The sequence below is a fragment of the Lygodium microphyllum genome, chromosome 29 (genome assembly GCF_053477565.2).
Source record: "Lygodium microphyllum isolate KBCC chromosome 29, Lygodium_microphyllum_v1.1.10, whole genome shotgun sequence".
Taxonomy (NCBI): domain Eukaryota; kingdom Viridiplantae; phylum Streptophyta; class Polypodiopsida; order Schizaeales; family Lygodiaceae; genus Lygodium; species Lygodium microphyllum.
Window position 1 is genome coordinate 108,163,244 of NC_141163.1, and position 144,179 is coordinate 108,307,422.

Genomic DNA, 144,179 nt, shown 5'->3' on the forward strand with positions numbered 1-144,179 from the left:
CCGAATCAGGCATTCAGCCCCCCTGCAATTCGGACCTGCTGGGCCGAATTTGGATTTGGTCAAATTTTTAACTTGTAGACCTTGAAACCAACCTAGAGACCACATAAAGCCAAAAGCACATCATAGATCTATCATTGGGCTTAAATCTAGAGCAATTAGTTCAAAATTTGGCTACGAACGGCCCTTCAAATCTCATATAGTATTTAGCATAACGGCCTTGTGAGCCGGAGGGGACTATCCCCCCCCCCCCCCCCCGGACCCCCGTAGAGAGGGCCCCTCCGCACCTCCCCCAAGTAGGTTGGAGAGAAAACGTGCACCGTAACAAGCTCTCCAAATTAGATCCAAGTGTAGTAATGGCTCTACACAAGCATGGATTCTCGCTTGCAAAAGAGCAACCAAAATCCCATACCCAAACAAAGACAAACAGAGACCCTAGAACCTCAATGGGCCAATCTAGCCAACAAGGACAAAAAGGCCACATCACAAAAACATGTATGTGTTGCATTTGGACTACATCTAGTCAAAGTGGAAAGAAATAATATCAAGCTCAATTGCGAGGATGACTAGATATAATAATCCTGATGATAGATGCACCTTGAATAGCACTGCATAGACGATCCAAGACATCAGTGGAGAATCCACATCTGATCATGTAGTTGGGGACTCAAGGGCATTTGTCAGAAGGCCTAAAATTATAAGTTAAGACCCAGAATATGAAGACATAGTACCACTTGATTATCTTAGGGTCAAACTCACCGCGAAAAGAGAGCACAATGTCGATGCTCTCATTGATGAAGGAGCTGATTTTAATATCTTGACCTATGATTCATGGACCCTACTAGGGCAACCAGAACTCACACCGACTAATGCAACTCTTAGTCCTTATGGGGGACACTCACAAGCACTTATAGGAAATTTCAAAATCCTCGTAACTATTGAAACAGAAAGCTTGCCTATCCTCTTCCATGTTTCTCCAAATAGTGCTAACTGTGGAAAAGAAACCCTCTTAGAAAGACCCTTCAAAAGGGCAACAAAGTGTGAGGCTGATTATGTACCACAGATGATACACTTGACACTACCGAGTGTGAGGATAGTCACAACCTTTAGCAAGGGTGACCTCGTCAAACCTCGAGGGAAAGGCAAGAAAGGTGCTAACATAACAGGCAAGCCTACTAACAAGAGAGAACGCCTTGTTGAAAGAGTTGATACAAGCGCATGTTGAACAGAGAGAACCAATGAGTGAGGCCATGCTTGAAACAAGAAGGTCAGGTGACAATGCCAAGGACAGGCTTTGGACTTACAAATATCATATAAGGCCACAAAAGAAGCCCAATCCTTACAGACGAAGGCATCAATGTTTGCTACGTGCTTAAGGGTATTACATAGGTAACCGACGGATTTGGATACCAAAGCCCCCTGGTAAATCACCTCTATTAGCTGAAGGCCAGATTATGGCAACAGCAAAGAAGCGAAGAAGAAAATCCAGATGAAAACCCAAGTCTTCACTCAACAAGGTTGGAGTGACTAAGCCCCTCACAAAAATCAAGAAACCAAGCAAACTATTCGAAGGGTGGATCCTCAGTCTAGCATGCTTAACAAGCGAATATCATATGTACCCATTGAGTGTACACAAAAGCCACTAGTGCCCAAGGAGCCTTTGATTTCCCAAGAGTATAATGAGCATCATAGGTACAACATTGCCCATGGTAAGATTAATTGCTCAACAAAGCAAATGGCAGAATCATCTAACAGCCACGAGCAAATCATCCAGTCAGTGTTAAAGCCACTTAGGAGTCCCAAGTCTCCTACACCCTCTTTCCCTAAACGGACACAAGAAGAACAATAGCAGTCGTCAAGTGCAGCTGCTCAATCCCAATCTCTATCTCCATCTGAGCTTCCAAATGTCCAAAATCTAGGACATGACACTACCCTTAGCTCTCAGCCTAAGGATATGCCTATGCAATCCATCATGACTAGCTTCGATCTGCACAGGTGAATGTGCAAAGCGAAACAAAAGACATGGCCACTTCTGATCTACTTAAGGACTTGACACTACAGCCTACCAATAGTGGCCAATCTGTTGAACTAGCCGTTACTACTTCCAATCAGGAATCACAGCAGTCATAACCTTTGACCGTGACAATGCCCCTTGTGGAATGTATCCTTAGCCATTCACTGATAAAAGAGGTGTTGCAACCAACATCCTTGATATCTCCAGCACTACCAAAGCACCTAAAGCCTAGGCTTGAGGAGAAACCTCTCAAAGATGTGGCCCAAGATATGGCACTTCTGACCAATCAACCTATCAAGGCTATTCAACAAGTCACAGCTAGGTCCCATGAGAGCACACCATTATAGAAAGAGAGTGCTAAGGCCCAACCAAGCACATCAATGGCTGACCTAGTTCAAAGTCCTAAGTCTTTAAGAAAGACACCTTCATTGCCCACGAACAAAAGGATAACACAACGAACACAACGACAGTTGCAAGTGGTTGTGGACATTAAAAAGATTGAGACCAAGAGCATGGAAAAACTTGGGAATAAAGTATCGACCGACAACAGAACTTGCATTGACCAATCGAGAGTCGATACAACACTGTCACAAGAGGGTGACGAATCTATACCAATCACATCCAAGGAAAACCATAACACAATAACAACAAAGCCTCAGGAGAAACATGGAAACCCTGAGGACATAAACAATCCTAGAGTTGACCAATCTTGCTCGTCTAGGCTTGAGCCCCCAGGTATGTCGCAGAATGCTTAACTGAGTTGAATGCTAAACTCAAAGTGTTCACACGTGTCTACATCCTTGCAAACATGGGCGCATTCCCTAGAGATCAACCTGAAGAATACTTGCCATTTCCCCTATCCTAGGGAGCAAGAACATCTTGATGAGCACTATGACAGGCTCCTGCATGAACGCATGCGACTCATCTCTAACGAGGAAGCCGACAAACTATGCTTAACTGTGACATTCAATGATGTGCTCTGCCAACCAAATCTCTTAGAGATAGAGCAACTAAAGCAACAATCAGAGGGTCAAAGTCAATTTGAAAAACATTGGATTGAAAACCACATTACAATGGCCGAATTGGGAGCCATGATTATGACAATCTCAGAGGAGCGATTGGCCAAATGGCAGTCTCAAAGAGACCCAACCTATGTGGCGCCAACTTTCTTTGCTGACGGCCATTCGGGGTATGGACTTAGCCGAAACTAGCCAAGAAAACTCTCTAATTGATAAGGTTCTCACTGAGGAGGAGCTACATGTTGCGATTAGGCTTCGGACAAGGTACCATGCTACTCAATGTTGCAAAATATCTATTATTATTGAGTAAGTTGCCACAAGTACTAGATACGTGTGCCACACTCTAGTATAATCCTGAGTTCTACAACAAGTTTTTACCCTCACGAACCGACATGGATGCATAAATTGTACATAAATGAACAATGTGTTTTGTGAATGTGAATAAATAATATCCAAGCAAGCACACACACAAGAAATGATAGTCAAGCATAGAGAGAAAAGTTTGGGTTTGACAGGCTGAGGTCCTAGGGTCCTCCTTCGACCACACATCTAGAAGTCGTATGACCATTCCCACCTCCGAGTAAAGGGCAAATAGTCCTCATGACCGCCATGGGAAGCCTTGACCAACACCTTTGAGGGTGTACACGGGGCACCATCCCTTTTTACGGGCTCTCCCTCTGCTTCCGATCTCCCCTTCTGAAAATGAGTCTTGCCCCAATTCATCACAACCACTCCATGTGATTTGGGATAAGCAAAGATCTACTACGCCCTTCAGTCAAAGCAGGACAAATATTATCACGAGGGTTGTCCCTCTACAATGACTACTATGTGCTTGATGAGCTACTGGTTAATCCCTGTCATGTGAATAATTCCATCCTACCTCAAGGCCTAACCCTTGGTTCACTTTTTGTAGGTCTCCTCACAGTAGCCGTCATGGAGCACCCAATGGAGCTAGCTTGTAAGGACACTATCCGCCATCGGAGGGAGCATACGGCACAAACTCCTCCACCAGAGCGCTATGTACCTACCCTTAAGAGGTATGCATCGAAAAGAGACCCTAAGCGACACCGCCCCGGATGTAGGCCAAAAACTTCCCAGGCTAGGAAAACAAAGGCTCAAGGGAACGCCCGGGGTGTGGCAACCCTGGTCGTGCAGACGCTCGGGCACCAGGTGCTCAAAAGAGGAGAAGGCAGCTCAAAACAAGAGGGAATTTGATGAATCATTTAAAAGCATTCTTGAAACAGCTACGGATAGGGAATATACCATTCGGGTCCCGATCGATATCTTCCTTGCCTGGCGTAACAGGAACCCCTCATCGGCACACCCAGAGTCGCTCAACCACCCGAACTCACCCCGCCTCATACAAATAGAATAGCCCCTATATTGTATAAGCTACTTAACAAAGGCCGTCTTGCCGTAACTTTTTGTTCTTAAGTGGTTAAAGGGGCAAGCTCCCCCCAACTGTACAAACCTGCCTTACTACTAATACATGGCCTGTCTTTAACAAGCGCCGATGAGATGCATTGCAATCAACACCAAAGGATTTAGATGAAGTAATATCTTTTTGTGTTGCATCGACTCATCATAATTGACGCATATGATTTGCATGTACTCTCACGAAGCGTCAAGTGAATGCAGGACGACACAGGTCTCTCTACGAAAGTGTTTAGGGCCCAAGTCACTGCAAGACCACCAACCTCACGAAGAGCCATGACAAAAGCCTCACTGCCAAAAGTGAAAATCACCCTTGCCAATTGCCTATATCGCATGACCCAAGCAAGATCAAGGGGGCCACTCTCTCTTTCTGGGTTAAACTCTACACTTGGTACTCATGGCAACTATTACCTCAATTGTACCAACATCGCATGGTACAGAGAGATTTTGCAAAATCTCCAGTGTATCTCCCCATCTCATCAACTATTTCTCTAGCAACGAGGCTAGGGTACAATCATCAGTGTAATATCCATTTCCACAGCCTTCGAATCTCAACATTTCCCAACCCATTGAAAGGTTTGCCTCAACGTATTGCAATGGTTGTACTCAAGTTATTCTTTTTTTTTTAAAGAAAAGAAAGAAAAAAAAAAGCACTCACAATCACAACACAACACCTAGGGGTCCTCAAATTAGGTACGCCTAGTGACCTTGGCCGATTGGCTCCGTCCCTAGTTCCCTAGCTCTCTACACATTCCCAACAATTGTTCATGGCACATTAAGGGCAGGACATACCTAGGAAGCTTGTCTCGCCTATGGTTAGACATGGGAGTGTGAGAGTGTGAGGGAGTGAGTGTCTGAGGGTGAGGGACCGTGGAGGAGAAGCTCTCCATCATCTCCTCTTTTCTTCTCTTCTCTTGCTCGCGGCAATGGAGCTTGGAGCATGCGGCTTGAGGATGGAGCTTGCTTGAAGCTTGCACTTGGATCGTGGAGCTACTAAAGTGCTCGGGAGAGGAGGTAACTCAATCGAGCATGGAGGTAAGCTCACTACACCTGTAGAGATAGATAGCGCGTCAGCTATGTGAGAGGTAGACATTAGTGCTCGGCTTGGAATGCTTGAAGCAATAAGTAGTTCATGGGTCTCGACGGTTGATCACCACTACACACCAACCCCACTCTTTTACTCCATTTAATTAACTCTTACTTCATTAAATAGGCTAATATGACTCTTTATTTATCCATATGTTATCTTAACAATAGTTCGTTATCTTGCCTTCTATAATGCTTGAAAAAGGTTGCACACTTGGTTTGCCAACCCCACTCTTTACTATTATAATTAACTCATTTTATTACTTTTTGTCTTTTATTGTATTGTCATGACAATGACGTCTCAATCCTTCTTGCTTCACCGTCTTATTAATAATTAGTACCAGGTGCTCCGAATCTAGATTCTCTAAGTGCTTTGTATCGATGTCATCCTAGCACTTTGCATAGATGTTCAAATGCACGTTTCATGTGGTAAGAGGATTCATGGGAGGTTGATACAAGGATATAATCCAAATTTTAAAAGCTTTAGTTAGATTAATATAATATTTATTGTATGAAAATGCAATATATGGAAATATGGTACTCAATAATGTATAGGGAGTAGAAGGCCAACGTTAATAGGATTGAGCCTAAACTATATCTCCAAATAACCCTTGTAACCATTCCTTAAAGTTTTTAAAAGACAAACACATTTATTGGTGATTTCTATTCACATTGAGCCTATCATGGTATACATATTATCCTCATACATTGAGCTTATCATTAAATGGTGATTCATATTCATATTGAGTCTATCATGGCATGCATTTTATCCTCACACTAATCCTATCAGATTACATGTATTTGAAAATCTCTAAACTATATTAAGAACTACTACTACTATTCTCTCTCTCTCTCTCTCTCTCTCTCTCTCTCTCTCTCTCTCTCTCTCTCTCTCTCTCTCTCTCTCTCTCTCTCTCTCTCTCTCTCTCTCTCTCTCTCTCTCTCTCTCTCTCCACACACACACGTACACACATATATAACTAATATAACATATATACATAGTTTTATATATGAAATATATTTATATATTTATATATTTTTTCTTTGTTATTAATTAACATATTTATCATTAATAATTAACATATAATTAATTACATCATAGTAGCATTATATGTATATCAATTATTATTCACATAATCAAGTATACTAAAGTATTAATAATTAAAATAAGTATATTATAACTATCATTAATACATAAAGAATAATTATACATATTAATCATTAGTTAAAATTAAAATACACTAATTTCATATTATAGATTATAGCTATTTATAAATGTATATGTTAAATTATATCATTTATAGTTTTTATTTCAATTTCATTGAGATTTATTTTCTATCCAAGAATGAAATTCTCATCAAGATATTTTGCTAGATGATTTTCTAGCAAAGAGTTTATATGTTTTTCTAATCCTTACTAGCTTATGAGATTAATCTTTCTCTACTAGTTAATGTGTTTTTGTTGCTAGATAATCTTCTAGCAAATAGTTGATGTTGTTTTCTAATCCTTAGCAACTTGAGAGATCAATCTCTCTCTACTAGTTAATTTTTGAGCAATTAAAAATAGTACCTAACCAACATCCCTAAATACCTTAACTTCCTTTGAGTTTTAATTACATAAATATTTCATTTCAAATATGTAGCTTAATTTTTCTCTAAGACAAATTTAGTCCATCATTTTAGTATTGCAATATAAATATCCAATTGTATAGAAGTTTTAAGCATAAACTAGGTCCCATCATGGGAGGGGTTATTCCTATTGGAATTTTCTTCTAAAGCACCCATGTTTTCTATCCATCTACTTGACCCTTAGGGTGTCCACAAGGATCTTGAGACTCAAGTAGTTGTATTCTCATTCGTTATCATTTACTAACCAAGATTTCTATTATTGTTGTATCAAAAATTCTTTTTCAATTACAAGGGGGACACCTAGACTTGAGTCAGCGTGACGGAAATGTAGCTTGTACATGACACTTCTCATCCAACTCTAACGTTCCTTTATTTTAGGGCCATCTTGCACACATCGGCTCTCCTAGCATTTCCCTAGCCTCACTTCTCCTTTGGGCCTTTGTCATTATTATAAGACTTGCATGTCCTTGACTCAAGACTTGTCAAGGTAGAAGAATAAGCTCAACGAAGTTTAGTTGCGGAGTTTAGTTGAGCAAGAAGAAAGTCTCAAACTTTAAGGAGTGAGCTCTAAGATTAAAAAGGTGATATAAGGTCTCTAGATGTCGGATTGAGAGTTTTTTATGTGTTCTTGGGTGGATATATGATGGAGAGTAGGATGTGCAACAAAGGTAAATGTGATAAATGGACAAAATTAGCAATAGCAAATGGAGATAGGGTTGATATAGATAGTTGGAAGTCACTAGTATTGAATTGGGAGTATATGGATAGATTGAGGAGAGTAATTTATAGGGGCATTGTGATTTGCAAGGAGGTGGTAGAGATAAAGTGGCTTGGTTCTCCAAGTTTTAGACACAATCCTCTTCTCCTTCATTCTCTCTCTCTCCTCTCTTACTAGTATGATCCCTCTCTATCTCCCTTCTATATATATATATATATATATATATATATATATATATATATATATATATATATATATATATATATATATATATATATATATATATATATATATATATATATATATATATCTCTCTCTCTCTCTCTCTCTCTCTCTCTCTCTCTCTCTCTCTCTCTCTCTCTTTAACGCCATAGAAATCACATGTATCCCTAAGCCTTAGAGACTAAGGCTCTTTAATGATTGAGATCGACTTTTGTGATCGCATTGCTTTAGATTTGTGTAAGCAAGAGATGAAGCTAACATTGACGGTGATGAGGGCTACAATGATGATGATAGATGTCTACAAAAGCATTAAGCTTTTCCTATTTAGTAACTCTAAGATTATTACATCATCTCCCTCTTAGAGAAATTGAGATGTTCTCATCTTGAGAGGAACTAGGGTCATTATTTATATAGAGCTTCCCCATCCATCCAAGTGACATCCTCTTTAGGATAGTCCTTGCAAAGGGCAAGGTATTTCCTTTTCATCAATTATTCTCTCATGCTAGAGCTCAGGCTAAAGCTCAAAGACTCCTTGGCTTGGCATTACAATCTATTGATCATCTAGTATATGATTTAAGTTGGATACATAAGCCTTTAATAAACTAATATGAAAAACATCATGGATACTTAAGTATTCGAGGTGTTGCAACTTATATCCATTGGTCCCTAGGCACTTGAGGATCTTATAAGGTCCAGAATATCTTGGGTTTAGTTTCTTAAATTGAGCCAACGATAGCAAACTCTTCTTTGCGCAAGCTCCTTCTTTGAAGATTTGCATATGTTTTCCAAAATCGGCATATATTTTCTAATGATACCACAATTGTTGGATTTAGACATGGATATCCCAAGTTATGGTATTTTTACTTTCGATTAATCTAATTGGATAGTTACAAGAGTCTATAGGTCTTTCACTCCTTCATAATTATTGCTTCATAGGTAATTGTTTTTAGATTATGGGCTTTATTCTCAACATGGATCTACATCCTCTAAAGCTCTTTTGTATATTCCATTATAAAATTCATGCCCTTTCTAAGCTTTGGGGACAATGTTTCTTTAGGCCAAGTAGACTTATACTGAAGCATTGGTTTAGGGAAGAGTATATAAAGATGAGATGTAACAATGCTCATTATCTTTTTGAAATTAATCGATTTCATCTTGAGGACTCCTAACTTTTGGACCTCCCACCATAGCAAAGGGGTAAGTACCTTGCTCCACATTGCAAGAGGTGGATATTTTGCTGCCACATCTCTTTTCCTTTGATGTAATGCTTCAGCATATTAATCTAATCTTTGGCTATGGCTATCTTCATCATGGCTTTTCACATTTTTTGAATATTTCATGTATTTCTTTGTTGTGAGAAATTGGCTTTATTACAAAAAGGGGGAACATTTTTTAATAGGTTTGGAGAATGATGTAGGTTTGAGAGGCCTTCTAGTGGTTTAAAACCTCCCAGACCTACAACCAAAACAAAAATATAGTATAAATGCATGGTTTTTAGCCTAAGAGAAAGGGGAGCCAATAAAATAATACCTTACTCAAGGTGCATCATTTATTCTTCTTTAAGCAATGGAAATCGACTACCTTTTTGGGCCCATTAGTATCACAAACGTATTGCACCTTTTAAGTAAAAATACATATGTGCCACGATGCTTCCACAGGTGAAGGTAAATGATATATAAATTTGCGACTAACAAAAATCAAATTTTATCATGTGAAAACAATGCACTTATTGAAAAATACAAATGTAGACCAGTTGTGTAATGGAATTTAAACTTGTCATCACTAGTGGAAGCTTTCTATTTGATTCCTATAAACCACTAGCGCGAATGCTTTTGTCATGCTACTAACCTCAACAATATCTTAAAAAGTGTTATCCCACTGGTACCTGTTTTTTAATTGGCTCCTCTATCCTACACCTTACCTTGAATGAGATCTCACTCCATATGACCTATTAGATCATGGCCTTTGAGCTAGATATTATATGCAAACATCTTTGCACTCCCAAAAGAGAAGGTAGTTTGTGATAGGAAGAAGCTCTAAGGCTTAGATGATGGTGCCAAGCATGGTAGTGCACGACACCCTCTCAAGCAACACACTTTTTTTTTTTTAATAATCTACTGGCTACGCTAGTGGTAAGCCACTTATTTATAGAACCCATTTACCCCCATTCAAATGACCCCTTTTCCATACATATACTGAATGGCCATGTGGAAAGTAGGATTTGAACCAAAGAAACATACATGCACGTGCGCGCACACATACACTCTCTGTAGTGAGCGCAATCTATTAGCTTAAGATGGTAATTTCATGTTCTAGAGCAATGGGTACCATAGCATGATGGGACAACTTTCTATAGCTCTCCTCTTTTATGTGTTTGACCAACTTTATAAGCTCGAGTACATGGCCGACATACGACAAAGAGGAAGGATGTTGCTAACAAAAGCCATGGTGGTTGTGGGCTCAAACAACAAAGTAATATAAGGTTAGGGAAAGACCTCAACTAATGCTGCTAATAGGCATAGGATACATTTCAAGTGCCCTTCTTTATTGTGTAGTGGGAAGGGCAAGTTGGCCACTTTATGCACGTCGTGTGGGCCCAAAACATTTTGTCGATGGTCGGGAGTCTGAGATAGCGTGATGTGGCCAAAATTGTGAGACAAGAGGTCATTGGTGTAGTCTTCTTTATATGTTGTTGCATACTTTTACAACAAATGTTGGTGTACTTTGGCTAAGTTGTAGATATGTGAGCTCGACAATTGAGTCCACCAATGACAAAGGTTCAACTCCTTGATTTGACTTGTAGTTTTCAAAATACTTTCTACCTTTGTCTTTTATCATTTTAAAGTGTATTTCTTAGAATTCAATCAAACCATTTCGAAATGCTTTGATTTTAGAATAATTATTTTAGAAAGGTTCAACTCAATAGTTTGCATGCACAACTCATTAAATTGTTGAATCTGGTATGTATGAATTTTCTTCCACCATTTTCTCTCTTTTTATAATGAGAATTTTCTTCATGTTCTCTCTAAGCCCTTCCACTCTACTTCAAGGAACATGCATATAAATATAAAATTTTTGAAGATGGAGTGCGAGATTTGATACTGGGGGTCAAAAATGAGGAAATGGAGTGCATAGCACTGCAACACGTCCATTTGATTGGTCATTATGCACAGTCTCATGGCGGTCGACAACCACCCCCATGTCTCAGATCGACTTGCGTGTAAAGTGGTCAGCTCGCCCTTCCCAATACACCACAAGGAAGCCTGGTGCTTGCAATCTATCCCAGGCTGAGTGCATCCATGCTTCCTTTCCTATTGTAGGATGAGATAAACCTTTCCATCAGCTCTCTCTCTCTCTCTCTCTCTCTCTCTCTCTCTCTCTCTCGTATGATGCATGAACTTCATTCGCATCTATATATAAATAATTGACGACCATAATTGGCGCTCATCACTACCTGTGTAGTTAACGCATGATCACTCAGCAACAGTAGCAACGCCTTTATAATAATAAATCTGCATTGCCTAGCTGCTTGCAAGTTACCAACTATGGCTGCAGTTAATTAGACGTCTAGTACTATAGTACTTCAACGTGGTGGGATTAACACTTCTGTAGTGGGTATAGAAGCCCATCAAAGTAGAACAGAATCAAAAACTAAGAAAAGCATCATTGTTTGTAAGAACTAATTTTCAAATGCTGGGTTCACTCAATTTTGAAGCCTACAAATATCAAAACCTTGAAGGCTTCTCGAGAAGCATGCAAAATTTTTAGGGTGGGAGTGGGGAGAATACCTGATCATGGCATGCTATTGCAGTTGAAGTTGCAAGGTTGAACCCATCAACCCAACGACATGATGCGACGCATCAAATTGGAATTCTAGGGAGGATAGGCTTTGTCAGGAGTGACGAGATTGCACCCAAGAGGAATGTAACTGTTGGGTGTCGCACCTACACAGCACAGGCCGTTATCCCAAGATATTGCACAGAGAGAGAGAGAGAGAGAGAGAGAGAGAGAGAGAGAGAGAGAGAGAACCCATACCTTTGCAGTACTAGCAAGGAAAGGAGCATATACGGTTGCTACAAATTCAAGGAGATGAGTTCTGCTTTGAGCTGCAATGAGCAAGGTACGCTTCCCTCTCCTCTTCTTGGTTCTATTAACAAGTGTATTTCGTCTCTTCTTTCTGTCTGTCTGTGAGAAAGGAGATTTGGCTTGTCTGTCTTCACAAGATGGAACGTTTGTTATTTACGTCGCAAATTAATAGGCAAGGTGTGCTTTCATCTCCTCTTCTGGGTTCTTTCTCTCTTATTTTCCAACTCCTCTTTCTTTAGATCAATCAGAATCGAGGTCTGCGTTATCTTGAAAAGATATAATACTTGGTGTCCTGCTTGCTTCTCTTATTTCAATGATGTTGTGTTTGAATTAGTATAGCAACGAGATGTGCCAATGTGTGAATAGACACAATTTTTGCTGATTTTGCATAAACACACACAATACACTATGAAATCCTAAGCTATGTTGGATGAACATATTGCATGTATATAGACAACTTCTCAAGATCAATCACTTTGAGTCCTCAAGGCCTACCATATCGTGCTGCTGCATGCCAAGCTATATCTAAGGACACCAATATGTATCACAAGCAATGTTGAGATATGTGTGGATTCTCAAGCCTACAACATTAGCAATGTTGGGAAATGCCCAATTGGAATTGTCACCGACTAGCGATATTGCATGACAAATTAGTAGACTGAATCAACCACCATATGAATGTTTAGACAAATTCCCACATTGTGAATTACGACATCAACACAAGCTTGTGTGAGGAAGGGACTCTACACCTAACTAGGGTGCAATTGGGAGCACGGGCTAGCAAGCCTCCAGTGCCGCTTGAGCAGAAGCTAACGTGCATTCATATCGAGAAAAAGTACTATCATTCAATCTCTGCCTTTGCATCACAATCAAGAGAAGAAAGACAATATTTAGTAAATATGTATATTATAAAATAGCATGCCTCAATGTATTGATATCATTATTTGGAACTCATTCAAGGTGTTCACATGTTCCATGGATAATATTGGTTAGTGGAGATTCTTTAAGGTTTTTTTAGGTCTATCTATTTTCTAAAAGTTGAGATATTCCAAGAAAGGTGACTATTTGATCATGTAATGGCCATCTCATCATGGCATACGCTTATTAGCATTACTGGATAACCTTAAAGTATATTGTAAAAGCTATGATTAACCTTTATATACTAGAGAAGAAACATAAATCTTTTGTGTCACGTCTATGTTGAACATTCAAAATCCATAGAACAATAACAATCACAAGTGTTTTGTAAGTAATGTTTATTATAAAACAAACATACATCAAATGTTGACATGATTATTTGTAACTTATTCACACTGTTCACATGTACATTTTTCCTCACACGTGCGCAAGCAGATATACTCTCTCTCTCTCTCTCTCTCTCTCTCTCTCTCTCTCTCTCTCTCTCTCTCTCTCTCCACGGAGAGAGAGAGAGAGAGAGAGAGAGAGAGAGAGAGAGAGAGAAGAGAAGAAGGCTACATAGAGTTTGAATATATGCAAGGGTGTGTATAGTACGTATAGTATCCTTACAAAGTATTTAAGTTCCCAAAGCAACGATGCCATGGCAACCTATTAGAGCTATGCAAACATGAAGCCCTTGATAAGTAGGCTAACACCACAACCCACCAAGGGCACCAACTAGAGAGATCAACAACTTCTTTGAACATACATCCATTGACGCCCTATCAAACACCCTGATTGCAACTCTAAAGCCACCTAAGGAAACATTCTAGAGCCCTATTTGGAGATTCCATTCTTATCCACAATCCACAAGACCTATCTAAGAGCCTCAAATCATGACCCAGTTGTTGTGAAAGGATCAAGGCCATTATTACTCACCATCAAAGTTGAATATAAGTCCTCCTAGCTCGAACACCTTGCTCCCTAATATTACAACACCTAATGAGGGACATTATTTGATAGCCTAGATCCTCCTTTCTTTGTTGCACCTCTAGATACGCATGGTGTCTCGAAGCTCATAGGTCAATTAGGTTTTATAAACATTGCTAAAGTTTTCTTTTCGCTCTCAACTACATGGTGCATTCTCACCCCTAATTTGCTTATGAGATTGCACATACATAGAGCAAATATAACTGGGCATGGATATGCTTTTTGCACTTGCCCAAAATATTAAAAACATATTGAGCTTTGTGCAAGAAAGTGCGAGAAAGATCATTTGTAAATATGGTTTGTAGAGCACCACTAACTACATGCTTGAGAGAAGCATACAACCACCCTCACCTGTTTGCATAATATGAATTTTGGGTTATGAATGTTCCAAGCAGAGCGAGTTTTGGGAGTTTCTACATAAAGCATAGACATTCCACTTTATACTTGAGCTTTTTTCATATATCTAACTCTCTGTATCTCAAACCTTACAAAGCACAAAAATATTTTCCCAAGATTCATCCATCAAAGCTCAAAAGAACTTTCCAAAGATCCGTCCATCAAGAGAGAATCTTCCTCTACCCTGGAGATTGTTAAGTTTTTGCTTAATTGACGTCCTTGTCACCTCAATTTGCTATGAATAATCCTTGTCCTTTCTTGATTCATGGTACTATGCACAAAAAGAATATCCAAGTCCTCGAGTCATCTCCAATATTTGTGTGCACACCAATTTCACAAAATTTAAATCGTGTAAAGGTCAAAAAACCTCTCTTACCATAACGAAAAGGTTGGTTTGATACCAAATGGAATGCACTCAAGGTAAGGGATAAAGTAAGCAGATTCGCCAATCTTCGAGAAGGATTCTAAATTGCCAAAAACCTCAATTTAGATAACATTTTGAGCCTTGCAACCTCGAAAGGTCATAGTCTAAATGTGATGGATTGATATTGTTTACTATACCCACATGCATTCTTGATTCGCGTGTGATTTCTAGGCAGCCACTTGAGTCACCCTATTGGCTAGAATATTATCCTTGAACTAATGTCAAGGTGGGTAAATTACTGGTCAACCATGACATTCGAAGCTATCCACATGACCATTGTTTTGTTCACTTGTGAAATGTGGAACCTATTATTGTGGTCCGCATTTAGTTTTTTTGTTTTTTGAACTCATTATGAGGTCTACGGCTGAAATCGATTATTTCAGATCAATGGCAATATGAAAGACATAGAGGCATAAGAAAAGTGTCAAACCTTTGGCTGTTAAAAAAGTTTGCTTCCCAAAAATCGAATCAACAATCTTGGGCTCAAAAGTTGGCTTTTTTCTGGGCCAATCTAAGGGTTGGAAAGAATCCCCCTCTCTCACAAGATGCACAAGCAAGCCTTTCCCAAGCCCAAAGAGAGTACCCTTTGGGTCATCATGAAAAGCTTATTTGGCCCGGTTTGAAATATGATGGATTCCTTCCAAATCTGAACTCTGCAAATAGGTTACAAGACTAGAGCATTTCGTGTAATGGAAAGAATTATTCTGCAAGGCATCAAAACTACGAGAATCTATGTTGTATTGCAATCTAAGCCTTGCAGATCTAGACATGCCAGTGCAGTTTAGCACCGTGTACATGCTCTCGTTCAATGATGCCAAGAACTAAAATATGGGCCAGCAAACTATCATGCAAGGAGTGACCATTCCTTTGGAGATGTATGATCAGTATTATTCCTTCAATTCTATTCTTACCATCAGAAGCATTACTCCTGCTACTTATCATAGATATTATGCTTTGAATAAGACCTCTCCACACATTTCTGTAGTTGTCCTTGTTCACAAGGGCAAAGCGTATACTTCTCTCAGACTCTATTTTAATTCCTTTGGACTTGGCTTGCCACACAAGGGTTGCTCTTGCTCCTTGTCCTAGATGTGATGCTTTGATTGAGACCTTTCCCCACATTTTCAGAGTTGCCCCTGTTCAAAAGAGCTTATTCAAAGAGTGTTTGTTTCTCTCGGACTCTGTTTTCCGTCTTTCGAACTTGGCAAGCTCTTTTGGCTCTTCAGTTCTTGCCAGTTAGATTGAAGTTCAGGCCACTATTTTTTATGGCTACACCTACTTCAGAAAATCTCTACACCAGTCCCTTTCTGACAGCCTTGTCACTAAAGGATTGGATAACCTCAATATGATCTTTTTTGGGAATGCATAACTTTTTGGGCTGTACTTATAGTGTTCAGCCACTTTATATGATTGTTAATACAATATTTTCCCACATAAAAATTATATCGTGGGTGCATGCACATGCACATATGTACAGGTGTGCATGTTTATGCGTGCACATACATGTGGCTCTTCATTGGGTTGAAGGCCTGAAATGGTAGCTACTATGTTAATCTTGCATTAAATTAGCAGTAAAGTTCTTCGAAGACTGTTTATCTATGAATTCTCTTCTCTTAAAGAACAGAGATTCCTGAGACCTTGCCTTGTCGTAATGATGGAAAATTCTATTCAAGATTGCCTGTGAGCTGACTTGACTGATGAATAATAGTAAGCCTGAGTCTGTTACAAAGTCTCTGATATTTTATTGCGGCAGCAAGTGAATAAAAAATAAAAGATTGTAGAGCAACAGACTGTCCTCTCATTAACAATCAGTACCAGTGTTGCTAGTGTCATGGCAGAGCTTGACTGTCGATTTCAGAAGACAGACAGCCACCATTTTTGGAACTGGAGGAAGAAAAGTTCATGATACTTTATGGGTGCTCTGAGAGCTGACCAGCTATGAGGCACTCTGAGAGCTGACCAGCATCTGAGATTGATAATCTTTTCTGATTTCCCATAAACATTCTGCTGCTTTCTTCATTGTTGGCCGATCATGTTTTGTTGGTGCAGAACACTTGAAGGCCAACTCAAGAACCCTAGTAGCTAGAAGGTGAGCTGCCTCATTCTTCTCCAATCTTGGATCCAGGAGATCTAATAGATTGCCATCAAGAAAAGCTTTGAAGGCCTGCAGAAAAAAGAGAGACAGTTATAGAATCTTCCCAGAGCAGAGTTAAGTCCAAACAAAAGGAGCATGTAAGACCTTACCCAGCGCACAGTTATACGTTGCTCAAGAACTCGACTTTGTTCAATAGGTCGCCTGCCTGTCAGTAATTCCACCAGCAATATTCCAAAAGAATAGACGTCACTTTTAGGTGTAAGCTGATAAGATTTCAAGTACTCGGGGTCTAAGTATCCAGCTGTTCCTTTGACTTGTGTTGAGACATGGGTAGCACCTGATTCCATAGGACCAACTCTGGAAAACCCAAAATCAGTAACTTTGGCCCTGAAACTTTTTGTCAGTAATATGTTTGTGGCTTTGACATCTCGATGAATAATTGGTCGCTCTGCAGCAGCAACATCAAAGCAAGAAAAAGAAATCAAACTCCAGCTTCAAAAGCACATTGCCTTGCCTACTCAGTAAGTTACGATGTTTTCACAATGATATACACCCAGATTTTAAGGGTATGTACAAGTGAATATGTGCAGGTGTAATGTCAACATCAAGTTTATATGTGATTCTACTAAGAAATAAGCTGAGGAGTGTACCATCTACTGTTCCAGAGCAGGACCATATTTCACATTCACATGCTTGATAGAACTAATCGATAGGCATTTGTTCCTTATTTCACATTCAAATTCAAATCAAAGGAAATGTCTCCAACCAATTACTCTATTGACACCTAAATTAGTTGCTTACAACTCTTTAGTGGATGTACTTGTAAGTAGCCTCCGCCTCTGGGTGGTTTTTGAAATTGACAAATACTCCAGATAAACGGTCTGATGGGATCATTTAGTCCTATGGCCAAGAACCAGTTCGGCCTCAAGTTGGACATAATGAGCAATGTCCTCAAGCTGTAGAACTTCCTCAGTTGGAACTATCAATTCACCTTTCCCCACTCCTTTCAAACGACTCGGGTGGAACATGAGATAAACTTGGATCTTCGGAGGTAAATCTAGCTCATAAGACATGCTATTTATCTTCTAATATGCTTCTTCTTCCTTTCGATACCCTTGAGCAAACGTGTTTAAGGGTTCAACAATGTGAGCACAGTCCTTAATGAACTTCTGAAGAAAACCATTAAAACCCAAAATAGCTTTTACTTGCCTTATGGTCCTCCATATAGGCACTACTTGAACCTTTTCGAGATCACACCTGCACTTATCGTCTCCTTGCTGTCGCCAGTTGCTGACATCATCAGCAGACCTTGTGTTTGCTATACCAACACCACCATGTGTATCTGCATTTTTCTGTTCAAACCTCTCACCCAACTACCACATCATCGTCTAATGAGCATTTTGCTGATTTTGCTGCCAATTGCTGCGCTGTCAAATACTAATCCAGCCTCTTCTAAGATGCATCTTCTACTACCTGATATCTCTAGAGGCTATCCACTACATTTCGAGATTTGTCACGAGGATGTGAAATTTTATTGCTTTGCTTAGCATTTGATTAAAAGTTAATCAAATGTGCGGATGTGACTTGCACATGTGAGGTGCAAGTTAAGTGTTTCACAGTGTGGGACCTAGGACCCTGAGATATCAATTGGTGTCAAATATAAAAGTTGTAATAAGTTATACCTAACACGTACTAGGTGGTATCCGGTGTCAAATCTGGGCCTAGACCAATTTATTGGACACTAATATCAGTGGTGACAGTAGAGACTAGGCATTAATTAATTAATTAATGCTTGTCTAAGGGCTAATAACTGCTCAGGGATACTTCAAAGACAATTGGCCTAGCCAATTTAATTATTGGCACGTGAAACTAATTCTTTGATCACTAGAATAATTATTAAATTGATTTTCAAAATTAATGAAAATCAATTTAATAAGCTGGATAATGCTGGAAAATGAAATTAAAAGACTAGCACTTGGTAGACTTGCCTATGCAAGTGGAAAAAACGTTTTAAGGAACTACTGGAAGCCTATTCCAACCATTGTGAGAGAGAAGAAGGATATTAGAGAGCAAGAAGAGGCTGCTGATATGATTTGCAACCACCAAGAAACAGTCCTACAGCGTATAATTATAGTTTGGAACCCTCTAGGAGCAAGTAATAGAAGCCAAGGTCCTTCTGGTGCAAGTGATAGCCAAGGTCTCCTAGTCATCTCTCAAGTAATCTCAACATTTTCCACCAATTTGAACCATTAGAGGAAGAGATTTCAATTAATCTCTGTTGTAAACGCTAATTTACAACAAAAATTAGGGTTTTGATAGCTGCCTCAAGATGCGTGCTCAAAATTGAGGGCCTAGTACTTGAATTCCAACAGTTGAAATTGAGGAATTTCAAGGAGATTTGAGAGACTAGCCAGCCAATATCAGATTTGGGGCTGAATTTGTCTTTCAAGAAGTAGAGTGAAGACCAATCCCCAAGCAAACCAAGGGGCAAATTGGTTTGAAGGCTTACTAGTTAGTTTTGATAGCAAAAGGCACTTGGATTAGCGGAGGAGATCAAAGTATCTTAGTTGTACTCCTGTCTACTGAAGGATTCATCGATGACGATCGTTGGTGTCAAGTTCTCTATCACATTTGTGGTCATGAAGTTGACTATGACCTATCACAGACCCTAGAAGCACAGTGCACCACTCATTGAAGATTGGGACAATGGTCTAGTCTTTTTGGGAAACCAAACTAAGGTTGTGCGCATTGAAATGAATAGCTAGAAAACTACCTCAATCGTCCTAGATGTTATTTCTAGCTTGTTCCGTAGTGACACAATCTATCCCCTACCACAAAAGCCATTGAACAAATATGTTTCATGCCTCGAGGATGAACATGATTGGCTTCAAATTCTTGCCACCTTAGAGTTACCGTTCATACAACAAGGAGAGTACAAAGAAACCATTGAACACCTGAGTCAACAAGGCATAAAAGCAGCCCCTGTCAATATGCATGATGCCCTATGGAGCAATGCAACCAATGGACCTATTCACTTTGCCAGTTGTTACAACTTTGTTCAAAACTATGATCGTAAGACTAGAACAAGTGTTATGGAGTACTAGATAATAGAGAAACAAAAAATTGGGGAGTTAGCACTCACTTTTAAGCTGGTAGAATAAGCCTTAGGTCCCCATCAAAAATCACGAAAATAGAGTAAAATCCTACAATGGACCAGAGGTTAGACCATACGCCTAATGTCACTTCAAATGGATTGTTATTCTCTGCCATCAAGGAGTGTGTGCACATAAACTTACTTGTATGAATCTGCCTCTGTGCATCTAGTATCAAAGTGACGAGTGTAATTAAGCTACGTGGGCATTAAAGAATGTATGGTCGAAAGTGAGTGTGGACAAGGACTTATAAGATGTAATAGGAGGATGTGTGAATAGTGGGTAAGAGAAATAAAAACCCAGCCTACGCATCCTATCCAATGGATGTCGCATGGAGACGCCTTGGTTCCCGCTGCCCAAAGGACCAACCACCACCAAAAAGACATTGGCCAACCACCCTAGAGAGACACATAGTCCGACACCAAGTCAACCAGGCCGCCTCAATCAATATGTACATAGCCCAAGGAATATAAAAATCCGCCCAAGGAATAAAAACCACTACAATGAGGAGCCACCGCCCAAAAATAAAACACTGTCGTGATAGTGTGAACTACTTGAGATCGACAATCCAACACTAGCGCTGTTAAGAAACTTGAACTGCCATTGGAGACTACAAGCAATCTGTAAATATGCAAGCCAAGCTTTGAAGTTGCATGCAAATGAAACACGATACCAAGTGCACAACTGATGTGGACAGTTACCCAACCGGTCGACTAGAGCACTTCAGTTGTTGCAATGCACGAGGCAAGTGATGACGCAATGCACAAGAGGAACAGGTTTGACAAGTAGTCACTGTGCACAAATATGAAAGGTGATACGGCATGCATAAGAGCAGCTTTTCTAACCGGCCAACTAGAGGACAACGCTTCAGCTACTGCAATGCATGAGGCAAGTGATGCCGCTATGCACAAGAGGAACAAGTTTGACAAGTAGTCGCTATGCATAAATATGAAAGGTGATACGTCATGCATGAGAGCAACATTGTAAGCGCAGGGAAGAACATGAGAATGACAATACTTTAAACTTAACCAACTCGATCAATTATCACCATGAAAATTTATAAAAAGAGAGAGAGAGAGAGAGAGAGAGAGAGAGAGAGAAATCAACACCACGTTTAGAGGGGCCAGTTCCCCTCCACCTTTACACGAATTTATTGAAACAAACCACACGCACTGAGTGCCTGAACCATATACAAAGGGCTGATTTGCTGCAATTCTGAAAACTAGGGTTTTGAAACCCTAATTTCTACAAACTCTAGGCAACAAGCTGATTTTCTTCTTCAATGCTTGGATTAGATCAAACTAAGTGGAAAGTGCTTCTTGGATGAGAGACGAATTACAATTTAAAAAGAGTGCAACATTGAGCATCTACAGAATTTAAGAAATAAGAAACTTGTAGATAATCCCTAAACTGAATTATTCAGATTTGGGATACAATTTTCAGATTTGGAAATGTTTGGACATACAGTTTTCATATTTGGAAATGTAGATCAACTTAAGATTTGGAGCAAACATTCAAAGTCAAAATTTTGTTCAAATTTGGGCCCAATTTCTAAATTTCACAAATTTGGGGCAAATCTAGATAGAATCGGATCAATATTTAGGTTCAGTAACATTCAAATTGGGGAAAAATGTTCAAATTTGAGACTTAATGAAAGAACTGGGGCAAAATTCAGTATTTGGGAAAGAAATTGAGATGAAATTTCAGATTTGAGGCAAAAGTTTTCACATATGGGGTAAATTCAAAGATTTGGAGCAAATTTTCTCAAATTTGGGACAATTTTAGGTAGAATTTGGGCCAACAAATAAGATTGGGCAACATTCAAGCCGGGGCAAAATGTTCAATTTTCACACTTGGGAAAAGAATTGGGCCAACATTTCAACGTTTGGGGAAAAAAAATTCCATTCCAGGCTTGAGCAAAATTGGGCATAATCATGTAAACTTGGGGTAAAATTTCCTAGAATTGGAACAAAAATTGGTAGAATTGGGGCAAAATTAACAAATTAAAGTTAAATTTACTAGAGTCCGGGTGATTTTAGTGTAATTGGAGCAAAATGTTTAAGTTTCTAATTTGAAGATTCAAGAAAAGGAAAGAGAGAGAGAGAGTCTACAATCCTAATTTGGACAAGTCACAAAGTTGAAAGAAACAAGACTATGCAAAGAGAGAGAGAGAGAGAGAGAGAGAGAAATTTGGAAATTGGGCCAACCTAAGCGCATGAGCTAGTGGACATTGGAATCTTGATTGACAAGTCGTCCTGTGGACTGAGTCGTGACCTGTCACCGATCACACCGTACACACAGCCAACCAATCGCAAAGTTGTGATATCGTCGATCAATGCTGTCCACGTCCACGTCCATAAACACCAGCAGTTCACGTTGCCACGACTGACACGTTTCAATATTCCTTGGTTCGTAACATTCGTTGCTTCTTAAGCATTGATTATCAATACATGGTCCAACTAAACTTGACGAAAAAGGTCCGCGACCAAAACCTTATGTTAAGGAAATGCCTTTTTCTTCCTTGGATTGAAACGTTTGGGCGTTTCTCACCATGATGAAACATTTCGCACATGAAACGTATTTCATATTTCACATTTCGCAATTACCCCGAGTGAACCCACCTATCTTACCTATCCACGTTGTAGTCTGCAAGCTTGAAGGCTTGAAGATGGTTCCACGACCCAAGCAACATGATCCAACGTCATCACTTCTTTGCATCCACCACCAAGTATGCCAACAATGAAAGAAAAGATGGAGAAGAAAAAGGAGAGAAAAAAGATGGAGAAAAGCTTCACCACGCTCGATCCCTCACCCTCTCGCAATCTCACAACGTCACACACAACTCCAAAGTAACCCGCTTACCATTGATGGGAAGAAGAATACGAAAAGCAAGAAGAAGATATAGAGCTTCACTTTCCCTCAATCCCTAACTCAACACACCTATCACTCTCTCACTTCCTCACTCTCAACAACATAGATAAGATGATAGGATAGATGAAGCAAATAGCAAGCTTCAATAGTTGCACTAACAAAGCTTTTGCAGCATGGATGTACCAAAAGGATAAATACAACTAAGACCTCCCACCCTTATATAGACCAAGATTACAGTTACGGTTAGGTCACTTCTCTGAGGTATTGCCGCATTATCCTCTCACAACACATACTAGCCTCTCCCATTTTTCACAAAGTATGATGATCTCTAACCAAATCTTGGAGCGAGTTTGTGGAGTAGAGACATCCTAGAGGACTATAGCATGGCTCCACCCCACAATCCAAATGAACCAAGCAATAATAGTAGCAATGAGCTCCCATTTGTGATAATGGCCCTAAGTCCACTATGCCTACAAGTAGTCTAGAGTGAGGATCTAGCTCGGATATTGACCAATGATGAGAACTATTCACATAGTAGGCCTCTGTCTATGACCCAAGCGACAGTCCCCCCAAGTCACAACCATGGTCTCTCTTGTGTCATGAAAGACCATCTTGAGGGCTCTCCTCATACCTCCTAAGCTCTAAAATACTCCCATAGACAATGTCTCTACATCTCTAGCTCACCCACACCTTGCACATGCCATTGGGACCATGCTATACTTGAGCCAAGTGCCAACTTAAGCTCCTATGAGCTAGAGCCATAGAAAGAGGGATATCTTCCTATGCTTGAAGCTGTCATCTATCTTTCTCCACAAGTCTGACAAAATGATCTGAGAATTGAGATGCCCTGTTCATGCAAATGCTAGATGTGCTGTGATCCTAGTCATTTGAATCCTCCTCACCAGCCTGGTGGTGTAACAAAAAAGGAATCTATGCATGGTCTATCAAGGAATTTGGTCCCTCCAAACCCACTCTCCTAGATCCCCATTGCAACCTCTAAAGGAGACTCCTCTGTTAAGCACAGTATCTCCATCCATCTATCCAAAGACTTATCTACAGTATCTAACAAAATGGTATTTTAGCCATTTTGTTGTACAACCCTCTAGCTCCAACATGTTCTATAGAAGGGACTTGGTGTGTGCCACTCATCATACGATTTATCCCTATTCATACCTCTCAGCCCACAAGGGTGCAGCCATCATCAGTCCACCCTCACCTACACCATCCAAAGGTGCTGCCAGCCTTCACTACTTGCTCCTCCGGCTGATGCTAGCTGACACTGCCAACCTGCATGTGGCTCCTACCACTGCATTTTTGCAGCCAACTCATCGTCAACTGGTATTGCTGCCTGTTCAGAGGTTTTCCAGCCATCATGACCTGATCAGCTGCTGTGTTTCCCTTGCTGCTCAATTACTGACATGATCAGCTTCTGCATTTACACCTCCACTCAGCTGGCAACCTGCTCAAGTCCCTCCGTGACCAACACCAAATGCTGCATTTTGGCTGGGATCTGCTCCATCTGTGGATTTCGACACCCTCTGATCTCTCTGCAACGTCATCATCAGATTTTCAGTCATTTTCTTCACCAACTGGCCCTCAGCTGTTACATCACATCACCCTCTGCTCCAGTCTGCTCGATCTACTCCGAATTTGGGGAACTCAGGATCTATACACGGAGGACATCATTCTCCAGCACTCTCTCTCAGACAATTCCCACGAGAGTCAGTGGTTGGTGAACATCTTGGCTCTTTGAGCATCTACATTGTATCATCTTCTCCACTCATTCATTCACAGCATTCATTCATTCATCACATACATCTTCTCTCCCTTTTTGGCATTTTGCATTTTTATCTGAAGTTACTATGTTCTATTCATGTTCATACATTCTTTCTCTATGCAAACTACCTGCTGTCCTTGATACATGTATTACACGAGGTAGAATGATCTCAAAAGAATGCAATATCTAATGGTGTTTTTCTGACACTAAAAAGAAATATTTTGTCTCAGTAGTGTCCATGTCTCCAAAGGAATCGGTTTTCAACCTTTTAATCAATTTGCACTACTGTTTTTCAAACATTGTTTTCGTTATAACCTCATCCCAAGTTTGTGTCTATACCCTCTTAACTGTACAGCACATGTACCTGTAACCAGAAATAAATCCAAATTGTGTTTGTCATAATTGATTAGTTTGAGTCATAGCTAGTCCTATTGGAAAAGAGGAGGGTGCGACTTTAGTCACCTCAGCTCCTACAGATGGCTCTGGACTTTCTTAATGTTATGAATACTATGTACAAAGAACATTGAACGTATTGCAAGGTTCAAAATACAGTGAAGGATGACTTAAGAATCTGTTCATAAGCATTCATATCAATTATTCACAATCATAAATTATCAAATCAAACAAAAATGTGCAGTTAACATCATCAAAATACAAAGCATGTAAACCTGAATACAGATGAAGATATGTAAGGGCATGTGCAATATCAATAGCTATATCCAATCGTGTAAACAAGTCCAAGACCACTCCAAACTCACCTGCAAGAAATAACACTAGAGTGTTTATACTGCAACCACTCAAATAAGGCACATCACACAAATCATACAAACTGACAACATTCAGCAACATAAGCATCACCCACGATCAAGATGTTGACGAAGATTCCCATTTGGCACATACTCTTGAACCAAAATTCGTTCATCTTCCCCTTCAAAAAATCCAATTAGCTTAACAAGATTTAAATGCTCCACTCCTGCTAGCATATTGACTTCACTGTGAAACTGGTCAGTTAATCTTGCCTCAAATATATCCTGTCAGCCAACATATGAATCACTCAGTAAACTGTAGCTACACATTTTATTGAAAAACCAAATCCAACCACATAGTATTCTATCCATGCATCCATGCATATACATACATATTCCTGTAAACATGCGTGCCCTTGCGTGGGCACGCATTCGTGTCTATGTGTGTACAAGTGATCATGGGTGAATCTGTCTGGTGAACCTGTTTACTAGAGTTTCTGGACCAGCTGAAATTTGCTGAAGCTTCATATTGGCTCTTGCAAGCTGTTATCTAATCTGGTTGTCAGTTTCTGGCCCTGCTGCCCATGCTGGGCTGCCCTGTTGACTGCAATAGCAGGTCACTGTTCCTTCCGTGTTGCTGCAATTAGACTTTGGCCTCACAGGGATAGTTTCGAGTAGTGTGCTGGGTCTGGACAGACCCTCAAGGAGCTCTATGTATTGGCCAGGCAATCTGCAAAGGAACTTCTGCAACTGTACCTATCTTTGATTCTCCTCCTTCAGTCCTCCCTTCTTCTCTTGTGTGAAATTCCCCTTATTATGCAGCCTGTTTTACTGCTATTGCAATTCATTTTCAGTCAGATGTGGCTACCCAAAATAATATAATAGTATATGAAAAATAGGATCGTTCCAAGACTCCAAAGGAGACAATTCAATAATCTGAATCATGCAGAAACAGAAAACTATGATGCTATATATGTCTTTGAGACTCTCCATGATGAATTTCAGCGGAGTCATCAGGTGCAGAGCCACTGTACAATATGAAGTTTCCTGCCATTGTCCAAATCGCTCTTTGGAAATCAAATACAAAGGCAAAGGAAGAATAAAAGATCAAGGAAGGGGTGCTCAAGATGGATGGTAGTGGCCCAAAATTTGATCATGCTTAGCAAGAGACCTATACAAGCTTGAAATAGGAAGTACGGATGCAATCCAGTATCAAGGCTATGGGCTCATGTACTGAAAGTGTAGTGATGGAGCGCACGAAGATCGAGACAGTCAGTGTTCGTTAGCAGCAACGAGACAAAGAGTGAGAGAGAGCAGAGTAGAGAGTGTGCATGATCTTTGCGTACAATGACAAGTGTACCACTTCAGGTTTTTAGATAGATATATATGTGTAAGTACAAGTGCTAAGGGTGTGTTCACACCCTAGCACATTAAAAGGCACGAGGGCCTTTATTCCCAACAACCTTCCACCTAAAGGCAATGTGCCTTAAGAGAAGAAAAGAATCAGCTAAGTCTAGGTATCTACAAAGTTGAAATACATATATCTATCCAACTCCCATCATCTGTCGGCAATGAGCAAACCGCTCTGCTGGAAGACCCTTCGTGAAAAGGTCTGCAAGATTATCATCTGTATGCACTTTGAGAAGCTCAATGCTCTTGCTGTCAAGTACATCTCTAATGAAGTGGTACTTCACCTATATGTGCTTCGTCTTTGCATGCATCAGATGTAGGGTTGTCTTCGGCACTGAGTTTCACATATGGAGGCAATGGAACACCAATTGTTTCTCCCCCCCCCCTCCCCCCCTCCATATTGAAACGCTACAAGACCTTGGAGATATACTCCTACTAAGATAGATAGAGCAATCCTTTCGACCTATCTCTGAGTATTCGTATGCCAAGAATGTGATTTGCATCACCAAGATCCTTCATGTCAAAGCTGCCATGAAGACTTTGCTTCAGTGAGTCCCAGGCATGAGTATCCCTGCCAACAATCAGCATGTCATCTACATACAGAACCAAGATAATCAAGTTGCCATCTGCTGCCTTCTTAGTGTACAAGCAGTGATCCACTTGACTTCTATGGAAACCTTGAGACTGCATGAATGTATCAAACTTATGATACCATTCTCTTGGTGCTTGTTTCAACCCATACAAACTCCTTTTGAGTTTACATACCATCTTCTCTTTGCCTTTTTACACAAACCCTTCAGGTTACTGCATATATATGTCTTCATGCAGATCACCATGTAAAAATGCAATCTTTACATCCATCTATATGAGCTCCATATCTTCAGCTGCAACCAAGCCCAAAATGGTTCTCAATGTAGTCATTTTGACTACATGGAAGAAGATCTCATCAAAGTCAATTCCATGTTCCTGCTTGTACCCCTTCACAACCAATCTTGCTTTGTACTTTGGTGAGGAACCAGAAGTGACCATCTTGTAAACCCATTTGCATGGAAGTGTTTTCTGCCCTTTAGGCAACTACACCAAGTCCCAAGTGCCATTTTTTTCAAAAGATTCCATTTCTGACAAGATGGTTTTATACCATTTCTTGTTGTCCTATCTGTCCATTGCTTTCTATACAACAGGCACATTTTGCTGCTATAAAGCGGGCACATTTTGCTGTCCAAAAGGTATTTCTTCCCGCAATACAACCCTACGGACCTCCTCAGTCTTTTTAGGCTATTTATGCATGCAATCTTTCCGAAGATAACATTATTGCTGCGTACTACTTTCCTTTTCTCGGGATCCCATAATCTATACCTCATTTTACTCTCGTCACCATATCCTAGAAAAATGCAATTACAGAGCTTTGACTCAAGTTTGTTGTGTTTTTCTTTATAAATGTGCACAAAAGCCTCGCAACCAAACACTTTCAAGTGAGTATATGAAGGTGGCTTGCCCGACCACGCTTCTTGGGGAACTCCCCCTCCCCCTCCCCCCCCCCCCCCCAACAAGACCTGTTTGGTAACCAATTAATCAAGTGTACGACTATCATAACAACCTCTACCTAAAAACCATGGGGTAATGCAATATGAGACAGCATCATACGGACCTTATCCTATCTGGTCCAATTCATACACTCTGCAACTCCATTTTGGGGTGGATTATGAGGAGCAGTGAGCTTCCTCTTTATCCCTTTGCTGTCACAAAATCCCTGAAAGGCCTTGGACACATATTCTCCACCATTGTTAGAGCAAAGACACTTAAGTGTCTTATCAGTCTGATTTTCAGCCAATGCCAAGAATTTTTTAAACTTGTCGTGCATTTCATCCTTGCTACGAATAGGATAAACCCATACCTTTCTTGTAGCATCATCGACAAAGGTGGCAAAAGATTTCTTTCCCCCTAAAGATAATCCTAGCATCTGACATACATCTGAATGTACTAACTCTAAAGGAGAAGATTTCAACGAAAGAGACTTTTTATGGGATGTTCATGCATGTTTACCATAAACGCAATGATCACAATACTCAAAATCAGCAGAACGAAGACAAGGCAAGTAACCCAAACGAGAAAGCACTTTCATTATTGTTTGACTCATGTGTCCCAACCAACCATGCCACAAAGAAACACTTGGCTGCTTGGTCACGGCAACAACATGATCACTTACACTAGATACATGAAGAGGATACAAAGTATCATTTTTACAACCTTTGGCAATAACCCTAGATCCCTTACAGATCTTCAATTTCTCATCACCAAAGGTGGTATGAAAACCATCATCATCTAGCTACCCTGTGCTAATCAAGCTCTTCTTGAGTTGAGGTACATGCCATACATGCTGAAGTGTGAAGACAGAGCCATGCTGAAACTGCAACTGCACAATGCCAATACCTACAATGTCACATGCATAGTTGTCCCCAAGATGGACAACCACCATGTCGACCCCCTATATAGGCAGAGAACCACTCACAATGAGGGGTGACGTGAAAAGAAGCACCTGAATTGAGAATCCAGGTATGCATATCATCATCAATATCTACAAGTAAAGCATATGCACCAACGTGTGAAGAGACCAAGAGTACGTCATTCCCACTGTCACTGTCATGAGTGACTACATTCACCTCTTCAATTTTGACACTACTCTTCTTAGGTTAATCCTCTTTCTTCTCTTCCTTGCTATCATCTGTCTTCTTGCCCTCTCCTTTCTCTTTCTTCCATTTGTAGCAATCACGTTTAAAGTGACCCTTCTTGCCACAATGATGGCATTCAACATCTTTGCCACGTGATTTACTATGTCCCTTGCTATCAGATTTGCTTTTCTGTTGTGATCTGCCCCTAGTATGCAAAGCAATAGAAGACTTACTGGATGCATTATTCTGCCGATTCATTTCTTCCATGAGTAGAGCACTCTCTACATCAACATACAAAAGAATTGCATTAGAATTGCTCATAGCAATCCTGAATGTATCCCAACTCTTTGGAAGAGTGCAAAGCAAGAATGTAGCCTTAAATTCTTCATCAATCAAGAACTTCAAGGCAACCAGCTGGCTGAAAATGGAGTTAAACTCACTCAAGTGAGTAGACATTGCTGTACCCTCTTTCATACGCAAATCCATAAGCTTTTTCAGCCAATACACTTTGCTTGGAGCACTCTTCTGTGCATACAGTTCTTCCAGTCGAGTCCAAATAGCATACGCAAAATCCAAACTTTCAATGTTTAACAACAAGGCATCAAAAATCGATAGCTCGATGGTTGAGCATGCATCCCAACCATCCTGTTCCTGTTAGAGAGGATCACAGCCAGGCAGGTACAGCCAGGCAGATGCAGTCCAGTCGGACTGCTGCAGTCGGACCTGCAGCAGTCGGACTGCCACGTGGCAGTCCGACTGCCTGCAGCCATTTTATTCCTGGCTGCGCCCTATTTTGGCGCCCCGTTCTAGGTGATTTTTCGCCTATTTATTGCTGACGTTTTCAGCAGTCTGGCCATTATTCTCTGTCGCAGATTACAGACCGGTGCCATGCAGATTTCTGTCTCTGTTCACAGATTTCAGACAGCAGACAGTGCAGACTGCAGCAGACTTCGAGGTGGACAGTAGGTCGCATCGTCGAGGTGGAGACACGCAGTCCAGCGCACTGCGCCCGTGTATATCTTTGTATCCAGCATTCTTTATACAGCAGATCTTCAGTGTACACTGTCTCTTTCTCTCCCTTCTCTCTCTGCGTTCTCTCTCTCTCAGTCCTACGCTTCCGCACCGCTGCACTCTGACATGGTATCAGAGCAGTGTTTGAGGGCTGACTGAGCGCAGAATCAACCTGAAGAGGAGTTTCCATCGCGACACAAATTTGCGTTTTTTGCGTTTAAGGGCAGACAAGAGGGCTACGCCTTGGAACAAGGCTGAAACGAGTGTGGGCACACAGGAAAGGAGTACAGGTGGTGGATTTGCTGCTGTTTACTGCTGTTTGACGCGGAGAAAGTTTGAGTTTTCAACCTAAAAGTGCAGGTTTTGCTTTTTCATCGCCTCCGGCGGGTGAAGAAGCTTCGGGACGCGGAAGAGCCTTAGCAGGCTGAGTTTACCCAGTCAGAGGGGGCTGCTTTTGCGTTTGAGAAGGCATTGCAGGTGAAGATGTCTACAGAGATGGACTTGGAGTTCCAGGCGATTATGGACCGGAAGGTGCCTGTCCTACCGGCTCTTCCTACAGATCAGAAGCTCGACGGCAACAACTACCGCATTTGGCGCGTTATGATGTTGGCCATTCTGGAGTCCTATGATTTGGCGGAGTTGATACAGGAAGATATTGACCGGCCTTCGGTAAGAGATGAGTCCAAACTCTCTTCCGATGCTCGTGCGGAGTTGGCCAGGGCCCAGTCTCATTGGGACAAACTGAATGCCAGGATTCAATCCTTTCTCTTTCTATCATGCACTACAGCCGTGATCGCTCACATCGAGCACTTGACGGTGGCTCGTGAGATATGGCTGGAGCTTGATCAAATGTACAATCGGATGACCCTGATGAAGAGGGTTTCTTTGGAGGTACAGATGCGGACCTTGTCCGTCAATAAGTCTTCTTCGCTAAGGGAACACATTAACAAGCTACGGCAGCTACAGATGCAGGTTCAGAATGCGGGGAAGCCGATCTCCTCTAAAGACATGGCGATCACACTATTGTCCCAGTTGCCGCCACGATTCGGTACATTTTACTCTGCCCTTATTGCTTCGGGGCGAGAGTCTACTCTTCGGTGGAAAGAGTTGGTTTCTATGGTCTTGGACCAAGAGGAACAGTTAAAGGGACACAATGCTTCCAAGACGGAGGCGTTGACAGGTCAAGCCTCTCAGAAGAAGGGGAAGGACCAAAAGAAGAAGAAGGGGGATAACAAGTCCAAGAAGGACAAGGAGAAGGACAAGGACAAAGACTCCACATGCCATATTTGTGGAAAGACTGGCCATTGGAAGAAGGATTGCCCTGACAAAGACTCGAAGGACACCAAGAAGAAGGAAACCAAGGATTCTGGAGCGGTGGCTGCACCCTCATCAGCTGCATTTCTACACTTAGTTGTCATTGAGGACGCTTCACCGAATGCTTCTGATGCTGCGATGGCGGCTCCCCAATCTCGAGAGTGGATTATTGATAGTGGTGCCTCACGCCACATGACTCCTTCATCAGATGGTGTTGCCCAGCTGCGACCTTCGCGTGGGCAGGTTCTCATTGGAGACAGCTCTTCAGTTTCTATTGCAGGTCGGGGTAAGATGCAGCTTATTCCGGATGGACGAGGTGGCACCCATACCTCAGAGGTTATGCATGTACCAGGATTGGGGTACCATCTCCTTTCAGTTCATAAGATTTGCTCCCTTGGTCTTTTAGTGGAATTTGACAGTTCTACTGTGCGAGTCCTTGATCGTGAATCGAGGAAGGTTCTATCATCTGGATATGAGGAGAACGGCATTTACAAACTGAAGTCTTCCATTGCCCTCTCCACTCTTCTTCTTACCTCACAGTCACAGTCTGAATTATGGCATGCTAGGTTTGGTCACCTGAACTATGACTATCTTCGGAAGGCGTCACATGGACAGCTTGTTCGAGGGTTGCTGGATATAGTGGTGAGCCAGCAGCCATGTGTCTCCTGCATACGGGGGAAGCAGCATCGGGATGCCATTCCCCACACAGCTTCGCGGCGGTCTACTTCACCGATGGAGTTAGTATCTACGGATCTATGTGGCCCTATGAGGAATGAGTCTCTGCGTGGGAGCTCGTACTTCATGCTGATCGTGGATGACTATAGCAGGATGACATGGGCCTACTTTTTGGCACTAAAGTCAGAAGCTTTATCGCACTTCAAGGATTGGCTTCTCTTTGAGGAGAACCGATCAGGCCGGAAGTTGAAGACCTTGCGATCCGACAAGGGAGGTGAATTTGTGTCTAATGAATTTGCTCGGTTTTATACAGATAGAGGAATTCACCAGGAGTTTGCCAATACCAATACTCCTCAAGAAAATGGTATTCTCGAACGGAAGAACCGCAGTGTGATCGAGATGGCGCGCACCATGATGGAGCACCGACAGACCCCTCAGGTTCTGTGGGCCGAGGCTGTGGCTACTGCAGTCCACATTCTTAATCGATCCCCTACTTCGGCCGTGGAAGGGATGACTCCATTTGAGGCTTATTTTGGGATGAAGCCAGATGTTTCTTACTTTCGGGTCTTTGGGTGTGATGCCTATGTTCACATTCCCAAGGCTCACCATGACAAATTTGAAGCGGCTTCCCGAAAACAGGTATTTGTTGGCTACAGCTCCCAGTCCCAAGGCTACCGACTGTATGATCCCGTCAAGCGGGATGTATATACTAGCCGTGATGTGCGGTTTGTGGAGGTTCCGGCTTCTTCAACGGGTGAGGAGCATCCCGTTCTTGGAGATCTAGGGGAGAGTTTGGCTCCTTCTACAGTTCCACTGGAGCCTGTGCCGTTTGATTATGATTCTGTTTCTGACACAGAGTCTACTGTTCCACCGGATCCTTTTGAGGAGTTACCACCGGTGGACATTCCAGAGTCTTCTACTGATGGAGAACGACGAGGGGAGGTTCGGCCTCCTCCTCGCTGGGCCCGTGACACACTCCGTGATTCAGGGATCGAGGGGGTTCCTGAGGAGTGGGGACCGCAGGATGGTCCGCGGCGGTCACGGAGGCACCAGGCGCATTCTTCGGAGCTTGTTTGCTCCAATTATTGTTTGATGTCCCGAGTTATGCAGGATCGAGAGCCCACCTCCGTGAAAGAGGCTTTACAGTCCGCCCCATGGAAGAAAGCTATGGAAGCTGAGTTGGAGGCTATTGAGAGGAATGGCACTTGGTCACTTGTGCCACGCCCCCCGAAGAAGAAGGTGATTGGAGTCAAGTGGGTCTTCAAGACCAAATATCTCAGTGATGGTACTTTGGATAAGCACAAGGCTCGCCTTGTTGCTAAGGGTTTTGCCCAGCGCCCAGGGATTGACTGCCATGACACCTTTGCCCCTACAACTCGTATGGCAACCATTAGAGCTGTTCTTGCTTTGGCTGGCCATAGGAGATGGCCTGTTTATCAGCTGGATGTGAAGTCGGCCTTCCTGAATGGTGATTTGAAGGAGGAGATCTACGTTGAGCAGTCTCCTGGCTTTGGTTCTTCAGATGGGAAAGTCTACAGGTTGAAGAAGGCCCTGTATGGTCTCAAGCAGGCCCCGCGAGCTTGGAACGAGAAGATTGATTCGTTCCTCCAGACTCAGTTGGGATATCGGCGGTCCAAGGCCGATCCGCAGCTGTATGTTCACACTTCCGAGGATGGTTGTGTGCTGTTTGTATTATATGTTGATGATTTGATTGTCACAGGTGATGATGCACAACAGGTCCAGGAGACAAAGTCAGCTTTACATCGGACGTTCGAGATGACGGATTTGGGGCTACTCCATTTCTTTTTAGGACATGAGATTTTTCAGTCTCAGAGGGGGATCTTTCTCTCCCAACAGAGATATGTACAGGAGCTCTTGGTGTCTTTTGAGATGGAAGATTGTCGAGCCCTCTCTACTCCTATGGATCCGAACTGGAAGGCCACTTCCCACTCAGCTTCTCCTTTGGAGGATGCTTCCCGCTATCGACAGTTGATAGGGTCTTTGATTTGGCTTCTCAACACCAGGGTTGATCTATGTTTTGCTGTTGGGCTCTTGGCAGGGTTCATGAGTGAACCTAAGACGGTGCTTTGGCAGGCTGCTCAGAGGATACTTCGGTATCTGAGGGGGACGTCTGATTTGGGGATTCATTACCCCGCAGGGACAGATGGGTCAGATCTTGTACTTGCAGGTTGGAGCGACTCAGATTGGGCCGGTGACGTAGACCACAGGCGGTCTACAACAAGTTACTGCTTTACTTTGGGTGCCAGTGTTATTTCATGGAGTAGCAAGAAGCAGCCCACGGTAGCCCTTTCGTCTACTGAGGCGGAGTATCGGGCCGCATCTTCCACCACATGCGAGGTTGTATGGCTTCGGAGATTGTTGGAGGAGCTTGGGTGCCCCCAGACTCGTCCTACATTGCTGCGATGTGACAATGAAAGTTGCATTGCCTTGGCGAGGAACCCTATTTTTCATGCCCGGACGAAGCACATTGAGATCCAGTACCACTTCATCCGAGAAAAGCTTCTGGATGAGACCATCACTGTGGAGTATTGCAAGACGGAGGACAATCTTGCGGATTTGTTTACGAAGGCGCTTCCTCAGGCTCTACTTCGGCAACATTCCAGATCCCTCAGGCTTCTGCCTTGCCCAGGCTCTGAGAGGGGGTGTTAGAGAGGATCACAGCCAGGCAGGTACAGCCAGGCAGATGCAGTCCAGTCGGACTGCTGCAGTCGGACCTGCAGCAGTCGGACTGCCACGTGGCAGTCCGACTGCCTGCAGCCATTTTATTCCTAGCTGCGCCCTATTTTGGCGCCCCGTTCTAGGTGATTTTTCGCCTATTTATTGCTGACGTTTTCAGCAGTCTGGCTATTATTCTCTGTCGCAGGTTACAGACCGGTGCCGTGCAGATTTCTGTCTCTGTTCACAGATTTCAGACAGCAGACAGTGCAGACTGCAGCAGACTTCGAGGTGGACAGCAGGTCGCATCGTCGAGGTGGAGACACGCAGTCCAGCGCACTGCGCCCGTGTATATCTTTGTATCCAGCATTCTTTATACAGCAGATCTTCAGTGTACACTGTCTCTTTCTCTCCCTTCTCTCTCTGCGTTCTCTCTCTCTCAGTCCTACGCTTCCGCACCGCTGCACTCTGACAGTTCCATATCTGCAGGCTTTGCCCCTTTGGTCTTAATCGGCTTTGTCTGCTGCTTTTGCAACAAGATATTGTAGCACTATTTTTACCAACCTGCAAAGTTATGTGCTCCTTCAAGCTTCTTTATGTGCATGAGATTACTACTGTCACTGCTGCCAGCCATGATTTTCAGCCCAAGTGTGACCAAAAAATTCAGCAACTGCAGGCCCAAACTGTCACACAAGTGACGAAGGTGCAAACAAGTACCAACAAGCAATAAATGACCACGTAGAAGCAGAGATTTCAGATCTGTAATTGTATTTTCAGAAGCACCAAACCATGTGCTACAGCATTCCACAACTGATTACAGCTGTTCCAAGGGCATATACATCTCATTACATGAGAAATCCCAAATTTTAGCTGCAATTTCTGTTGTACTTGTACCCACGGGAATAAAACTTGACAAGCACGGTCAAAAGCCCCAAAATTTTGTGCTCAAAGCATCAACCACATATCTGCATTGTCTTTGACATGCATGGAACATGCCAATTTTGCCAAAATAGAGCAATTTCAGCAAAAACCCCAACATTTTCCAAGTGCTAGATGTCCAAATTGCATGGAATTAAGCCTGCATTTGAGAATCGCCAAAAAATTTTTGAGGCCTGTGCATTCAATGTCTGCAAATTTTGGTCCAGAGATCACTGCAATGTGTGTTAGGCAACAAATTTGGGAAAAGCCCCAAATTTTAACACAAATTTGCATATGTGCTTATGAGCGCGAACGCCCACAAAGGAAAGGGGGCAAAAGGCATTTTAGGAAAATTTTGATATTCTTTTTTAAAGTTGTCAGGGGATCTATTGACCCGCTCGACCATGTTGCCACGCGTTGGACCTATGACCCGCTCAACCATGCTGCGTCTGTCGTCAACGCCGTGCAGCTCGCCTCATCGACCGTCACGCCCTGGCTGCCATCCCATCTATTGTTTGTCAGATGCCACGCTACAACCCTTGCTTCCTACTAGTCACCCGCTGATCGTTCGTTAGCAGCAATCACTTCACCTGCTCCCTGCTAGTCACCCGCTGATCGTTCGCCAGCTGCAGTCACTTCACCTGCTCCCTGCTAGTCGCCTTGGCTGTTCTTCGGCTGCAGTCGCTTCTGCACCAGTCGACTGCTGACTCCTACTTGTCGAGTCCACCTGGGACTTCTGCAACACCTGAGTTGTCTCTTGCCCACTCTGATACCAATTTGTAGTGACGGGGTGCACGAAGATTGAGACCGTCAATGTTCATTAGCAGTAGCGAGACAGAGTGAGAGAGCAGAGTAGAGAGTGCACAATCTTTAGGTACAATGACGAGTGTATTGCTTTAGGTTCTTAGATAGATATATATGTGTAAGTACAAGTGCTAAGGGTGTGTTCACACCCGAGCATATTAAAAGGCACGAGGGCCTTTATTCCCAACAGAAAGAAGTATTGACTGATTATAATGTGAATGAATTGGATCAAGAATAGTATTATTTAGTGTGCAAGAGGATTCTGATGTTATGGCAATAAATCGATGCTCCTTTGCCTCTTCTTAAATCCTCATGTTTGCACCTACAAAAGTGTGTTTTGTATACGTACAAGGCCTCTGTAATGTAGATGGAGGTTGTTATGGCATTGCATGCAAATACACATCCAGATATCATATGTATAGAAGAAAACCAACATGAATTGGCTGGTCAACCTGGCTGCTTTTTTTTTGGTTTTGACATATACTATGCTGGATCTAGGAAATTTTATGAGGTTGCAATGCTTGTTAAATCATCTGCAGCCTTTTGTTGCTCATAATGATCCACAAGGCAGAGGGTCAATGTATGTTGCAGGCTGAAATATATATGAGTTTGCAGCTTCTCAATCTTCCGGCTAGCAAGCACAAATGTGGGGAGCTATAGGTAATAGAAAATGCAGCGGATTAAAGGCTCTTCATCACTCTTCTTGGCAATGATACCATGCAAGAGTGCACAATGGAAGGAAAGGAACACAGCGAGAAGAAAAAGAGAAGATAAAACGCAAAAGAAAAAGAAGCAAAACACTCTGATCTGAATGCAAATACAAGGCTGTGAATAGTCAGCAGTGCACGTGAATGCCACGTCAGTAAGGGGACCAGGGACTGAAGGCAGAAGATGAGAATATGACTGAGGATGATGAGGAAAATGATGGCTGTTCGACTGTGAACGATGGAGGCATGTGAGTGGCTGCCTCTATAGGCATGAGGTGTGAAATAGGCCAACCAAATGCTGCCAAAAGCTGGTGCATAAGCAAAACTGGCCACCTATGTGTGGAAGAGATGCCGCCCAGGCTGTCATGTGGCTCATAAAGTGGACTATGTGCAGTGTGAACAAGCTGAAGAAACAATGCATGTAATGATCAAGACCTAGATACCCCAATCTCCACTTGCTTGTAAATGGAAAAATTTGACGCACAGGATAGACTAACAGACTATGATAGTGCCGGAGCTCCCTATGTCCTCATCTAACCTAGAGTGAGGCTTGCATGCAAGAGATGTACCGAATAAACGACATTGATCTACAAACTCTAAGTCTAGACTCACTTTCCTTTCCTCAAGTTGACTTAGACTCTCTCCATTTAGGTGTTCAGTTTTCTTTAGCCTATGTCCTATCCATCTTAGGCGCCTGCCACTATACACCCTAGTGCTCTGTTGCCAAACTTTTCTCCTTTTCTCACACTGTAGGTTTAGGATCTAGAAACTCTAATCTAGGTTCAAGTTCCTTTCCTCGAGTTAGCTTAGACCCTCCCCATCTAGGTGTCAGGTCTTCTTTAGGCTATATATCCTATTCATCTCAGGTGCCCGCCACTGAACACCCTAGTGCTCCATTGCCAAAAATACCACGCATGCATCATGCACCTACAACCTACCCACAAATGAGCAAACTTGTTATCTTTGTGTGCCCATGTTGGGCATCCCCTCATGCCCCTTAGATCTCTACCCTCCGCATAAAAACATGAAACTAGAAATAAGGACAAGGAATAAGGAAGGGAATGGTGATGGGAATAGCAAAGCTAGGGAAGGGAGATGGGGATGAGCACAACATCAAAGAAACATATAATAATTTCTAATTATTTTTCTATGAAACACGTTGAGAAAGAGTTGATTGAAGGGGAAAGCTCTAAAAATGCAAGAGTTGAGGAGAGCAAAGATTAGAGAGGAGAGCTAATAGAGATAGTTGAGAGAAGAGATTGCAAACGGAGAGCATCAAGTTAAGCATAGTAATTTGGACAGGTTTTGGAAACAAGGATGGGAACCGGAACGGTGATGGAGACAAGAATTATCATCCCTTGTCACCATGAAGACAAGGTTGCAATGATACCAGAACGGGATTGGACTAGGACAAGAAGCTAGAAAATGGGTCTCCCATGTTACTATGGAGTTGAGAAAGAAGAAGATGCAAGAGTCAAACGGGAACATGAAAACACAGCCAAGAAAAGGCGGAAGAGTAGGAAAATGATCTCTAACATGAAGATGAGGTCACGACAGTAGCAGAATGGGATTGGACATGGGAAGCTAGAAAATTGTTGTCACATGTTACTATGGAGTTGAGAAAGAAGACAAAATTCACATGCACGAGTCAAAATACAGGGAGCATGAACAAACACGCGAGTGATGGATGAGTTAGACAATGATAAAATGAGTGCATAGGAAAATGAAGTTATTCCCTTTGGCATTTCCCTCAAGTGAGTGCCATTTCAAAATGCCTTTCCCTTGTCAAGGAAAATTGAGGAAATATCCCACCCAACACGAATGCATCTTTGGCCCCAAATTTCTTAGGAACATTGTTCAAAGTTTTTTTGTACATTCTACATTCTATGTGACTCCTTCGGCCACTCAATGCAAGGATATCTATCCCATGGCTAAAGTGTGCCTACCAAAACTCCTTAGGCCACTTAGACATAGGGATATTCATCCCATGCTTATAGTATAGCTATCCGTGCCTATGCCTAGTCATCCCAATTACACTAGTGATTCTATTATGCATACTTCACTAAGACGTACCTGCCTAAGAAACCCAAGAAGTAACATTGGTTAGTCGCCTAGTTTCACTTGTCCTAAGTATCACCACTTGAATCCCAAATTCCCATGGAACACACAAGCTTAGATAGTTAAGTTGCTTTTGGGTCTACCTCGCAAAAAATCACTATTGCGTGATCCATCAAAAGCTCAAAGTGGGCAAACATTACACTTGGTTCAATGAGAGTAAGAAATGAGGGAGAGTGGAACAATGATCCCTCTTCCCATAGGGCATAGTCTCACACCAACCCACTACAATGGTGCTATGCCGGGTTCTAAGACTTGGATCTTGGGAACTCATCATTCAACTCCAAATCCTAACCATTCTAAGAAGCCACTCGACTAATCAAATCCACCCATCCATAGAATAACTCCCAATGGGAAAGTCGCCCTCTCGCTTCCCACATACGCACCCAAAACATCTTTAGTTTTGGAGGCTGTTTTGTAATCATTCATCTTGGGGGGGGAGAGAGAGAGAGAGAGAGAGAGAGAGCTATTGATCAATTTTCAAGCCTGATTGTAACCGGTCTATGACTCACATAAAGCAGTAGTTCCTTCAATTAATACCTAGTCTTTTCACACACACACACACAAATAGAGACCTCACTCCCTCGCTCAACACCAGATTGGCCCTGAAGACCGGCGCCCCTCTCGGTATTTTTTTATCAATTAAAAGATGGAAAGTTACAAAAATGAAATGTTCCAAAATACATAACCTGTGAACTGTTGGTTTTCATCTTTTCTAAGTAAATCCCAACTGCATAAGGATAATACAGCATGACCAGAACAACATCCCTTTTAAGAAAGCATTTTCTGTGACCATAACTCAATAATTCATATGCAGAATTGTTGTCTCCTCTTAGGAAAACATTTTGTGACCATAACTCAATGATTCATGTGCAGAATTGCAGTCTATAGAACTCTGTATTCACTATTCTTACTGTCCAGCATATCCAAAACAACATCCCTTTCTAGAAAGCATTTTCTGTGACCATAACTCAATGATTCATGTGCAGAATTGCGGTCTGCAAAAATTTGTATTCACTGTTCTTACTATCTAGCATATCTAGAACGACACCCCTTTTAGCCTGGCATCATTCCAATAGTAAAACAGTCCCACAAATAGCACTAAATCAGAGCTGAAAAACCCTGCTCCTGTGTGGCATGGTCATCACTTTCTTTAGTTCTTGCATTGGAGAAGCCAACAGCTGCTCCTGAACCTGGACAGTGAGGCTCTTGCCTCAGCGGAAGTGCAAAGAAAACACAGAACTGTACCTTCAATGGAATCAGCCCATCGTGCAGAGCATTTCCTCTGAGAATAGTGAGAGAGTTGACCAGAGGGAGCAAGCTCTACCTCCGTACATGAGACAAAGACAAAGAAGTGCTCTCCATAGCTGATAAACTTGCAGCAATCTGCCCTCAACTCCTCCAAAATTCATTCTCGAATCTGCCCCTTATGCCTATTACGTTTTTTTTAAATGATCTCTCTCTCTCTTTTGGAAATTTGTGCCACATGGCATGCATGTAACAATTTTCCCGTTTAAACCTTCCGGTCTAAAATTCTCCATAATCGATGCAAATTTTGACCTCGTCACGACCAGAGAATTAATCCTCGTGCAAAAACAAAGGTAATGACATGAACAAATTCTGGGGTCCAAAAATAGTAACTCCCTAAATTTTAGGGATGGTGACCCCTGCATTCCTCAAGTTGTTCTAAGCAACTTTTATCATTCCAACCACATCAAAGAGTGTAATGTGGCTCAGTTACGGTGACTTTTATTCCATGAGCATTCTCACATATGCATCTTCTGTCTTGGCCACGCTCATTGTCTTGCACCGTCTCCAATGGCTAAGCACACAGTCCCAAACCACTAGCATTCTATTCTTCAGTGCTCGTTCAATATGGAACCGGTCCTAAGGCTCAAACAAACCATTAGTCCAATTTGTCCCAATGGTTGCCTCTTCTGGCCATGCAAAGATCCTAGCTTAATCCAAGAGAACTCTAGGGGTAAAAAGCAACAGCAACTAAACAAAAGAAAAATAAAATATTTATATAAGTAAATAAGGAAAGCAACTGCAAAAAGTATCACAACCTAGTGGCACCGATTCCATCCATTGGAGGCAAGAGACAGCAACCAAGAGGCCAAGGAGAGCAAGCAACGGCATTAGTAAGTCTTCTAGCTCCTGGCGACAGCAATTAGAGACAAGCGATAGCAGTTTGGAACTCTCCAAGCAGCAGGCAACAGCCTTGGGGCTGATCCGAGGAGGGCAGCTGTCAATTTTGGAGATTCTCCACGAAGAATTTCTGGAATTTCTCTCTCTACAGCTCTTTCGGTCCTTCTCTCAACAAATCTCGGCATTTTCCAACCATTCTTAGAAGAACTCAGCCATATTTTATAGATAACAGAGGGATTTCTATTGTAAACTCTAAATTTCTATAAATATTAGGGTTCAGCAGCCACCTCAGGATCCATGCCAACAAAAAAGGCATCGTACATAGAAATCAGTACCTAAAATTCATGGAATTGACAAGGATTTCAAATGCCGGGCATTGTGAATTGAAGCAACATTTGGCCAATTGGTGGTTCCATTTGTGCAAGTCCTAGGTGAAAATCAAGAGGCAATTGGCCCAAATTGCTTGCCGATTTTTTGTACAACAAGCGGCTTTTGGATCAACAAAGAAGATTGTGGAAACTCAACTTCAACTCAATCCATTAGCAATTAAAATTAAAGAGATACCGAAAGGGGCACCAATTTCGGAGCCAACAAGATGTCAAATGTCCAATGTCCAAGATAATTAAACTAAATTGTACATTTCAATTTATGTTTATTTGCTGATTGTTGAAATTTAGTGCTTGATCAATGAATTACCACCCTCTTGAAGAAGGATGGTTGGTTTCATGATTTCATTGCTAGGATACCACTCAATCCCCTAATTTCGTGAGCCCGAGGCACCTAATTGCAAGCCAAAGCTTTGTGCTAGTGCTGATTTTTGCTCAGCTGAGAAATTATAGCAATATGTCTCCATATAGTGGGATGAAATCAAGCAATAATGATGCCTCTCAGTATGGACATTCACATGGGGAAGAAGAAAATGCAATGCCTCATCTCTATTGTATTAGCAAATGATATTCCTATGGACCCTCCAAAGTTTGAGGTAATAGGATCATGGCCACCTTTGAAAAAGTGCATGGGATCCATAGCTTCTTGGGTTTATGTTCTTACTACAAGAAGTATGTACATGGATTTGTTGAAATCACATCTCCATTGCATGCTTTACAAAAGAAGGATGTGTCATTTACATGGACAACATTAGAAATTTCAGAATTTGAAAAGTTAAAGAAAAAGATGACTTCCGATCTTGTGCTTGTGTTGCCTGATCTAAGGAAGCCGTTTGTAGTTCAGTGTGATGCATGTAGTAATAGTATTTGGGCTATTCATGTGCAGGATAGTTAAGTTGTGGCTTATGAGAGTCAAATTCTCCACAATGCAAAATTTGCAGGTCTAAAAAAGGGCTCTTGGTTGTATTTCATGCATTGTCTATATGGAAACATTATTTGTTGGGGGCTGATTTTACAGTGCAAACAAACCATCAAACTTTAATATACTTTCTGACATCGACAAAGTTGTCAGAGAAGCATATGAGATGGGCAAATTTTCTCTTTATGTTTCACTTTTAGATTGTACATATCGATGGTAAAAAGAATGTTGTGGCTGATGCACTGTCACGTAAGCCATAAATTTCAGCCCTCAGCATGGTTTATCACACTAAGTTGGATCCCATGAAAGAGCAGTATACTGTTGAGTCAGACTTTGCTAATGTTTATAGTCAGCTTTGCAATGGCCAGAGGCATGAGCACTTTGTGCTTAGAGATGGATTTTTGATGATACATGGATGACTATGTCAAAAAGCATTTGAGGCCTAGAGTCATCATTGAAAGTCATGCTCCTTCGTATGCAAGACATACAGGTATTGATGACACAATCAAGGCAGTGGAGCATTTTTTCTATTGGCTAGCTTTAACGCAGAACAGTTTGTAAGGACATGCATCGTATGTCAGAAGGAAAAAAATATTATGCAAAAGATGTTGGGCTTGTTGCAACCCTTGCCTATTCCAGATAGGCCTTAGCAGAGCATTGTGATAGATTTTATTTTTGAGCTTTCTAGGACACCTATAGGGAACAATGGGATATAGACTATCATTTGCAAGTTTAACAAACAAGCCCATTTCATTCTAGTGAAGTAGAAAATAAAGGCTTATCATATGACACGATTGTTTTTGCAGCACATCTTTAAGTATCACGATATGCCAAAGTCAATCGTCAATGATCAAGACCCTTAGATGACCAATTTATTTTGGAATGGGTTGTTTGAGAATATGGGTACCACACTGAAATTCTCATCATCCTTCCATCCATAGATAAATGGTCAGTCTGAGAAAGTACATTCCACAATATTAGATCTTTTGAGGTGCTATGTTTCAAACCACAAGACACACTATGAGCAATATTTGTTATTGGTTGAGTTGGCTTACAACAATACACTACATAGTTTCACTGGCAAAGATCAATTTGAGGTGGTTGAGAGTGGCAAGAAGATACCACCTATCTTGCAGACTAAGGATAAAATCTTTGAGGCTAATCGTACTGTGGAAAACTTGGATGCAGCCTATGCAAAGATAAAGTTAGCACTTCAGAGATCACAAGAAAAGCAAAAGAAGGTAGCTAATCAGTATAGACGTACTTTGCAATTTGCAGAGAGTGATAATGTATTGTTGTGTTTTGAAAAGGCAAGGCTGAAAAAGATGATAGAAAGAGAGAGATTGTATCCAAAGTTAAGTATGAGATACTACGGGCCCTTCCAAGTGTTGGAGAAGATCAACAATGTAACATATCAGCTAAAATTACCTCCACATTGGCAGATACACAATGCCTTTCATGTCAATTTGCTGAGGCCTTTTTGTAGTGATGTGCCAAAGGATATATCTGTTGAAATTCCACTTGAAGTTGAGGACCTAGATGAGATCTTGGTACCTGAGCAAATCTTGGCACATAAGGAAAGACATGTCAGAGGTAAAGTTTCCAGAAGATATTTAGTGTAGTTTTAAAATTATTCACCAACGGATGCATAATGGATGGAAGAGGATGACTTGGAAAACCATCCTTAGTTGTTGTAGCTTTATCTAGATGCCTTTTAGTTAGAGCCAACTTTAATTCGGATTCAATCAAGTTCAGCAAAGCAGGGGACCAGAGTATTGCTTGATACTCCAGGGGAAGGTAGCACTTTCACTCCTCCAGTTGTGGACAACTCTTGTATATAGTCGATCTTGGATATATTCAATATGCATCCAAGGTAGTGTGCTAATAGTATATCTACCATGGGGTCACTACTCAGTGTACTAGTCACTATGAGATGTATGCAAATGAGTATGGTTGTTACGGTTTTCAATGGTTTACAGCCGGTTCCATGAACAGCAACATGTTAGTGAATGCCATTGATAGTTTCAGCCATGTTTTATTGTGAAAATATACTTTACTATGGTTGTGAAGTCAGAACAGTTAAGAAACATGAGTTATGGATGCATCCAATGGGTCTCTAGGAATAGATCTAGATTGTTTCTCAATATTATCTGATGTTTACACCGGCTAGAAATTTTTAGTAAGGTTTGGGGCATGTAGCATGGTTAGACAATAATGGCCAATGTTGTGAGTATAATGCCTTATGGAAATTCCAATACAATATGCTTTTCCTTTGGCACAATGCAGTGCAATTGAGGAGGATTGCAAGGATTTCAAGGGGGGAGGTCTATCATGGGGACATGAAATTTTGAGATGCTTTACCCTTGCCAATGACATTTAATTAAGTTATTAATCAAATGTGCAAGGTTGTTTAGCATATGTGTTGCACATGGCAGTTATTCAATCATGACAAGTCAAGGACCTCGAGGATGCAATGGGTATCAAGGGGCATTTGGCCCAAATTGGTGCAAGTCTTGGGTGAAAATCAAGGCGCATTTGGCCCAAATTGCTTGCCGATTGTTTGTATAGCAAGGGGCTTTTGGATCAGCAAAGAAGATTGTGGAATCTCAACTTGTACTTAATCCATTAGCAATTAAAGTTAAAGAAATACTGAAAAGGGTGCCATTTTTGGGGCCAACAAGGTATGTCCATGATTATTAAGATAAATTGTGCATTTCAATTTATGTTTATTTGTTAATTGCTATAATTAAATGCTTGATCAGTGAATTACCACCCTCTTGAAGAAGAAAGGCTGGTTTCAAACTACCTATAGAAAAAGAATCATCAACAAGATCTTCAAAGGCTAAAGCCTCATCAAAGATCACATCCTACTCGCCTTAGTCGTTCTTTTCTTCAAGGTCGTAGAGCCGATAGCCGTTCATGGTCATACTATAGCCCCCCAAGATAAGCTTCTTCAACTTAGAGTTGCATTTGTTGCCTCTCTTTTCCTTGTCCATGGGGACAAAAGCATCACACCCAAAGATGTGAAAATGAGAAACGAAAGGCTTCTTTCCAAAGAAGGCCTCATAGAGAGTTATATTTTGTAATGTGGAGGTAGAAGACTCATTGCAGATGTGAACCACAATAGCTCTTGTCTCACCCCAAAGGGAGTGAGGAAGACTTCTATGCTCCAACATCGATCAAGCCATCTCCAACATGGTCTGATTAGCATGCTCCACCACACAATTCTCGGATAGTGTGTTCAAATGTGAGTACTCCATTCGAATGCTATTATCCCTGCAAAACTTAGAAAAGAGGTTAGAATAAAACTTATCGTTGTGGTTTGCTCGAACGCCTTGAACCTTGAAAAACATTTGCATTTCCGCAAACAATTTTCAATCGCAGAAGCTGGAGTACACCTCACTTTTGTACTCTAGAAAGTAAGTATATATAACAGTTGATGTCATCAATGATGAGCATCAAATACTTGGCCTTTCCCAAGGGAAGCCAAACCCATAAGACCGCATAGGTCCATGTGGACCAACTCAAGCGGTGTACAAGCCTTCCAATAGCGATGGGGATACCTATGCTACTTGCCCCTCAAACAGCTAGAGCATAGGGTGTGAATGGAAGGGAAATCAAAAAGTCCCTTCACCGTCTTCTTCCAAGAAGCCCGCCTGATAGCATCAAAGTTTAGGTGCCTGTATTGGGCATGCCAACACAGTCCTAGCTCATGGAAAGTCCTCGCAATAAGGGTTGTGAACATATAAAGCCCACCCTCCAGTGTATCTATCCAAAGAACCACTCCTATAGAAGCGTCCTCCACAATTATTACATCTTATCTAATACAACGCGGGTACCTAGTTGTATAAGTCCATGAGTAAACACTAGGTATGGTCTCCACTCCACGAACAAGTACGAAAGAATTGTCACCAATGGTGACAAACCCCCCTCCAAAATCATGTTCTAAAGCTAATCCTCTTGATAGGTCATGTGGAAAGAAGCCCCATTGTCCATGAGCCAAGGCTTCTCCACAATGAAAGAAGCAAGAGCGGTATCCTTCTTCTCGAACACATATGCAAAGATGGCCGACTGAATGGTAGCTCGAGTGGCCTTCAAATCCTTAGACCCCTCCTTGAAGCTTCCCTTGAGCTTCAAATGAGGATACTTTTGCCAACACTTTTCCTCCAAATGTGTATCCTTTCCATAGTGTGGGCGCTTGGACTTCTTCTTATCATTCTTCTTTTCATCCCTATCATCTTGTTTATTTGCCTTAGGCTTCTCCTTCTTCCTCCCTCCTCCCAAACCTGCTATGAAAACATTCATGGAGTCAGATCCAGTGGCTTCGACCTCTCTAAGCCACTCATCATGCTCCAAATCAATGGAGCAAGCTCCTCCCAAAGACGAGTCTCTAGGGTCCTCAATGTAAGAAGGCTCGTATAGAACACATCAAACTTTAAAGATGACAATGAAGTCAATAGAATCATGCAATATCCTCTGAAGCTATTGTTAGAATTTACTAGGGCAATGCACACTATATTAAGTGTCAATGTAGTGTGAGTGTACCTAGTATCTTTGACATTAAACTAGTGACACTAGGGACTAGAGTAAGTTAGCCTAACTCTAGTTGATTGGTGGAAGGCTAGTTAGGTCAACCCTTGATCTAACTTAGTATTGTACTTTCACTCTATCTTTCAGTTCAACAAGCACATTCTACTCTCTTGCTTCACCTCACTCACTATCATTGTCTCTTGTTTCTCTCTCCTCCATAGCTAGTACATTTTCTCACAGATAGTCCTCCGGAGGGATGCAAGCCCATCCCTCATGTCCTCCAATTTGTTGATGTGATCCTTCATGGAAGGAGAGTCATTAACACTAAGCATCCAAAGTTTCTTCTCAAGAGAGATTCTATTGGTAAACATCTTCTAATGGTACAAAGACACAAGCTTCTTCCACACTTCTACCGCTCACTTCAACCTACGAACATGCACTAGGACAAAATCCTATAAGCTCACGAAAAGGAAGGATCGGGCTCGAGAGTTTCCAAGTGCCATGTTAGGCATTCTAAAGCCAATAGAATGGGCTTTATGTGAAACATGGAGAGAGAGGGGAGGAGAAGACAGCTCCGAATGATGAGACCGTTCGAAGCACTCGATGACCTCCATTCTTCTCGATAATCACGTCATCCTTTAGACGAGTGATGGGAAACCTCCTTGTTTGAGTCATCAAAGCCTTGAAATTGGTGGTAACACATCTTTGTATGACCTGCAAACACACAAAGGCTGCTGCGTTTTGCTGTAAGAGTGCCCAAACAGAGGGTTAATCAGCAACATCTACAAGAGAAGAGTTGAGGATGTCTTGCCTTTTTCAAAATCACTCGTCCACCACAGAAAATGTGCATTTACAGCAGCGAACAGCAGGCTGAAACTTGAGTTTACAGCAGGGAACAACAAGCAGACCTAACTGAATTCTCAAAATTGCACATCCATCATCCACCCAACATCTAAATGGTTGTTAAAGAAGAAGAAGAAGAAGAAGAAGAAGAAATGTCCTCAATGTTGAGGGAATACTACTGCATCAAAACCTCTGGAGAGGGGGGTAAATGTATGGGTAGGAAGCTCCCAAGATGGAGGTGATTTGAGACATCATAGGTTGGTATATGTTGCACATCCAAGCCTAGCATAATAGCTCAAGATACTTTAGAAGAGGACCAGCTTTGGTAACAGGGGAGGATACCCTACAGTTTGCAAAGAAAACACAAAGAGTGTATGAACACGACTAACACAATGAAGCCAAGCAAACATAAATGAAGCAGCAGCAAATGAATGATGCTCAAATCTCAATCAACAGACTGAGTACAAGAAGTGTGATTCAACAAATACTTGAGGAGCTGAGGATTATCTCCAGCAGCCAGTCTCTCATGGAAGCAGGCTAAGGGGGAGTATCACAGAGTGTCATCCTCCAGGATGGATCCCAAGTATAGAAAACCAGCGGGTCAATACCAAATAATGACGAAAAGGCACCAGGCAGCTGCATGGGCAAGAGAAATGCCAAAGGAAGCAGTTCCTGATGTGGAGAGAGATGATGAGGCTGACGGGAAGCTGGACAGCAGCAAAACACAGAAGACTTGTCAACAAGGAGCAGCAAGCATTAAAACACAGCCATGACTGACAGAAGAGACAGTAGGAGAGGCCGAAACGCAGCTGCCAAATAGCATCGAAGGGGGCAGGCAGAAAGCTGAATGAAAACGCAGAAGTCAAGATGTGAGCAACAGCTCTAGGAGGCTGGCAATGAAGCACAGCAGGCTGTAATGATGAAAGCACAGCACTTGAAGGCAAGGGAGCAGCAGGGTGGGAGCCAAAAAGTCACATCGATGAGGGGAAGATGCAGGGCAACCACCCTGGAACACACGCAGCTGAGTGCAAGGGCAAGGCAGCAGGTCCTGCACTGGAGATGATAATAATAAGAGAGAGAGTATGCTGATGATGATGATTGGGGCAGCGAGGAGATGAGCAATAACTGACACTGATGTGGGAGAAGAATGGATGAAAGTGGTAGCGACCAATGATTCTCTTTTATAGAACTTTGTCAGCCACTTGTCCTAACAAAGTTCTCAAGTGTCATATTTAATGAATTCATTCATGTTGGGACAGGTTTAAGAGCCAGAAAAATACAACAAATCAGTGGCAAGTTCTACAACTGTATCAGAAAATCACAACCCTGAAGTTCAATGAAATGTGCCTGATCTGAGCTTGAAATAAGATAAACCCTAAAAGGAGAGAGAATTTACTCTGCATTGTGATGAGCAATTGTGATGAGAGGCGGGTAGCAGCAGAAGTCCATGTGATCCGCTCATTCTATGATGGCAACGGGGGAAGAGTTGTGGCAAAGAAACATCTGGCATGACGTGGTGGTCACAATTGTGCAAAGGGGAGGTCTTCATGTTACACATGGTATCGCCATAACTTTGCTGTGTGCACAGAAGGGAAGAGGGGAAGCATCAGCATCTGCTTTTTCCTCAAGAACAAAGAAGAATCGCACATGTGTCAAGAGAAGGCATCATCATCATCATCACAACATCAGACATGAGATGCACTTCAGCCATGCTGAGCTAAACAATGTTATCAGGATGGACCTAACACAGATAGAGATTGAGAAGACTAAAGACCTGTGGCTTACACTTCCTGGAAGTTGAAGCCTTATGAAGCTAACTATGTCCAACTTGAAGCTTCTTGCAGTGACCCATGCCTTTAAAATATGGAGATATTATCTTCTAGGAAGGAGATTTTCTCTAGTGACAAACCATAACACTCTTCAGTGAGAGGCAAAGCATATGGATAGAGATTCTACAAGAGTTTAACTTGAAATCTAATATAGGTCAAGGAAGAAAATGCAATATCAATGCCTTAAGCCAGAAACCATTCTTGAAGAGAATTGCAAGGGCACCAAGCCAATGAACCATATCTACTCCTAAAAACCCTATCCTAGAATTCACCAGCCAAGCTCTCTCCTTTGACCAGAACACAAATCACTCCTTAAGGAGGAAGTTTTGCCGAGGAAAAGGCCAGGATAAAGGACCATCACACAAGTGATGGATGCCTTTACTTCCAAAATCGGCTTTGCCTTCCAAAGAACTAGCAAGGCAAGACAAAGATTCTGTGGAAAGCACCCCCATTAAAAAAGAAAACATGCTATTTATTATTATGTGGAAAGCCATGAAAATTTGTGAAAGCCTTCCTTACAGTACAAGGTTGAAACTTACAAAACCTTGCTTGCTTAAGCAACAACACAAAAAGTATCATTTGATGTAAATTTGAAGTCAGTTGGTAGTAGTTATTAAGTTCATGTAAGAATCTCGACAAACTACAAGATTACAGTTTAACATGTCAAGGATAACCCAAAACAATACCTTTCTGGCTCGTTTAACAGCAATGTATGTACCATCTGCAAGGCATCCCCTATATACTATGCCAAAACCCCCTTGGCCAACTTTACAAGTAGTAGAAAAGTTTGATGTTGCTCGCTTAAGCTCTGCCATGGTGAAAACCAAAGCTCTTTCTCCACTAGGCAAAGCTTGCGTTGTAAAGCCACTAGAGTAACTTGAAGACTGACTGATATAAGACTGATCAGTTGAACTGGAAAGAACTGCTAGCACTTACAAAATCAAATGTGAGTAACCATACCCATCCAAGCAACATAAACAGTTTCCAACATGGTAAGATAAAACACTTACATTCACTGCCTTTGTCTCTATCTTGCTCCTTTGCACCACAACATGACAGGATATTTAAAAATCGTAACCAAAGCTTATCAGAGGCACCAGGTGGCTGCTTGTCATTCATCTGGTCACTTTTCGGGCCACTATATTATCTTTACCCTATGGAGCCACGTAAGTCTGAGCCCCCAAACTCAAACGCATATTACAACGCAGCAATATGGGTGAACCTTCATTTTGTGCAAAGATGTGGGCAATATTTTGTCTGGACTCTGCACAGATATCTGCAGTTCATCAGCATACTCTAAGCCCCAGTACTCTCTACAACAGGCATACTTAACATGCCCACCAAAGGAAAACCACTTCCTAAATTAGTATTATCTCAGCCACCTTGAACCACATGACATCCAGGAAATGATTTTGATGCACCTGCATCATAACAGACGGCGACTAAGTATAAATTTGACTACAAAGGCAGACAAACATGGACAATAGCTGTACTTATAGCACATATGTAAAAACCAGGAGATGCATCAAAACGCTAAGTGGACCAAAAATAAACGTGCCATTTGCCATTTTGCAGTTTATTACTGTCTTCAGCAAACTCTGGAACTCAACCTCCGCAGATTGTACTAGTTTAAATATATAAAACCCCATAAAATAGGGGCCAGGGTGCAGGCATGACTCTCACCATCCATTCCAAGAATAAGATCCAGGTGGATTTCCACAGGCTCTGTGATCTATCAGGTTCCTCCATCCTGACCCTTGTTCAAGATAACCTGAATTGTTTTCATTTAGAGGACACAATGGAGTCTCATCACATTGCCCCTAGCTTGAGTTGAAACTTACTACAAACCCTAGCTTAGGACTCTCCTATCTGCATGTATTAGGCTGCATAGTCAGTAATCCACACACTAGCCATTCAGCACATTACAAATTCCCCTGTTCAATCAAATTATTTCCAAAGAGAACGATTCAATGACCCCAACAACTATATTAAGTCGGCTCTATCAAATCTAGTCTCCAAAGACAAGCTACACCGCGGTTAATAATTCATCATAATAAGGTAGTTTTGTAGTCTTTGCTCCATCTTGAATTATCCTGTCATTGTCCTTCAACTGCAATGGTAAATATGGGTACAAAAATCTCTCCTAAAGCTTAACTGATCATAACATATAAATATTGCCAAACCTGTTTGGTTGGAGGCAACAACTTGGACACTCCTTGCTCTACCTCCTGGTCCCCCTTTTTCTTAAGGTTTCAGTTCCTAACCTTCCTCCTTTTCTATCATACTCTTCTAAACAAACAAGGGATCTCTCTTTGATTTCTCCTCCTCATTACGATTGATGGCAACATTTATATAGGAGATTTGGCTTAAGGGAGCACACTCAAACCTAGAGACTGATCTATATATCTCTCCTATAAGATGCCATTCAAGAAGGCAAACTCCATGTCCATCTAGTAAACAAGCCAATGATGATGGTCTGCAAGAGTCAAGAAAGCTTAGATAGTAGACATATGGGTTGTTTGGACTAGTGAGCTTGACCAATAACTTGGCCAAAAGAAATACATTTCAAGTGCCTTGGTTGTGGGCAAAATACCAAGATGAGCCATGTAAGGGGCATCGTGACATTCTTCCATTACTTTAGGTCCGAAATCTTTAGTAATACACAACTTATTCTCCATCAAAAGAAATCCATCTTTGACAACATAAGAGTTTACCTTTTTACCAAGCTGTAAACTCTCCCAAATGATTTTGCAGTCTTCGTCAGAAGCATACAGGTCCCTCATATTAGTGAAATCTTTATGATGAATCATGGACATTGCATAAATTTGAGATCTTCTTGGCAGGGCAGCAACTACCTTCTTTTGCTTCCCAAGAATATGCAATATCTAAAAGTTAAATTGAGCTAAATAATTGACCCATCGAATAGACTTCTCAAAATTCCTTGATTGGTTAAGAAAATGTCCCAGACTATCATGGTCTGTCTTGATAAGAATTTCTTCACCTAAAAGATAATGTCACCAATCTTTTAAAGCTTAAATGATAGCCATCAACTTCTTTTCATAGGTAGTACTATTCTTTTCTTTTGTGTAACTCCATCCTTCACCTTCTAGGGCCACATCTTGGGGTACTTCCAAACTATCAAGCTTTGTCATCTTGACAACTCACTGTACGGTTGGATGTAATCCATGGATAAACTTTCTCGCCTCCATATTGGAAGGAACCTCATTAAGAGAGGTAAACTTAAGAGAAACAAGCAACAAACGTATTGATATATGTTTCAGCATTGTCTCCTTGGCTTTGCTTCAACTCATCCCATTCTTGTTGCACATCGGCTTCAAAGGATGAAGGCAAAAACTTCTTGTTAAACATCCCCTTAAACTCTTTCCAAGACTTCGGTTCCTTTCCCTTTTAGATAACTTTGGGCCACTGATTTAAAGCCGCATCCTTCAAATGCATCTTAACCATCCTAATCTTTGACTTTTTACTATAATCTTCACCACCAAAGGTGGCATCAAATTGTCTAGTGCAAGACATAACTTTTTGAGAATCTCTCTTACCATAGAAAACGTCAAACTCGACACTCCTCTCCAAGCTGGAAGTCTCCTTTAGCATTGTTTTCCTTTGCTAAAAGAATCTTTGGAGATTCAACTATCATGGAAATAGCCGGTTCTTTGACCTTCTCCTTGCCCTTCTTCATGGAGGGATTCGTGGGACAAGAGGAGGCAACTTGTATATGATGAGGCTTTGAAGTTACCACTTGGGAGGACCCTTAAATGATAGGTGATGTATTACCTTTCATAGACTTAGTTACATCAATAACATCGACACCTTTCATGCTAAGGTAGATCTTCTACCATCTACCTCAAGAGCCTTCTTTGTAAGGAAATCTTCAAAGACCTTCGCTTCAGCCCATGTTTTATCCCTTCTCTCTATCAAAGCTTGACCTTCTGCATCCACTTCCAGCTCCTTGTATCTTTGTAGCTTCTCACAATCAAAGAAGCATACAAATACAGAGAGTAAGGAGCCTTCCAGCTGTTCACCAAAATTCTCTTCGCCTCTTGACATGGTGAGAAAGTTGAGCCCAAAGATCTTGTCGCCCCAAAAAGTTCTTGCAAAGAAGAAGTCCTTGCTCTGATACCAATGTAAGCATGGGAAAGAACATGAGAATGACACTACTTTAAACTTAATCAACTTGATCAATTATCACCATCAAAATCAGTAGATCGAGAAAGAGGAAAAAAGAAGAGAGCCAACACCACGTTAAGAGGGGTACTGGCCTCTCCCCCTTGCAGGAATTTATTGAAACAAACCACAGGCACCAAGTACTTGAACCATATACAAAAGGCTAATTTGTAGCAATTCTGAAAATTAGGATTTTGAAACCCTAATTCATGTATACTGTGGGCAGCAAGGTGATTTTCTTCTTTTCTGCCTTGCTAGATCAATCTAGGTAGAAAGTGCTTCTTGGATGAGTGATAGATAGGAGAAAAAGCATATGGCTGAAATTTTAGTATAAAAGCTTATTGAAAAGAAAGAGAGAGACCTACAATGCAAAGATGTGGGGCTTGGGTACTCAAAAGTGAAAAGTAGGAGAGAAAGAACCTTCTAAACCTTCTCTCAAATGGTTAAGAATTTGAGATAGCCACTAAATACGAAGCTATTCCTTGCAAAATTCGGAAGCCTTTGACGCAAATAGAAATTTCCATTCAACTTCCAAAAATAGTAACCTCTTAAATTTTAGGAGTCACCAAATTTAGATTCTGGAGAGCTTCATTCTATAGGTTCACAGATTCATGATTTGTTTCTTTGATCATGAGCATCTAGCTTCACTTGCTAAAGCCACTCATTATATGTGCTTCTAGCCAATGTGACTACCCGAGTATAAATGTCTTAGTCATCTAGGTGTTTTCGTCAATCTAACTACCCAACCAAACTTTTAATTTCTCTTGGGCATCTCACCAATGAGAACCCAAGTATAATTATAGGGCATTCCGACCATTGGCCACTCTTAAATAGAAAGTTGAATATTTAATCATATTTTGAAACACTTGAATAACACAAATCACCTTTCAAAGTATATGAGCATTGAATTAATTTGAATCATTGAACCAATATGTCTTGGTAACTATTAATATATACAGTGCATTAGCCACAACATTCTTTTTACCATCAATATGAACGATCTGAAAGTGAAACATAGAGAGCAAATTTACCCATCTCATTTGCTTCTCTATCAACTTTGTCTACATCAGAAAGTACATCAAAGTTTGATGGTCTGTCTACCCTGTAAAATCAACCCGCAACAAATAATGTTTCCGCGTAGACAGTGCATGAATTACAGCCAAGAGCTCTTTCTCATAAAACTGCAAATTCATTTCTGGACCGTGGAGAATTCAGCTCTCATAAGCCACAACTCGGCCGTCCTGCATAAGAACAACCCCAATGCTATTACCACATGCATCACACTAAACTACGAATGACTTTTTTAGATCAAGCAACAAAAGCATAGAATCTAAAGTCATCTTTTCCTTCAACTTTTTAAATGCTGAAATTTCCATAGCTATCTATCTAAATGGCACATCCTTCTTCTGCAAAGCATACAATGGAGATACAATTTCAACAAATCCGAGTACATACTTCCTGTAGTAAGAATAAAAACCCAAGAACCTATTAATCTCATGTACATTTCTCAAAGGTGGCCATAATCGTACTGCCTCAACTTGTGCAAGGTTCATACAAATACTATCAATTGATACAATATGCCCCAAAAAGTGGATTTCATACAAGAAGAATTCACTTTTTTTATCATTGATAATCAACCTATGCTCACGCAGTTCATTGAACACAATGTCCAAGTGTCTTCTATGCTCTGTCTCGTTCTTTGAATAGACAATTGTGTCATCAAAGAAGTGTCCACAAATTCTCTATGTGGCCTGAAGATGTGATCCATCATCCGATTAAAAGTCACAGAAGCATTCGTAAGTCCAAAAGGCATAACAAGAAACTTATACAATCCAAAAGATATCCTAAAAGCTATCTTAGACACATCTTCCGATCTAATGCGTATCTGATGATATCCACTTCAAATCTATGCAGCTGAATATGGTTGTCCCCTACAATCTATCCATAATATCATCAATCCTAGGAATCCGAAAGTGATTCTTTATCGTGATCTTGTTCAAAGAACGATAATCAATGTAGATACGCCATGAACCATCCTTTTTCTGCACCAAAAGCACTAGAGAACAAAAAGTAGATGAGCTAAGCTAAATCATCCCTTTTTCTAACAGCTAATTCACCTGACTCACAATCTCCTCCCGTTGGGCTGCAGACTCTATAGGGTGGCTTATTAGGTGGGTTACTTCCAAGGATAAGATTTATGCCATGATCTTCTAGTCTTTTAAGTGGTAGCTGCCTTGGAAATGAATGAGAAAAGTAACCAACATAAATTTTCATAAATGACATGCGATCCTTCTCTATCTTAGACATGTTCCCAACATTCTCACTATCATCTTTATCCTTAGTAAAAACCAAGTATGCTAAAAGATGATTCTTTATAACTTTAGAAATGGCGGCTGCAGATACAACAGAGACAAATTCACCTTTCAACTTCATATCAAGTGTGAGTATCTTTCCCTTATGCTAAATAATGACCTTTTTTGCACGAGAATCAATCACTGCATGCATATGATGATACCATGGCATACCAAGCAATACATCACAACCCTCAAGTGGAGTAATGAAGAACTCTTCACTGTCCACATATCCCTGTATATGTAACCGAACCTTTCCAATAAGCAATGTGACAAGCTCTGCATGGCCTTTATATGCCATTCCAATTTTCCCCATGGGTCCCATCTCATCCTCTTTGACCACTAGATGAGCTGCCATATCAACAGAGATGAAGATGGCTCGTGCACCATTATCAAAGAAAATCAATGCATACCGATCCCTAATTTTGCCCCATACTCTGCACAACTTAGTAGTATGATCATTGGGCTGATCAATAACCACATCGGGCACCACCAATCCCACTCATATTTTGGGCTTCTTTCCTTTAGAATCTCCCTGATTTTCCGATTTTCCAACTTGCTGCCTATTGGGACAATCCCTTGCAATGTGACCCTCCTATTCACAAAGAAAATATTTATTTGTAGCTATCAATTCCCTACATTGTGGCAATGTTTTTTAGCCCTTTCTTTACTGTTTTGGCCTCTTTTTAGGCTGATTTTCAGATATGCCCCTTTTCTCAGCCTTAAACAACTTTTATTCGGCTTTTTTCCCCTACTCTAGGAAGCCAAAATCCTTCCCACCCAGCAAAGCATTGGCTATAGAAGCAATCTCTATGAGCTAAGACATGCTAGACACGATGGATTTAATGCAAAAATCCATGATTCCTTTGGGCACCCCACAAACATATTTTTCCACTTGTTCATGAAGGGTACAAGGCAATAAGAAGTAATAGTAGCAATGCATCCCAAAACTTCTTATTGTATTGCTCCAAATTTTTGCATTCCTTAGCATCCAGCTTATTCCAAGTTGTCATGATCTCCACTTCAAAGGTACTTGTCAACCAATTCAATGCAAACATTTGCTTGAATTGTACCACGTTGACGGTGCTCTACCTTGCATCAAAAGAGTGGACCACCTTTACAATGCATTCCCTTTCAAGAAAGTGGCTGCCTTTCGAATCTTGGAGGACTTGGTAAAGTTTCCCACTGAATAACTATATTAAACTACTGAATGAAAGTCAAAGCTTTCAGTCTATCTTGTACACCACTAAAGGACTCAAACTTCATTGCTTTTCCACCCTCATCATAGTCTTTTGCTGCCCCTTTGGATGTCAAGTTGTCATACACTGGCTGCTGCAAAAAGGGTGCATTTGCTGAATTTACATCAAAACCAACACCAAATGGAGCATTTGCATGACCAACACTCATTCCTTGAGCCCCATAAGCATTCGAGGGTGCAAAAGCATTACCAAACATGCTACTTTGGTGCCCCAAGTATCAAACCAATGCTGTCATACATAGGGTTTTACACATTTTCAGCCATACCTGAATATATTGGGCCTTGCACACCATGCATTGGCTATTACATACCACAGGGATTTGTGCCATACATTTCCATATACCGTCCCTGTCCAACCATAGCATGAAAAATCATGCTTCCACCAAAGTAGCCTAGCTACCCTATCATAGCATGCATGCCCGACAATACAAAATCCATTGGATTGACACTTCCGTGATGGCCCTTGATTTGCATTCATTGCCCCCTAGGTACCAACTATTATGTTTCATTAGCATCTTTGGGAGCTTCAAATGAAGGGTTTGGCTTTATGTATAGTGCATCTTGTTGTTCCGAAGGTGTAGAAGACGTATTCTTCTTCTTGCCTTTGCTATCCTTTGGAGCATTCAAAAATCGGATAAATTGAGGATCCTTTGCCAATTCAACAACGAAATTTGCTGCTGTCCTCATCCGATTCTTGAACTGGTCATCAATTTCCTCTTCACTTTGCTAGTCATCAGCCTCCTTATGCCTTGAAGGCCGTGTATCTTGCCCAACTGCAACATTTTCATCTTGTTGTCCATGGTCTGAGCCTTGTCCAAGGTCAAGCATTGCATTTCCTTCATTCCTATGTGAATGTTCATACTGAGAGGCATCATCACTGCTTGAGTCCATCTGATTGTAAGAAGACAAATTGCTGTAATTTCTCAGCTGAGAGCAAAAATCAGCGCCAACACAAAGCTTTGACTTGCAATGAGATGCCTCGGGTCTACCAAATCAAGGAATTGAGTGGTATCCCGGCAATGGAACCATGAAAGCAGGCTACCTTCTTGGAAAGGGTGGTAATTTCTTGATTAAGCACTTAATTACAGCAACAATATTTATTACAAAACTGAGAAATGCAAATTAATTTACAATCTTGGACAATGGACACCCTGTTGGCCCCAAAACTAGTGCCCCTTTCGGTATTTCTTTAACTTAATTGAAGAAGAAGTTAATGTACAATGAGATTCTCCCAATCCCTTTTGATATTCCAACTCCCCTTACTATCCAAAATGACCTAGTAGTCTTCAATCTGATTTGCCCCTTAATTCGAGCAGTCAATTAGCCTTCTCTCGCTTTGATAGAGATGGAAAATGCCCCAAGTTCAATGATTTGCTGGCCCCTCCACTTGAATTTGATGGAAAAGAGCTTCAACCCTATTAATCCAAGTCTTAGAGCTTCCAATTTCTGGCATGCTTCTTGAGGCTACTGCTAAACCCTAATTTCTACTCTACAATTTAGGGCTTATAATAGAGAAATCGGAAATTTCTCAACCTCTAGTGATCTGAATATTGTACTACTTGGGACAAGGCTGTAGAAAGACTGAGAGATGAGAGAGAATGCCGAGGAGAGAGAAAATTCAAACTTTCTTCACGAAGAATTGAAGAAAAGCAGTCATTTGCTACTACTGCCCTATCTCAACAGCCTATAGATACTGTCTCCAGTTGTTGATTGGTTTTCTCCTGCCCCTAGCTACCTCAGAAGGTCCTCCAATGGCTACAAATCATGCCAAGCACGGGAACTGCTCTAATACCAAATGTGAGAAAAATGCACCGACTATGGAAGAGAGAAACGAGACAATGACTATGAGTGAGAGTGTACTTACTGAAGTGAAGTGAAAAGAGTTAAGGTACAACCTAAGTTAGATCAAGGGTGTTAGGTCAAGGATTGACCTAACCAACCCTCCACCAACTAACTAGAGTTAAGCTAACTCACTCTAGTCCCTAGTGACACTACTTTTAATGTCAAGACACTAAGTATACACACTAAAGTGACACTTATTAAAGTGTCCACACTACACAAATTACATGGACATTGCCCAAAATTGACAAATTCTAAGAACGTGGGAGTCCTAAGTGGGGGGAAATCACTATTTCCTAGTCCATGTATATCATTACCTAAACAAGTTGCATACATGTTTCTGTTAGCCTGCTCTTATTCAATCTCAGTCTGTCATCTCCTGGTTGTGAGCTCCTGTCAGAGTCTGACAGGAGACAGAGGAGCTCTGTCAGTGTGTTTTTAGGCTGCTTTTGTTAGTATGCAGCCTTGGGCATTTTACAGCCCAATTTGGGCTGTTTCTGGGCTGACTGCCCATTGTTTTGGGCAGTCGGACCAGATCTGGCCATAGTCGGCCAGATCTGGCCAGGTCGGCCAGTTTAGCTGGTCGGCCAGTTTGCTGGCTGGGGGCTATTTATAGCAGCCCCCCCAGTCAGTCCAGCATTCACTCTCTGCAGGTACAGCACTGCTTCCTCCGTCTCCGTCTCCGGCATTGGTGCTGCCTCTACTTCCAGTCTGTCCTGGTTCCCTCACTGACGCTCCGGGCTGCGTGCAGGGACTGTTCTGTCCATTCCAGTGTATTCAGCATTCATCTCAGTCAGTGCAGACTTTCTTCCTTCATTCTCTGCTTCTTCTCTCCTCTCCTCTGTGTTCGTGTTCTTCTTTCGCTGCGCACTCTCACATGGTATCATTGCCTGATTGAGAGCACGGAGGACGAGAGAAATACCTTACTGCTGCTGCCCACAGTTCCACAACAGCCAGGCGATTCCTTCAGGCGGCTGCCCACAGGTCCATCCCAGCCAGGCGACTGCATCAGAAGGCTGTACAGCCTGCGTTTGCTGTACAAAGGGGCTGCCACGTCATTCAGTGACGCAGCAACCCTGCGTTTGCTGCCAGGAGACCTCTTCTGCTGCAGGGCGACCTTCCTACAGCCTGCGTTTTGCTGTTTTGCAGGTCGCTTCTACCCCGGCTGCTCCTATCCTGCAGGCGACCTCTGTCTGGGCTTGTTCCCGGTGCTGGTGGTCTCGATTCTAGTGTTCGACATCAGATCTATTTGCGTTTTGCAGATCCAGGTGTTTGTAGGCACTCTCTGCCTGCGTCTTGGTGGTTGGTGACCACATTGCTGGTCCTATTTCGTCAGCGGCACAACTTTCTTTGGTATTTTGCAGATTGGAAGATGTCTTACCAGTTTTCAAGCTTTGAAGACTCAGAGGATGAGCTTCTTTCTCATCATTCCTCTGAGCGGAGGCGGGACTATCGTGAAGTTCGACATCGGGAAGACCCTCCTCGCACTCGTCCTTCTTCAGTCCATGCATCTCAGAGGGTTCCATCTACTGCGAAGGTTTCTTCAGTGAAGACTGCATCAACTGTGTGGATGCCTTCCTTGATTCCCTCTATACAGGTGCCGATTCTCCCTTCCTTTCCGAAGGAAGATAAGTTGGATGGTTCCAACTACTCCCTATGGTCATGCAAGGTGGCTTGCATCCTTGATACCTTTGATCTATGGGAGCTTGTTTCTTCGCCCATCGACCGACCCCCCGTGGATTCGTCCGATGGCACCTCTATGGACCGTGCAGCCTTATGGGATAGGCTCAACTCTCGAGCCCGTTCCTTTCTTTTTATGAGTCTCCATGATTCTGTTCTTGTACATGTTCACAGGTTAAAGACTGCGGCGGAAATATGGACAAAGCTTGCATCTTTGTATCAGCACAAGACATTTGCCCACAAGATTTCCCTGGAGAAGAAGTTGCGGATGCTCAGTCTTGATGGTTCTTCTTCCATGAAGGAGCACATCACGAAGATGGAGGATATGCGAGGCGAGCTAGCCTCTCTTGGTCGTCTGATATCGTCTGAGGATATGGCGATTCTGTTGACTCAGCTGCCATCACCCCGTTATGATGTCTTCTACACCAGCCTCATCACTACGAGAACCCGTGAGACTCTCCTATGGGAGGAGCTTTCCCCGCTTGTCTTGGAGCATGACGAGCGACTCAAAGAGGTGGGAGCCAGTGGCTCCACCAAGGCATTTACGGCTACCACAGGTGGTGGCAAGAAGAAGAAACAAAAGAAGGAGAAGTCCAAGGACAAGAAGGAGGAAGATAAGAAGGATGCGAAGGAGAAGAAGCCCAAGTGTCCCCATTGTGGAAAGGGCACTCATCCCGAGGAGAAGTGTTGGCAGAAGTATCCCCATTTGAAGCCTAAGGAGAAGGACTCGAAGGAAGCCCCAGCCACAACAGAATCTGCGTTTGTGCATCTCTTTGTTGAGGAAGACACTGCCCTAGCTTCTACCACACAGGAGAAGCCTTGGCTCGTTGACAGTGGAGCATCTTCACATATGACCTTCCGTCAGAATTGGCTTCAGGATCTTCGTTCCAGAGGGGGTACAGTCACCATTGGTGACAATTCTACAATTCCTATTCATGGAGTGGGGACTTTACCTATGTTTTCTGACAGGCGGTCTTCCTCCACCAAAGTTCTCTATGTGCCTGATTTGGGCTTTAACCTATTATCCGTGCATGGTCTTACTCAGTTAGGTACCCGAGTCATTTTTACTCAGGATGCAGTCACAGTGGAGGATGCTTCTACAGGTGATGCTCTTTGGACAGGTACACAGGAGGGTGGGCTTTATACGCTCACAGCCTTGGCTGCGCGGACTTCCCATGAGCTTCATCTGCTCTGGCATGCTCGGTATGGTCATTTGAACCTCGATTCTCTCCGCCGGGCTTCTAGGAGGAAGATGGTGGAGGGACTTCCTGATTTCCCTCCTCTTCACACTTTGTGCCCTAGCTGCTTGAGGGGCAAGCAGCACCGGCAGCCTCACCCACAGGTTGCTTCTAGGAGGGCTACTTCTCCGCTTGAGTTGGTTCATACCGACCTTTGCGGACCTATGGGCACGGCCTCCCTTGGGAAGGCCAAGTATTTGATGCTGATTGTGGACGACTTTAGTCGTTATGTGTGGCCTTATTTCTTGGAGTATAAGAGCGAGGCGTACTCCCGTTTCTGTGAGTGGCAGGTGTTTGTGGAGACCCAAACAACTTCCAAGGTTCGTGGTGTTCGAGCTAATCACAGTGGAGAGTTCACTTCTCACCTTTTCTCTAAGTTTTGCAGGGATCATGGTATTCGGGTGGAGTATTCCCATCCGAACACACCATCAGAGAATGGTGTGGTGGAGCGTGCGAATCGGACCATGATTGAGATGGCCCGATCTATGCTGGAGCATAGGAGTCTTCCTCATTTCCTTTGGGGTGAGGCGGTGGCTACAGCGGTGCATATACGCAACCGCTCTCCGACTTCGGCGTTACAGGACATGACTCCATATGAGGCTTTCTTTGGAAAGAAGCCTTCCGTGTCCCATTTTCGCATCTTTGGGTGCGATGCTTTTGTCCATGTGGCCAAGAAGAAGAGGAAGACGAAGTTCGACTCTAAGTCAAGAAAGCTTATCTTCGTTGGTTATAGTACGACCACGAAGGGATATCGGCTCTACGACCCGACGACTCGGCAGGTTGAGGTGAGCAGGGATGTGATCTTTGATGAGGCTTCGGCCTCTGAGGATCCGATTGATGGTTCTATTACAGATGTTTCTTCATCCTCGACGGACCCCCCCCCCCCCCCTATTCCTCCTCCTTCGGCTTCCCTTTCCCCTTTGGTGGATGTGCCTTCGTCTTCTACGAGCTCTTCTACCGCCACTTCGGGATCTTCACGGGATATACAGCCTTCTTCAGATGCGGAGGATTTACCTTCACTCGGTGAGGGGGAGTCCCTCTCCGATTTGGGTGCTTTACAGGTTCCGGAGACCCCCCGGTCTCCCTCACAGGAGTCTCTCAGGATTCCTTTATGGTATCGCCGGCTCATGCAGGATTCAGGTGTTACTCACTTTCCTGCTTCTTCTTCAGGTCCACGTCGATCAGCACGTTTACAGGCCCAGCAGGACAGTTCACTATGTATGAACTATGCTCTTATGTCACAGATTCTTCAGGATTCCGAGCCTTCCACTGTGGAGGAGGCTCTTGCACAGGATATTTGGAGACAGGCTATGCAGGCCGAGCTCAACTCCATCGAGCGAAACCATACGTGGGAGCTTGTACCACGTCCCGCGAAACGGAAGGTGATTGGTGTGAAATGGGTCTTTAAGACCAAATATCTTGCAGATGGCTCCTTGCACAAGCATAAAGCTAGGCTTGTTGCCAAGGGTTTTGCCCAGCGTGCAGGGTTGGATTACTTTGAGACTTTTGCTCCTACAGCTAGGATGTCCACCATCCGAGTGCTTTTGGCTCTTGCTGCTCATCACCGTTGGCCTGTCTATCAGATAGACGTCAAGTCTGCTTTTCTGAATGGCGTTCTTGAGGAGGAGATTTATGTTTCACAGCCTCCTGGTTTTCTTGTGCAGGGGAAGGAGGATCATGTCTACAGGCTGCGGAAGGCTCTTTATGGCCTAAAGTAGGCTCCTCGTGCTTGGTACCAGCGGATTGACCGCTTCTTTCTACAGAGTGGCTTTGCGCGCTCCGCTTATGATCCCAACCTCTACTTACGGGTTGTGGATTCTCTTTCGGTGTTCCTCATCTTGTATGTGGATGATCTTATCATTACAGGGAGCGACACTCAGCAGGTGGAGCATACACGGTCCATTCTACAGCAGGAGTTTGACATGACGGATCTAGGGATCCTTCACTTCTTTCTAGGTCTGGAGATCTATCAGATGGCACAGGGCATTTTTATCTCGCAGCACAGGTACACCTCCGAGCTTCTTTCGGAGTTTGATATGGCTGAGTGTCGGCCTATCTCATGCCCTATGGACCCTGAGTCCAAGCTTTTGACAGCTGGAGTTCCTCTTACCGATCCCACCCGTTACAGGTGCCTTGTCAGCTCTCTTATCTGGCTGCTTCACACTCGGCCGGATATCTCCTTTGTGGTGGCTTTATTGTCTTCCTTTATGCAGACTCCTACCCAGGATCACTGGCAGGCGGCCTTGCGGGTTCTTTGCTATTTGCAGGGGACTCGATCCTTTGGGATCATGTATGGAGATGGGATTACCCTTTCTGGATGGAGTGATTCTAATTGGGCAGGTGATGTGGATTCGCGACGATCCACTACAGGTTATGCTTTCACCCTTGGATCTGGTGCTGTCTCTTGGAGCAGCAAGAAGCAGCCTACTGTGGCACTTTCTTCTACAGAGGCTGAGTATCGGGCCCTATGTTCGACCGCTATGGAGGCAGTTTGGCTCCGTCGCTTACTCGCGGAGATTGGCTTTTCCCAGACCGGACCTACGGAGCTGCGCGTGGATAACCAGAGTGCTCTTGCTCTGGCTAAGAACCCGGTGTTTCATGCTCGTACGAAGCACATTGAGGTTCAGTATCACTATGTTCGAGAGCGGATTGTGGATTCGGAGCTGGTGGTGGTCTATTGTCCTACGGCGGCCAATGCAGCTGATCTCTTTACGAAGCCGTTGCCTCAGGCTTCTTTGCTTCATCACATGCGGTTCTTGGGTCTTCAGACTCTCCCAGGAGTTGAGAGGGGGTGTTAGCCTGCTCTTATTCAGTCTCAGTCTGTCATCTCCTAGTTGTGAGCTCCTGTCAGAGTCTGACAGGAGACAGAGGAGCTCTGTCAGTGTGTTTTTAGGCTGCTTTTGTTAGTATGCAGCCTTGGGCATTTTACAGCCCAATTTGGGCTGTTTCTGGGCTGACTGCCCATTATTTTGGGCAGTCGGACCAGTTCTGGTCAGTCGGACCAGATCTGGCCATAGTCGGCCAGATCTGGCCAGGTCGGCCAGTTTAGCTGGTCGGCCAGTTTGCTGGCTGGGGGCTATTTATAGCAGCCCCCCCAGTCAGTCCAGCATTCACTCTCTGCAGGTACAGCACTGCTTCCTCCGTCTCCGTCTCCGGCATTGGTGCTGCCTCTACTTCCAGTCTGTCCTGGTTCCCTCACTGACGCTCCGGGCTGCGTGCAGGGACTGTTCTGTCCATTCCAGTGTATTCAGCATTCATCTCAGTCAGTGCAGACTTTCTTCCTTCATTCTCTGCTTCTTCTCTCCTCTCCTCTGTGTTCGTGTTCTTCTTTCGCTGCGCACTAGCCTGCTCTTATTAAGTCTCAGTCTGTCATCTCCTGGTTGTGAGCTCCTGTCAGAGTCTGACAGGAGACAGAGGAGCTCTGTCAATGTGTTTTTAGGCTGCTTTTGTTAGTATGCAGCCTTGGGCATTTTACAGCCCAATTTGGGCTGTTTCTGGGCTGACTGCCCATTATTTTGGGCAGTCGGACCAGATCTGGCCATAGTCGGCCAGATCTGGCCAGGTCGGCCAGTTTAGCTGGTCAGCCAGTTTGCTGGCTGGGGGCTATTTATAGCAGCCCCCCCAGTCAGTCCAGCATTCACTCTCTGCAGGTACAGCACTGCTTCCTCCGTCTCCGTCTCCGACATTGGTGCTGCCTCTGCTTCCAGTCTGTACTGGTTCCCTCACTGACGCTCCGGGCTGCGTGCAGGGACTGTTCTGTCCATTCCAGTGTATTCAGCATTCATCTCAGTCAGTGCAGACTTTCTTCCTTCATTCTCTGCTTCTTCTCTCCTCTCCTCTGTGTTCGTGTTCTTCTTTCGCTGCGCACTCTCACAGTTTCAACACATTAAAATCCAACTCTCCGTCTTCTTAATCATTCAATTTTTTTCAGTCTTTAAACTACTCTTGGCTTTAAAGACAAAAGCAAGGCCTTTTAGCTACTCCCCTTCCCTAATAGCCCACCCAAACCCCGGTTCCGGTCCTACATTTGAAGCGAACAGTTTCCGCTTCTTCTGCTCTTTTCTCTCGCACTCCTTGAGCTCCAAATCATCTCTTCTCTCTCTCTCTCTCTCCCAAAACCTCTCCTCTTGTCAATACCATGTCTTCTCATGGTGTTTCTCCCTATGATGCGCCTGCTTCTACTGAACTTCAGCACATGGAGAATGCCCATCCAGCTTCTCTTGAACCTAAACACATGCACAAGTAGCATCTCCAAGCCTCTTCTTCTTTCAAATCCGAAAGAGATTCATCCATTGTGGCAATTCTCCAAGCTCAAGTTCAAAAAATGTTGCAGCACTACACACTCGTCATTTTTCATTTATGCCCACAACCATGAGGAAGTAGCCTCTTCAATTCCAACCCAATCCCTTTAAAGGGGAGAAGGAATGCGATGCAACAAATATAGATTGATGGCTCGCCAAATGAACGATGTATTTTGATTTGTATCAATTTGATGATGCTTAGTGCATCGGTAGATACAAATCATGTTACAAGGGAAGGCATACGCTTGGTGGGCAAAGCCTACACCCTAAGCTCATGACTTGGGCTGATTTTCAATACAATTTTCGGAAACACTTTGTAAACAACGATCGGATTAAAATTTTTCAAATTTTATTTGAGTTGAATATATGCAAGATGAGCTTGGATGCGTACCCTCAAGAATTCAAAGATTTATTGCATAAAACAAAAGCCTTGGACAATCCTAAAATATCTACTCTGCATGTAATACCTTTTTGAATTGCTCTTGGACTACCAAAATGAGGTGATCTGCAATCCTCTTCACTCACTCAAGAACATCTACAAGTATGCAAAAAAATTTGGCAACACTTTGGCTGCAAGTAGGGGCAACCAATTGACTAGAGGTTCCTATCAAGCTGCCTCAATCTTAAGTCAAAGAAGTTGTCTAACTCAGCAACTCCTCGTCAACCGACTTTCAAGTTGCATAAGAAAAAGGATGGCAAGCGTAAGGTCGCTCGTAGCGAGAATCTCAAAGGGCCATTGTTTCGCCTACGACCAGATGGGTCATTTTCGTGGTGATCACGAGTGTCCCCAAAAAAAAAAGGCAAAGTCTTCTAACAAGACTTCGATAAATGCACTTGAGGCTCCAAGTATTTCTTCTGAAATTTTCTTCAAAGAATGTTTTGTTAATGGTAGCAATAGCAACAATAGTCCCATTAGTAAAACTACTTTTGGCTTACATGACCTTCTAAAGGCCGTTGGACGTATAAATGGCCAAGACATTACGGTTCTATTTGATAATGATTCTACTCATAATTATATTTCTTCTCGCTTGATACAAAAACTACGACTTCACATGGTACTCAATGATTGAGTTTATCATGTCAAATCTACGGAGTGCCCTACGGTGGATCACTAGGATCGAATTGTACTGGACTTGGATCTCTAGATCCAACAATATCATCAAATTATAAATCTCTAACTTAGAAGCCTTGACCATATGGATGTCATTCTTAGCATACCATGGTTCTTTGAAAAATACTACTCCTTGTATATTGATTATAAAAATCATATACTTTCATCGAGGGCTATTTAGCCTTCGAGATCACAAAAAATAATATACATATAATTTCAGCAATGGAGTTTACTCAACGTTTTTTCAATCCAACTGTTTTTTATTGAAAAAGTTCAATCATTTAATTATTAATGTAATTCAATTTCTTTTAATAATAATCTTAATATGAGTTCAAATGTAAGTGAGTATTTTGAATCTGATATTACATGAGTATGTTGATGTTTTTCCACCCAAGCTACCTAATGGTCTTTTACCGTCTCACAGAATCTTAGACCATATAATTGAAACCTGGTCTGATAGTCATCCCATCTCTTGGCAACCTTGTAGGTTTAGCCTAAAAGAGGACGACGAGATAGCTAGGCAACTTCATGACTATTTGGCTAAGGGTTATATTAACCAAGTAAATCCCCATGGGGCGCACCAATCCTTCTTGCCAAAGAGAAGGATGGCACGATGCACTTCTATGTTGATTACAAAGCGCTCAATAAGGTAACCATCGAGAATAAATACATATTGCCTAGAACGGATGACCTTATTGATCGACTTTGTGATACGCACTCTCTTACCGAAATCCATCTAAGGTCCGAATACCATCAGATATAGATAGCTTCAAAAAATGTCCCAAAAATTGTGTTTTAAGCATGGTATGGACATTATCTATTTTTTATCCTATCTTTTGGATTGACCAATAATCCCACAACTTTTCAACAAATGATGACTGTTTTATTTCCTCCATATCTTGGGAAGTGGATAGTCGTTTTCCTTAACAACTTCCTTATTTATAGTAAGTCATTGAAGGAGCATACAAAACACTTGTATATCATCTTATATCTCTTAAGACGAGCAATTGTTTGCCAAACTATCCAAGTGCGAATTCTTTTGCACAGAGCTATTATACCTTGGACATGTTATCTAGATTGATGGCATTTGAATTGATCCTGAAAAGGTACGAGTAGTGCTTGACTAGCATATTTTCAGGACCATAAGGTAGGTAAAATCTTTTTTAGGTTTTGCTGGGTTTTTTCAAGAATTCATTAAGAACTATTCTAATATTGTTAAACCCTTGATATGTTTGCTTGAGGGTATTTAAAGCAAGAAGAAGCACGTTAGTCCACCAGTTGTTTGGACTAGTAAGCTCAATCAATGTTTTCAAGCATTGAAACAACTTGTTACCACTGTACCAATGTTGCAAATTATTGATCTGAATAAACCTTTTGAGGTTCATATGGATGCAAGTGATTATACTTTATGTGCTATCCTTTATCAAGATGGCCGACCTATCGCATTCAAAAGCTATAAGCTCATTAATGCACAAACACATTATACTACCCAAGAGAAGAATTGTTAGCAATCATCCATGCACTTAAAAGTATAGCGTCATTATTTGTATGGCGCCTAGTTTATAGTTCAAATGGACCATCACTCATTGAAATACCTATGTGATCAACACAATCTCTATAGCCGCAAGGCGAGATGGCCGGAGCTTCTACAAAAGTTTGGCTTTGAAATTCATTACAGAAAGGCTACAAATATAGTTGTCGATGCTATTAGTTGAATTCCTAAAGTCAATGCTTTTGTTGAATTCTCCGAAATTTCAATTGATTTCTATCTTTCTCTCAGAGATAATAGCCCAAACGATCTTCACTACAATAAGATCTGGAAACTAGTTCAAGAGGGATCTAGTAGCCCAAGAAGCTCAGGAGGTCCAAACGCCCGAAGGCTGCGTACCCCATGATCAAGATTTCCACAAGAAAATTTTATAGAAGTATCGTGATGCGTCGAGCAGCGTTGAACACCCTAGCATACACCAAACTTTGGCCTTGGTCACCTATCATTTTTATTGGCCACATACTAAGACTACAATTGAGTCTTATATGTGTGAGTATCCACAATGTCAACTTAATAAAGTTGAACGGCACAAATAGACAAGGATATTGCATCCTTTACAAATTCCTGATAGAAAATGAAGTAGCATTTCTATGGATTTTGTGATAGGGTTGTCCCTCTAGATTGTGATCGATCGATTCACAAAAAAAGCTCAATTCATTCTACAAAGCGATAGTAAAAAGCCATGAGTTGGCTGGTCTCTTTATCGAACACCTTTACAGACTTTATGGTTTGCCTAATGAAATAGTCAATAACCACAATCCTAAGTTCACTAGCCATTTTTGGCAAACAATGTTTCAAAAAGTGAAAACTCAATTGTCCATGTCGTCCTCGAAATATCCAAAAACTGATGGGAGACCAAACAGACAAATCAAACCATGGAGGATACGCTTCATGCATATATCTCCCATAGACAATCTGATTTGGAGCATTATCCTCCTCAGATTGAGTTAGCTTATAGCAGTACTAAGCGTTCGGCTATCGATTATAGCCCGTTTACGCATGCGTATGATTATAAGCGAAAACCATTAATTGCTACCTAAGCTTAGGTGGGTAAAAATGCAATCCCTAGTCAACTTTTTGCACGATATACAGGAGATGTTAACGATTGCAAGGAAAAGCATTAAAACAGTCCAAGATTGTACCACATTTTATGCTAACCAACATCGTACCCCTAGACAGCTCTAAGAAGACATGTGGATTTACCTTAAAGTCCCAAAGGACTCCAATTCAATGACTACCGACAAGTGTGATAGATTGTCCTTGAGGTATTGTGGTCCTTTTCAAATTACCAAGAAGATAAGTAGAGCATATCCTATGAGTTTGACTTATCTTCACAAATCCGAGTTTACCCCATGTTCCACACGAGTCATTTGAAAGAACAACTAGGACAAGGTAAGCAAATTATTCCAATTGAGAAAGTCCTACGGCTCAAGGATACTACTCATTATGTTCCACTCAAACCCGAATCAGTTCTTGACCTTATGACTAAACGATCCTGTTAGACCATTTATCCCGAATATTTGGTCAAGTGAAAAACCGCTTGGAGGCAGAGGCTACTTGGACATCGATACATTCATTGAGGAGTCGTTTTCCTCACTTTGTCTCTCACGATATTGCTAAGGACAGCAATTATTTATCAGGGGAAAAGTATCATATCCTTGGACACCCAAATGCACTAAAGACACTTCGGAGTTAGAATAATCGAGTCCTATAAATAGGAATCAAGGCCCTATTGCGCACATTAATTGTGTGCTCACTACTCTTAGACGCTTGGCCCGTTGGCCAATGCATCCATGCATCGGGATGGTGTGGAGTAGTGATATGGGACACCAATCCTTGGGATGTGGTTGTGTGACCTAGAGTGTTGCTAGCTCCTAGGCTCAGGGGTGAGCCCGTTTGGCTCTACGATTGTACAACTGGGAGGTGAGTCTGATGTTGAGTCCCTTTTATGGTGAGTTTTGCTTGCACCGTGCAAGTTGGATCTTAGAGGGATGTTTCAATGAGGCTCCTTTGTGTTTACAAGGGAGGCTACCATCCCGACATGGTAGTGAGCAGAAAGCATTTGCACCTTCAAAGAGTAAGTGACAAGCATAGAAAGAAGAAGATCCAGTATTACCATTGTGGCAAGAAAGGGAATGCAAGAACCTAGCGGCATTATCGAAGGAGGAAGATGAGGACGAGTACAAGGAGGCGGCGGCGGCAATGGCAGCAACGGCGACAAGGGGGGAAAAGGGGAGGCAAGGTAAGTAAGAATGACTCCAACAAGTCATCATCATCTTCAAATTCAAGTTCAAACTCCAACTCAAGCTCTCTAGCAAAAGCAAAAGCCAGGGCTATGAAGGGATCCTCTTCTATAGTAAAGGCAAAAGGCCGTGAAGGCCTCCTCTTCCACCTTCTAGCCCTAGTGTGCTGGCATCCCTCACCACACTCTAGTGCCAGAGACAATGTGAGACGATTTTGTGGCACCTAACTGCCCCCCGCTCGATCCACAGTCAAATATGGCAGACCACTTTGCCGCCTGCAAATATATGCTTGCAAGCTTCATTGGACACAGCAGGAAAAAATCTGGATGATTTTGATCAGATTTAGGGGTCCCAATGTCTGCTGAACTGCTTTTCTTTGTTGAGAAAAAAGCCCGCAGTTTTGTGACAGCAGAGGGTGTGAAGAAAAAACCGAGAGCAACCATTTCGGTGACACTTTCACCGCCTTTTCCACCAATTAGTGGAGGACATGTCATCCAATAGGTATCTCAATGCATCTTGATTTGTCTTTCAATTGGGAAAGTACTGCCAATACGAAATGCAACTAAATAGGGCGCCATAACTTTTTCGGCCCCCTTACCCTACAACATTGGCAAATGTGTTGACACCTACAGCAAATAGAGTCTTTTCTGGACGCCACAATCTTGGAAAAGCATGGTGATTATATACAGGTATACCAGACAGACACAAGAAGATATGTCCCAAACTTCAACCTCAGATTCAATTCAGCAAATGTGTCAATGTCTCCCAGACTGAAAGTTGCTAAGCACTTTGTGTTCTGGAAGATCGCCAGAGTCACAAAAGCAGAGACTCGGGGGAGAGCTGCTACAAGAGGAAGAGTTCGACAAGTCGGATGACACACAGCCCAGCATGGAGCTTCTCAAACTGACCTTAGGTCAAAGCTTCCAACCCATTTTGCTCGAGTTTGCTTGCATCTTGTCCCTTGCCCCTCTTCTTCCTACCACTCCCATACATCAGATTGAGGTAGTTTGGAAAGGTGTGCCCCAGGTTACGATTTTCCCCCAAAATAATGGACGCAAATGCGAGAAATAAGATTTGCACAAAATGATCGGCTCGTTCAGTTTCAGAATTTCCTGCTTCATAACACATGAAGATAAGGCAAAAACCCCGGCGGCTTGCCCCCCCAGGGAACTGCAGCATCGTCCCCCTTTTTCTCCTTTGATGATTAATACTATTAACAGGAACCATTTATGTGCATCTATGCTTTTGATGGATATAACTCCACTCGGCAATCTTCTTCCTTGAGCTATGGCAGACTGGTAGCCGATATTGAAATCAAAAATGGAGCTCACCTTTACAAAAGCCGCCGGTGCGCCCCCCCAGGGAACTGCAGCATCGTCCCCCTTTTTCTCCTTTGATGATTAATACTATTAACAGGAACCATTTATGTGCATCTATGCTTTTGATGGATATAACTCCACTCGGCAATCTTCTTCCTTGAGCTATGGCAGACTGGTAGCCGATATTGAAATCAAAAATGGAGCTCACCTTTACAAGGAAAATTTGTCTTCTTTCGAGACCTCAGCTTACGATGATGCGAACTTCTGTTATCTCTTGTTCTTTCACTGACGACTAGTCTTCTTTCGAGGCGTAAACATATGATGCCGGCTTCTGTTTTCTCTTTCTCTTCTTCGGTTAGGACATGTCTTCTCTCCCGAGCCGTAAGCATACGACTAGAAGTTCCACCTCTCTCTCTCTCTCTCTCTCTCTCTCTCTCTCTCTCTCTCTCTGGCTTTCACCACTTGCAACCAACTCATCCAGTCTACCAACCGAGAAGCACTCAACCCGGCCCCCCAATTAAGCATTCATAGAAAACCAATGAGCACGTGTAGACCATGGGCATGGAGTCGCAATTGCAATAAAGTTGCCTATGTCCTTGCAAGAGCTTTGTAAATATTTTACTCCGATCCATCCATTACCCTATATTAGCATCTCGCACACAAGTGCTTCCAAAACGAACCAAAAAGTGAAGTTATCGTACGGTAAAGCTAAGTTACTATGTTATAGCACAACCTCACTCAACATCATTCAACAATCCATTTCTTCTCTTTTTTTCTTTTCTTTTTTCTCTTTGTCTTTATTTTTTTTCTCTTTGCCTTTTATTTTAGTCTATTTTCTCTCCTCTCTTGGTTCTCTCTCTCCCTCCTTCCTTTTCTTCTCTCCTCCCTCTCGCTCTGCTTTTTTTCTCTCCCTCTCTCTTTCTCTCTCTCCTCCCTTTTCTTCTCCCCCATCTCTCCTCTCTTTTCCTTCTCTTCTTCTCCTCGTTTTTCCTTTTTTTTCTTATTCTCTCTCTTTGAATTTTTTTATTTTCTCTCTCTCTCTTTTAAATTTTTTTCTTTCCTCTCTATTAATCTCTCTCTTTCTTCATATTCTCTCTTCTTCTTCTTCTCCTCTCTCTCTCTTTTTTTCTACACGCTTTTCTTCTCTCTCTCTCTCTCTCTCTCTCTCTCTTCTTCTCTTTCTCTTTTAAATTTTATCTTTCCTCTCTCTATAATTCTCTCTCCATGTTTTCTCTCTCACTCTCTCTTTTTTTTCTCTTTTATGTAAATTTTATCTTTCCTCTATCTATAATTCTCTATCTTTATGTTCATATTCTCTCTCTTATTCTTTTCTCTCTCTCCTCCCCCTTTTTTTCTCTTTTTTCTTCTCTCCCTATCTTTCTTTTAAATTTTATATTCTCTCTCTCTCTTTTCCCCCTCCCTCTCTCCTTCTCTCTCCTTTCCCCTCTCAAAAAATGTTTAAATTTAAAAAAGACTTTTCTCTTTCCTCTTTTCCCCCATCTCTCTCCCTCTTTCTTCTTCTTCTTCTTCTCTCTCTCTCACTCCCCCCTTTTCTTCTCCCCCTCTCCCTGCTTTTTTTCTCTCTCTCCCCTTCTCTCCTCTATTTTCATTCTCTCTCCCTCTCCTCTTTTTTCCTTTTTTTTCTTCTCGTCTCTCTCTCTCTTCATTCTCTTTAAAAAAAATTCTTTTCTCTCTTTCTTTTAAATGGTATCTTTCCTCTGTCTATAATTCTCTCTCTATGCTCAAATTTTCTCTCCTTTTCTTCTTCTTCTTCTTTTCTCTCTCTCTCATTTTCTTCTCTTTGTCTCTCTCCCCCTCTCTCCTCTCTTTTTCTTTTCTCTCTCCTCATTTTTCCATTTTTTCCTCTCTCTCTCTCTCTCTCTCTCTCTCTCTCTCTCTCTCTCTCTCTTATTTTATATTTCCTCTCTTTCTCTATGTTCCCCCTCTCTCTCCTTTTCTTTCTTTTTTGCTCTCTTTCTTTTTTGCTCTCTTTATATCTTTCTCTCGACTTTTTGTTATCTCTCTCTCTCTCTTCCTTTTCCTCTCTCTTTTTCTTTCAAGTTTTTTCTATTGCTCTCTTTTCTCTCTATTTTTCTATTTTCTCTCTTCCTCTCTCTCCCCTTATTTCCTCTCTCTCTCTCTCTCTCAAATTTTATATTTTCTCTCTCTATAATTCTCTCTATGTTTCCCCTCTCTCTCCTCTTCTTTCTTTTCTTCTCTCTCTCTCTCTCTCTCTCTCTCTCTCTCTCTCTCTCTCTCACATTTTTCTTTTCCTCTCTTCCTTTTTCAAGTTTTTTACACTCTCTCTCTTTCCCCTTCCTCTCTTTTCCTTCTCTCCCTCTCTCCTCTTTTTTTTTATTTTTTTATTCTCTATTTTTCTCTCTATAATTCTCTCTCCTCTCTTTTAAATATTTTATTTTCTCTCTCTCTCTTCTTCTTCTTCTTCTATCTCCCTCTCAAAGCATGTGAAAAACTATGTCCAAAAAACTTTAAATTAAAAAATCTTGCAAAAATACTTAATTTAATTGAGAGAGAGAGAGAGAGAGCCTTTTGATTTAAAAAGAAGTTTGATTTAATTAAAGGAGAGAGAGAGAGAGAGAGAGAGAGAGAGAGAGAGAGAGAGAGAGAAAGAGCTTAGGCTCTACACATGAGAAAGAGAGGGGGGAGGGGGAAGAGAAAGGGAGAGATTACATGTGAGAGAGATGGGAGGGGGTTTTAATTTTAAAAAGGGAGGTTAGAGAGAGAGAGAGAGAGAGAGAAAGAAAGCCTAGGCCCTACACATGAGAGAAAAGGGGAGGAGGGGGGAAGCTTGTAATTAAAAAGGAGAGGGGAAAGAAAAAATGAGAGATTACACATGAGAGGGAGGGGAGGGGGTTTTAATTTTAAAAAGGGAGTAGATTTAGGAAGCCCTCTAGAGGTTCGGGGCTTCCCAAACCTACTACCAAAATAATACAATAGTATAGATATCAATAGTGTTCCTTGTACTCTTCGTGTGCACAAAACATTCGATCGCTTCACGCAAAATTGTTGCAAAGTAGCATTGCAAAGGAAGCAAAATTGTTATCCCTCACTTATTTCCCATACATTGTATTTCACTTCTCTCATCTTCTCTCTTGCTTTCTTTTTCTCTCTCCCTCTCCCTTCTCTCTCGCTGTCTCCAATTTTTTTCTCTCCCTCTCTCTTTCTCTCTCCATTTTTCCTCTCTCTCTTTCTCTTTCTCTCTCCCTCCAAATTCTCTCTCTCTCTCTCTCTCTCTCTCTCTCTCTCTCTCTCTCTCTCTCTCTCTCTCTCTCTCCATTGGATGCCTTTGTTGTGTACCACATGTCGCCTGCTGTAAACTGCCACTACCTTAAACCACCTCTCCCATTGTCGATGCCACTGCCTTGCTACCTTTACTGATGATGCCCTATTGTTGCCACCTATTGATGCCCTCGACAAGGCCCTACTACTACAAGTGACTACACAAACGCCTACTGCCCAAGAGAGAGAGAGAGAGAGAGAAGAGATCAGCACAAATGGCGCATGTTGCCATGTGTGATTATATCGATGCTTGCTACCGCTCGAAGAGAGAGAGAGAGAGAGAGAGAGGCAAAAAATATTGTCTATGCAACCAGGATTCGAAGGCCCACGCATGGTTTTAAGATGGAGAGACAAAGACAAAACTATTGACTATGTGTGTGTTAGTGAGGTACAAAAAGAAAGGAGAGAGAGCGAGAGAGAGCAGGGGCTATAAAGTTTCAAATTTCAAAATTTAGGGGTTTGGGAGAAGATTGGAGGTTCAAGAGGACCTCTAGAGGTGAACCTACAACCAAAATAAAGATATAGTATACATTTATACATTTATAACTATGGCTTGGGGCTTGGGGATCCCAAACTAACGAGGAAGCTCCTGAACCTACATGGCTTAAGGAGGAGAGCTTTGGGATCCAACAAGAGGTCTTTCTTGATGGGCATGATGAAAATCAAATACCACCTTCACCAATGTCTCTCTTTCTCTCTCTTTCAAATCATTGAGGGCATTCTTGCTATGGCAAGAGTGTAAACATAGGCGGCACAAGTATTCTATAAAGAATATATTTTAATGTTAAAATATTACACATTCCAAAGATTTCATATGTATCTTTTCTTAAAAGGTGTACATAAGGAAACTTCATCGAATTGAAAACATTTGAAGCAAAATGTCAAAACTTAAAAAACTACAATGGTGAAGTAAACCTAAGTATTTAATACCATTTGAAATGCTTAGATATTAGATTAGTACATAACATGTCTTCTTATACAACATGTGTGTACGTATATATATGTTTTTAGCAACAAATCAAAGGTTTTTATCATATTTTGAAATCCCACTTCATCCACTTAATACCAAATTAACAAGGCATTATGCCATCAGAGACAAAGACGAGAGAGAGAGAGAGAGAGAGAGAGAGAGAGAGAGAGAGAGAGAGAGAGAGAGAGAGAGAGAGAGAGGACATTCCCTAGCAATCCCATTGTGTCGCACAACCTAATGTTTTCTTCCTGTGCATTGTCATGAAAGATGGGCTTCTTTTGTGATGCCAAGAATGCCATCCTTATGAGTGGAACTTCATGTTGATAGTGAGGGTAGACTAAGGTACAACTAATGATTCCATTACAATGTGCAATTAGCAAGCCTTGCCTACAATAATAACAAACCAACTAGTAACTAAAGATGGAGCTATCAATCAAGTCAAGCTAAAGATCAAGCTTGCCTTGTTGATAACGCTAAAGACCATTGTCTACAAGAGTGATAGAGCTCATGTGTTCTGTACATGGTCTCCTTTATCATTACCTTGGGCCTCCTTGCCTTGCAAGTTACTAGAGAGAGAAAGAGAATCAACCCCATCAAAACCATGAAGTCATCTAATACAAAGAGTTTGATAATGCTTCCACACATGAGCTCAATGAAGTGCAAAAAAGTATAACAACTTGCACACACGCACACACGCACACACACACACACATACAAAAGTAAAGTCCCTATTCATTTTCTTTCTATATGAAACACATGTAATTCCCTAATCATTTAGCATTTGTAATGATAATGAATAAATCTCAAGGACTAGTGTTATTCTTGTTGAGAAATAGACAAATCATGTATGCTCCAGGAAGAGATGTCCTGAATCTCATATGCACAATGAGGAGAGTGGAACAACCCAACTTCTATAAAGCATTGTACTTGACTATCAATTTCATAATGATTAATCTAATATCATTATGCTTTCCTCTTTCAGTTAGTGTCATTGTCATTGTCAGTCCAATACACAAGATTTTCTTTATGAGTCCAAGCTTCCAACTTGGAACCTATTTCACTTGTCTAGCAGTTGTCTACTCATTGTCCGTATCAATATCAATTTAGTCTTCATCTTCCAACCTCCATAGCTCTTACCATGCTCTAGATCCAAAATTTTTACATGGTATCATAGCTCAGCATGGCATAACTCCCTTCTCTAGTCTCTCAATCCCTCTTAACCTTAGGTTAGCTCAAGTCCAGCTCATGGTTCCATTTCTCACTTAACCTCAGGTCAGTCATGGTTCCATTTCACACTTCCATCTCCACTTGACCTTGTGGCAGCCATAGCCAAAACAACACCTACTTGACTTTGAGCTTATGGATCTCTCAAACCAGAGTATGAGCTTTCTCCCAGTCAGAGGGTTCCCTAAATGATCTCTTGTATGAGCTGAAATCTGAGAAAAACTAGTCGGGTACAGAAACCCTAATTGTGGACTCCATAGCCACTCAAGCTTCAAGCTCGTATTACATATATTTTCTCACTCCTTCCACTTGAACCAAGTTCCTACCATTGATATGTGAAGTTTCCAGCAAGTGAAACCTCAGAAAGAAGATTTGGAGCAACCCACTTGAATTCAATTAGTCCACCTGAAGATCAAGAAGACCACCTAAAATCAGATAACATCAAGCCTTAAATCAAGCTAGTATCTCTTGATACTATTTTGCTTGTGTCTCTTGCTACATTGAAGTACAACTCTCTTGCTGGCTGATTTGCTATTGATAAAAAATGGCAGAGCTCAAACAAATAGCAAAGTTCAATGGAGAAGGCTTCCATGCATGGAAGGAAAAGACCATGTACCGCCTCATGAGGAAAGACCTTCAGGATCTCTTTGAAGATGATGAAGGTGATGTAGATGGTGGGAAAGAAGATTTAGAAAGTGGAATCCTTGCAATAGCTTCACCAAAAACCAAAGAATGGAAGAAGATGAATAATAAGGCACCAGGCATCATTGCCTGGGGACTAAGTGATTATGTGCTACATCATATCTCTGGCATCAGAGATACTAGAACTGCTTGGGAAGAACTTGACAGGATCTTTGGTACCCAAACAAAGACTTTAAATGTAAAATTACTCATGTAGTTTCATAAACTAGATATAAAAGATAGTGCTTCCATGACCATACACATTAACAAGCTCAAGATTCTAAAACCCAGCTTGCAACTTTTAAGAAGAATATTGATGAAGATGAAGCAATAGCTGTACTGCTTGCATGTGTAAATAAGGATCCATATGAGAATCTTGTGTCCACCCTAAGTAATGTTCCAAGTCTCTCACTTAAAGATATTGAGCACTCACTACTTGATGGAGAAAGCAAAGTTAAAAGCAAGGATGCAAAGGAACACACCACCAAAAACATTCTCTTGTACACCAAGGGCACTTATGGAGCAAAGGCCATGGTCAAGGACTCAACACCAACAACAACAAGGATCGAATTATATGTCATTACCATGGCAAGACTGTCCATACAACTAGTGAATGTTTCCACAAGAAAAGAGCACGGCAGATGCAGAATGATCACCACAAAAACTAGTTCATGAATAAAGAATAAGAATATGCTTCCGCTACCGTCAACAACTCTGACAGATTGTTCTAAAGAAATTTTCATTGTATCTTTCATATGTTTTTCCCATAGTGGATTTGCTTTGCAAAAACTCTTGCCAAAGATGTAAAGTTTCAAGCTTTAATTTGACTAGGCTACCTATGAGCTAGTCTCTCGAGCCTTGTCACCATGTAGGGGGGAGCAAAAGCCAACAAGTGTAGGGACTTGTCATTTGAGGGGGGATGTTGAGAAATAGACAAATGATGTATGCTCCAGGAAGAGATGTCCTAAATCCCATATGCACAATGAGGAGAGTGGAACAGCCCAACTTCTATAAAGCATTGTGCTTAACTATCACTTTCATAATGACAAATGCAACATCATGATGCTTTCCTCTTTCAGTTAGTGTCATTATCATTTTGTCAATCCAATACACAAGATTGCCTTTATGAGTCCAAGCTTCCATATGGAAACCTAATAGATAATTACTTTCAAAGAGATTATACACTATATTGTGGCAATGATAGATAGTGTTCAAAAGAAGTAGTGTACCAATTGCTCTGTGTGTGTGTGTGTGTGTGTGTTAATCTTACCTTGAAAGCATATAGTCACTTCAATATCGGGTCCTCACGTGGGAATCTCCTCATGTTGAGCCAATGAAGGACAAATTAGAAAGCCTAAGTAATGATCAAAGGATCAATAATATCCCCATAACAACCATTAGCTTAGGGCTACACTTTGAAAACAAAATGATAGTGTGAGTAGGAGGATATGAGATCAAATAGCCAAGATGCACAAGGATGGCATTGTGATAATAAAGCAAGTGGTGGGATCGAATAGCCACCGAAGTTGAAGAGGGATGCATGTATATTATAGGAAGCACATGGGTGATTAGTGTGCTAGCTACAACATGTGAGATGTAAGGGTGATAGGTTATGTGTTAGCCATAAAATGAAAGAAGCTTGAGAAGAAAAATCCACTCTTTGGAAAGGGTGTCTCCTAGATGATGGTTGTGATGTTTAGGACTAATAGAGATAAGACTCTCCTCTCACACACACACACACACACACACACACAACAACAACAACAACAACAACAACAACAAGGTTGCATAATTCCATTTATCGCATCTTTCCCCAAAACTACTATGTGTTGTCTTCCTTGGGAGAGGTAGAAAGACCTCTTCACCTTCGGGAATTAGATAGGCCACCCTAGGACAAGTCTTGCCAGAGGAGAGGTGGAGGGATAACTTGAAGGCATTACATGAGTTGATTTTACTACAGTATAGAGATTGGTTATTCAAGGATCACATCAAGGTTGAAAAGTTAATGTGGATAGGGATGGCTTTTGAAAGTTGCTTAATGCCATTGTTAGGTAGACAAGGGTATTAATTGTTTTGGCCCAACATGGAAGTCCTACCCTTGGGTTAGATATCACCCATAATGGGTCCTTCTTGAGCTTTGTCAATAGAACTCTCCACTTCTATTTGTCAACAAAATTCTCCACTTCTACTTGCCACATGTTTGCCTCCCTCAATATTACACTATCCCTCACCATGCTTTTGCTTTCATTATCAAGATTTCTCCTATGATGCCCAATATTTGCATAATTTTGATGTATGTGAGGACCACCCCTCATGTTAACAAGAACTTTTGAGCTCATGCATGTCACCATCTCATCACTGACTCTTAAGATGAATGCATTGTGTGCCCTCGCATGGACAATTGAAATGTAAGTGTGTAACTATATAGATTCTGAAGGGAGAGAGAGTATGCATTGTATATATATGTGTTAGTAAGAGAAAATTACAAATTGTTATCATCCTTAGTATAGACAAAAAATAGACCAAATATGTAGCTCCCTTGGTATTAATTTAAAATGTTCTATATACATTGTGATAGTTCAAGTGATTCCATAGTTATTACTATTTTGAGGCCATTATAAAACCAATAGTATCACAAGAGCAAGAGGAATAGTGCACATTGTCTACAAAATTGAACATGTTGTTCATTAGTAAGAACCAAATTCACAAACCTATATGCACATGTTAAAAGCACTCTCCAATGTTATCCTTGTCACCTCCTCAAACAACGACTCCCTTATTTTATTCCATGGCCATTATTAAGTATGCTACTATAGATTAGCTGTGTATGTGTGCACAAGCACACATGTGTGCATGCCATATGATGGCATGTAAGAAATAAATATGAATGTATTGCACCTAACCTTTATGGGGAAAGTTTTCCAATATGGAATAATCATGTTTTATCACTAGTTTCAAGGGTTCAAGCATTGTACAAAAACTCTAAGATATGATATACACCTGAAGACACATCATTGCCCTTAGTGAACACTCAATTTTTGCAAACACTCAAATTTAATACAATTTCTATGTAGTAAGTATTTAATTTACTCAATGTAAATTATATATTGTGCTTATCGCCAAATTCACATTACAAGATATGTGCATTAGATGTCTCACACAAGGTGGAGGGGAAGAAAGATATAAACTCTTTATTACATAAAGGTATTTGAGGTTTATAATAGGGTTTATTGCCATCATATTCCCATTTCAATTAATCAACTTGGAAAAAAGTGAACAAGCTATTTTAGGCATTTTTTATGGTCCTTCAATGGTAAAACAATAACATTCAACATCCCTTGGTCTATGGTAACCTTGCCAACATTAGAGCTTTATAAACCATCTCTAATATGAGTAATTGAATTCAGCTTAGCCTTAATATAGCAGGCCTACTAAACATTGGCCTAGGGTAACATTTAGTAGTCATTTGGGGTTGAGTTCTAGTCAACACCGCCATCCAAACTCTACCAGAAATCTTAGACTTTGTCAACTTGATGGCTTCCAGCAAAGTACTTAGCCTCAACCCACCAAGATTAACCTAAGGGATCTTATTGACCTAATAGTCTCTAAGAACATTCTAGCACCTAGGCACAATGATCACGTTATAATCAATTGAGACTAAGAGTAGACTAATCACCACACTTGGTTCAAAGAGAGTGAGAAAGAGGAAGAGGTGGACTTGACCCCTCTACCCATAAGGCAAAAACTTGACTCTAGCCCCCTAAAATGATGCTTAGTTAGGATCTAAAACAATGAGCCTAGGAAGTCTTTGATAAGCTTTGGTCTTATTTTTCAATAGTTAGAAAGTACTCGACTAATAAGATCCACCTAACCTTTAAGCATTCCCAATGGGGGAGGCATTCACATACTTTCCACACACATACTTGACATGTTTTAGTTTTCTAAGCAGAGTATGCTATGAACTTTTTGTGTGATCTTTAAAATCAACTTCATTAATCAATCCTTACACATAGTTCATTACACTTTCCATTAGATACACATATACAAAATTAGAATATCAAAAGTGAGATACTGTAGTTGCTTAAGAAAATTTGAAAAAAATATCTTGCTCTCAAGATAGCCACCAATAAACTTTTGAGACGTGTGTAATGTCATAGTGTATATGACACCCTCGTTTAGGAGTAGGTACTATAAATATTTACTTCTACTACCTTGCTTCATGCTATTTTAGAAAAAACTTCAAAGACTTAGGGGTGAGTGAATGATTTAACTATGGCTAAAAGTGAATCACAAAAATAGTAACATGATATTCTTAGAACCTGTTGCACTTGTAGTGATTTATACACACGTGAACCAAAATTGAACATGATGTGTATTTTGAGTAACAAATAACATATTGGGATAGAGTTTGTAAATAAATCTTGCAAAATTAAGACAAGGACTTTAAAGCTAAAATTATGTGTTGGTCATTGAAGTTAAACAATAATATAGATGCTAAGACCCTTGGGACAAGACTAAACATTTACTCTACAAGTTTTTTTAATAATGCAGTTTGGATTGTATTAAAGTAATAGTACTACATCAAACCACTGATGATAAGTGGTGATAATTCATAGCTCAACTAGCTATGTTTCTTCATAGCTTTCAAAAAGACCTTGAACAATCTATTTTTCCTCCCTAACCCCTTGAAGATAGACAAAACCTCTTGCTTACATTTACCTACATCCACTGGACTGGTACCTACTCACCATTCCAAAAAAAGCTTGTTGTTCCTATATCTCCATATGAAGTGGATTCCAACAACACATATGACATCCTATAAGGCAAAAGATGCTTCATTAAGTTTGCCATGAGCACCATACAATATTGGCTAGGGAGAGATCACTCCATGAAAACATGATTTCTCGACACACTATTTTAACTCCTTCCAAAAGGGTCTAGCTTCCAGACATGACCACATGAGATGAAACAAAGTCTCTTCTTCTCTACTCCATAGAGGGCACGGGCACAATGGAGAGACAACCCTAGATTTAGCCAGTCACTCCTTAGTGGGGAATTTATTACACAAAGCTCGTGCTATGTAGAAGTTTAGCCTCCTCTAAGAAGTTTGCTTCTAGATTTTTCTAACTCTTTTCTTCCATGTTTTTAGCTTGATTTGGGGAAAGCATCTTTTCCAATACTCTGCCAACTTAAAGATGTGTCTACCCTCATAGTAGACAAAGTCTGTCCTTTTTGTCACTTCCCACAAGGGCTTGACCTTCTCTGTAGCCATAGACTTAAAGGGGTGGCCCTCCTTAAGGAAGAGGAAGGCTAGCTTGTTTATCTTATTTCTTTCAAAGATTTCTATCATCTAGTCTCGTTCTCAGTCTGAAAGCTGCCATTTTGAGTAGCCTCATCCATAGATATGAGCTCCAATTTCGTATTGTCCCAGAGGTCATACCTTCTTCTTATGCCATTGTTAAATAGGCTTCTAGAGATCTTTGGTCTTTTGTAGATAATCACAAAGCCATCCTCATAAGCCTTTCACCAAATGTCCACACCACCTATCCCAAAGAGTCATCTCCCTTCCCATCTTTGGATTCAATTCACTTGGTTTCTTTGAGACTAGACCTCCAGGATTCCACCATCTTATTAGCTACCTTAGAGCTAGAGATCTTCACTTTCACCTATAGTGCCAACATCACATCTTTCCACTTGATACCCTCCAAAGTACCACGTGGAAGCTTAGCAATCTCAAACCAATGCTTGACCATCAAGTTCCAAGGTTGCTTATCTTGAATTCTCTTACCCAAAGCTAAGAGAAGCCTTGTAGCTTTCTCCTTGAGTGTGGGGATTCCTAGACCTCCCTTGTCCTTATGAGCAGTCACCACTTCCCAAGCTATGGCATGCTAGGCCTATTTGTTTCCTAAATTGCTGTGAAAGGATTGGAAGATCTTCTCTACCTCCTTCCACATAGCTATGCTTAAGGCTAAGATACCTACAACAAGGAAAACACTGGACACTAGCATTGAGTCTAGCATTACTAACCTTCCTGGAATGAGGCCACTTGCATGGTCCACTTCTTAACCTTAGCCTTGACTTTAAGGAACCTTTAAACTTTTGCCTATTGGTGACTCCAACACCGAAGGGGCACCCAAGGTACCTAAAGATATGCCATTTAGGTACCACCTTCAAACCATACTCATCTAGCCTCCCACTGAGGAGGGTCTTCATAGCCTAGATATATTACCTCCATTTTAATGATACTTATTTGAGAGCTTGAGACAAGCTTGAGACATTCGAAAATGTTTGAACACCTCCAAGAGTGTGTCTAGTTGCCTCCTCTTAGTAGTCAAAAGGTTAGTGTTGTCACCTGCGAAAAATTGTGACCCACATTGTGTGCTGTCAAGAAGCCTCAAAGAGTGCAAGGTACCTTGCTAAATAAGCCAGTCAATTTTCTTGAGGACTGGATTGGACACAACAAGCAAATAAGAGGAATGCGAACGAGCAACCTTGCCTAACCGAGTGTCTGAGTGGGCAATCAATAGGTATTTTCCCATTAATGCATGTGCATGCGGAGGCATTAATGAATAGTGTTGAAACCATATCCACAAATTGAGCTCCAAACCCCATCACTTGTAACATAGCCAGAATAAACCTCTCGCTCACATTATCATATGCTTTATCTAGGTCCATGTTGACTACTAAGTAGTTTTGACTTGAACATAAAGCCCAATCCACAACACAACAAAGATTCAAAATGGCATCTTCAATTTTCTTTTGGTGCACAAGCCCATACTCCTTCGGTATACTACCCTAGAGAGAGTAGTCTTAATCCTCAATGCTAGTAGCTTGCAAGTATCTTGTAGGCCATTATTAAAATAGTGAGACTTGAAGTAGTCATTCACAAATTTAGCATGATTAGCTTTACATACATCCCATAGCGCCTTCTAAGCCTCCACAAGCACACCATCAATGCTAGGCAACGTGCCTTTGTTCATAGAGTGAAGCGCATGCCCAACTTCATCGATTGAGAAAGGCCTACCAATCTACTCAACAAGCTTAGCAAGAATGCAACTTGTGTAGCCCTCAAAGAGGTTTGCTAGCTTATTGTAATTTGGGGGCTCAACAAACTTAGCCCTGACAATAGAAGAGAGATGGCTTTGGAAGACCCCCATTATTTCTTCATTTTGAGACACTCTCTTACCTCTTTCATCTTCAATATACACAATGGTTTCCCTCTACACCTTGTGCTTCAAGGCTTTGAAATAGAAGGGGGTTGGAGCATCTCCTCCAAATCCCATTTAATATTGAGCTGGATTTGAGGTGCCCTTACTCTTGAGGCCTCCTGTTCAGTTTAGAAAGGCCTCATAGTCCTGTAATAGCCTCACCAAGCAGTCATCATTTGGGTTTTCACTTAGAGCAACCAATAGATTGCCCCGAGTCCTAGTAGATGCATCTTGGTTTTGCCTTCTAAACCTTGCTAATGTTCTACCATGCTTCTTAGCCAATGAGACAAAGGCTTCATTACGAGCAATCCATCTAGAAATGCAATCCTCATGCTGTTCATTGACTCTTCTCCATAAACTCTGCTTTTGTGAGAAACCTCTTATTACTTAGGAACGAATTATTAAGTCTGAATTGTGAAGGGGGGGCACTTCAACACTCCTTGGTAGCATTATTCTGAATACAATGTGCAAAGGCACATGGTCTGATGCGATGTAGTTACTCAAAGCCTCCACTTTGTAGTTAGGGGCTATCCACCACCCTAAGTTAGCATAGACCTGATCTAGCCATGAGGATCTCTAAAACTCTCTTAAACCCTAATATTTTTTAATGGAAGGTACGTTCTCTCTCTCTCTCTCTCTCTCTAAAAGTATTTTATGATGAAGAATATAATATTTAGAATAAAATATTGAAAAATAGGGCACAACCTTTTTTGGCATTTGAAAGGTTGCAAACTTTCAAGTCACGGGTGTAAAATTCAAATTTGCATTTTCTTCTCAACATTTCCACACAATCCACTTAAGATGGCTTTTACTTGCTTTTAACTTTTGCTGTTCAACTTGCTCTTTACTCTTCTTACCATATTGTGCTCGGATTCTCATTGTGTGCTATAAATATCAAAGTGTTTGTAAGTTGTATAAGAGTAATATCATCCCCTTTTTAGGACTTGCATAAGAGTTTTGAAAACCCCCTTAATTGCAGCCTAAATAGTAGTATTATGTCTCTCTTTTTACGACTAGATTATGTACAATGAAAATTTATTTTATACCTCTTTCATTAGGGAAAACTTTTTATGGTTATTGTAATATTAATTACTAATTACATAAGGGGTTAATATTACTGTGTGCGCGCACACGCGTGCGCGTGCGCGCATGCATGTGCATGTGATACCTACTATGTTGCAACTATATTACCATAATATTATAGAGTCATGCATTTATCAAAATATTAAATATGCATTGTGAAGTTTATAAGCTAACCAACAAAGAATTATTAGGCATTAAGTCTAAAACTAGAGAATTTTGAGCAATAATAATTTTAAGGAAACTAGCAAACTATTGAGTAACTAAGGCCCTTGTGTGTGTGTGTGTGTGTGTGTGTGTGTGTGTGTGTGTGTGTGTGTGTGTGTGTGTGTGTGTGTGTGTGTGTGTGTGTGTGTGTGTGTGTGTGTGTGTACATATATATATATATATATATATATATATATATATATATATATATATATATATATATATATATATATATATATATATATATATATATATATATATATATATATATAGATCTCATAGTCCAACTAAGTTATATGGATACCTAGCTACTACCAGGTGGGCTACATACAACTATTGGGTAGATCCATACCTCAACACATCATCTATAAGGAATAAGACATGAGAGAGAAGATTGGAGAGAGGTGAGAGGAAGAGAGAAAAAAGGAGAGAGAAATCCTAGAGGAGGAGAGAGAAATGTAAAAATAGAGAGATAGGGGAGAAGGAAGCCATGGAAGCTCAGTGAAGGTGAAGAGACTATTCTTTGATAATTTGTGGATACCCTAAACTGGATCTCTTGCACCTTTTATACTTGAGCCAGTGTGACTAGGTATTTATCCATGGTTCTCTATCATCTCATTCTTTACACTCCATCCTAACCCCAAAGCTTTTTGCCTTCAAAAACAAAAGTAGATGAGAGGGACTTACTATAGTGGCTAAGGAGTGGGGTTGTAGAGTACTACTATGATCAACATTATAATGAGAGGATTTAATGGATGGGAAACTTATATCCAAGAGAAATTAAGGCATATGGATATATACAGAGGATATACATGAAATGGGCATTGGCACATGGGAACTAGGCCGTTGACTCATCTTAAATGAGGAAGACTATGGACAATATGCTGTCCACCACAGGCGTGTTGGAGTAAAAATGCCATGACTTTTGAGAGGCTACTCCAAATGGGGCATGCAACATGTCAAAATGGAGCTTATGACGATTACTTTCATTGCATGTGTGAATCTCTTGGTTCCAATCAATGCAGGTACAAAACTATTCTAAAACATAGCCTTATCTATATACAGTTTGGGTTTAAAACAAGGCATGTCTGGTTAACCCTTGAGACTCTCTTAAGTAGAGATAGTCCTCTAAAATGGTGGCTAGTTGTAAAGAGGCTCCTTTTAGGGGTAGGCCTTGCCATTTGATGAGATATTCTTTAATGGATTGAGACAGCAAATGCTTATCGTGCTACCTTATTTGAGTGCCTTAGGGATATACTAAACGATGCCTTCTATGTCTATGGGGGTTAACTCCTCCCCACATAGTCAACTGAGGTGTCAATGAAGGGGTTCAACTAGCTGGCATGAAACACATTGTGAATCTTGGTTAAGGAGGGAAGTTCTAGGCGACAAGCCAAGTTACCAACTCTCTTTATGATCCAATATGGGCTATAGAACCTATGCTCGATCTTGTTACTACTACCATCTTTGAGAGCGAAGTAACAAGACTTTGGACTTTCAATAGGATCAACTCTCCCTCTCGGAAGTCCATGTTCCTTCCCCTCTTATTGGCATAAAACTTCATATGATCTTGTGTTTTCCAAAGATTCACTTTACATTGCTGAAGTAGGGCATGCATGCGCTCTACCTCCTCTTTGCTCTAAGGGCTTTCATCTTGTCATTAAATAGGACTGTAGGGAGGGGAACCATATACCCATATAATGCCTCAAAAGGAGAAACCCCAATGCTAGAGTGAGTGGAGTTGTTGTATGCAAACTCAGCCAAATATAGCCACATATCCTAGCTATGTTGCACATCATGGCAAAAGTGTCTTAGATAGGCCTCAAGCCATTTATTGACTCTCTTGGTCCGACCATTAGGTTAAGGGATAGAAATGAAAAAAATTGTTTGCCAAAATTTACTCATAAACTTAGCATCTCTATTATGCACTATGACCTACAGTAACCCATGCAATTTAAATACATGTTCCATAAATTGAGAGGCCACCTAAGATGTGGTATATTGAGTCTTAGTGGGGATAAAGTAGGCAACTTTAGTGAGCTTGTTGACTACCACATATTTGATGTTCCATCCTTTCTTGGTTATGGGTAGACATGTAATAAAGCCCATAGTGATATGTATCCATTTTCCTTTAGGAATAGACAAGGACTACAATAAATGAATTGGTCTAAGTGAGTTGTCCTTGTTCTATTAGCATGGAATACAACTAGACACAAAACTCTTAGCATCCCTTCATAGGCCCTTTTAACGAAAGCTCTTGCCAATCCTATCACATGTCTTGAAGACACCCAAGTGACTAGCAGTGGGGTAAGAATGCATCTCTTCCATGATCTTTTATGTTAAGGGAGAAGTGTGGGGGATGACAATCTTGCCATGGGACCATATGAGTCCATTCTTAAGATGACATTAGGAGTTTTCTTTCATTTCCCCATTTGTAATGTCTAAAATATGTGGATGAATTCTTCATTTTGCAAGAAGGCTTCTTAGAGCTCCTCAATACAATCACTATGCAACTTCAATATAGATGACACTCTGCATGCCCACATTCGTGGTGATGGTAAGTCAGCTACTGTATTATCTTTGCCTCTAGTATGAGAGATATCAAAATCATAGTTTTGCAATGTTGCCACCTATCTCCTCAACTTAGGAGTCAAAGTAGATTGAGTTAGGAAGTACTAGAGGAATTAATGGTCACTCTTTACTCTAAACGGGCTGCCATAGAGGTAATGGTTCTATTTCTTGATAGCATGAAGCATAGCCAATGTCTCTTGGCCATAAACATTCATATGCATTTCCTCTTCATCAAGCTTACGGCTCTCAAAAGCAATTACACCATGTTCTTGTAGTAAAATAACGCATATCTCTTTGCCATTAGGATCACACTAAATGGTGAACTCTTTTGAGAAGTCAGGGCAGACAAGATAGGGGCTAAAGTAAGCATTTCCTTCAATTGATTAAAGTTGCGATCATTTATAACATCCTAGAAAAATGAATCATCTATTGAGGGTGTTGCAATTGTGGCATAATGCTTGACAAACCACCTATAAAATGAGGATAGACCAAGGAAGCCACATAAGAAAGTGGTAATCTAGGAGATTACCATCATGTCCCGCTAGAATGTGCTAGGAGCTATATTCAGCCAAAAGCAAGCTTCTTATATTGGAATGACATATGCCAAGTGCTCATCCTGTGATTTACTATAAATAAAAATGATATTTAAAAATATAAGAAAAAACTTGAAAAGAAAGGGGTGTAAGATTTTATTCATGTGGCTCTGGAATGTGGAGGGGGTGTTTTTCAAACCAAAAGGGCATCACTAGGAAATAGTAGAGCCCCACGATCAATCCTGAAAGTTGTTTTTGCCTCATCACCCTCTCTCATGTATGTGATGATAGCCAGATCATAGATCAATCTTAGTAAAGTATCGTGTTTCTTTTAGCTCATTGAGCAAGTCATGAGTCCTAGGGATAGGATATCAATTCTTGACTATGATTTTGGTCAAACCCCTATAGTTAATGCACATGGCAAAAGAGTCATCTTCCTTCTTGACTAATAAGATTGGGCATGCATAAGGGGAAGAACTCAACTCCATAAATCCCATCTCAAGTAACTCCTTGACTTGCTTTGTGACCTCTTCGTGCTCACACTTGGAGAGTTTGTAAGGTGGCTTGTTTACTAGCTTAGAATGGGCTCAATATCAATAGGTGATCCACCTGCCTTTTAGGGGGAAGGGCTGCAAGCATCTGAAATAATCCTCATACTCTTCTAATAAGGCTTTCAATGCTAAATTCTTAGCCACTTTTGAGGACTGATATGTGTTCTCCTTATTTAAGTGCAAGACAAAGATTTATGAGCATTTCTTAAATTCTCATTTGAGTGGCTTTGATGTAATTAGTTGAAAATCTACATTATCCAAGACTCGCTCTAAATGGATGAGCTATCCATGCACAACAAACTCCATGTAAAGTTAAGAGAAGTCCATAGTAATTTAGCCCAAGTGTTTCACCTAGTCACAGCCCAAGTCAACATCAATGGGGCCCATTTCTAGTGCAATCAAATCAACTAATATCACATAGTTTTCAACCAAACATAGGGAAATCTTTGAGCATACATGTGTGCTAATTTCTTCATCATTGTTTGCCATGACAAGACTGTGTGTGATATCACCGGCCATCAAGATGAATACATGCTTTCCATTAAAATTTTCCTTGAATGTGCAATGTGCCGCCGGGGCGCCTAGAGCCTATCCATGCATCCATAGATATGGAGAAAATGGAAGTGGCAACATGAGAGGGTGTAGTTGGAGTAATTCAACCCATGTCATGAGGCAAGCAATTGCTTGGGTCAAAGGAAAACCTATCTACTAGATTCTTGGTCTAGATTCTCTTCGTAGTCCTCATTTTCAGCACATACTAAGTTATTTACAACACTTAAAGCATTCCATTCCTCGTCTTCATTTTGCCAATCCTCCATAACATACATTTCATCATATACTAAGTTTATGCAGCACTTAAAGGATTTGATTCCTCATTTTCATTTTGCCAATCCTCCATAACATACATGTTGTGAAATTTGACCTTTGCTATTTTTAAAGGGCATTTTGAGACATGGTCCGTCATGTGCTTATCTCCATACTTAAAACACAAGTCCTTTTTTTAATCATTCACAACATTTGGTGAGATGAATTTTTACCACTTGGAACACTTGGGGCTTATGCATTTCGTGGCATGTTTTCAACATACTTACCATCTCCATGTGGGCTTAGTGTTGTTCCAAAACTACCATGTTTCCTTTCAACATTAAAGGGGGGAGGGGGGGGGGGGGGGGGGGCAAGTGGGGATGTAGGAGTTACTAATGAGCATGAGATTTCCTCTAAAAACACAATGTATTGGCCCTATCTCATTGGAGTACTTGGCTACCCAAAACCTTGCTAAAACTCTCATTTTTACAATAGTTCCTTGCATATGTTTCAACCAATTCAATTACATCAAATAGGGTAGAGGGAATTTGAGCCATGATATCTACATATAAGCTTGGTTCTAACCAATAGATATATTTGTGCAATTTGTCATCATCACTGATACTCTCAACATACTTGGTCAAGTTCATGAATTAATAAGTGTATTTCCTTGTTGTGAGATTGCTTTAGTTAAGTTGGCACCATCATCTTGCCAAGTGCTCATTTTCCATGGAGGATACAAATACTTGAATCATGTGTATCTTGAAGTCTTCCCAATCAATGAACTAATGATTCTCTCTACTTATGTAACACCACCATGTGTGGGAAAAACTTTTTAAGTGGAGATATTCAAAGATAATTTTCTAATCATCAATGTGTGGGTAGATGTGGAAGCATCACTCCAATTTGAAGGTCCACTCTTCCAAGTCCAATGGAGATGGTGATTGCCCATTGTACTTTTGGTAAGAATGATCTTATCATGGAGATCACTAGGACCTTGCTACCCATGAAAACTTTGCTATCCATACATACCATGATGTACATTTACACCATGCTACCCATGAATGTCATGTTGGCCATTTATACCATGACACTTCTTCTTAGATTTCGCCACTATAATCTTTGGTTGAGCTAAGTTCATCATTTCATTGATACTTGGGGGTTGTTGATCTCCCTTTGGACCTCATCCTAGGCCTTTCCTTGTCTTTATACCCTACCATTTTAGTGCAGTCCACAAGACCCTACTCCACAAAAATGGGTGTAACTTTCAACTCCTAGCTCCGAATTAAAAAGTTGCTAATTCAAATCAAAGAGGGGAAGCCCTCTACAAGATGATATAAAATATTTATGACAAAAATATTCATAATTTTTTGTAACTCACTTTCTGTGGCTGTATAGGGGCTTTTTGCACCTTGTCCCACTGGATCCTTATGCACAAAAATTGCAATATCTTTCCCACCATAGCTTCGATCGAGAAGATTTTTTGTTCTTAAAAAAGGTAACTTTGCCCTCTTCGAGAGAAGCTGTATGATTTTTTCTCAATAGTAACACTTAATTTTTTATAAATGGATTATTGTAGCAATCTTGAAATTCCTACATCTAGTGCACACTTGTCTTACCTAAATTTGCATTGTTTGCATACCTCAAGACTGAAAAGCATATGCCATGTCATGATCAACATAAAATACATGCTCATTACCATGTACATCCATGTGATGGCTACATCAATGAGCCAACCTATGTGTGCAATCTCAGCAAAGATTTTGAATGGCATACATCTCCCATTCATTGCATAGATCCCTAGAGCATAACATATGTGTGCAATCTCAGCAAAGATTTTGAATGGCATGCATCTCCCATTCAATGCATATATCCATACAGCGTAACATAAGTGTCTTATTAATACATTTTCCTTGTGCTAAGTATATTTCCTTCAAGATTTGGGCTCTTTGTTAAATTTACCTGGACCTGCACACAAGTATCAAGCTTCGGATCATAAGTTTCCCTCAGGCCAGGTGGTGCACCCCCTTTAGTGGTAAGGGAGGGTTATCTCACTCTTGTATTGCACCTCGCCTAGCATCAACCTTTTCATCAGCTTGTATGTATACATGGTAGATGTTTTTATTTAAGAAAATCGACATGAAATGCATGTAGGAAAGAAAATTTTGGGCATTTTCATGAAATGCATGGAATAGAAAATGGATTGGATAGAGGAGGGATTACCTTGGCAGTCTTATGACTCATTGGATGTCAACCTATCCTTTTTTACAATTATTTTTGGGTTCTCACTAATAAGCATAATAAGTAAGACAATACATATTTAAGAGACTACAATGAGCTTATCAATGCAATAAAAGGATGGGCTGATCGAATGACTAATGCAACCTTTCCATTTCAATAAATAAAGAGCTATTGATCAAGTAATTTCTATGAATTATTAGGCAAGATTCAATGGCTTACCTCTCTAATTGAGTTCATAGCTTTGTGCATTGAAGCTTAATCTCACACAATAGAGAGCCAAGAGCACTTGGAGGTCAGTATAGCTTCGATGGAGGAAGGGTCTTCAACTCTCTTGAGTGTCCTTCCACCAAGATTAGTCTTCTTGACAAGATTTAGTCCATAATGCCTCTTGATGCTTGAATCCTTCCAAATCTTGGACATACTTGATCATTACTTGCAATAGAGAGAGAAAGTCCTCTTGCAAAAAGTGAATGGTATTAAGACTTCCTCTAACTCCCAAAACCCTAAATTTGACTCGTGACCTCTAAAATTTGCATGGAATTGAGTGACAACATGCTAAATTGGCATAGTTACCTCCAAACAGACCTCCAACTATAGTACTCCTTGATGTACGTGTACTTGTTGCTTGAGTAACTAGAGTTTGTTTTGAAAAGAGAGCTAGATTGAGAATAGAAAGGAGAGAAATGACCAAAGCCTGATGCTCTGATACCAATTGTAAAAAAAGAGGGTTGGAGAGAGAGAGAGAGAAGAGAAGGGGGAGAAAACTACAGAGAGAAGAGAGAAAGGGAGAAAGAAGCCATGGAAGCTTGGTGAAGGTGAAGAGTTTATTCTTTGATAATTTGTGGATGCCCTAAACTAGAGTTCTTGCACCTTTTATACCCAAATTAATGTGACTAGGTATTTAGCTGTAGTTCCCGTGAGATCTCATTCTTAACATCATCTAAGGATCAACATAAATAGATGGGAAGGTATGGAGATAGGTCTCATGTGCCAACTTTGTGAGAGAGAGAGCTAGAGATAGAGGAGCATTACATTTGTCGATGTACTATATACTATAACATTCGAGGCAAATACCACTATCACAATTTCAAGGGGGTTTTGGTCCTATATGAAAGGTGATGTAGTTTGAGGACCAAATGTGTTTAGGATTCTTTCTATTAGAGCTTTAGATGTATAGAGCAGCTATTCTACAAGATAGGAGCTTCTCATAGCCAACTCCCCCTAGATAGAGGGTTGTTACTGACTTTTTTACTACCATACAATCCAGTACAAGATTGGCCACCATTGCTAATAAAACAACCAATAGGGGTGCATCGCAGAGCAGCTTCATCTTCAGGAGGTATCTCCATAGGTACAGCAGTGGCACTTAGTCGAGCGAGGTGCCCACATCCACCTAGGAGAAGACCTACTTACCCTTATTACAAACACATTAGAGCTATCATTAAGTGCCACAGTAGGTAGATGCCGAGGCATTGCAAACACATAGAGCTATCTCCACTTGAGAGAGATACTTCATTGAAGAAAAAAGTATTTCTACCAAAATTTTCTTCTTTTCTTCCTAATTTCAGTATTATTATTTACATTTGTAATATATGCATATTCTTACATAGAATACTGCCTAATTTCTAGTCTCAAAGGCATATATATTACCTTTTAAGATGAGAAATGCAGGTCGCCACATTTGCCTTTTAGAGACGTTAATATACTCTTCATCATCATCATCTTCTTCTTCTCTCTCTCTCTCTCTCTCTCCCCCTCCCTTTATGGAGCATTTATCTCTCATCATCATCATCATCATCATCATCATCATCTTCTCTCTCTCTCCCCCCTCCCTTTATGGAGCATTTATCTCTCTTACACTGAAGATTAAACCTAATCCCTCCAAACCCTCTTTCTTACTTTTTTACTTATGTAGGGAAATGAATAGGGGCCTCTCCATAATATATGTGCATATATATATTTTGATAGAACTCCCTTTCCTTTCAAAAGTATGAAATACTATGGGTTCACATGGTTGATCCCCCATAACCACAAAGACGTTTGACAATGACCTGATTGTATAGTTCAACAACCCATAAGGCCCAATGCATTTTAAGAAATGCTATAATCCATTGGGATTGTAGGCAATGGCAAGTTGACCACTTTGATCTTTGCAATCAATGTCATGCTTAGAAATCACATGCCTTAAGTTACATCCATGTTTTATCTAGAATTGGCATTTCAAGGGGTTAAATGATAACTTGTATTTCTTGCGCCTCTTGAAGATTCTTCTTGATTCTTGAGATGCTCTTCAAACTAGAGTTTATACATGGATCATTGATAATGACTTCAAGGAAACTACTTAACATATCCTTAAAGATTGTGTGTATTTGCTTTGGAATGGTTGTTGCATTAGGCAAGCCAAAGAGCACGTCCATGCATGTGAGCATTCCCTATTTAGTAACAAAGGCTATTTCATACTTATCGTCTAGGTCAACTTGCACTCGATTGTACCTTGAGAATTCATCTAAGTATGCTTCTTTCTTTGCTACTCACCCTTACATGTGCTCTATGTATGGAGGAGAGTATTTGTTCCTTTCATCTTAGCATTGCCTTTCATTTAATTTACAAGCACAATGACCTCTCATTGGTGCAATTACGATGGGTGATAGCAACCTGTGTGATCAATCTTGTAAATGAACTTGCTTTGAGCAACTTGTTTAACATATTTACTCACGAGTAGGCACACTAAGAGGTATCTCCTTAACATCCAAATAGTTCCATGAAAACAAATCTTAGAATCCTTAAGGAGGGTCACCAAGGATACTACATTGTCCACAATGAGATCCTCAAAATGTAAACATGTTTAGGTGTTAGTGGTACAATTATAGTTAGGCAGAGTAACCTTTTCCCCCTATATCATGAACTACTATAATTATTTCTTAACCATATACTAAAGTATCCAATCAACAAATGTTTATTCAAATCAAACAACACTAGTTTTCTTATGGAATTAAGTTTGATAAGGAAGAAGTCGATACTATCTTGATAAAACAAATTAAACAAGTGCTATATCTTCAAAGTTTTCAATGTGAAAAATGTAGCCAAAGTAAAGGAATTTTTGAAACATTAATGATGCCAAGGTCTAAAGATACCTTTAGCTTGGATCAAGTAAATAATCTCATACATTATATCATGCATATCTTCCTAAGAAATGCCCTTTAACTTACATTGTGTCATGCATATCTCTCGATTATAGCTTATCTAAACATAAATATGTCTCATAAATGTCCAGCTGAGTGATGCACCAAACAAGACCGAAGTCCTAGTAGACACTTGATAACCTTTCTATTTCAACCAAATTTTGATAAGAGTGATGCTACACATACAACTAATGGGTGCTTTTGATTTATCTTTTTGTTACAAATCCAATCCAAAAATAAATTTAACTAAAAAATACTAGGAACTACGAGAGAAAAATGCTACAAACTATGAGAGAAAAAGCAAACACCAAAGCAAAAGGCCAAAGGCTAATTAGCCTTAGAAAGAGAAAACACAAGCTAAGTTGTGGAGTCGTTCAAAGGCTGGATTGTTGTCACACGAGCTCGTTGGGTTGTTGTCATGTTGTCCACTTCCAAGAGAGTCCAATTTTGTCAATTCTATTTCTTTATATTCATTCTATTTTGTTTTTGTTTATTTTTTACGTCCATCTTTTGAGTGTTGTTTGTTGTCCGTTTGTTTCTCTTTGTTTCTATTGTTCATCGAGTATTGTCTATGATTTGTTCCATGGTTGCATGTTGTCACATGTGCTAACATTGGTCCATTGAGTGGTTGTGTGTTGTTGCATGTGATTAATTAGTAGCATCGTGCATTAGTGGCAATTAATTAAATATAGTGCATTAGTCAAACCTACATTGTATGACATTGTTAATTGTTGTGGTGTGGTTAACATGGTTGTGTTAGTTAATTAATCATAGTTTACTTAAGAGCATCCTGTGTTTATGTTAGTTTACGAATAATAGTTTAGTGAGGAGCATCATGCATTTTTATTAGTTAATAATAATAAGGTCCATGTATTGTTAAACATACATTGTTAGTATTGGTTAGCTATTGTTGTTTGTGTAAGTTAGGGTTGAAAAAGTGAGATTAAGAACCTATAAAAGTTTTATCTATTGCAAAAAGTACATCCCTTGCAAAGACTTTGTAATAAATAAAAATAAGAATATTGGATACGATAACATTTAAAGTCAACAGGTGTAGCATGAGAGAAATAGGATTAGATAAAGAGAGCAGTTAGGATCACTCTAGCAGTTGTTGCAATGTAGCATGAGGGGAGTAGGCTTTGGCAAAGAAAGAACAATTAGGATTGCTCTAAGAACTATTACCAATGAAAGGTTCATAATAATAATACAATCCATGTATTGTTAAATATACATTGTTAGTATTGGTTAACTTTTGTTGTTAATGTAAGTTAGGGTTGAAAAAGTGAGATCGAGAACCTATAGAAGTTTTATTTATTACAAAAAGTACATCCCTTGCAAAGGCTTTGAAATAAATAAAAATAAGAATATTGGACATGATACCATTTAAAGCTGGCAGGTGTAGCATGAGAAATAGGATTAGATAAGGAGCAATTAGGATCACTCTAGCAATTGTTGCAATGTAGCATGGGAGGAATAGGCTTAGGAAAAGAGAGCAATTAGGATTGCTCTAAGAACTATTACCAATGAAAAATTCATAAGAGGCACGTGATGGTATGCCAATCACTTAAAAAGTAGCTCATCATAGAAGCAAAAGAAGCTTATCATATAGGCATTAAAATGTGAATTGATTGGAGCTCATCATTGAAGCATTAAGATCTGGACTTAGTTTGATTAGAATGCTTGCTAGTTTAGAAGCAAAATAACCAATCAATAATATAAGTTAGCATTGTATGAAGTTCCTTGCAACCAAGCACTTGTACTCACAATTACGTTGCTCACTTGGTTCTATTTGATCGTTACAAGCTTCAATCACTCCCTATGCACACATACAATTTGTCAAAGGTTGAATTTTCATTTTTTCCTTTTTATAATCATCGACGATAAAAGAAAGTAAAGAAAAACAAAAGTGCATTTCTTTTAAGCAAAAGGAATAACACCTTCCCTCATTATTACAAAATAAACAAAGAGACTTGTGCCAACTCTTTGGCATCCTGCTTACATAGCATGACACACATGCTTACATAGCATGATTGTGTGTCTGGCCGAATGGCCAACACGCCATGATGCGCGAAATATATCCTTATTGAACCACGGGACACCTTTAGAACGAATAGTTCAAACTCTAATGTTTCTTACAGCACAGAAATGTCGATATACAGGAACGCCTCAACTTGGAGTACGACTCTCTTAATCTGCATCCCACACGGATATACTGAAATAGGAAGGGATAACGCCATGAAAAGAGGCTGTTGACAGATAACACTACTACCACTTCAAGTTCTCAAGTAGTTCAATGATAAATACAACCTTCCAGAATACTGTGCATAGCATGTACAAAGCAGCTCTGTCCCTCAGTTCATTCCACTAAAACAAACGCAGGGGATTGAAGCTGCCACAAGCACCCTTTCATAGGCTCTGCACACTTGAGGAGGAGAACAACGTGCCGGTATACTAGTAGTCCAGACTGTCTTTGTAGACTAATTATCTCGGATAGCCACCACCAGCTATAAACACATCAGTTGCCTTGATTAGAGGGTCTATTACTAATGGAATCAACTGACAAGTTTACTTCATCCCGTTATATGATTGCACATACCGTTGTAATATGGGTATCCTTCGGGAGGATGGTATGTCTCAGAAAAATGAGGAGGAGAATATGGGAGCTGCTGGGGAGGATACATGCCTGGGGAGTAAGCATGGGGAAGATGTGTTGATCGCCCATCATATGATGCCCCTGGGCCATACCATGGCCCTGTAGTTGGAGGATACTGTGCATAGGGAGGGGGATATCCATATCCGGCTTGATGTGAAGGGAGCGACCCATGTGGAGCTACAGGAAAAGGCATATTATGAGGGAGTGCATCATGCCTCTGCATTGCCAACAAGTCAATTCATCAGCATTTCATAAAGCATTTAAACCGATAGATCACAAACCTTAAAGAGTTCCAAAACCAGAAACTTTACAGCATTTGGATTTGTATAATGCATGATGACTCTCACGTCTCCAGCTCTCCTGTCATGATGTGAATAAAATATTCAGCACAAGCTCCATTAACACTCTCAAAACAATCCCAAAGTGAGGAACTTCCATCTCAAAGGCTACCCGCGTGATCAACATAAAATCATGAAAGATTTCGCAATGACACGGCAGGTATAAACCAATAGAATAGCCACACACTAAAGCAAAATTAAAGCTCGTGGTTGACCAACTACGAAACAACCAATGAGAGGACTTGTTGTAACTAACCAGCAAGCTACTTACTTGCCCTTTCTGCTGGTAAGAGGCCATGAATTGTCATCAAAGCCTGTGGACAATACCTTTTGGAGAAGAATTCTGCAGAACAAAACAACCAGAGATTGTGTGTAAGATCAATTAAAAAGGGCATGGAGTGCATAAGGGTGAACAGAAATACTGCCAAAAAGGATCAAGCTCTATACTTCGAAATTGGGAAACTCCACAAGGAACAAAAATGGTTTGAACAAAGTGAATGGAAGGCAAAAAGAAAAGGATCTCGAGAAGTCAACAACAATAGACCAGAAAATACAAACAAGGCAAAGAAGCAAACAGATCCTATCCTTCTGCACTCACACTGAAGATGTGAAAATGGTGTGGATTTGCAATCCTATAATTCAAAAAAATGTGAATGTGGTGTATGTTTGCAGTCCTCTAAAGCAAGAAGATGATCAAATAGAGTAGGAACAGATTCCTGTAAAATGATCAGCTTCAGGTAACCAATTCAGCAATCTTCTGGAACCTCTCCCATTTTGAGTATTAGAGGTTACTAACGTAGCAACTTTAAGTGCCTAGTTGATCATATACAAAAAGAAGCACGTGTTTATCTGAAATTCACTACAAAAGCACAGCAACAGCATAGCGATAACTACAACGGTTCTTGCATAGGTCATGTTGTAAAGAGAGTAGAGAAGCAGCACAGTAAAATAAGTTGAGACACTACATACTTTCCAGAGCCAATAAAATCATCTGCGGATAGAGTGTTGCTGTTCCAAACATTTACGTTGATATCCCTTTGAAAATCATTCAAAGTGATAGTGAACTTGTCATTGAAAGAAGGATTTTTTCCACCATCTGTGATAAATCAACTTTTAGTGACAAACTTTGCAAGGTACAGCTAAACTTCTAAAGCATTGGAAAAAAACTGTTACAACCTGTGTCAGTTCTGGTTCGATATCTGGTGCCAGCATATTCAACAACTACATACGGGTCTTGCCTTGATATCCACTCTGTGTCTATTAGATTCCTACACCCAATCACTGCCACAAACTGCTCCTTAGTGATCACTTCCTAGTATGTTAGAAACCATCACGGATGATATATGCAAATACAAGTTCGCAATACCTTCACACATAACTAATGCAGCAAACCAATTAGGACTTAGTATTGAAGTAAGCTAAAAAACGCAGCATTCTACATACATTACAAAAATGACACAGACCAAATAACAGTAGCTAAATTATCATAAGTAAACTGTCACTAACAAATACAAGTCATTGCCAGCTGTTTGCATGTATCTACTGGTAGTCTTACACGACAGTTCTATCTATAAGAAATCCACATATGTAACAAGGAAATTGACAGCAAGTGCTACGTCACAGCCATCCAGCCAAAGGCAGGAGGTTACTCAAAAGATGCATAAGCACAAGTAATGTGGCATTCGACGTCCGACAAACAGAATCAACAACTGCAGACAACAGCCCCACCACTTCAGGTATGCTTGACAATGATTTCCTCTCAGCTTTTGACTACCACGATCCTTTTATTGCCTTAGATTAGGATGAGCTTGTAAATATATTACATGAGTGAAATAGTAGCGAAGGCATGGATGGACAGTTATAACACAATGCCAACAAAGGCCACAAGCCAACTAAGGATGTGACTAGACAAGATAAGTGTCTACTGCTTGAACCCGTTAAAATGCTAGCTGCATTATTGTACAGTTTAAGCTTCCCATCCCCAAGTCTGATGACCATACTCCTGCAACTGGCTGAGTTTGTACTTAACACCAAATTAGAACGTCTCACGACCGAAGATTACACAGATTAAGACAGTTATCACTGGTGGTTGAATGTGAGGGGCCTACATTTCTCCCAAGTTCTTGTGTTGTATGGCTGGCATAAACCCTAAACAACCAAGCTTCTGCACCTGTGATTAGCTCAAACTAGCATGAAATGGCTATTACTTGTTGTGCCAGATATTCTGGCATCTCAAGTGGTACTCCATTGGGCAACTTACATCACTTACTTTGTGGGAAGGCCTTTATCGTTCTTTTATTCGATCCTCTTCAAGCAAAAGCACCGCATAGGAAAACCATGAATAGAAGCTTTGAGCCTCAGTGTGAGACCTTATTGACAAATGCGCAATTCCCCGATGCACATTGCTGCTATTTCTAAGACACAGTCGAAGCACAATTACGTGCGCGACAAGGTAAAAAAACTGCCAAATTTCTAATAGCCGCAGGTGATGCTTGAAAGTTGTAGCTTCAAGGGATTATAAGTGCAGCAGAAGTTTCAGGATCACAGTATAATGCTGTGAAATCAGCAATCTTAGGGTCAACATGGACACAGATGAACAGGGCTCGCAAGATCTGATCAGCTTCAAATTCCCGAGGTTAAATGAAGCTATGGCAAATACATCTCGCGACGTCGTTATCTTGCCAAGATGCAACAAAGAAGATCACAGAGCCACTGGTGTTAGTGGAGGAAGGTAACATACCAGCGACCTCCAGGATCTGACCCTGGATAGAAGACATGGCGCGTTTGTGGCTGCCTGAGAATACGTCGAAAAAACGGTTAGAAGAGGAAAAACGACGGAAAGATGTGCCAAAGCGTTTGGGGAGAACCGTTCGGAAGAGAAAACCCAGGAGAGGGGATCTGCCAGGGCGTTTTCGGAGGACTGTTCGGAAGAAGAAACCTGCCGAAGAGTTATGAAGGTCCTTGGCGATGCGCGTCGACTCCTTCTCGCGCGTGCTGACGAAACGATCTCTCGATGGAGGCTCTTCCGTAGCCAAACAAGACTGTGTCAGCTTCTACGCAGGTACTCAGACACAAGAGCGCGTCCCCCTCCGTCGCCTCGCCACAGCTACCATAGCCAGCAAGAAAAGTCGTGGGGAGAGTCAGTCAACGATTTATCTCTTTCGAAATTTCGAAAACATATTTTTAATTGCCCTGAATTTTTTGCCAAAGTTCGTCCTTTCCATGTGAAAGAGTGCGGATCACGTTATTTCCATATAACGCGAAAATGAGGATATATATTACAATATCTGTCTTCTATTAGTGTAGGCTAGTAGTAGGACGCTTCGTGACAACTTCACACGCGCACATGAAGCAAAGCTGCATGATACGCATGTATAGGTGTTGTGGTTCATATGTGTCATGGGGTGGTAGCATAGCAACTCTGCTCTCCTCATGTATATCATTGTATGCATTACTGTATAGGTGTTGTGGTTCTCATGTGTGTGAATTGGTGTGTAGCCCCCATGAGAGTGTGTTCTAGTTTAGTATATGGAAATATTACATGCAAAGTGTTTGCTGAAGCTTATATTTGTGTGTGTGTGTGAAAGAGATACTTACAAGTAGTACATGTATATGCTCTCTCTATCTCTCTCTCTAAAAAAGACTGTTAGGGGTGACTTGTCCACGCTTCCCCTGTGAAGTAGAACTGAGATTCCCATGTTCAATTAAGTCCTAGGTTTCCCATGGGGAGATTGGATGGTGATGTGCATGGATATGAGTTTTGGTCGACTACTAAGAGGATTCCTCCAGGTCTATTAGATGAGGCACCTCACAAATTTTGATTAGGCATCTTGGAGTTTTACTCCTCTTTCGAAGCCAACAAAACCTTCAAATTTGCCACCTCACAAATTACGGCAGTAAAGAGGTTTTCCACTGGGTGGATGATGGAGTGTATGCGTACATACATGTCACATAGACGATCGGACGCACTCAAGAGTGGCACCTCAAAGCCCGATTAGCCAGACACAAATGACTCACAAAGACTTAGGGAGGAGGTTACACATTCTCCAAGGCATTAGCGATAGCTGCGGGAGGTAGCAAGGGCACAAATCGAGGCAGGGGTCATGCATCATCTGGGGAGTGGCAGCCACATGACTTATCTGAAGGACTTTGTAAGTTTTTCTTTTATTCTTCTTACTTTCTTATTTGCAATATCACTTGTACTGACAATCGTGTTTCTAATAGTTGTATTCTGTTTTCTTTGCAGCACTCCTTTACAAACTGCGATCCCACCAGTCTGGAGACTCGATATGCAGAGAGACACAGTCTTACTGCATTGATCGATAGATTATATACACGCGGTGGCCTAGTAAGTCAATCATCTTTCTTATCCATAGTTACTATTTTTTTAAAAATGTATTATATATGGTGGATTGATATGTAGTTGTTCATTTTGCAGAGTCCGTTCGATGCTCCTTTGAGTCGGGATGAGCTTTCGGATGGTGAGGATCTATAGCTTGTGCTTGGATTCGTGGAGTGCACATGCTCATCTTTTTTGGTCCTGTGATTTATGCAATCATCTTCTATGTACTATGTACTTATCATCCTTTGTGTCTTGCCATAATTCCTTGAGTTTTCATCAGCGATCTTATACTTATTCTATGTATCGGTCTTGTGGGTTCAAGTATATTTTGCACTCGTCTTGACGACCATTGTGGACCTAACATGCAATTCATTTGTAAAATATAAACACAACACATGGTGCTATATGTGGAAGGGCAGCTTACTGCCCTGCCACAAATTTCTTTCCCATGTAGCCGTCACTATTAACGTTGCAAATTTATTACATGCATCGTTATTGGCGTCGCAATACACGTCGCAAACCATCGCTATATGCATTGTAAAACTAACAAAAATTGCGACGCAAATACTAATGCATATAGCGACGATTTTATGGAGATGCTGATATTGATGCTTTTAGCGACGACGGGGGAAATTTTTTTAATGAACATTTGCATCACTTTGAACGTCGGTATGAGGCCTGTATCATGCAGTGAAAAAGCTTCTAATTTTAGTAAAAACGACATAAATAGGTACGAAATTTCATTTGAAAGCAAGGATTAGAATCTTATATTTGAGTGCAAACACCTTTAGCTTCTCATTTATATAATAACCCTATAGATATTGGAGTGACCTAGAGATTTCCATGAGGCCAAAGTCATTGCGCCTACATGTGCAAGCACCAATGTTTATGCCTCATAGTTTGTAATTGCCAATGCACGTATATGTTTTTGTATCATAGAAGTAAGTAAGGGCCCCTAAGTTTCCTCTCGGAAGTAAAAAAGTAGTCATTTTAACAAAGAAAATGTGTTTCTAATTTTAAGTCTCTTACAAGAGCTTTTATAAGCACCATATATAAAATAGAACACCACTCTCTACTCAACATTTAACAAATAGCTATCACTTGATATTCGATCTTAAGAATGAGATCATTTGGATCCAAAATCAATATCTTATAATTAAAATTTACTAGAAGAAAAATAATCATTTTCAAAGTATTTCAAAGCCTTAATAAAAATAAGACAAGAATTAACAAATTATAAGGTATAAAAAATCAACTACTTTGTGAAATGGATATTATCACTTATTGACTACTTAAAAAACCTTTAGTACTTAAAGAATTAATGAAATCTAAGGTATTAAAAATCAACTACTTTGTACAAGGATATTATCACTTGTTCACTACTTAAAGAGCCGTTAATACAATACTTCTAACCCATATGAGAAGTATGTGATTGCCTCTAGTATGGTTGAAAAGCAACAATATGGTAAGAAAACAACCCTTATATCTAAACTCCTATTTTAAACATATACTAGGCGCTCCATGCATGGATTCTCCCAGCACTTTGCACCAAGGTTCGAAAGCACATCTCATGTAGCAAGAGGGTTCATGGGAGGTTGATATAAGAAATACAATCCAAATTTCAAAAGCTTCGGCAACTTGGACTAATACAATATTGAATGCATGAAAATGTAATATATGGGAATGTGGCACTCACTGATATATAGGGTGTGGAAGGCCAACATTAACAGGATCAAGCTAAAACTACATCTCTAAAGATCCTTTATGTCCATTTCTCAAAGTTAGACACACTTAATGGTGATTTCTATTCACATTTAGCCTATCATGGTATGCATATTATCCTCACACATTGAGCTTATCATGTAATAGTAATTTCTATTCATATTGAGCCTATCATGGCATCTATTTTATATTATTTTGGCTGTAGGTTCAGGAGGCCCCAAACTTCCAAAGAGCCTCTTGAACCTATGCTATGCTCGAAACCTAGCCAAATTTGAAATAAAGTTAAAGGAGAATTTTCCCTCCTCTCTCTATCTTTGACATGTCTCTCTTTTCTAAAGTTAAGAAGTTTGCCCATCCTCTTGTTACACACAATGCATCATGCTCTCTCTCTCTCTCTCTCTCTCTCTCTCTCTCTCTCTCTCTCTCTCTCTCTCTCTCTCTCTGTGCGGGCATGTCCACAAGCTAGTGGAGGGTTTGAGGGCATGGTGTGGTGTTGGGACTATGTAGACCCGAGGAAGGGAAGATGCAGGCATGGCAAAAATGGTGCTGAGGGGAGTACATGTATGTGTGTGTGTGTGTGTGTCTCCCTCATAGACATATGTTGGGGGTAAAGGTGCCTTCGCCTAGCCGCCCGTGTATTACTACACTGACAGTCACCGCCACTGCACACTATAGGTGGTGGGCGCCCATCACCGTCACTTTATTCTTTATTCTTATAGTGATAGTTTGAATAAAGGAAGGCCCGGTCACACATTGTGACTGTTGGAGTTCCCATTTCTTGTCTCTCTCTTTCTTGCTCTTGCTCTCTCGCCATAGCTCTCGAGTGCAAGCTTCGATCCTTCTCACCTTTCAATTGGTATCAGAGCTCGGCTTCCCGACTCTTGAGCTTGGTTCGTGGCATTCTCAGCTTCTCATCGACTCCCCACTCGCATTGGGTCTCCTTCCTAGCAGCCATATCTGACTCCTTTGAGCTCCCGTCACTCCCCGGCTTCCTGAGCGCCTTCCTGACACCTTCAGGGCATTACATCAGAAGTATTGCTTCATTCTCCACAGGGTTTTGTATTGTTTTTAGGTCACACAGGCTGTGAACAGTTTGGGGCAGCCACCATTGAAGCTCCCTTGCTTCATATCTACATTGCCCTTGATCAAGACCCCTTGAGGCTTGTTGTGTGCCCCCTTGGGCACCTACTTGGGCACCTACTTGAGCCCCTCCTCCACCCCATTTATGCCACGTGGGCTGCAGGCCACCCAGGATAGTAGCATGTTGTTTGCGCCTGTTTCTACGCTGGTCTCCATCTGCATCACAAGGTACTACTCAAGCTCTAGGCCATTGGGCACTTAAACATGCTTCATTTGAGGCATTTGCACATGTTTTGATGCTTAGTATCGAAGATTTGAGCATTGACATTGCTCATGGTCTGATTTAGCACTATTTTGGGACTGTCATAACAGTCCACATGCAGTTTATAACAGTGCTATAGTAATATTTGATGTTTATGCTTGCCCGGCATTGTCATTTGATGTCCGGTTGGTCCCGTATGATGCCTACATGTTAGGGGAATGTATGCCTATTGTTTGGCAACCATTTGGAGCTGATTTTGCATGCTGAAATTTCTCAATTTTGATAGTCATTCTTGGCTGTAATAAAAGCGGGCTAAAGCTATCACGCATGCCTTGGGTTATGCCTATTGGTTCCGGCCTATGTCTTGGATATATGCCATGAAGTATTGATCTTCGGGGTACGACTTCGAGCTTGGATTTCATTCCAGATGCTTTTGGAAGAGCTTTGAAATTACACACTCATTGACATGGTTCATGCTTGATAGTGGTATATGCTTTGATAGTGATGCTCCTTGGGTTTATGCATACCCGTTGCCTAAGGCTTGCTGCTCATGTCCCGGTTGATTACCCTATGCATATGTTGAGCTTGAAGGCTCATTGAAGCTCTATCTTGGATGCATTTTGGATTATCTGGAGTTGTCTTGGATGTTATTGGCTTGTCAAAGTTTGGATTGGGATGTACTTGATGTCTTACATGCTTATGGATGCTACATACGGATGCTCTACCGCCTACATGCTCGGGATGTACTATTGATGTATTGTCTTGGCCTTATGTCATTGGCACTATGTCTTGCCTTGGTTTGAGCTCTTGAGCTCGTACATACTGCTTTTGTGCCAGTGGGAGCATTCTTGAATGCTTATCAGACATTGAGTAGGCGGTGCTTTTATGCATTAGAGTTACATGCTACTGAGCAGTTACAGACACTTGAGACTTTGGGATTTCTTTCCCTTTGGGATGATGCATGGTTTATATGTCTTGGTTCACTGTATGCTTATGAGCTGAGTCTCAGATTTGGATCTGTATCTTTGTGAGCTGACACCTACTTGTGTCAAGTTTTGGTAGTGGCAGGAACACTTTCCCTCATTAACTAGGGGGTGTGTCTACTCACTAGCACATGTTTATATGACATGTTTGGGTGTTGGATTCATGCTCATCGACTGTCATATGCCTATGTTATGCCCGTATGATGCCGGCTTTGGTCTTGGCAGTATCTAATTGACTTGGGATCTGATTTTGACATTGTTAGCTCTCATTTACTGAAATCTATAATTTATTACAGGAAGCATATATGTATGGACTAACATGGATTTTTCATGCTGAAATATTCTGAAATGATGTACTTTTACTAGTACTTGGTGGGCAACAGCTTTGGTTACACTTTTCTCGCCATTTTCTCTTGATTTCGGTGATTTTTTTTGTCATTTTCTGCAGTAAATAGCAAGCAATTTTGAACTGTCTACAGTCTTCTAGCCTGCATTATGGCGAGTTCGTCCACTGATCATGCTATTTTCAACATCACTAAGCCTGATGGTACGAATTGCCCTTATCGGAATAGCCAAATTTTGCAGGTGTTGGTGCAGAAATTGCAGATCAAACCTTTGAGGTTGAGCGGGCATCCGCTTGCAACTATGCCAGATGAGGAATGGCTTGAGCTTGATGAGTTATGCAAGTCCACTATTGTATTATATCTCATAGAACAAGTTCACTACAATGTATTTGAGGAAAAATAGAGTGCATAGCAATTGTGGGATAAAATCAAGAATCTCTATGACAAGAAAAGTCCAGTGAGTTAGATGTATTGGTTGAAGCAGTTTGGATCTACGCATGAAGGAGAATGTGACCATGTCTGCTCACTTGAGCCAGTTCCATGCTATACTCAAGAACTTGACTTCGCAGGAAATCACTTTTGTAGAGGATGTCACTCCTATTTTCTTGCTTGGTACTCTTAATCAGTCATGGGATGTATTCCACACTGCATTATGTGCCTCTATTGCTACCTTGAAATTATCTGATGTTGAGAGTGCTCTTCTGCAAGAAGAGATTAACCGTAAGAATTTGGATGCCTCTCTGTGTCGCATGCTATGACAGTTAGAGGCAGGAATGATGGATATGGAAAGTATGGCAATGGTAGTGGTCGTGGATGGGATTCTCAAAAATCTCGGTCCAAGTCTCGTGGGAAGTCACGTAGCAAATCCCGTGGCAGGAATGCAGATGTTACTTGTCACCATTGTGGGAAAAAGGGCCATATTAGGTCACAATGCCATGAACTGCGCAATGAAAGGCGCAAAGATAAGGGGAAAGACAAAGTGCAGGATAAGTCTTCTGATCGCAACATAGTGCATTCAAAGTCCAGTGTTAAAATTGAAGAGATCAATGTTATGCAGCTTGAGGATGTTGATGATGATGATTATATCCTTGTAGCTTCTTCTAGTGCTTCGTAGATGACAAAGATACACTCTATGTATGCACACTGTTGGCTCTTGGACTCAGGTGCATTCTTTCATGTGACACCTTGTTGAGAGTGGTTTCATTCATACCGTACTATTTCGGGTTTTGTGCGCTTGGGTGATGACAGATCTCTTGATATTGTGGGCATTGGTGATGTTAGGCTGCAATTTCCTTCTGGCAGCAGTTTTGTTATGCAGGTTGTACGTCATGTACCTGCTTTGACACATAGTCTCATGTCAGCTGGTCAACTTGATGATGCAGGATATCATGTATGTTTTGGAGACTCTGCATGGAAGATAACTCGTGATAGACTTGTGATTGCGAGAGGTGCCAAGGGGCTGGCAGCCTCTATCCCTTGATTGTATCAGCTTATTCCCTTGATCATGTTTTGTCTGTGGGTTCTATCCCACATGTATCTCTTTGGCATGCCCGTTTGGGCCATATGTCTTTAAAGGGAATGAAAATGCTTTCTAGTTTGTAGTACGTACCGCCCCTTGATTATGCATGTTTTGATTCATGTGAGCATTGTCTTTATGGCAGGCATACTAGGTCTATGCATAAGAAGTCTGGTAGGCCATGCATGAGTGAGCCCTTGGCATTGGTACATTCGAATGTCTGTGGGCCCATGCCTTGCCAATCTATGGGTGGTGCAAAGTATTTTGTTATGTTCATAGATGATTTTTCACGAAAAGTTTGGGCTTATCCCATTAAGTTGAAATTCGATGTCTTAGCTGTGTTTCCAAGATGGCTTGCATTGGTCGAGAACTAGTTTGGGTATAGGCTAAAATGCCTAAGGACAGATAATGGGGGTGAGTATGTCTCACGTGCTTTGGAGCAGTTATGTGATGAGAGGGGTATTAAGCGTCAGTTGACCGCCCCCTACACCCCCCCCCCCCCCAGAATGGTTTGGCTGAGCGGATGAATAGAACCATCCAGGAGCATGTATGTAGTATGCTTAGCCACGCAGGCCTACCACAGAGCTTTTGGGTTGAGGCAGTTAGTACAGCTGTGCATGTCATAAACAGATCACCTTCTAGTGGTTTGGATTTCCAGGTTGCAGAGGAGGTATGGATTGGAAAACCTTCCTCTTATACGCATCTCCGTGTCTTTAGATGTGAGGCATTTTGCCATGTGCCCAGGGACAAGAGAAGTAAGCTGGATCCTAAGAGTGTCAAATGTATTTTTCTTGGTTATGGGGATGCAAGCGAGATGGGTTACTGTCTCTAGGATCCGTAGGCATGGAAAGTCATCCGCAATCATGATGTAGTCTTCCATGAAGACAAGATTTATCAGCAGCCTGAGAGAGTTGCTTACATCCGCAGGGCCATATTTCAGGAGGAGCCGAGAGCTCCTGCACAGCCAGTTGGACAGCCTACAGCTGCAGTAGATGCTCATGGTCAGGGTGTTGGACAGGCAGTTGGGCAAGTAGTAGAGCCTGCCGTGAGACGGTCTACTGGAGACAGACGTCCACCTGATAGATTTCAACCCTCGATGCATTATATCTTGGTTATAGATGCAAGAGAGGCTTTCACTTATGATGAGGCTATGCGTAGGGGTGACAGTCACTCCTGGGAGAGGGCTATATAGTCTGAGATAGACTCCTTGCATAAGAATGACACTTGGGATTTGGTTTCCTTGCTTGCAGGCAAGAAGGCTTTGCCATGCAAGTGGGTGTACAAGTTGAAAGGTACCCCTGGACACCCCAAGCCGGCCTACAAGGCTAGATTGGTAGCAAAGGGTTTTAAGCAGGAGCGTGGTGTGGACTTTGATGAGGTCTTTTCTCCTGTGGTTAAGATGACCACCTTGCGCTTAGTCTTGGCTTTGATTGCTTAGCTTGACTTGGAATTATACCAGATGGATGTCAAGACGGCTTTCTTACATGGGGACTTGCATGATGAGATTTATATGGAGCAGCCTAAGGGCTTTACAGAACCTGGCAGGGAGCACCTAGTGTGCAAATTAAAGAAAAGTCTTTATGGCTTGAAACAGGCACCTAGGGAGTGGTATCATAAGTTTGATGCCTTTATGCAGTCACAGGGCTACATCAGGAGTGCTATGGGTCCGTGTCTTTACACGAAGAAAGCCCGTGATGGTTCTTTATTAATTTTGGTTCTCTATGTGGATGATATGCTGATAGCAGGGAAAGCTCATGATGAGCTAGATGCTCTTAAGGCTCAGGTCAAGAAGAGCTTTGAGATGAAAGATTTGGGACATGCCGCTCACATACTTGGTATGCGCATTAGACGCGACACGCATCAAGGACTCCTCTATTTGTCACAGAGGGAGTACATTCATAAAGTCCTTGAGCGCTTCCGCATGCAGGACGTAAAGCCTATTGGCTGTCCATTACCTTCTTATGTGAAGGTATCACAGGATGATTGTCCGTAGACAGATGAGTAGAGGGCCGAGATGGCCAAGATTCCCTATGCATCCGCAGTGGGCAGTCTTATGTATGCCATGATAGCCACTCGTCTAGATATTGCCTTTGCAATTGGTGTTGTGGCACGCTATATGGCTACACCTGCCAAGAAGCATTGGGATGTTGCGAAGGGTATCATGAGGTACTTGAAGAGCACTGCAGATATGTGCATATGCTATGGCAGCCAGGATACAGGAGTCATGCGGTACACTGACTTTGATTATGTAGGACATGTATATAGTAGGAAGTCCACTTTCGGCTATGTATTCACATATGCTGGAGGTGTTGTTTCTTGGATGTCCAGGGTACAGAAATGCACGGCCCTGTCTACTACAGAGGCGGAGTATGTTGCAGCCACTGAGGCTTACAAGGAGGCCATTTGGTTGGGTCGTTTGGATGCTGACCTTAGTATTGATGCTCTCCCTACACTGCATTTGAATTCTATGAGTGCTATTCAGTTAGCCAAGAATCCGGTCTTCCATGCAAAGACGAAACACATTGAGGTGAGGTATCACTTCATACGTGGGGTTGTTGAGGACAAGTCTGTTGATCTTGTCAAGATCTCGACTGACTAAAATCTTGCAGATCTACTCATGAAAAGCCTCTCTACAGAGCGCTTTGCCTTCCTCAGGAGGTTGATGGGCGTGGGATGAGATGACGTCTTTCCTCATCCTGTTGTACATGTGTACATGTTGTACTGTCTTTTTCTTTTTCTTTTCAGTCCTCACTAGGGCAGATTCACCTTTAAGTGGGAGGTTGTTGGGGGTAAAGGCGCCTCCGCCTAGCCATTCGTGTATTACTACACTGACAGTCACTGCCATTACACACTGCAGGTGGCGGGCGCCCATCACCATTACTTTATTATTTATTCTTTTAGTGACAATTTGAATAAAGGAAGGCCCAGTCACACATTGTGATTGTTGGAGTTCCCATTTCTTGTCTCTCTCTTTCTTGCTCTTGCTCTCCTGCCATAGCTCTTGAGTGCAAGCTTCGATCCTTCTCACCTTTCAACACACCCTCTCTCTCTATATTCTTTCTCTCGCTTCGTTAGATGGGATGCATGTAGAAGGCAACATGTTGGGTGTCCGGGATGACCAGTAGTGGCATGAGGCAGCAAACTAAGTGGCCACATGTGTGTGTGTGTGCAGCCCTTGTGACAAAGACATGTGATAGACACACACACTCTCGCTCCCTCTCTTACAAAGACGATACTGTCTAGACAGCCCTCATGAATGAAGGTACTTCTTTGTCTCACTTCCTCTCTTCCAAAGACGATACATTCTCTCTCCTCAAAACTGCAGTAGATCGGGTGTCTAGGGGCAAAGTAGAAGCGACGATGAGAAGCAGATTAAGCAGCAGCAACCAACGGTCATGGAAGGCAGTAGAGTGGTGGCATTGGCGAGCATCACATAGCAAGGGCATATATATATATATATATATATATATATATATATATATATATATATATATATATATGTATGTATGTATGTATGTATGTATGTATGTATGTATGTATGTATGTATGTATGTATGTATGTATGTATGTATGTATGTATGTATGTATGTAGAGAGAGAGAGATTGATTCTTAATTGAAATAAAAAGGTATTTTATTTTTAAAATATACTTTTAAAAATTTAGATAGAGAGGGGGAGCAAGATACAAATGAACAAATTTGAAGAGAGAAAGAGAGAGACGAAGAGAGAAATAGAGAAGAAAATGTGGAGAGAGAGAGAGAGAGAGAGAGAGAGAGAGGAGGGAGAAAGAGAAAAATGAAGAAATTTGAAGAGAGTGAAAAAAGAGAGGGAGACAGAGAGAGAGAAGAAAAGGTGGATATATATATATATATATATATAAAATCAAAATAAAAAGGTTTTTGATTTTTGAAATCAAAATTTAAAAATTTTGGCATAGAGAGAGAGAGAGAGAGGGAGGGAGGAAAAATGAAGAGAGAAAGAGAGAGAGGAGGGAGGAAGAGAAAAATGAAGAAATTTGAAGAGAGAGAAAGCAAGAAAGAGAGAAGAAAATGTGGAGAGAAAGAGAGGAAGAGAAAAATGAATAAATTTAAAGAGGGAAAATGAAAGATAAAGAAGAAAATGCAAAGAGAGAGAAATAAATAAATTTGATAGAGAGATTTGAAATTTTAGAAAATTTGAAGAGAGAGAGAGAAAGAAAGAGAAAGAGAGAGGAAGGGACATAGAGAGAGTATACAATTTTGGGGTGAGGAAAAATAGAGAGAGAGAGAAAATAAAATTTTGGAGAGAGGAAAAATGAAGAGAGAGATAATCATTTTTTTTGGAGATAGAGAGAGAATAGAAAATTTTAGGGAGAGATAATAGAAATTTTTAGAGCACTCCCTTTTTCCAAGCAACCTTTTTGAGCATAAAATAAATATCGAGCAACATGTGACAAATTATTGTCTTAAGAACAACTTCATAGCTTATACATTTGTACAATATTCATTTCAATCCCTTTGTTGGCATGACATTCACACAATATCCTATAATGAGCACAACACATTAGTTTAAGGAAAGAGTACTAAGAGTACAACTACATTAACAAAAGGCACACTTTTAGGCAGGTTGATAAAAACAACACAAGAACTAAATACATGGATAAGAAGCACGCCCTTACATTTGATCTTCGAAATGCTTGCATGTATGTCTATTTCTTGACAATTAGAAAACCCATCTTTAACGAAAGAGCAAGGCAGCATACAACAGAACTCAAAACACAGTATGCCCAAAAAGTGTTGAGAAGCATCAAAACCATTTGCATTAAAAAAATGCTATGCCAAGTGTAACTATCATCACTACACTACATGTCTTTCTAGATAGGGACATTGATCCCTAGCATCATCCTAAAGCTTGAAACAACTCAATCTTTGTCAAAGTAGCATGATGAATGAACTCATGTGAAAGGGGGTCCAAGCCAAGAACATTCAAGAACATGTAGTACAAATGCTTGCATGGAACATAGACTTGATGCTTGATTCTCTCTTTTGGAAATTAGTGCATGTGCAACAATGAAACTCTAAAATTGGTACAAAGTAATTAATGCCTAGAGCTTTGATCCCTTTTGTGCTAACATAGAACACATGTGACTCTTTGCTCAACACAATGGCTTCACGAATAATATTTGCATAAAGGGTCTTACACTTTTGAATATTTTCTTGAGATTCTTTTATCAACCTTTATCTCCATTTGACTGCCTTACCATCTCAATATTTTGACCGCCGATATCCACTAGGAATAGTAAGAGGAAGCGATGCAATTGGAGCGGCAACAAGGCATCTTGCAACACAAACTCGTTGTTTTGAAGCATTAATATCTTTGTAGGAAGCAAACTTGTGTCCTTGGCAATTAGCCATACTCCAAGTGTTGGGTCTGGTGGTCCCACAATATGTTGCTCATCAACCATCCATGAGTGTTTATTTGAGATGTTGCAAAACCAAATGAACCCCTCAACCACACAACTAGGGTACTTTTGTCTACCCCAAAAGCATGGTGTAGGCACACCATGACCATCATTCATACCATTGTTGCATATATACTAGCCACATTGCCTAGTTTGTCTGAGTAATCTACCAAAACATGTCATTTTCCTTTTTGGTTCAGTTCTATGAATTTCTCACATTGTTCTTAGAACCTTTACATCCTTGAGGGCAAGCATGCTACTTGTTTGTATGGAAGCGCGTTTATGAGTATTATATTTGTTCTCAATCATCATAACAAACTTTGGCCTATGATTGTCCTCATCTAAAATTATCAAGGGATGCACCTATTCTGAACGTTTTCTGCAAATGCTATGCAATCATGTGCTTGTTGACTGCATCTCAGGAGAGCCCACCCCTATTTCCTTCATTGAAGCATGTACCAATTCCACCAACAACTTGCCAGAGGTAGAAGAAGCACGGTGAGCATAAAATCTACTTGCCATGTCTTGCACCCTGGGCCAATGCTAGACCTGTTTCATTTCATTATATCTTACACTCTATAACAATGCCAATGATATGTCTAGACTTGATGCTTCAAACAAAGTTAGATGCTCTTTGTATCCAACTGCAGCCCTCATGCTAGCATGGTTGGCCTCAGCAATTTTATTTGTGGCACAAAAACACTAGTATCATTTTGGGCAACAAATCTTGCCCCTCAATGAGATGCTCTTGTGTCCCACCATGCCAGCCATGTCTCAAGAGCAAGGATCTCATTGTCAGTTGCATGCCCTACTGCCCAAAACTTTCCAAGCTCCTACTTGCATATGATAGGAACATTTTTAGATTATGCATTTTTCCATTTTTGGCACAAGTTTTTATGATCTTTGTGTGAGGAGGGTTTGATACATCTCATGGTAGCATGCATAATCATGCTCTGCTCCTAATGAAACACACAGCTTCTCTCTTTCTCTTGAACTATTTTCTTTGCTCTTGCAAAGTAAACTGTGCGAATGGCAATCCAATTAGCTTGTGCTTCATTGGCCATGAATTCTCTAAACTCTGGCTTCTGAAAACCTCTCCTTTCTATCACAACATTTAGCATCCTTCAAAATGTTATTTGAGCAAATTTATCCTCAACTTGGAATTTACATGTTGCTATTGTGAGAAGCTATTGAATGTATGGATCATAAACATGGATCGACATTGTTGGCCAGCCTTGAACCTTATGCACATGATCAAAATGCACCCACATGTGCTCAAGGTTCCACTTAGTCGCATTCTATTTACAAGGTCTAGACCACTCTATGGACCCTTGACTGACATCTTAAATACATGGGGCTGATCTCTTGATTCGAATTGACCTAGGAACAAAACATTATGAATGAATGGATATCTACACTTGTTCTTCAATTCTAACACAACCCCCAAGCCCTTGGATGTGATGCTTTGTGCACATTTTGCGTAGTCCAAGCACCTTTTCATTCTCTTGCTATTAGAGAAGGGTGTGGCATATTCTAAAAGCTTTGCTACCTCCACATCCTCAATCTCATTGTCATGTGTATTCTTGTCTTCAACCAACATCTCAAATATCACTTCCTTTGCCCATAGAAGTTTCCAATTGCTTTGCAATAGTGAAAGGATTAGATTTAGCTTTTGAGATCACTCTCTCCTTTAGTCTCTCTACTTGTAGCTGGTTTCCATCCTCTTCATATGGGTTATTGTAAGGATTACGAGCCTCAATGTGACATGGATGAAGGGCTTTGTGACATGATTCATTGTCCACCATGAGAAAGGATTAGGCATGCAGATAGTGCCTTATATGTGGCATTCTGGTTCTTCTAGGCCACCACAAGGTATGTGGTATTTGAGTTGAAAATTGCAAGTTGTAGTTGTGTTTATTCATAGGCTATAAAATATAGTTATACTTCTTTGAACTAATCATGTGTATGTGTGTGTGAGGAATTTTGAGGCATCTTGTGAGTAGCGGGCTGTTTTTTTTGTCAACAGCTCGATTTAGGCTCTATTGGCCTAGGCTTTTGAGGTTCTAGGCATTTTGCAGCCTAAGCCTCTTGTGGCATGTGTGTCCGATTCGTCTTGATGCTTTGGGTGGTCATGCTTGACGGTGATGTTTGAGTAGTGCCCTTGGCCAGCTTGGCTTTAGGTACCCATATCCATGTATTGCCCTTGTAAAATCCTTGAGCTTGCAATAAGGTCTTGGAGACCCTAAAAATCAATGTATGATGAAAGTCCCTGGCTTGTGCAAGTGAGATGGCACAATGTTGTGCTCATCAATGCCAACCAAGCATGATATGGTTGCAATGTTGTGTTTCATTTGCCAAGGATGAATGCAGTGTTTTGGAGTGCGATTAACGTAGGTATGTAGAGCATGGACAAGGGAAGGAAAGAGTTGAGCACTTCTAAATGCTTTTCATGGTGTCTTTGGTATGGTTTCTTTTTGGGGGAGATTGATGTTGTGTAGGTGAACTTGGTGCTTCGGGGCATAATGGTTTCTTCGCTAATCATTCCATGCCGATGCGGAATGAATTAGGGAGTTTCGTGGTGGGTCAAACCCTTTGGATTAGGTGGATCAAATCATTCTGTAATGGATGATGCTCTCAAACATGTATAAAGAGTTTGGGATGTTGAAGGAATGCCTGTAATGCACATTTGGTGCTTTGTGGAATAATGGTTTCTTCCCAAATCATTCCATGTTGATGTGGAATGAATTAGGGAGTTTCATGGTGGATCAAATATTTTTGATGAAGAACAATTTCTTGATGATCCTATGATATTGCTAATAATGACGTTTGCAATATTTTGTTTTGCTGGGTTCTTATTGCTTTGGATTACCCATTCATGAGAACGTCATTCATGGTATGCATATGCCAAAGACCTAGCCTGGTGACACATGTTACGATATTAAAACATGCTAGCCACATGTCTAATTTTAGAATGAACCATATAGACACATGTTACGATATTAAAACATGCTAGCCACATGTCTAGTTTAACACAGAAACATTTGGGTTCATGTTGACATTTAAAAACAAGTCAAGAGATTGCATGTCTTGGGACAACAAATGATGGGCAAGTCTTTTCATGGGTTGTCTAACTTCATTTGATGAGCACATGGAGTATTTCATCGGCTAGTGATCCCACATGTCTTGTTGTGTTGCATACTTTTTGCATTTGTAATGAACCATTTAAATGCAAGCAAACATATTGAGAGAAAGTGTGCGAAAGGGAGGAGGAGCAATCTAGTCATTCTTTTTATTGTTATTGATTTGAAACAACTAATGTAACTTCTATTCATACCATTAAATCTAAAAATGAACCTCTAACAAAAAGAGGAACCTTCTACTTTGCCTTGTTTTGTATCATGTGCTTTGGCATGCGTTGCTCGATTTTTTTTTTGTCTTGCTCAAAAAGGTTTTCTTAGAGAAAAGGAAGACTCAAATTTTGGGAGAGAGAGAAGTTAGAAAATTAGAGAGAAAAAATTTGGAGAGAGAGAGAAAGAAAGAAATTTAAAATTTTAAAATGAAAAGAGACAAAGATAATTAATAAATTTAGAGGGATGGAAGAGAGAGCAAGAGAGGGAAAGAGAATAGAGAAATTTGGGAGAGAGAGAGAGAGAGAGAGAGAGAGAGAGAGAGAGAGAGAGAGAGAGAGAGAGAGAGAGAGAGAGAGAGAGAGAGAGAGAGAGAGAGAGAGAGAGAGAGAGAGAGAGAGAGAGAAGAAAACCAAAGTCCTTCTCGAATTAAACCTTGCATTGTTGGATGTATTTGTTGAGATATCGAGCTCCACTCGTGATATGCCAGGGTGACCGTTGTGTATTTATGTCACTGACGTGTCAGTTGTAGACGCGGTTATTACACCACCCATGAATAATAGCTACATGATAGCTATCCTTATCTACTCTAGTTCGTGGCTCAGTTAGTATGCCACCTTAGTTAGTTGAGTTTGGTTTGAGACCCATATCTAGGGTTCTTCTATTTCTTTGTACTTGAGTTCTTTTGGCTTACACAACTAAGAAGAGGAAAATTGTTTTCAGTCTCCACCCTTTATGTTTCTTCCCCCATTGTGCAAGCAAGAAAGCTTCAAGTGAGACTCCTTCCTTCTCTCCCACAATCTTGACATGGTATCAGAGCCTTGTTCGTGGTAAGGAGCTCAAGAAAGCAAGCCAAGCTCGCGGTGTTCTAGTAAGAGGAGCAGTGTTGCTTTCATTCTCTGTTTTGGGAGCAGATCTCTGCAGGTAGCACAGTCGGAAATTGCAAGAGTGCATTGTCTCAGGTTGAGACGCCCTTCGCGGTGAAGGAAGAGGGTAGTATATGCTGCGGGCGAGGGCTTTAGCCCTCGGCGACCTTGTTTTTTTGATTTGAGGCCATTTCGGGGCCTGTTTTGGAGGCGGAACTTTTCTGCACGCACTCAGGAAAAGGCCCAGTTTTATGCTGTGCAGCCACTGTTCTACAGGTCGGTGAATAGTTACTGTAAAAATTGCATTGTATGCTTGTGTGCAAAGACATTGGGAGTTACAGAATCATCCTTGTTGCCTGTTGATGCAAAAACGTCACTAGGAAGTGACTGTGTGGTCAAATACCACTTTCGCCAATTTTGCAGATTTTCCCTTGTGAGGGTGAAGCTGTGGTTTTTGCAGTGACATAATTTTTTGCAGTCTTCTATAATGGCATCTGATTCTCTTTCACAGATTGTCACTGAAAAGCTTGACAAGAACAACTTCCAAGCATGGAAGTTTAGAATGACGAATTTCCTTATGGGAAAAGGATATTGGGAATTTGTTGCAGGAAATGAAGAAGAACCAGTTCTTCCTGATGTTCCCAATCAACAGCAAATGCAGGCATTTAAAGCATGGCATGAGAGAGCCAGGAAAGTTATGTACTGGCTGTCTATCAGCATTTCAGACTCTATGATTGTGCATATACAGGATGCAAGTATGCCAAAGGAGGCATGGGATACTTTGTCAAAAATGTATAGCACAAATACGCAAGCCAAGAAAATGCAGCTCAAGCAAGAGTTGCATAATGTGCAAAGAGAAAATATGAGCATCAATGACTACCACATGAAGGTGAAGAAGATTGCAGATGCACTTGCTTCCATTGGGTCGCCAGTGGAAGATGATGATTTAGTTTCTGTGACCTTGAATGGTCTAGGAAAGGATTATGCACAGTTTCGGACATCCATTTCAGTTCGTGAAAGATTTCCTGATTTTGAGGAGTTGATTGCTCTTCTAATTTCTGAGGAGCAAAGAAATGGTGGTGCATCTTCTTCAGGAGGAACTTCAAAAGAAGCTGTCTTCTACTCAAATGCTGGAAGAGGTAGAGGCAGAGGTAGAGGAGGCCGATTTGGAGGCCGTGGTAGAAATCAGAATATGCAGCAAACTCAAGAAAACCAGTCCTATGGAGGAGGACGTGGTAACTCTAGAGGCAGGGGGAGCCAAAGAGGTCGTGGTGGATGGCAAAGAGGCCAAAATGCAAACAGTAATGTTGAATGCTACTATTGTGGTAAAATGGGTCATATGGCTAAAGACTGCTATAAAAAGTAGAATGACATCATGAATGGAAAACTGCAACAAGGAAATTATGCATCTTCTAGTAGACAGGGTGATGACAGAAATGAGCATCTGTTTATGGTGCAGCACATAAACAATTCTGTGACAAGTGTAGAAGAAAGCAACGATGTATGGTATGTTGACTCAGGTGCATCAAACCACATGACAGGTCATGCAGAATGGATGGAGGATGCAAGGAAAATGGAAAAACCAGGATTTGTGGAGACTGGTGATGATACTGCACATCCTATTGTGCAGATTGGAAAAATTCCTTTGTCTATGCAAGATGGGAAAAAGAAATACCTGTCCGATGTATTTCATGTTCCCAATATCACCAAGAATCTGGTTTCTGTTGGTCAAATGGTTGAGCAGGGCTTGCAGGTCAGATTTAATCCTCCTGGATGCTTTGTTGAGGATATGAAAAATAAAGGTCGCTTGATAGCAAAAGGAAAGAAGAAGGGCAGAATGTTTACATTGGATGCAGACATGCCTGAATTGAGTGCAGCAATGTTTGCACATGGGACTGGTGTAGTTGCAGATATTGATATCTGGCATAAACGCATTGGTCATGTTAATGTACATCGACTTAAATCAATGCATGCCCAAAATATTGTTGCAGGATTGCCCAAATTCAAGGTTGCAGAAATGCGTAAGGTATGTGAAGCCTGTCAGTTTGGAAAACAGGCAAGGAAACCATTTCCTAGACATGTTCAAGAGAGTAAGAAGCCATTGGAATTAATCCACTCTGATGTGTGGACTACTAAAGCTGCATCTCTTGGAGGCTGTCATTATTTTGTTAGTTTTATTGATGACTATAGCAGAAAAGTTTGGGTGTATTTTATGAAAAAGAAAAGTGAAGTTTTTGGGCATTTCAAAACTGTTAAAGCTATGGTTGAAAAAGAAACAGGCCTGCAAATAAAATGCCTAAGGTCAGATGGAGGGGGAGAGTACCTCTCAAATGAGTTTGCAAGGTTCCTGTAGGAGCATGGCATAAAGCAGCAATATTCATGCAGTTATACCCCATAACAAAATGGAATTGCAGAAAGGAAAAACATGCATATTGGAGAGGTATCTCGTGCCATGCTCAATGAAAAAGACTTGCCAAATTTTTATTGGGCTAAAGCAGTTACTACAGCAGTCTACATAATGAACAGGACTCCCACTGCAGCAATTCATGGAATGACTCCAGAGGAGAGGTATACTGGTAGGAAACCAGATATTTCTCATTTTAAAATTTTTGGTTGCATTGCATATGTACATGTGCCAGATGAGTTGAGATCCAAGTTGGATCCAAAAGCTGAGAAGTGCATCTTTATTGGTTACTCTCTGCAGCAAAAAGGGTATAGATGCTATAACCCTTCTACTCGTAAGTTTACAGTGAGCAGAGATGTTGTTTTTGATGAGATGAGTAGCTGGTATAAACCAGTAAATGTGATTGATGATGTAGATGCACAAAATGGTAATGCTGCACAGAATTCACAGCAGCAGTCACAAAATATTAGTGGACCTGGAGCGTCCTCTAGTAGTGGTTCACATTCTTCGCCATGGACAGGCAGATTGAGATCAGGAGAATCTTCTCAAAGTAATGCAGATAGTGGTATGCAGGTATCACGAAAAGGAAAAGAGAAGGTTGATCAGCCCATGTTTGATGTGAATGCAGGTCACTCTTATGTGGATGGTGAATCCAGTGGCTCAGAACAGAGCATTGATGATGAGTTGGGTATTCCTTCTATTGTTACACCTGGAGTAAGGAAGACCAGGGATGTTTTGAGAGCACCTGGGAGTGAACCTACTTTGCGCAGGTCTACGAGAGCTAGGTATCCTGTGGATAGGCTGAAATATGATGGATTTACAGCCATTCACTATGCATATATGGTTAAAGTGATACAGGAACCGGAACCCACTTCTTTTGAGCAAGCCATGGGAAAAGAAAAATGGGAGAAAGCCATGGATGAAGAAATGGATGCCTTGGAAGCAAATGCTACATGGGAGTTGGTACCTTTGCCTAAAGGTAAAAATGCAATTGGCTGTAAGTGGATTTATAAGGTGAAGCACAATGCAGATGGTTCTGTGAACAGATACAAGGCAAGATTAGTAGTCAAGGGGTATGCACAAACATATGGCATTGACTATGAAGAAACATTCAGTCCAGTTGCAAGGATGGCAACTGTAAGAGCAGTCATTGCTTTGGCTGCATCAAAGGGATGGTCTTTACATCAGATGGATGTAAAGAATGCCTTCTTGCATGGTGATTTGCAAGAAGAGGTCTATATGGAGCAGCCACCAGGTTATGTGCATGCTGTTCATCATGAGTTTGTTTGCAGGTTGAAGAAAGCCTTGTATGGCTTGAAGCAAGCACCTAGAGCATGGTCTGACAAGATAGGACTGTATCTTGTCACTATTGGCTTTCAGATTTCCAAGGCAGATTTCTCACTTTATTTGAGAAAAACAGAGAAAGGTATTATGCTACTTGTCATTTATGTTGATGATTTGATTATGACAGGTGACAGTGATGAAGATATCCTTCATGTGAAAATGCTATTGAAGTAGAAGTTTGAGATGAAGGATTTGGAAGAGCTGCGTTATTTCTTGGGCATTGAGGTGATTAGATCACCAAGTGGGATACAGCTCTTGCAGAGGCAGTATGGATTGGACATGCTGTCCAAATATGGGATGACATGCTGTAAGCCTATTTCAGTTCCTTTGGAGCAGAATGTGAAGCTGAGCACAAATGCAGGTGAGCTTCTAGAAGACCCTACTATGTACATACGCATAGTAGGAAGTTTGATTTATATGACTATTACCAGGCCAGATTTGAGCTATGCTGTTGGATTGGTAAGTCAGTTTATGCAGGCTCCAAGGAAACCACATTTGGATGCGGCTAGACGCATACTCAGGTATGTGAAGTCCACATTGCACTATGGACTATTTTATGAGACTAGGGTTCAGATACAGTTGCATGGATACACTGATGCTGATTGGGCTGGTAGTATTTCTGATAGACGATCTACCAATGGATATGTGTTCTCTTTTGGGAGTGCTGCAGTCACTTGGAGCAGCAAGAAACAACCTACAGTTGCCTTGTCGAGCACAGAGGCTGAGTATAGGGGTGCAGCAATGGCTGCATGTGAGGTAGCTTGGTTGCATAAGCTACTTTATGATATGCATCAGTCTACAGATGGGCCAATTGTCATTTATTGTGACAACATGAGTACTATACACTTGGCAAATAACCCAGTCTATCATGCTAGAACAAAGCACATTGAGGTGCATTATCACTATGTGCGAGAGAGGGTTTTACTAGGTCTTATTGATCTAGTTTATGTCAGCACAGAGGATCAGGTAGCTGATATATTCACGAAGGCATTGGGCGCAGAGAAGCTGCGCAAGTTCAGAGACCTGCTTGGTGTGCAGGAATTGGGATTGAGCTCGAGGGGGAGTGTTGAGATATCGAGCTCCACTCGTGATACGCCAGGGTGACCGTTGTGTATTTATGTCACCGACGTGTCAGTTGCAGATGCGGTTGGTACACCGCCTATGAATAATAGCTACATGATAGCTATCCTTATCTACTCTAGTTCGTGGCTCAGTTAGTATGCCACCTTAGTTAGTTGAGTTTGGTTTGAGACCCATATCTAGGGTTCTTCTATTTCTTTGTACTTGAGTTCTTTTGGCTTACACAACTAAGAAGAGGAAAACTGTTTTCAGCCTCCACCCTTTGTGTTTCTTCCCCCATTGTGCAAGCAAGAAAGCTTCAAGCAAGACTCCTTCCTTCTCTCCCACAATCTTGACAGTATTAATTTGTTAAGATAAAGTTGTGGATAAGGATAAAAGTTTGGATAAGATCAAGACAAGTTACTATGTGGACAAAAGGATCTCATAGATATCCACTTTGTAAATATCTTAGATATTTAGAGATAAAGCTCACCTACCTCATTTAATGTACCTTGTATGTATTCAACCACTAGCAATGAAATGCTCAACTATAGTTCACTACTTTCTCTATATTGTCTCTATCTCTATCTCTTATTGTGCACATTATCCTCTTATCTTCAAGTTCTTGGTTTTCACTACATGGTATCAGAGCACCAGGTCCTATCCGTCTAGCTCATCATACTCTCCTCAAATTCACAAACTACTCGTCCTCCTTTACTCCCATTCTTCCAATGGCTCTCGTCAATGCTACTACCTCTCCTACAATCGACACATCAAGATCGACAAACTCAATGGAAGTAACTATCAAGTGTGGAAGCTAAGGATGGAACTTTATCTATCTCAAGCAAACCTATGGAATATTATCAATGGCAAGGAAGACTTCCTTAAACAAGAAGGAGCAGACAAGGAAGATTGGATGCAAAGAGATGTAGCTGCGAGAATGGAAATACTTGTCCATTGCGGAGATCGACAAGTACAACTAGTAAGAATAATACCCATTGCAAAAGGTATTTGGAAATTATTCAACAATACATATGAACACATAGATATTGTTTATCAAATGACCATGTTTAGAAAACTATCTACTGCCATTATACATGAAGAACAATTTGCCACTAAGTTCATGTTTGCGAGGGTAGGGCATGTAGATAGGATCATTCCTTTCTTCTAGTAGCATACCGCAGAAGGCCATCCATGCATCAAAATTGGTGTCCCAAATCCTCCTCTGCGACTTTGGCTGGTCCTCGTAACCTCGAATAGTTTTGGGAATCTGATAGACCTTATCTTGCTAGTAGTCTATGGGTTCTGGCCTCCATTGTGTGATTACGATGCTCCGCTCCTTGGCCCATCTATTTGCCACAGTATTGCCCAAATGAATGATCCTTTCCACTACCTCTAGGGGTAAGACTCGGTCCAAGGCTTGTGGATAGAGGAAAGAGAACTCAAAGGGTCGAGATTGGAGCTCTTGCTGTTGCCAGATAGTCAGCTCTTATGGTCAGTTAACGGGATGGTGAACCTTGCATAGTGGCATGGTCTCGTTATGAAGCTGCTGTGGCTGTACTCACGCTCTTTTCTGGGCTTGCTCCATGAGTTCCCATCTTCTTGTTCTCGCGGCAATAATGCTCTTGGGAACATGGGCACCCTTTGGCTCTTCTGGGGGTAGATTAGGCGGACCGGGCTCTCTCATTTGTGGTTCTTCTTTGAATTCCTACTCAAAGTCCATCCCTTTCTTGGTGTCTTGTTCCATTGGGGTTGGTGGATTGGGGGTAGATGGGGCTCATCTTGTTCCTTGAATCCAAGTTCCCTGAGCTCATTGATGGAGAGGCCGGCTTGTTGCAAGTAGTTGCGTTGTTGCTCCTTGGTTATGCCTATGCCGGTTGGGAGTGTGTGCTCTTATGGGCTATACCTTAAAGCTATGATTGTCAACTCCAACTTCCTTTTCATTCTCTCCATCGAATTCTCGCCTTCAACTTGTGTGACATGAAGCACAGTGCTAAAAAAGGCTTGCCTCTGCATGTTGGAGCATGCTTCAGCGGCGACTGCAGCTCTGGATTCTACGAGCACCCTCTCACACTCCGCCACTGCCACAGGCGCTCTGTCAATGCTCGCACTCTTTCAAAGTTGTGCCTCTCCCACTGCTGTGCCTTCTCTTCTAGATCTTCCTTAACCCTTTCCATATCCTGATATAGCATCATTACCACCTGCTACTGCTCATTCCACACTTCCAGCATTTGGGTCTTCTCTTTATCCCAGTGGTTCAACTACTCTTATGTTATCCTCCTACCTTGCTCAGCCACAAAGAACTATTGCTGGGATTTTGAGAGCATTTTTGATAGATCTTCAGTAATTTGCGCACAGCTTTCTAGCTCTACCAGGTGCAGTTTTCTTTCAGTCATGGCCATGGCCATTAGTGCCTCCAACTCCTACCATGGGCGTTTTCTAGGTTGTCTTGCAAGCTTTTGGTAGCTCTGTCTATGGTCTCTTCCTTATCTTTCACCACGACTTCTACCTCTTTCTCTAGCCTTCCTTGCTCCTCCATTGCTAACCACAACCTGAATACCATGGCATCCTCTTGTTCTTGGTGTTGTTCTTTTGATGCCTGGTCTCCTTCCTGTTGGCTCTCCCGTAGTTTTGCATTCATCTATTCCATTCGTGCCATTCATTGCTTGACCTCAGTCTATTGTTGGAGCCTATTGTTGGATAAGCAACTTGTGACCCTGATGCTTCGCCACTAGGTCTTGGGCTTTATGCTCTAGCCTTTGCCTTAGGCGATCTTCATTCTCTTGTGCCTCCTTTTCTTTGGCATTGAGTTGCTCTTTCAGGTTTCGAATTTCTTTCTGATGTTCCATGGCTTTCCGTGTTATCTCTAGCCTTAGTGCCGTGAAAATTTCTCTTTCGGCCTCTAGTTCTGCAATTGTGGTCTTCTCCTCCTCCTTGGCCTTCTCTAGCTAGGTGAGGATTTCAGCTACATAGGTATTGTAGTCCGCAGTTGGGGGCATTGTAGGTGGTGTTGTGGTGGTGGATTCTTCCAACCTTTGCCTTTTAGGGTCTTGCCTAGACTCCATGTTTGTTGTTGCAAGAGCCTGCCTTTTGGCTCCTGCCTCTAGCACCATCTCTTGTACTTTCATGACCAGGAACTGCATCATGGACATGAGCTGAGTGGTGTCCATGGTAGGCATTGGATCCTATTTTGTGGAGGTGGTGGTGGCGGTCTGAGGTGTGAGAGTTGAAGGGGGGGTGCAGCGGGGCTTTGCCCTTTCCTGCAACAACTGGGGTTGCTTCAACACTACCGCTTGGTTCACCTTCGTTCTGTGGGCTCAAGGTGGCCATTTCTTTAGCAATGTAGGTCTCCTTTAGAGACCTATGCATGGCCTCCGCCATGTCTTCATCCTCCTTTCTCCTTAGCTCCTCAACCTCTTCTTCTGCTCTCCTTCTTCTCTCCTCCTCGGCCCTCTGTGATTCTTCTCTTACTTTCTTCATTTGTTCCTCCTTCGTTCTTCATTCATCATCTCCTCTTTCCTTCATTGACGGGGCTTTGTGGCCTTCTTCTGGGTAGTATGCACCTCTTGCTCTCCCTAGTCACTAATGGTTCTCTTGTTGGATTGCTCTATGTCGGGGCGAGGTGACTGATGGGGTGTCTTTCCCACTTCTTCCTCAACTCCTTCTGCCTCCTTTATTGATTCTTGGATTATTGCTGTCAAGACCTCGTGACTGATCATGGAGGCCTTAGAAGTGGGCTTCTTTCATGTCAATCTGGTCATTGAGGTTGGAGATTCCCCTCCTGCCCAGTATTGCACTCGTGGCTAGGACGACGGCCGAGGTCTTGATGGTTTTTAAGACAAACCCATTCCATTCCAATCAAGTTCTTCAGGGAACCCTGCGGCTATGCTCTCTAGTAGTGGCACACCAATCCTGTTCATCAATGCGTTGTACCTCTATCCCAAAAAGAGGGCACGGGCCATCTTTGCTTGCATCATACTTCTGGGTTTGGGATGTCTGCTAGACTTATCCCATCCACCGTGTGCACATCATGCTTATTCACTCCCAGCATGGCATATACATCTCTCCGAGGGTGTCTTTCTGTCTTGACGGCCAAGCCTAGGGCCTTCTTAATCGTTGTAGCGCTCAGTGGTACCTCCACTTGACATTTTTGACATTTTCTTTCCAACCTCTTTTTCTTTCTCTATTATTTCTTGACTTTAACTTTGATTAAGGCTTTTTTTTCCTTCTTGCTACCTATGTTTTCTTAATCACCTTACCCCCTCTCCCCTCAAAAAATGATGAGAATCCTTCCTAGGACTGGACATGGGAGAGGCAAGGCGTTTGAGCACAAGATAGTGCTATCTACTTTGGCATAAGCCAATCATAGAAATCAGGGTTGTATTCCAAGTGCGCATGATGATCGAGATTACGAGGGCTAACACATAGTTGGGTAATGTAAGTTAGGACATTGGTTACAAAATTAGGGTTGTATTCCAAGTGGGGCATGATGATCGAGATTACAAGGGCTAACGCATAGTTGGGTAATGTAAGTTAGGACATCGGTTACAAAATCACCCGAGTTGATGTGGCTAGCCACATGTAGCTCCTCTTCCGAAAGGATGTGATCAATGTAAGGATGGACCAAGACCTCTAGTCATCTAGGTGTTTATTTCAAGTGATGGCCAAGACCCTGAAAGAGGCTGGTGCTATGTAAGTTGGGTCATACTCGCTTGTTTTAATGGCACGTTGCTGCTCAGCATTAGTAATTACTTGGCAACCCCGTTTCTCCCATTGGAGACATAGGTTACACCATTTTTGTAAGAACAAAGAGTCAGATTCAACGAGGCAAGTGAGTTCCTCAAGCTCAATGGGTGATGCAAGCCTTTGGGGCTTGCGGTATGATGTTATTAGTCGTCTGATGAACATGTGCTCTTTTGAGATTTCATCATTATCGATTAACTCCTTTGAGACCTTGGGGGATTTTATGGTCATGAACTCATATTCTTCCCAAGTGCAGGATAAGGAACAAACATCAAAGGGGCAAGGGGTTCATCAAGAAAACCAAGGTCAAGTCTTTCGTAGCTCCTAGCGAATGTGGTAAAGGTGTTATCCAAGAGCTTGATGCAAGTCGCCAAGTCATCTCCCGTATTCTCAACAAAGTCCTTGGCGACTGATATAAATGAACATCACTCGTAGGAAGGCCTAAGACTTGCTGGTGGTTGGGGTGGAATTGAGCTAGACAGTGATGGTTTGTGGGGCAGCGGACTAGACAGTGGTATATCTAAGGGTAACTCCATAGTCTGATCTGCATGTCTAGTGCTGCTTTAGGGTACTGAGTGAGGGTGGCTCCAATGGCATAGATGGTGCGTTGCTTTCCTCTTGGCAGTCTCACTGCGGTCCAAGCTCTTTGGACTTAGATGATATTGGGGTATTAAGTTGTCATTTTGATCGATATATTGGTTGGGGTGTTTTGATCGCAATCATCATGGGTTCTGTGGGCTTTGCAGCTTGGGTTTCCTGGGTGTTCACTGCCTTAGCAGGAGTGGGGCTTCTTGAAGATGGATTGACAAGCGGTCGTTGTTTGAATATGCTTCTAGAATTTCTCTTCTTGGGCACCCATATCCATTTGTTGTCTTCGTAGTATCCTTGGGCTTGCAATAGACCTTTGGTGATCCATCACAGCTTGATTGTGCGCCTATGTCAATAGCATCGGATCGGTCTCTTAGGTTTTGAATGATAGCTGTCAGCCATGTGGGGCTGTGTTTGCTTGTTGCGAGTAGGTCGCTTTTGGTGCCTTGGCACCCATTTAAGCATGGGCTTTGCGGCTTTGGGGATGGCCTTAGCTGGCAGTGGTTTTGTGGTTTGGGTGGGTTGTAATGACTCACAACCCCCCTCCTTAGGCTCGGTCCTAGGTAGCTCTATCAGTGGCATAACAAGATTGGGTGGAGCCTTGTCGCCCTTGCTGAAAGCTGTCACAATTTAAACATTTCCAATGGCAAGGTGAATACACTGTAGATCATAATCTATGTTGCAATGTGCGTGCTTCTTGAAACTGAGTCCTAACAATGATTCTTGACTTGCATCCTTTGTATTTGGCAATACATAAAAGGTGACTGATAGGCTCTCAGATTCGATAGAGATTGCAATCTTGCACTTCCCTAGGAGTGCATATGACTTGCCCCTGAATGGGTTGAGTTTAGCATTGGTGGGTTGTAATTGTGGTTGACCAATGAGGGTCCAACGAGTGTGAGTCAAGACATTGAAGTCAACTCCCTCATCGATCAAGGCATCAAATGTGTGCATGCACCAGGTGGTGGCTGTGATGCGTAGGTATGCTGGTGCTACTACCTCCTCATCCTTGTCCTCTAATTCAGTGATGGTGGCTACACGGACATTGACAGGGGCTTTTAGCATAGGGGACTCATGCAGTGGATGTGTGGGAGGGTAGTACTTCTTCATGCAACTGCCATTGAAGAAGCCTATGTCCTCACCTTCAAGGGTTTCAAGTTCTATATTGCTCGTCCTATTAATGGTGCGCACTAGAAAAGGTCATAATCCTCGGAATTTCATTTTTTGATTGTGGCCCTTTATCGAGTAGAGAAAAAAAAGGTCTCCTTGCTCAAAGTCGCGTTGTTTGACGTGCTTGTCGAACCACATCTTCCGTCATGCTTTCTCACAAATTAGGGCATGGGTGGCTAGGAGCCAAGTCTCAGCGAGTCATTCCGATTTCATGAGATGGTCGGTCCAAGCTTCCTTCCCTTCCCATCTCTCATGTACTACTATCCTCAAGCTAGGGACAAAGAATTCTAATGGCAAGATGGCCTTAGTCCCATAGGTCAGCCTAAAGGGCGTCTGTTCCACAGCCGTTTTATAGGCTGTCCGATAGGCCCACTGTCACTTCGCGAGGTAGAAACTACCTTCGTAAGGAAGTTGATTAAGATCTTGTTCGTGGATTTTGCTTGGCCATTAGCTTGAGGGTAGTCGGGTGAGGATTTCTTGTGGATAATTAAGAAGGTTGAGAGCAGGTGGGCAATCACCTCATTGATGAAGTGAGTCCATTAGTCGCTTACTAACTTGATAGGGCAACCAAATCGTGAGATAACTTGCTTCGATAAGAATTTCATTGTGGTCCTAGTGTCGTTCTTCTTGGTGGCTCATGCCTTGGTCCATTTTATAAGATATTCAGTTGCTAGGATGATGTATCTAGCCTATGAGTATTGTGCTGCGGGACTTATGGGTCCAATGAAGTCGATTCCCCACTTCTCAAAGGGTTGTCATGCAATGACAGGGGTCAACTCCATTTTATCCTTTCATGCACAAACTTTAGTTCGTTGGAACTCATCGCAATGCTTTACAAACTTAGCAACATCACGGAATAGGGTGGGCCACCACAGCTGAGATTGCAGCACCTTACAGGCATCGTATCCCCATTGAAGTGCCCTCCAACAATCCCACCATGTGCTTCACTCAACACATAGTGCATCTTGTGCTTGCACACACATCATCGTAGCAACCCATCTTGCCCTAACCTATAAAGTTGACCAGCTATCAACTGGTAAGGATGGATTGTCAGAACAAGTCTCCTAAGACTGGCCTTCTCGATAGGTCTCTCGGATAGACCGTGCTCTAGCACTTGGACTATTCATTTTCCCAATATGGCATTAGATCGGCTTTGAAAAAATCTTTCTCTCTAGACAAGCTAAAAAGATAAGTGTTTGGCAAATCATTAGCTATGCCTTGTCGAGCAACTTCTCCTGTGGGTATTCGGGACATGTGATCAGTCATGTAGTGCTACTTGCCCTTGCGTACCACCATAGAGAAATCAAATTCTAGAAGAAGAAGCAACCATCTAGTAATGTGTCCTGTAGCACATGGTTTATTCACAAGATACAACAAGGCTTGATGGTCTACAAAAAAGGTGAAAGGCGTCACCAAGAGATAGTATCAAAACTTCTTTATAGCGAATACCATGGCCAACCCCTCCTTTTCTGTGGTGGAGTAGTTCACCTCCGTGTCAGTGAGTTGTCTACTAGAGAAACTCACGGGTTATTCTTGATTATGTTCATGAGGTTGGCACAAGATAGTTCCAATAGCAAATTTAGACGCATCTATATGCATGTGGAAGGTGATGTTCCAGTCTGGGGCTTGTAAGATTGGTGCAATTGTAAGAGCCTTCTTCAGCTCCTCATATGCTTGTTGGCACTCTCAATCCACTCAAACATGATCAACAGCTTATACAATTGTCTCCAATCAATGCATAATTCAACACGAAGCGCCGATAGTATCTGGTGTGACCTAAGAAGCACTGAACTCCCTTATAATCCTTGGGTGGGTGGTGACAAGTCGACAATGACCCTGACTTTCGAAAAGCTGGTGGCTATGCCGTTCTTGGACACCATGTGCCCTAGAATACATTCGTGCTTGACCCAGAACTAGCACTTCAAGGGGTTCAATGAAAGGTTGTAAAGTCGACATCATTCAAAGATTGCTTGCAGCTTTTCCAAGTGTTCCGCCTAGCTAGAGTGCATGCATAGGTCATCTACAAACACCTCTAACTCTCATCTAAGAATATATTTGAAGATGGTACACATTAGATGATGAAGGGTTGCAAGTGTGTTCATTGACCCAAAGGGCATTATGATATAAGCAAAGATACCCCACTCAGTTGGCAAACACGGTCTTATGCCTGTCATTGGGATGTACTTGCACCTGGTTGTATCCTGAGAAGCCGTCCAGAAAGTTGTAGGCCTCTTTACTTGCTACCCTTTTGAGCATGTGCTCTATGTATGGTAATGGGTAATTATCCCTTTTTGTCGTAGCATTAACCTTCTTATAGTTCACGCACACTCGGATCTTCCCATTCTTCTTCATGACTATCACGATTGGTGTTACCCATTCCATGTGCTCTATTTCGTAGATGAATCTTACCCTCATTAGCTTATCGATTTCCTTCTTCACAGCTTGGGCATGTTTTGGATTCATAGGGTACGATCATTGTTTTACAGGCATTGCATCAGGGGCCATTGGTATGTTATGCATCACCACTCTAGGATCCACTCCTTTGAGCCCATTTAAGGACCAAGCGAATGTGTCCACATACTCTTGCAAGAGTGCAATGAGACTGGTCTCTTTCCCCTTGGTCAAGTCGTCAGCTATAAACATAGGTCGAGGCTTCTTGCCTTCCCCTGCCAAGTTGACTTCCTTGATCTTGGTGGGTCCCTTGATTGTCTCACTTGTCTATCCTTGTCTTTTCACCCCCAACAAGATCAGTACCCTATCACCTTTCTTAAACTTTGTAAAGCATTTCGACAAGTCCTATGGTTTCTTCTACTGTTCCACCTCCGACTTCTTCGTCTGTCCTCTCCGTTCTTCCTTCAATTGTCTGTGCCTCAGGTGGATTGGCAGGTCCCCCTTGGTGCATTTGGTCCTAGGAGGTCAGTGTAGCTCTAGGTCACTCTCTATACTGACCTCTAATTCGGAATTAAACTCGTAATCCTTGCTAGAGGAAGGGGTTTCCCTTAGTAGTCATATCTCGGTAGGTGCATCTGTCCTAAGCAAGGGTGTTGTGGGTGGTTCGGTTATCCCTACTTGTTCATAATCTATTGCTCACACGTGCTCCAACCAAGAGTGATCACACTTCATCCACATGACTCCTCTGTTAATCTTGTAAGCACTCCCTTTCTGAGGCTTGGAGTCCACTCTTATCTGTTCTGTCACTTTTCCCTCAGTGTCGTACTCTACGGTGTCTATCTCTCCTTCGCCTTCCTCACTAATGGAGAGGTAGTCCTCGTACTCATTGTCGAAATCGTCACCTTGTGACTACTCATCATCTCCTAGACTCTCATCTCTAGCTTCTCTCTCGTTGGTGACTAAGGCCCAATTATACATTAAGTTTAGGTTATGCACCTTATTCCATTTCTACTTAGGTTTGTCTAGCACGTCCCTGAGAGGCTTGAGATTAGCAACAGGGTTGCCAGTCAATTTGCTTGTTAGATACTCGAGGATCTTGTGAAGTTCTAGCCTATTGCTAGGAACACGGAAAGAGATAGGCCTTGGTCGGCTGCTTGAGATTTTGGCCATCATGCAGAGTGGCACTGTGGGCTCCTTCTTCGACACACTCATAGTTTTTGTAGCCTGTTTGTACATCTCCTCTTCATTTGAGAATGGGAGATTGATAGTCCCTAGGACGTGCATCCAATCTCGCTCATCCTCACGGCAAGGGATGTACTTGGTTAATGTTGCGTACAACTTCCTTACTGGTGTGTCGCCCCTAAGCATGGCAAAGATGGCATCCATGTCGACAGGGGTTGTCTTTTAAGTGTCCATCTCGACCTTTACTACTTCTGTTTGTTTTCTAGGAAAATTAGACTACTGCCCCAATCTTCAATGACTCAAGCGTTCCTCATCCAGGGGGGTCAACCTAGCAGAATATCGTACTCCACTCCCTCCATGACAATGAAGTTCATAGAGAATTGGACACCCGCAATCTTCACTAGCCAATTCTTTAAGACTCCAAATGGCCTTACTTTCATTCCATTAGCTAGAGTGACATTAAGCCTAGCGATTTCGACAAGTGGGTTTTCCCAAGCCTAGAGCACAGTATTGCTCAACACACTCACTCCTACCCCAGTATCTACGATTCCCTTCTGTGTTACGTCTCCTAGGGCTAGGATAGGCAATACTACATGCATCTCAGTGCCTTCCCAAAAGGTGTTGATGTGTAGTGACTTTGGCACTGAGTGCAATGTCAAGCTAGGTATCTACATGACTGCATCGTGATCCTATAAGTCAGCAGTTGCATGCTCCATCGGTTCTTCCACCCAGTGTTTCAACTCTTGCCATAGCGTGGGGTGCTGCTTGAGCAGGTCTCCTAAACTCAGAGTCATTGAGGTGATCACTAATGTCGTGAGGAGGTTGCTGGTTTCTTGCCTCTCCCATAGGTTTGTGCTTCTTGGCCATTGGTCTTGACTGACTGGCCTAGGTGGCATGGCATGTGGCATGGGTGCGTCTCTCGACCTTGGTTGTGTAGGCGAGAATGACATGCTCACGCTAGAGAGATCCATGATCTCATCCTCTAAGATAGGCTCAGTGTCCTTGAGGTGCTCATGGGCTTTCTTTACCCACTCCTTGACTTTGGCTATTGCCTCGAGTTGGCACCTAGGGTGAGGACACTCCCTTTCTCTGTCATCTTCAGAGAGGTGGTCTCTGCCTCTGCATCCGTGACCTTCTTGCCAATCACTAGCATTTCGAATCCTCGGTCTTAAGTGTGATCTTTGTGTCAGTCTTTTTCTTCCTTCTCCTTCAGCTCTTCTTTCCTATTGAGGCTGCATCTAAATTATTGGGCCTTGGCAGTGATATGCATGCCTGCCTCTAGTCATGACATGCAACGAGATGGGTCTGTCCTCACTGTCGAATGTCTCAACTCCAAATAAACCCAATGACACTGATGGCATGATTGCCAAGCTAGAGGATGGCTTCCATCTGGGGCAATCGACGAAGAGATGAGTGATGCTGCACTTGACATATCTGAGGTCGGCCGTCTCCCTATTTGCTTGTTCTCTCTCTAGACATCTTGATGAGATGTGGCCTAGGTGACCGCAAGTCCAACATGAGATTGAGTCTTGGGTTAGCCCTAGGAATCCTCTGGCCTTACCTCTACCTAATGCCATCACCGATACGGGTTGATAGTCCATTAGGACTGGATTGCCCTCTTTGTCATACGAGATGTAAGGGTTCACATAGGCTTCGTGTTTGTTAGGCTCTTCCATGTAATGGACTAGAGCATCGCTTGCTGGATGGGTTATCTAGGGTCCTGGTAGCCTGGGTATGCTATCGGGTTGATCTCCATCCTAGGGATGGCTAGTTTTGTGTCGTTTGGTGCTAGGAGCACCAGATGGGCTCCTCTTCCAAAGAAATTTGGCGGCCTATTCCCTAGGTATGGAGGATTGCACTTCTGGACATAGCGAAATCTCCTAGGCAACCTACAATGCATGGCATCATGGCCGAGAACCTACCATAATTTGCATAAGGCCTAGATCTAGGATCCTGGTAATCGGCTAGGAGGTGGTTGTCACCACAATGCACACAATGGACGTGTGGTCGCATTGGTTTCCTCACCAATTCATGTAGTTGTGCTAGCTCCATTCACGCCTCGGCTAGCTCTTGGCCTCGATCTACACTCTTGCCCTTGTCCTATGTGCTAGGGGTTGATCCCTCACTAGAGGTTGTGGTTCTCTCTAAGGTCCTCTGATTGGAGTTGTTGTGGTTTGAACTTCAAGAGCTTCTCTTGAAGAGGATGCACTGACAAGTGACATAGTCTCTTATGTCCTCCCTGTCCTTTTGACTGAACTATGAGGTTGTCGAAGTACCCTACTTCCAAGAATATTTTAATGAAGAGATCTTTTAGTCGGGAAAAGTTTTCTCACTTCGCCATGTATAAGCTGGTGTACCACATCCTACCTTTATCACCTAAGCAGAGCCCAAATACTTGGAAGCGTTGTGCAAGGTCTATGAGATCGTTGGCCTTGCAAACTTACTTGAACTGCTCTATGAAGCTGTATGGGTTGCTACTAGGCTCTGGTACTTGTCCAGCTACTTAGGCATTGCAGGGATTTTTAATTAGCTCTTCGCCCCCTGAGTAATTCCGAGGCCTGAGAGTAGCAAGATCACTAGTGCTTCTGCACTTTGTTCAGTAGCCGTGTTGTCCATGAGCCGCTTGGTCACAAGCTTGCTCAATGTGAGGCTGACTCTAGCTGTGTGTGTGTGTGTGTGTGCATTTGGTCTTGCCTTGCTTTTTTCGACTAACGTTAGCACATGTCGAGCTTCATGCACATCTATGTCCTGCTGCAACTTCTTAGCTCTCTGCTCGCGGTTGTAGGTAGTTATGCCCTATAGCACTTTCCTAACCACTTTCCTCTCTTCCTCTAGGCTTGCCACTAACTCTTCTACTGGCCTATCATGGATTACCATCCTTATTAGCAAGTCGTACTCGTTGACCATGTCTTGGGCCGCGACTCGGAATGGGAATTCACCCAAGTCTAGCTGGTTGTCTCTCGGGTTTGTGTGTGCTCGTGACATCATTCTTACTTCCCACTCCACGAGGTTGTCAATCAGTCCGAGCAGCTCTGATAGCGCTTTGCCCTCAATCTTGTTGTCCTTTCGACCTCTTGATATCTTAGAGGGTCCTGTCGGTGGGGCTCTCGGGTACTTCGACTATGTTTTGGGGTCTCCTCCTATTGGTGGGTTCCTTCGAGTTATTAAGTCTAACTATAATCCTTGTTATTGAAGACAACCCTCAACTTATGTACACTCAGTGTTGGATGCTCTATTGTACATGGTGCAAAATCAGGCTTTCCGTTCTTTTGGTGCACTTATGTGAAAGAAATCATTGTGGGATGCATATGCAAAATGATTATGCAATTCCAGCTATCCTCCTTTCTTGTCTACGACATAATATGGCTCTAAGTGCTATCTCTGGTCGCTCCTAAGGATTGTTCGGGGTCTACGCTACTACCTCTATGCTCTATCAAGGTTGGGTTACAGTCTAGAGGCCAACTTTGGGCTACAAGTATAGTCGACTATGTGACTGCCAGGCTCCTAGATTTTACCTCTAGGCCATATAGTCATGGTTTCCTCTAGTTTTTGGCTTTGGTGAGCGAGGGTGGGTTTCCACGGGTGTTTTAGTTTCTATCTTGGTTGGCTCTAAGCTGTGGAATTGGTCTTGAGTCTGCGTTTTCTTGTTCTGGTTTGTTGGTCCAATTCTTAGAATCAGACTCTGTCCGATTTTGGGTGGTCTGACTAGAGCATTTGATCAAATGGTCCGACTCAAAGTTTGCTCCGATTTTTCGTGTGGTCTGATTGGTCCGATTGGCAATTGGGTGTTCAATTGGACAGGTGGTCAGATTGAGGTGGGTGTCCAATTGGATGCGGGGTCTAGGTCCGATCGGACCACATGATCCAGTCGAATGGTTCGACTCTCCAATTTTGGGAGTCAGACCAGGACACCGTGGTTAGTTGACACATCATGATGCTTTTTGGTTGATTTCTCCTAGCGCTCGTCACGGCCCCTTGTCATACCTTTCAAATCACATTAATGGCATATAAAGAAGATTCTTGCATGCATGGATTAGCTGAAAACACCAGAATCAAAGCACGGGATCTGCTGTGTGATCAGCAGGTCTCTCTCTTTCTCTCTCAAGCTCTCTTTAATCTCTCAAATGCAAAATTAGGTCTCCCTTGCCACTCTTAGCCTCTTATTGCCCTACCCAGGTTTGCATTCACCTTAATATTGCTCCTCTTACTAGCATTTAACCCAAGATCTTATTTTTTGCCCTTCTCTTCCATGTTTCAGCTTATTATATAGCAGTAAAAACCCTACTATGTGCTCACACTATTTTGCTCCTATCCTACCTAATTGCAAACAAAAATCATAAGACAATGCTTGGGCTGAATCAACCTACTCATATACACATCAAAAACCCAAAATTCTTACTTGTTTCGAAGATTAAAATGCCTAAATCCCCTATTTACCTCAAGCACTGGTTCGGGGATGAAACCCTACTTCCACGCTCGATTCAAAGCGCATGGCACTCAAGGCTCGAATCTGTCGGTCTCGGCAATGGAACCAAAATGAAGGGAGCTCTCTCGCTCAACCCCAAAGACCTACAGATCACTTATTGGTCAAGTGTTTCAAGTCAAGCGGCCATGGCTACCTCTCACATAACCAACACACTCTCCCTACCTATGGAGTGTAGTGAGCTTACCTTGATGCTCGATTGAGTACCTGTTGAGATATCGAGCTCCACTCATGATACGTCAGGGTGACCGTTGTGTATTTATGTCACCGACTTGTCAGGTTGCAGATGCGGTTGGTACACCGCCCATGAATAATAGCTAGATGACAGCTATCATTATCTACTCTAGTTCGTGGCTCAGTTAGTATGCCACCTTAGTTAGTTGAGTTTGGTATGAGAACCATATATAGGGTTCTTCTATTTCTATGTATGAGACTTCTTTTTGGCTTACACAACTAAGAAGAGGAAAACTGTTTTCAGCCTCCACCTCTGTGTGTATTCCCCCATTGTGCAAGCAAGAAAGCTACAAGTGAGACTCCTTCCTTCTCTCTCACAATCTTGACATGGTATCAGAGCCTTGTTCGTGGTAAGGAGCTCAAGAAAGCAAGCCAAGCTCACGGTGTTCTGGTAAGAGAAGCAGTGTTGCTTTCATTTTCTGTTTTGGGAGCAGATCTCTGCAGGTAGCACAGCCCGAAATTGCAAGAGTGCATTGTCTCAGGTTGAGACGCCCTTCGTGGTGAAGCAAGAGGACAGTATATGCTGCGGGAAAGGACTTTAGCCCTAGGCGACCCTGTTTTTTTTATTTGAGGCCATTTCGGGGCCTGTTTTGGAGGCGGAAGTTTTCCGCACACACTCAGGAAAAGGCCCAATTTTATGCTATGCAGCCACTGTTCTACAGGTCGGTGAAAAGTTACTGTAGAAATTGCATCGTATGCTTGTGCGCAGAGACATTGGGAGTTACAGAATCATCCATGTTGCCTGTTGATGCAAAATCGTCACTAGGAAGTGACTGTGTGGTCAAATACCACTTTCGTCAGTTTTGCAGATTTGCCTTTGTGAGGCTGAAGCTGTGTTCTTTGCAGTGACAGAATTTTTTGCAGTGTTCTGTAATGGGGTCTGATTCTCTTTCACAGATTGTCACTGAAAAGCTTGACAAGAACAACTTCCAAGCATGGAAGTTTAGAATGACGAATTTCCTTATGGGAAAAGGATATTGGGAATTTGTTGCAGGAAATGAAGAAGAACCAGTTCTTCCTGATGTTCCCAATCAACAGCAAATGCAAGCATTTAAAGCATGGCATGAGAGAGCCAGGAAAGTTATGTACTGGGTGTCTATCAGCATTTCAGACTCTATGATTGTGCATATTCAGGATGCAAGTACGCCAAAGGAGCCATGGGATACTCTGTCAAAAATGTATAGCACAAATACGCAAGCGAGGAAAATGCAGCTTAAGCAAGAGTTGCACAATGTGCAAAGAGAAAATATGAGCATCAATGACTACCTCATGAAGGTGAAGAAGATCGCAGATGTACTTACTTCCATTGGGTCGCCAGTGGAAGATGATGATTTAGTTTCTGTGACCTTGAATGGTCTAGGAAAGGATTATGCACAGTTTCGGACATCCATTTCAGTTCGTGAAAGATTTCCTGATTTTGAGGAGTTGATTGCTCTTCTAATTTCTGAGGAGCAGACAAAAGGTGGTGCATCTTCTTCAGGAGAAACTTTAAAAGAAGCTGTCTTCTACTCAAATGCTGGAAGAGGTAGAGGCAGAGGTAGAGGAGGCTGATATGGAGGCCGTGGTAGGAATCAGAATATGCAGCAAACTCAAGAAAACCAGTCCTGTGGAGGAGGACGTGGTAACTCTAGAGGCAGGGGGAGCCAAAGAGGTCAAAATGCAAACAGCAATGTTGAATGCTACTACTGTGGTAAAATGTGTCATATGGCTAAAGACTGCTATAAAAAGCACAATGACATCATGAATGGAAAACTGCAACAAGGGAATTATGTATCTTCTAGTAGACAGGGTGATGACAGAAATGAGCATTTCTTTATGGTGCAGCACATGAACAATTCTGTGACAAGTGTAGAAGAAAGCAATGATGTATGGTATGTTGACTCAGGTGCATCAAACCACATGATAGGTCATGCAGAATGGATGGAGGATGCAAGGAAAATGGAAAAACCAGGATTTGTGGAGACTGGTGATGATACTGCATATCCTATTGTGCAGATTGGAAAAATTCCTTTGTCTATGCAGGATGGGAAAAAGAAATACATGTCCGATGTATTTCATGTCCCGAATATCACCAAGAATTTGGTTTCTGTTGGTCAAATGGTTGAGCTAGACTTGCAGGTCAGATTTAATCCTCATGGATGCTTTGTTGAGGATATGAAAAATAAAGGTCGCTTGATAGCAAAAGGAAAGAAGAAGGACATAATGTTTACGTTGGATGCAGACATGCCTAAATTGAGTGCAGCAATGTTTGCACATGGGACCGGTGTAGTTGCAGATATTGATATCTGACATAAACGCATTGGTCATGTTAATGTACATCGACTTAAATCAATGCAGGCCCAAAATATTGTTGCAGGATTGCCTAAATTCAAGGTTGCAGAAATGCATAAGGTATGTGAAGCCTGTCAATTTGGAAAACAGGCAAGGAAACCATTTCCTAGACATGTTCAAGAGAGTAAGAAGCCATTGGAATTAATCCACTCTGATGTGTGGACTAGTAAAGCTGCATCTCTTGGAGGCTGTCATTATTTTGTCACTTTTATTGATGACTATAGCAGAAAAGTTTGGGTGTATTTTATGAAAAAGTAAAGTGAGGTTTTTGGGCATTTCAAAACTGTTAAAGCTATGGTTGAAAAAGAAACAGGCCTGCAAATAAAATGCCTAAGGTCAGATGGAGGGGGAGAGTACCTCTCAAATGAGTTTGCAAGGTTCCTACAGGAGCATGGCATAAAGCAGCAATATTCATGTAGTCATACCCCACAACAAAATGGAATTGCAGAAAGGAAAAACATGCATATTGGAGAGGTATCTCGTGCCATGCTCAATGAAAAAGACTTGCCAGATTTTTATTGGGTTGAAGCAGTTGCTACAACAGTCTACATAATGAACAGGACTCCCACTACAGCAATACATGGGATGACTCCAGAGGAGAGGTATACTGGTAGGAAACCAGATATTTCTCATTTGAAAATTTTTGGTTGCATTGCCTATGCACATGTGCTAGATGAGTCGAGATCCAAGTTGGATCCAAAAGCTGAGAAGTGCATCTTTATTGGTTACTCTCTGCAGTAAAAATGGTATAGATGCTATAACCCTTCTACTCGTAAGTTTACAGTGAGCAGAGATGTTGTTTTTTTTAATGAGATGAGTAGCTGGTATAAACCAATAAATGTGATTGATGATGTAGATGCACAAAATGGTAATGCTGCATAGAATTCACAGCAGCAATCACAAAATATTAGTGGACCTGGAGCGTCCTCTAGCAGTGGTTCACATTCTTCGCCGTGGACAGGCAGATTGAGATCAGGAGAATCTTCTCAAAGTAATGCAGATAGTGGTATGCAGGTATCACAAAAAGGAAAAGAGAAGGTTGATCAGCCCATGTTTGATGTGAATGCAGGTCACTCTTATGTGGATGGTGAATCCAGTGGCTCAGAACAGAGCATTGATGATGAGTTGGGTATTCCTTCTATTGTTACACTTGGAGTAAGGAAGACCATGGATGTTTTGAGAGCACCTGGGAGTGAACCTACTTTGCACAGGTCTACGAGAGCTAGGTA

At 41.6% G+C, this 144,179-nt stretch overlaps 2 protein-coding genes across 10 annotated transcripts; both read right to left on the reverse strand.

The window, feature by feature from the left end:
• Positions 1 to 16,456: 16,456 nt before the first annotated feature.
• LOC148011003 (calmodulin-binding receptor-like cytoplasmic kinase 2) lies at positions 16,457 to 74,120 on the reverse strand. 6 transcript variants are annotated; one of them, XM_087671381.1, is made up of 9 exons: positions 73,786 to 74,120; positions 55,720 to 55,929; positions 51,889 to 51,927; positions 51,517 to 51,770; positions 51,193 to 51,428; positions 25,669 to 25,837; positions 25,475 to 25,564; positions 17,156 to 17,454; positions 16,457 to 17,075 (listed from the first exon to the last, which is right to left on the reverse strand). In XM_087671381.1, the coding sequence occupies exons 4-9, from the start codon at positions 51,623 to 51,625 to the stop codon at positions 16,848 to 16,850; spliced, it is 1,131 nt and encodes a 376-aa protein (XP_087527507.1). In that variant the 5' UTR covers positions 51,626 to 51,770; positions 51,889 to 51,927; positions 55,720 to 55,929; positions 73,786 to 74,120; the 3' UTR covers positions 16,457 to 16,847. The 6 variants fall into 6 exon arrangements, with proteins under 6 accessions (XP_087527507.1, XP_087527506.1, XP_087527505.1 ...); XM_087671380.1 differs by lacking the exon at positions 55,720 to 55,929; XM_087671379.1 differs by lacking the exon at positions 55,720 to 55,929 and having other exon boundaries at positions 51,517 to 51,782.
• Positions 74,121 to 100,040: 25,920 nt separating this feature from the next.
• Positions 100,041 to 104,278, reverse strand: LOC148011004 (Calcium-dependent lipid-binding (CaLB domain) family protein). Of its 4 annotated transcripts, none has more exons than XM_087671775.1 (8): positions 104,059 to 104,278; positions 103,861 to 103,910; positions 102,297 to 102,401; positions 102,090 to 102,216; positions 101,392 to 101,463; positions 101,094 to 101,142; positions 100,726 to 100,999; positions 100,041 to 100,633 (listed from the first exon to the last, which is right to left on the reverse strand). In XM_087671775.1, exons 2-8 carry the CDS (start codon positions 103,895 to 103,897, stop codon positions 100,611 to 100,613), a joined length of 687 nt encoding a protein of 228 aa, XP_087527901.1. In that variant the 5' UTR covers positions 103,898 to 103,910; positions 104,059 to 104,278; the 3' UTR covers positions 100,041 to 100,610. The 4 variants fall into 4 exon arrangements, with proteins under 4 accessions (XP_087527901.1, XP_087527900.1, XP_087527899.1 ...); XM_087671774.1 differs by having other exon boundaries at positions 103,861 to 103,914; XM_087671773.1 differs by having other exon boundaries at positions 103,861 to 103,914; positions 103,988 to 104,277.
• Positions 104,279 to 144,179: the final 39,901 nt, after the last annotated feature.

Excerpts from the sequence above, each read along its gene's own strand:
- LOC148011003 (XM_087671377.1), bottom strand. The coding sequence starts at position 51,625 with ATGAATGACAAGCAGCCACCTGGTGCCTCTGATAAGCTTTGGTTACGA. Across the intron at positions 25,565-25,668 it reads TCTTCGTCAACATCTTGATC|GTGAGTTTGGAGTGGTCTTG; the intron begins GTGGGTGATGCT and ends TATTTCTTGCAG. Across the intron at positions 17,076-17,155 it reads AACGTATAACTGTGCGCTGG|GCCTTCAAAGCTTTTCTTGA; the intron begins GTAAGGTCTTAC and ends TTTTTTCTGCAG.
- LOC148011004 (XM_087671775.1), bottom strand. The coding sequence starts at position 103,897 with ATGTCTTCTATCCAGGGTCAGATCCTGGAGGTCGCTG. Across the intron at positions 101,464-102,089 it reads GATTTTATTGGCTCTGGAAA|AATTCTTCTCCAAAAGGTAT; the intron begins GTATGTAGTGTC and ends TTTGTTCTGCAG. Across the intron at positions 101,000-101,093 it reads ATTATACAAATCCAAATGCT|AGGCATGATGCACTCCCTCA; the intron begins GTAAAGTTTCTG and ends TTGGCAATGCAG.